This window comes from Eleutherodactylus coqui, chromosome 8 (assembly GCF_035609145.1).
Source record: "Eleutherodactylus coqui strain aEleCoq1 chromosome 8, aEleCoq1.hap1, whole genome shotgun sequence".
Taxonomy (NCBI): domain Eukaryota; kingdom Metazoa; phylum Chordata; class Amphibia; order Anura; family Eleutherodactylidae; genus Eleutherodactylus; species Eleutherodactylus coqui.
Window position 1 is genome coordinate 157194892 of NC_089844.1, and position 144179 is coordinate 157339070.

The following is a 144179-nucleotide window of genomic DNA, read 5'->3' on the forward strand; positions in this document are numbered from 1 at the left end:
TCTATGTTTTTTTTAAAGTGGGGTGCCCAGAACTGGACACAGTATTCCAGATGGGGTCTGACTAAGGAAGAGTAGAGGGGGATAATGACCTCACGTGATCTAGACTCTATGCTTCTCTTAATACATCCCAGAACTGTGTTTGCCTTTTTGCTGCTGCATCACATTGTTAACTCATGTTCAGTATGTGATCTATTAGTATACACAAGTCATTGGAGCTGAGAAGCAATAACAGGCACAACTCTCCCTTTTATTGTGGCCCCTCCCTTTTTTGATACCCCTCCCTTCAGTAGTCTCCTGATAACTTTCTTTCCTCTCTAATGTTTTAGTTCCTTGTAGTTTATCTTCTTTCTTTACTGTAATAGAAATCATCTCTTTATGTGCTGACTTCCTGATGAGTAAATTTACATTACATAAAAGCAAATCTGAAGAAGCAGAGCAGCAGTGTAAAACATGGAGGACAATGCAGCACTCTGAGCCTCTGATGAGATGGGAGGTGGTTTTCAGACTACCACAGACACCAACAAACAAAGCCGCTAAGTTGGAGTCACTGATTAAAGCCGTGCTCTAATGGTGTTGAACTAAAAAGCCGCCACTGAGAAGAATAAATTGAATTTCAGGCTCAGAATCTCAACTTTTGTGTAAAAATAAATATTTATTACTTTAGTTCTCCAGTCGTTCATAAAGATAATGGCAAAGAGATCCTCTGACCTCAGATCAGTAATGAAGATAGCAGTAGAGTAGTCCTCCGACCTTAATGATTATAACACAGTGTGGGACTGATGTAGTCTATGAAAGGTCCATAGTGCAGTACCACTGATTGCCAGTAGAGGGGGATCACATCTCATGGCTGCTTCTCCTTGAAGCTCGGAAGAGCAGAGACTGGGGAGCTTCAGCGCTGAAGGCTCGTTGACTATCATTGCCCATAAGTTTCCGCAGTCGCATTATTTCCTGTTTGTATCTGTGGATGGACATCATCAGCATCAGTTCTACTGGGCATCACAATACAGACACGACATGCCTGGTACATCTGCAGTTTATATACAACTACAACATACTACAGAGCTGCACTCACAATTCAGCTGGTTGTCATTGGAAACAGTCGACAAGCTGGAGGACAGCTATTGCAATGCGGGGGAGGACAATTACTTTGTCATACATCAGATTACTGTTCAGTACCTGATGTAAAATAGAGCAGAAAATGCTGAGAGATTTCAGCTCCGAAGGCTACAAAATTGTGAATGCAGCTTTGAACTATAATACATGCTGTAATTCAGGATCAGTAGGAGATAAATGTTCATGTTAATAGCATTCTATATTTTGGGGTGGAAATTCAAGGCTGAGCTTCGGAATATCGCCATGGATTTGCACACAGACCCACTCACGGATTTAGCCCATTCAACGGGGTAGATCTGCATGCAGAAACCCAACATAGTTTCATTTCGGAAGCCGCATCAAGAACTGAAATGTCAATTTTTCCCCCCTGATTTCAAATTGACATGCAGAAAAATCATATGAACCACAGTGCGGATTACTATTGGGAGGGCAAAATGGCGCATCCAAAGAAGTCCTTGTGAGCGGGGACTTCGGGTAGGGTACAGTACAAGACATGGAGGAGAGTCCAACAAATCTCAAGCACCCAGGGAACATTTATCAGCTGGTGTATGTGAGAGTTATGGCATATGAGCTCCGCTTGCGCAAAAGTTTTGCAACTTTTCTTTCTCCCACACCAACCCCACCACTTTTTTGAAAAGTGCGGTGGGGCTTTCGGACACAGGCTTAGTAAATTTGCCCTATGGTGCGGAATAAAACCCGTGCAGAATGGGCATTAGAATTAGCCTGCGGTGCAGACCTTATATCCTCAGTATGTCAGTTTATGCTGCGGAATTTCTGACGGGCGTGAAATCTGCGTCACAAACTTCATCTAACATTCGGATTTTGACGAGGATCTGCACCACTACAGATAATCCACTACATGGATATACACGCAGGCCTTGTTCACACTGGGCTCAGCGCCAAAATCAGCACCCTTTTAGCTTCCCATTGAATTAATTGGCGTCCAAGTTTATATGGCGCGGTTTTATCCGCATGTTGATTTTGTCATCAGCATTGCAGCAAAAATGAATTGATGTCAATCCTTGATGCGTAAGCCTTGTTGGGTCGCTGCACTTGACCAGTGAATGCGATTACATTCGTGCGCAGATCCGCAGCAATTAAAATGAAATTGCGCGGCTGATCCCCGGATTGCTGCTGATGATGATGGGGTACGTCCATCTTGGATTCTTTTTTTAACTCAGATTTTGCCCTTTTGAATAAGGTAACAGCACTGCACTTGGCTGCCTGCAGATTTCCTCACCTTCCTAAGTGCTTGTCCACATACTCCTGCAGCTCCGCCACCTGCTCCTCCGCTACCACCGCTCTCGCCAGCAGCTGACTCCTCTCCCTTTCTAAATCCTCCTAGGGTAGGAGAAACAACTTATTAAGTCAACCATGCCAACCAGATTAATGTATCAAATATACTCTAGCCTGAGTGCAATATTCTACCCTACCACTAGGTGGCAGCAGTGGTGATTATTTGCATTGGAGTGGGGCATACACTGCCTCTAGGAGAGAATACACCGCCACATGGTGGCATACAGTGCCCACAGCTCTATAATACATGTACATGGAGATAAAGGGGACGACTTTACTGCTAGTGACGAGAAGTTGGGAACTATTTTGCACGGCCACTTACAGCGGGTAGGAATCAGTATAGTGGCACTGGCACATACCTGAGTGTTGTGGGTGAACTCTCGCAGCTGCTTTCTGATCTCTGCCCAGTTCTCCTCACTCAGCTGGCTGCAGATTAAAGGGAGACATGTCACCGATCTGTCTGTGACAGTGTCGCATCAGCTGGACAACGATTAGTGGAAGCAGCGACATTCCTTAGATGGGTTGTACAGGATCAGAAAAGCCAAACTGCAATACCAGATTCAGCCAGTGGACATGAGTGTCACTGTTTACGGACAACAGCTTTTCTAACCTTGAACAATCACTTTAACCCCTTGTGTCTTGATGGCGGACGTTAAGGGGCTTTAATCCGCAGCGCCATAAAAAAACAGCGCTGCATTAAAAGCCCAGCACAGGTCTCCCATTTTGGGGCAAGTGGGTGCTCAGCTGTCGGATGACAGCCGGGCACTTGCTCTAATAGTGGGAACCGAAGATACCTTTGAGTACCGCTATTTAACCCTTTACATGCTGCAGTCAGTGCGACTGCGGTATGTAAAAAGCAGACACAGGGAGCAGGCAACACAAAAGCAAAAAACTTAAGTGTTTTTTGTGTACAAAAATAGCAAAAAAAAATAAATAAAGAAACTGTAAAAACTTGGTGTCACAGGAATTGTGCTGACGCGGAAAAGAATGTTATCACGGTATTTTGCACACCGAATGCTGCGATGTGATCGCTGGGTCCCAATGGGTTACTATGGCACCCGGAGGCTTGACTATAGCCTCCGCGTCTGCCAGATACGGTGGCCTGTCATGCTCAGATTCTGGCTGATCTCATAGGCTTTCTAATGCACTGCTATACTGATGTGTAGTAATGCATTAGAAGAATGATAAAAAAAATGCAGATATTCAAGTCCCCCAGTGGGACAAAAATAAAAACAAAACCCAACGTTTCCCCCTTTACCATGTAAAAAAAAAAATCACATACATGGTATCACTGCGTTCATAATGACCCAGAGGAAAATGTTAGTATGTTATTTACCCCACGCACTGCGCGCCATTAAAAAAAAATACAAAGAACATGGTAAGAATAGAGCCCTCAGACAAAAAACAAGTGACAGAATTCCCCCCCCCCCATCCCCCTAAAAAATTACTAAACGTTATACAATACATAACATATACCCCAAAATGATGCCATTAGAAAATATAACTTGTCCCGCAAGAAACAAGCCCTCATATGGTGGTGACGACGGAAAAATTAAACAGTTATGGCTCCTGGAATGTGATGATGAAAAGGACTGAAAAACTTGTTGTTCGTTAAGGCGCAAAAAGTCACTAAAGGGTTAAACAGTCCACCAATGTGCTGATCCCAAGGAAATAATAATGTGGTTATGCCCCTCCAATCAGAGGCCCAGCAATGTTGAGAGGGTCACATGTCCCATTTCTCCACCCTCATGGGACCTGGGGTGAGTGAGACTTGTCACACCTGATGGCGACCCTCCTGCTAGATTTATTGTAGCTTAACCCTTCCATGACCAAGGGTCATTGACGCACCTGCGTGCAGGTCGCATTTTCCAGTCCCGGTATTCCCACGGTGAAAAAATCCTAACTTTTTTATTTTTCAGGTGTAATTTTTACATGAGGGCTTGTTTGTTTGAGGGTTGAATTGCTTTTTTCAAGGGTACCATTTTAAGTACCATATAATGTATTGAAAGTGGGGTGACATGGGAAAAAACCCACAATTACACCATTCTTTTTTTGGGGTGGAGTTATTTTCACGGCATTCATTGTGCAATAAAAATGATACATTGCCTTCATTCAGTCAGTACAAGTACAGCGATACCAAATTTATATCGTGTGTGTATATATATATATATATATATATATATATATATATATATATATAATATATATATATAATATATATATATATATATATATATATATATATATATATATACACACACTATTAGATATACATACATATATACACCTAAAAAAAAAACTTTTAAAAAGAATTGTTTTCTATCGCCATCATTTAACCCACATCATTTTTTTTATTATTTCCCGTCGATAGGGCTGTGAGTGCTTGTTTTTTGCGGGACGATCTGTAGTTTGTAATGGTACCATTTTGGGGAACATAGGACTTTTTTGATGGCTTTTTATTCAATTTGTTTTCTTTGAGACGGAGCGACCAAAAAAAGCGCAATTCTGCCAGTGCATATTTGTCCTTCTGGCAGAGTTAATAATGCAGGATTAATGATGAGATATTTTAACAAACTGGACCATTATGGAGGTCAGAGTTGACAGCAGCATTTATAGGGTTAACAGCCACGATAAGAGTTCTCGCAGTTCCCAAGTCTGCCCCATACGCAGCATAGGCTGTGTACGACTATATATGTGCTAATTGCTCGGGGTATGTGCAGTTAGGACGTATACAGTTGTATGTGTGACATGAAGGGGTTAAAGAGATTGCCCCCAGTTTTATCATAACGAGATAATAAAGGGGATGCAAAGAACTGCTGCAAAAAGTCTGAAGTGAACAATCCCTTTAAGCCATCAGTTTCTGTAGCCGCCCCTCAGCTTGTCCCCGGTCATGCCCCCGGGATTCTTATTCTTGGCCCCTTACTTACTGCTGGTCGGATTTTGTGTTGTCATTTATTCTTCTCTGCAGTATAAAAGAGAGAACAATTAATAATCACAATAATTAACCGGTTGCTCCGCCCACCGTTCAGTAATGTACATAATCCACCCACCTTCTCCTTCATGTCCTGGACCTGTGACTCCAGCCGGGCCTTGTCCTCTCTCAGACGGTTTAACTCCAGGGCCGACTGGGACTGCAGATCGTGCTCAGTGATGGAGAAATGATGTTCAGGGGGTCCAGGGTCAACGTCACTATTCCCCAGAGCCAGGATCTGCTCCCTCTGCATGCTGGGAAGGATGGGAAATAATCATCACGCTGTGTAGGGGGCTTCGGTGTAGGGCTACAACTCATGGCATGCTATGGATACACATTTAGGGCATACATGGTTTTGGGAAAGAGGTAATATCCTGGTGATGGCCCCAGTAGGAACTATATGACACATGGATAATGGTGTCAGATTCAGTGACCATGCTGGGGCCCTCACTGGAATTCCTACCCAGGGCCACTTTTATGACTATCTGGTCTGATATTACCGATATGCAATCAACAGGTTCTCATGTTTCTTGATGAGGTTCTGCATCCTCTTCTTGTACTGCCGCGTTGCAGTCGCCAGCTGCTCCTCCCTGGACCTGTGAGAAGATCTGATGTCGCTGAGCATGCTGTCCACATATTGCTTCATGCGAGCGGGCTCCATTTTACTTCCTGTTCCATTTCTTAAATTCCCATCCACATAATCCTATAATGGATTTTAGGGTAAATTATCCTACATCCCAACATAATCCTAAATCAAAACAATTATCCTATAGCCAGCCCAAATACAATAACCAACCATAAGTCTACAGTACAGCCCACTATAATGCATTGAACAACCATCATCCACCATCCCACCACAGTACAAAAACCAATCATCTCCCCACATCGCAGCATCATCCTACATCCTACCACAATATAATAACCAATCATCATCTTACATCCTACCAGTATTCTACATTCCACCATCATCCTATTTCCCACCACAGTACAATAACCAATCTTCCTACATCCCACCACAATACAATAACCAACTGTCATCTTACATCCTACCATTATTCTACATCTCACCTATTTCCCACCACAATACAATAACCAACCATTGTCCTACAATCTGCCATTATTTTACATCCCACCACAATACAACAACCAACCATCATCCTACATCCCACCACATTATAATAACCAACCATTGTCCTATATTCTGCCATTATTCTACATCCCACCACAATACAAAAACCAACCATCATCACACATTCCACCATCATCCTCCATCCCACCACAGTACAATAACCAATGATCTTCCTACATCCCACCACAATACAATAACCGATCATCATCTTACATCCTACCATTATTCTACATCTCACCTATTTCCCACCACAGTACAATAACCAACCATTGTCCTACATTCTGCCATTATTCTACATCCCACCACAATACACCAACCAACCATCGTCCTACATCGCAGCATCATCCTACATCCCACCACAATATAATAACCAACCGTCATCTTACATCCAACTATTATTCTACATCCCACCACAGTACAATAGCCAATCATCTTCCTACATCCCACCACAATACAATAACCGATCATCTTCCTACATCCCACCACAATACAATAACCGATCATCATCTTACATCCCACCACAGTACAATAACTCATCCTTGTCCTGCATCCCAACATCATCCTAAATTCCACCATTATTCTACATCATAGCATCATCAGACATCCCAGCATCATCTTACATCCCAGTATCATGCTACATTCCACCATCATCGGACATCCCAGCTTCATCCAGCATCTCACCACAATGCAAGAACCAATTATCATTTTACATCCCAGCATCATTCTGCATTCCACCATCATCCTACCACAATACAACAACCAACCACTGTCCTACATTCTGACATTATTCTACATTCCACCGTCATCTTACCTCCTGCACCATCCTAGTGATCTAACCAAACTAATATTTGGTGTGCTAGACCTGTTTATTTACTCTATTTGCGTAGCCATTAACAGATGACTATCAAGGTATGCAAATCGCATTGGCGCTCTACGGTAATGACATAGCGAACCACAAAATTAAATTTCAGAACTACTGAATCTGTTCATCCTGCCATCATCCTACAACCCACCATAATCTTATATCTCCATCATCATTCTATCACCATACTTTATGAAGACCCTTACAGCTAGATCCTGGATATAGCGGTTGAGTCGTGAGCGGTACTCCTCATTGAGCTCTTTCAGTTGCATCTGGAGACGAGAATTTTCAGCTTCGATTTCCTTCAGCTGACTCTGAGACGTCAAGAGGACCTGAGGAAGAGACAGAAAATTAGTTTATAACATCCACCAGCCTGGTGATAGAGTAAACTCAGACACAAGCGATCGTACTGGTGCCTCAGGCCCATCACTCACCGCAGATTGTTCGGCCATCTTGTGTTGAGTGTTACGGATGGCTCTTTTTGCCTCTTGAAGCTCCTTACCCATGGCAATGCTGTATTTAGACATAACATATGAGACGGACATCATCTTATGTGGGTTTATGGGTCTTGGAGTAAATGTGAGTACAACTTACACTCGCTCCTCTAACTTCTGCTGCTGGGTGCCATGGATCTTCTTCATGCTCTCAATCTCTTCCTTGATTTCATCCTGGTTCCCGAAAAGCTGAAGCAAGAACAAGGTCCAGTGAGAAGATAAAAAGACAAAGAAAACTTGTGGCGTTTGCCATTTTCTCGAAAAAGTGAAGTCCAATAAATCATGAATAAATGTGAAATCACCACTTACGCTTCTTTCCAGTTTTCTCCGCTCGTGTTCAGAGGCAACCAGCTCTTCAGGCTGAAAAAGCCAACAATTGTAGAATTACTTTTCTCTGTGATATTCAAACCAATTTCATCTGTGATACCTTCTACAAACCCTGTTTTAAACCTCCTGGCGCTTTAAGCCTCCTGTCTCTGCAATCAATCAGAGGGCAGAACGGGTTATCAGCTGTTAGTAACAGCTGATAACCCAGAGAAGAAGGCAGGAGGGGTATTTAACCCTTTCTGCCTTCTGCTTCCCCGAGTACACAGCGCTCAATGAGCACTGTGTACTAGAAAGTGAAAGTACAGTGTAACTTTCACTACGGGAGCCCGGGGGGGGGGGGGGGGGGGTTGGGAGGGGTCCCTGCTACAACAGAGCTGGAGGGTCATACTAGACCCTGGCCAGCTCTGCCAGTGACTAATGTCACTACAGAGGTTGCTTTTCCCTGTAACTGGGGCTCCTATGGATGCCCCAGCTACAGTGGGAAAGTGTCAAATAAAAGAAAAGCATGTGAATGTCCCCCAGAGGTTTTACATGACATCATGGGGGACATAGATAGTAAAAAAACATGATTACATACACAAATAAAACAAAATTCCTGAATAAAGCAACAATACATACAAAAGAAAGAGAATAACCCAAAACCGACGCCAACAAAAACGTTGCTATAAGCACCCTGTAATCCCAAACCATACATATTATATATCAAAACGTCTGAAACAAAATGAGGACTCAATTACCATACTTTATTTAAGTGTAAATATACTAATTAAAAAAAAACTAGAAATGTTAAAAAAATTTTCTTAGCTTTTTACCTCTAATAAAACTAAAAAACGGAAAAAAAGTCAGTCAAAAATATATTTTAAAAAAATCGCCCTATATGTCATGAAAAAAAAAACCACAGCAAAAATAATTTTGATAGCTAAAGGAAAAAAAATAGGGTAATAAAACCACCGCATGGGTAAAATCCCTAAAAAGTGTTTGGTCCTTAAGGTACAAAGCAGCCGGATCCTTAAGGGGTTAAAGGGGATCAACACCTGACTGTATCTCCCAACTTGTTATAAGGCCTACACCGATCAGCCACAACAATAAAACCATTCGACTAATATACTAATGTAGTTTAGGTCTCTCATGTGACCCACAAAATGTGATTCATCAGACCAGGACACCTTCTTCCAGTGGTCTATGGTCCAGTTCTGATGTCCATTTATGGTTTCGTACAGGGGTTAGCATTAGCAGTCTGACCGATCTGTGGTTAGACAGCCCCAAACACAGCCAACTGCAATGCACTGTGTGTCCCGACACCTTTCTATCAGCGTTGGCAGAAACGTTTTCACAGTTTGTCCTACAGTAGATCTTCTGTGGGATCGGACTAGACAGATAGTCTTCAATCCCCACACATCAATGAGCCTTGGGCGCCCATGATACTATCTCCAGTTCACCGATTATCCTTCCCTGGACCACTTTTGGTAGGTACTGGCCACTACATACCAGGAACACCCTACAAGACCAGATGTTCTGGAGATACTCTGACCCAGCTGTCTACACGACACACTTTGGCTCTTCTCATATTCACTCAGATTCGCACACTTGTTCATTGTTCCTACTTCCAACACGTCAACACAAAGAACTGACTTTTTGCTTGTTGCCTATTATAGGCCACCCCCTGACAGGCACCCTTTCTCGAGACAATAAGTGTTATTTGAATGCTTCTCAACCATCCTGGATTCAGTAGAACAGTCTTGGATTTCGGATGCTGTCCGGGGAGGCATGTCAAATGTCCCGATTTCAACTGTATTTGTGTCCTCAGGATGGCACTAAGAGGGAATCTTTACTGTGGGTGCATTACTGTAAGCACTAAGGAGGCATCTGTGTGTGGGATCACTGTGATGAGCATCACTGGGGGCACTAAGAAGGCATCTATGTGGGGGCACTAAAGATTGATCTCTACTGGGTAGAGATATCACTGGGGGGGGGGGGTACTAAGGGGGCATTATTACTGTGAGAGGCCACTATAACTGTGTGCCACACAAAAGAGTACTATTACTGTGTGGGGCACTAAGGGGGTCATCATTACTATTTGGTGGCACAAAAGCAGTTGGTGGAATTGGGCAGGGTAAGAAGCCTTGGTTAACCCTTAAAAAAAACTTCTGCGGCACACTATGCAATCCGCATGGTCAGTGGGTCCAATGTTATGGGATTTTATGTGACTTGAAGGACACCTGCCAGAAGAAAACCCTTCTTAAAGGCCCGACGCCTGAAGATAAAAAAAAAAGAGAATATCCGATGACAAGATGTCCCCTCCTGACTCCTTTCATGGTGAATCTCTGCATTATGACTACTCACAATTAGTACATTACAGACAGTGATGTAAATGTGACCCAAGTACCTTGATCTTACGTGTTGACATGCGGCTGACCATGGTCCGCACCCTATCCAGTTCTGCCGTGGCCTCGTTGACCAGAGCTCGAGACTGCGTATAGGTATCATTTTGCTCTCGGTTGACCAGATTGAGAAGCTCTATACTCAACTCATCATTCTTGGCAACCTATAAGTCAGTAGAGGATGGAGAGCGAGAAGACATTAGTGGAAAAAAAATGTGAAAATGACAAAAAGACCTGTGCATGTCGGTGAACTAGAAGTCAAAAAGATTGAGAAAAGAAACGGTATCGATGTCTTGAAGAGTTGTTCTATCAGATCCTTCAGATTATATATAATGTTCATCCTATACTCCTAGTTCATTAAAAGAATTCTAGAACTACAGTATAAACTGACACACATGCAGAGCAGAAGAAGAAAAGTAGTGGGGGTCGGTAATATAATTTGGGGCCTGAAGGTATAGTCCTCACCTCCCGCTCATGTTCTTTGGTCAGTGCCAGGTAGTTACTCTTCAGAACAATGTACTCGTCAGCCAGCTCCTTACGGTTGATCTCCACAGATTGCAGGCGTTCCTTCAAAGCCTCATGCTCTCCCGTTAACTTCTCCTTATGAAGCTCTACGGTCATCAGTCGGTTCTCTAGAGCCAAGATCTATAAAGGAGGCACAATGTAGTTGTGGGGCATGTGGACTCAAGATGCCATGTTGCCCCTCCCCTTTTTGCTTTACACTGCAGCTCTGCTTGTCTATTGGCTGCTGTGTATCAGCAGATTACATGACAGTAAACTAAATCCCCAACTTACGGTGTTCTTGAGTTCAAATGTCTCGGCCTCGTAGTGCTCCCTGATCTTGTTGGTTTCAATCTGAAGTTCGATCAACTCTTTAGAAATCTGCAGAGGAAGAATTGGAAAAGTGGTAGGAAAAAAGGGGTAAAGCTGTGATGGCCTCAAAATAATACTCACTTTACCAATGTCCTCAGTGCTCCGATCCCGTCCCTCTGGCCTCCTCCTGCTTTTGAGTATCATAGTCACGTCCCATATAAGCACATGACCACCACACCCAATCGCTACCCTCACTGGTCCCAACTCTGATGCCAGTAATTGGCTGTGGCAGTCACGTGCTCAAACAGCACTTAACCACGCTGCTCAAAAGCAGAGCGCTCGGGATATCGGTAAGGTAAGTATAAGTTACTTTGCTATTTTAATGCCATCTAATATTTTAGGCTATTTTTGTTCCCCTCCAGCTAGATCGCCCCTTTAACCCCTTAAGGACCAAGTACGGTAAATTTATAGTGCTTGGTCCTGGCCTTTAATTCTGGCCCACTATAAAAAATACAGTGTGGAATTAAAGTTCCTGCTCCTGCAATGTAGCAGAAGCAGGTTGAATCCGTGGCGGTTAGTGAGAGCCTAGGACCCAGAGGAGAAGGCAGAAGTGATTTCTTTAGTGAAGAGAGAAAGGGGAAGTGCTACTTCAACTAATCAATCTGGCAGTCACGTGACTGCCGATGCCACAGCAGAGCAGCAGGATCCTAGCAGATGCAGATTAGCTCTGTTAGTGACTACTGTCACTACAGGGGGAGGTTTTCCTTGTAACTGGGTCTCCTATGGATGCCCCAGTTACAGTAGAAAAGTGTATGACCCCCAGGAGGTCTTATATGATGTCATGGGGAACATAGATGGTAAAAAAAAAAATACTTACAAAAATAAGTTAAAAAAATTACAGACTTAAATAAAAATATATACATAAAAAAGAAAATGACCCAAAACCGATGCCAACCAAAACCATCGCCGTATACGCCCTGTGTATCAAAATGTCCGAAACAAAATGGGAAACCCATTCCCATACTTTATTTTAGTGTAAATATACTACTTTTAAAATGAAACTGTACATTTAATTTTTTTTTTTTACCTTCTACCCCTAATTAAACTAATAAACGGGAAAAAAAAGTCAGTGAAAAAAGATAAATAAAGAAATAGCCCTATATGGCACGGGGGAAAATGTAGCAAAAATAATACTGGTAGATGAAGAAAAACAATAGGGCAGTAAAACCACCACATGGGCAAAGTCCCTAAAACGTGTCTGGTCCTGGACTGAACCATGCTTGTCCTTAACCCTTTCCAATCCAATTTTGGATTCAGGGTTTCCTAAAAGGCTTTCTCTTTTTGCCGTTATACAACGGTGCCATCTACTGGCTAAACCCAGTGTGTGTGCGCCAGAGAGGCTCTGGCAGCAGAGTGGCTGGCAATAGATGGTAAGAATACCCTGTCGGACGTCTTCTGACATTGGAGCTGTACAAACTTCAATCAGAATGTAGGAAGAAGGTCAGACAGTGGATTGGAAAGGGTTAAGGGGTTAATGTCACAGGACCCGCTTAAACAGCTCCTCATGTCTCAGCCTTCTGGTGGTGAGAAAGCAGTTGTAGTGGCACTTCTACTTCCTTTCTGCCCTATTTTGGAACAGTGTTTGGTTCTACAATACAAGAGTCCAAGGCTGGGTTCACACGGGGCGGAATTGCCATTGCATTCTTAGGCCTGAGACTGTCCACACGCCGCGGCACGTCAATTGTATCGCTGTTTCTGCTACGGGCTCTCACCTCTCCATGGGAAGAGATGGCCGCAGCGGAATAAGCAGCTTCTAAAACCTGCACCAAACATTTCGGGATTTCAGCTGCAGAATTTCCATTCAGCCCCGATGCGAACATTCCAGGAGATTTCCGCTCAACTTCTGTTCCGTGTGAACCCAGCCTAAGGTGTATGTGGGCTCACACAGGTGTTTGTGGGTTACATTTGCGTAGATACCCTGCATATTTACACAATATCGCAATCGCCTGTGTTTTTCAGCCGTTCTTGCAGATTTTGTGCATGTAAATACTATGCGTATTTATACGCACAAAAAAAAATAAAAAATGTAACCGTAGAGGGGCCCATCAATTTGCTGTGCAAGTATGCAGCACGTATGTAGCTTTCCTGTGTATCCGTGCTGGACCATTCACTTCCCTGGCCTAATATGCACCGAAATACGTCACGCTGCGTTTTTTCCACGCTGAAGATCTCATGAAAAATTACGCAAATGTGACAAACCCATTGGATTCAGTCGGTGCGATTCACTGCGTGTAATACACTGCGCAAATGTGCTAGTGTGAACCAGCCCCAAGTCATGTGCAGCCTGGTTCTAGAATGTACAATGCCCACCCAGCTGCAGAACATATTGGGGGTCTCCGGTACCTTCAGCTTCTCCTCCTCACTGAGCACCAGTCGTGATGACAGATCCGTCTTGGACCCGGCAAGTTTGCCCATCTTGTCCTGCAGCTCGGTCAGCTTGGCGTATAGTCTTTCGTTGCGATCCTGCAGCTGAACCTGAGAGGACGACATTAGAACTCTGTCAATAGCACAGAACGTAGAACAATGCTCCAACTATGGGGGGTCCTCGGGTGGTCCATGGGACCACCCCATATTAACGAGAATACAGACCCGCTATCTCTACGGATGCCCATGATGGAATGTTCCATTACACATTACGGGGGAAATATTGACCCCATTGGGATATATGACATGATTAATAGGAGGGGGGGGGGGTACTCCAAAAAAGCACCGTGGGGGGCCTACTTACACCCTGACCAATCAAACCTGTGAATAGCACATATAAACGCAGACCATACCCTTTACAGCCCAGACCGACTGTTGGTCTTAGGCTGGATTCACGCAAGTGTAAGCGTATTTTCAGCACGTTTTCGTGGGATGGGCGTATTTGCACGTATTGGCATATTTTACTGTACTTTTTGCACGCGCAAGTTGTTCGGTACTGAGCACGCAAAAAAAACTCGCACCAATGCTCTCAGCCATTGAAATGGCCATATAGTTTAATGAATTCAAGATGTGTTCTTTCCATGCGCAAAAGATGGAGCACACTGTATTATTTTGCGCCTCCGAATTGCATGCGCCAAGTATGCCCATGTGAACGAATCCATGAAAATCAATGGGATCTAATTTCTGCGTATTTAGGTGCAAATACGTTCCTGTAAGTCCGGCCTTCATGGAGACCTGTATATATGACGTCCTTGAGGCTCCCAAACCTTAAGGCTCCTTCACACGGGCGTATGTGTATTTGCGCGCACCTCAGTGCTGTGTTTTTGCGGAATGTACTATTTTTTTTGTGTGGATATCGGCATATCTTACGGCACTATTTGCGCCCGCAGGGCGTGTTCATTTGTGTGCGGCAGACAACATACTCAGCTTGAAATGGCTAATAAGTTCCAGATGTGCTCTTTTTACTGCGCAATTCCGCAGCGCATCACGTATCTCCTTGCATCACTCCCATTGACTTCTATGGGGACCTTTGGAGCGTAAATACGCAGAAAAATAGAGCATGCTGCTTTTTTTGCTCATGCGTGACCGCCGCTTCATTCATTTCTATGGGACAGGCAGAGATCGATGAGTGGGGCGGCGGTCAGACGCGTCGGTCTTGCGATCGCTGGGGGTCCCATCAGTCAGTCCCTCAGTGATCAGACATTTATCGCTTATGTGGCAGACATGCTTTTAGCCCCCCAGGGTGTGACTGCTACCCGATCCTGAACAGACATGACTAATCACCCCGCACTCCAGCATTCAGAGACCCTTCTTTTATGTCCCCTTGAGCCGCCATAATTAAGCGCAGATTATTCGGGATCTACTCACATTTTCGTTGCTGAGCCGCCTGACCTGATCCTTCAGAGAGGCGTCCCTGTCGTCCGAGGCGTCCATGCCTGTCACACAGTACAATGCACCCGAGGCTGGATGTGTTTACAGCAGGGAGAGGGGTTACCATGGAGACCTGGCGAGCGTCTAGCTGGCGACTCCCCGGTGACGGAATACAGTGGAGGGGCGGACTAATTAACAGCGACATCACCCATTATAATAACAGACGAAGTTCTAGTAGTGCTGTCCGACCTGTAGAACTACAACTCCCAGCATGGCCTTATGGCGGCATGCTGGGAATTATGTTTCTGCCTCCGCTCGGGCGCCACAGACCACCGATCTATAGTCTATAATAAAGGTCATCGCACTTATAATGGGGTCCGTGCGCATTCAGGCGAGATTTATATAGTTTTGGCGGTGAGATTGCGCTGCATATTTTTGGCGTTAAACGTGATGGAAACCTCAGCGTAACCCCCAACGGGAAGCTGGGAAGAGAGTCCATCGCTCATTCACACCGGTGTAAGCGCATTTTGGTCGCCTAAAGACGCAGCATATTTACGCACACGCCCGGTTTTGTGGGGTCTTACGCACGCAAGTACAGCGCATATTTACACACACAAAATACGTAGAAATTCCTACTGCGTGTTCATATGTTTTGCGCCAGCCCATTCTCTTCAAGGGCCTATTGCGGAAAAAAAAAAACGGTCATGCCGAGGATTTTTTTATGCGATTGAACATTGCGTGAAAAAATACGAACTCGTTTATATGAATGGTTATATTCACCGCGTGTTACACGCACAGAAAATTGCGCCATAATACGCTGCACAAATCTGCTCATGTGAACGAGCCCTACGGGTCCTCTTACATATGGTGGTTAATGTGGCAAGTCTATGGCTGCTCAGTGGATTTACATCTACATGCCACAATCATCGTGTGGCGGTTGATGCGTGCGATCGCTCAAGCTGTCATTCGTGCTGACCAGCGTACGTTATTGATGGTGACATATCTCCCGTTTACGACGGGACGTGCAGTTGGCGAATCACCCCATAGAAGACAGAAAGGACGAGTAACACGTGTTTTGTGGCATCGTGATAAGCCACGCACCCTTATACATTGGCCAATATTTTAGGGGAACAAAGATGGCACCCCTAACACTAGACAATGAACAGGAGCGCTCCCTCCGCTGATCAGCAGCCATGCAGGAGCTGTGCAGAGACGGATTGCTTTCTGGTTACTAAGCAACAATGACTTCCTGTTATTCCCAGATACAGGAAGTGCCTTGCGTTCCACACGCTGAGGTGTTCCTGGTTACCTAGGAAACAGCTTCCAGGAACAGCAAAGACTCCCTGCTGGGACAGTGCTGAAGGACAGTGACATAACGATACAAGATGCTGAACACCTAAGCTGCCATCCCCTGTTCACATGAGGGGTCCCCCGCTTAGAGCCCTCTTCTCTGGCCCAGAACAGTGTCACTCTGTAAAGGGGTAGCCCCTCTATATAACTGATATTCAGACCCTACTAAGGAGTATTAGCTGGAAAATGGTGCCACCTTTGTTGTTCTGAAGGTGTTTATTTAACCCCTTCCTGATGTGCGCCATACATGTACAGCACTTGCCAAGTGTATATATGAAGCAGGCTGGTTTCAGGTGGGGGGGGGGGGGGGGGGCGCTTTACTACTGCGACATATATGGCAGTGTTCCCCAAGTCCAGTCCTCCGGGACCACCAACAGGTCATGTTTTCAGGATATCCTATAGTACGAACACCTGTGGCAATGTCTGAGGGACTGACAATAATTACATCACCTGTGCAATACTGGGGAAATCCATGGCTTGTTGGAGGTCCCTGAGGACTGGAGTTGGGGAACACTGATATAGGGGACACTATTAGTAATAGTGTCCTCTATATTAGCCACAGTAGTAATAGTATTACTACTGAGGCCACTGTGGGGGTCACTATTACTACTGAGGCCACTGTGGGGGTCAATACTACTACTGGGGCTACTGTGAGAGTCACTATTACTACTGAGGCCACTGTAGGGGTCATTATTACTACTGTAGCTACTGTTGGGGTCACTATTACTATTGAATCCACTGTGGGTGACACAAATACTACTAAGGCCACTGTGGGGGTCACTGACTACTGGGGCTACCGTTGGGGTCACTATTACTACTGAGACCACTGCAGGGGTCACTGCTACTACTGAGGCCGCTGTAGGGGGTCACTATTACTACTGAGGCTACTGTGTGAGTCACTATTTCTACTGAGGCCACTGTGGGGGTCACTATGACTACTGGGACTACTGTGGAGGTTGCTATTACTACTAAGGCCACTGTGCAGCTCACTATTACTACTAAGGCCACTGTGCAGCTCACTATTACTACTGGGGCTACTGTGGGAGTCACTATTACTACTGGGGCTACTGTGGGAGTCACTATTACTACTGGGGCTACTGTGGAGGTCACTATTACTACTGAGGCCACTGTGGAGGTCACTATTACTACTGAGGCCACTGTGGGGGTCTCTATTACTACTGAGGCCACTGTGGGGTCACTATTACTACTGAGGCCACTGTGGGGGTCACTATTACTACTGAGGCCACTGTGGGGGTCACTTACTACTGTGGCCACTGTGGGGGTCACTATTACTACTGAGGCCACTGTGGGGGTCACTATTACTACTGAGGCCACTGTGGGGGTCACTATTACTACTGAGGCCGATATAGGGGTCACTATGACTACTGGGACTACTGTGGGGGTCGCTATTACTACTGAGTCCACTATGGGGGTCACTTACTACTGGGGCTGTTGGGGTCACTAGTACTACTGGGGCTATGGTGGGAGTCACTATTACTACTGAGGCCGCTGTTGGGGTCACTATTACTACTTGGCTACTGTGCAGGTCACTTACTACTGGGGCTACTGTGGGAGTCACTATTACTACTGAATCCACTGTGAGGGACACTAATACTACTGAGGCCACTGTGGGGATAACTATTACTACTGGGACCACTGCAGGGATCACTATTACTACTGGGACCACTGTGGGGGTCACTATTACTACTGGGACTACTGTGTGGGTCACTGTTACTACTGGGACTACTGTGTGGGTCACTATTTCTACTGAGGCCACTGTGGGGGTCACTATTACTACTGAGGCCGATATAGGGGTCACTATTACTACTGGGACTACTGTGGCGGTCGCTATTACTACTGAGTCCTCGATGGAGGTCACTATTACCACTGGGGCTGCTGTTGGGGTCAATAGTACTACTGGGGCTATGGTGGGAGTCACTATTACTACTGAGGCCACTGTTGGGGTCACTGTTACTACTTGGCTACTATGGGGTCACTATTACTACTTAGACCACTGTGGGAGTCACTAATACTGCTGAGGCCACTGTGAGGATCCCTATTACTACTGGGGCTGATATGGGGGAAACATACTATTAAGGCCACTGTGTGGGTAACTTACTACTGAGGCTATTGTGGGGGACACTGTTACTACTGAGGCCACTGTGGAGGTCACTATTACTACTGAGACCACTGTGAGGGTCACTATTACTACTGAAACTACTGTGGGAGTCATTATTACCACTGGGGCAACTGTTGGGGTCACTACTACTACTACGGCTACTATGGGGGTCACTATTACTACTGGTGCTACTGTGAGAGTCACTATTACTACTGAGGCCACTGTGGGAGACACTATTACTACTAGGGCAACTGTGAGAGTCACTATTGCTACTGAGGCAACTGTGGGGATCGCTAATACTACTGAGACCACTGTGAGGGTCACTATTACTACTGAGGCTGATATAGGGGTCACTATGACTACTGTGGGGGTCGCTATTACTACTAAATCTACTGTGGGGGTCACTACTACTACTGGGGCTCCTGTTGGGGTCACTAGTACTACTGGGGCTCCTGTTGGGGTCACTAGTACTACTGGGGCTACTGTGGGAGTCACTATTACTATTTGGCTACTGTGGGAGGCACTATTACTACTGAGGCCACTGTGGAGGTCACTATTACTACTGAGACCAATATAGGGGGTCACTCACTACTGAGACCACTGTGGGAGTCACTATTTCTACTGGGGCTACTGTGTGGGTCACTATTTCTACGGAGGTCACAGTGGGGGTCACTATTTCCACTGGGGCTACTTTAGGGATCACTAATATTATGGAGACCACAGTGGGGGTCACTATTTCTACTGGGGCTACTATGGGGATCACTAATACTGCTGAGGCCACTTTGAGGATCCCTATTACTACTGGGGCTGATATAGGGGAAACTATTACTATCAAGGTCACTGTGGGGGTCACTATTTATTACTGAGGCCACTGTGGGAGTTACTATCACTATCACTTACTAAGCTGATATAGGGGACACTATTACTACTGAGGCCACTGTGGGGGTCATTATTACTACTGGGGCTGATATAGGGGAAACTATTAAGGCCACTGTGTGGGTAACTATTACTACTGAGGCCACAATGGGGGACACTTACTACTGAGACCACTGTGGGGGTCACTAGTACTACTGGGGCCACTGTGGGGGTCACTAGTACTACTGGGGCCACTGTGGGGGTCACTAGTACTACTGGGGCCACTGTGGGGGTCACTGGTACTACTGGGGCCACTGTGGGGGTCACTGGTACTACTGGGGCCACTGTTGGGGTCACTGGTACTACTGGGGCCACTGTTGGGGTCACTGGTACTACTGGGGCCACTGTTGGGGTCACTGGTACTACTGGGGCCACTGTTGGGGTCACTGGTACTACTGGGGCCACTGTTGGGGTCACTGGTACTACTGGGGCCACTGTTGGGGTCACTAGTACTACTGGGGCCACTGTTGGGGTCACTAGTACTACTGGGGCCACTGTTGGGGTCACTAGTACTACTGAGACCACTGTGGGGATCACTAGTAATACTGAGGCCACTGTTGGGGTCACTATTACTACTGGGACTACTGTGGGGGTCACTATTACTACTGGGGCTACTGTTGGGGGTCACTATTACTACTGGGGCTACTGTTGGGGGTCACTAGCACTACTGGGGCCATTGTTGGGGTCACTATTACTACTGGGACTACTGTGGGGGTCACTATTACTACTGGGGATACTGTTGGGGGTCACTATTACTACTTGGCTACTGTGGGAGTCACTAGCACTACGGGGGCCACTGTTGGGGTCACTAGTACTACTGGGGCCACTGTTGGGGTCACTAGTACTACTGGGGCCACTGTTGGGGTCACTAGTACTATTAGGTACACTGTTGGGGTCACTAGTACTACTGGGGCCGATATAGGGTGTCACTATTACTACTGAGGCCACTGTGGGGGACACTATTACTACTGAGGCAACTGTGGGGGACACTTACTACTGGGGCTGATATAGGGGAAACTATTACTATTAAGGCCACTGTGTGGGTAACTATTACTACTGAGGGGGACACTGTTACTACTGAGGCCACTGTGGGGGTCACTATTACTACTGAGACCACTGTGGGGATCACTAATACTACTGAGGCGGCTGTGGGATCACTATTACTACTAGGGCTGATATAGGGCTGTGGGAGTTACTATCACTACTTATGCTGATATAGTGGACACTATTACTACTGAGGCCACTGTGGGGGTCACTATGACTACTAAGGCCACTCCGCAGTTTGGGCATGCGGTCTCTAAAAGGTTCGCCATCACTGCTCTGTACTATCAGTCGCTGTTGGATGAGATGTTCTGCAGATTTGTAATGCTGCAGTGATATTTAGACTTCAGCACGTTCCTTGACATCGGTGCTGGCGGTCCAGCGGTCGGCATGTCCGCGGCTGTGTACATACAGTAGGTCTACAGGTCGCCTCTCTCAAACAGCTTGTGCCATCACAATTCCTGGAAATGCCGCAGCTCTTTATTATAACCCTCACCCCGATGTGTAAACACACCACGCTCTGCGCCCACCCTCACCTCCACTAATGGTCTCTACCATCATAGGTCAGCTGTCACCTAACAGAACGGCGGCCCCTGATTGTCCTGTGCAGTACATGATATCAACACTTCATACTCCATTCACATTCAAAGCTGCATCCAGAGTTCTTCCTGAAGAGCCGGGCCTGAAATGTCACATATCTGACAACAGGTGGAGCTACTCTGCAGTCTGTTACCAAGGGCGACCTACAGCGTTGTGTATGCAGCTTTGGATGTGACTGTAGTATTTCAGTGTTTTTGTGATTTGGAAAATCGTGTGTGTCCTGCTCTTCTTACCCCGTATAACTGGTCAGTATCTTACCAATCAGTGAATGTGCTAATCCCAGGACCCCTGATGTAGCAGGGTGAGGGCCGGTCACATTAACCCCTTGTTCTGCTGTAGGTGTGTCCTGATCATAAACAGATCCATAAGGAATGGTGACCTGTGCCTCTAGTGACGGGAGCCAACGGCCCCGAGGGGAATGACCGGTGAGGCACCAGCGGGCACACAACTGACTAAACCACAGGCCAAATACACAGACTTTGGCCAGTAGAGAAACTCAACAAATCCATGTGGGGTTATAACTCTGTACCCGCGACGTGACCAGCCGGGCAGAACAACCCGTCTAAACTTGGCATACAAATTGTATCACACAATTGGATTAGATACAGCAGCTCAGCAGACAGTATCACACATGACCGGATTAGATACAACGGTCATCAGACAGTATCACACATGATAGGATTGGATACAACGAGCAGACAGTATCACATGATAGGATTATATACAGGAGCTCAGCAGACAGTATCACACATGACAGGATTAGATACAAGATTAGATACAACGGTCAGCAGACAGTATCACAGGATAGGATTAGACACAGCAGCTCAGCAGACAGTACCACACATGATAGAATTAGATATAGCAGATAGTATCACACGATAGGATTAGATACAGCAGACAGTATCACACATGATAGGGTTATATACAGCAGATAGTATCACACAGGATAGGGTTATATACAGCAGACAGCATCACACAGGATAGGGTTAGATACAGCAGACAGCATCACACAGGATAGGATTAGATACAGCAGATAGTATCACACAGGATAGGGTTATATACAGCAGACAGTACCACACATGATAGAATTAGATATAGCAGATAGTATCACACGATAGGATTAGATACAGCAGACAGTATCACACATGATAGGGTTATATACAGCAGATAGTATCACACAGGATAGGGTTATATACAGCAGACAGTATCACACAGGATAGGATTAGATACAGCAGACAGTATCACACATGATAGGGTTATATACAGCAGATAGTATCACACAGGATAGGATTAGATACACGGCTCAGCAGACAGTATCAAATGATAGGATTATACACATAGCTAAGCAGACAGTATCACACAGGATAAAATTATATACTGTGATTTATCAGACAGTATGATACATGATCATCTTAGATACACAGCTCATCAGATAGTATCATAACTGTTTGTTTTGTGTGATACTGTCTGCTTAGCCACTGTATCCAGTCCTACCATGTGTGATACTGCCTGCTGAGGCACTGTATCTAATCCCATAATGTGCGATACTGTCTGCTGAGCCACTGTATCTAATCCCATAATGTGCGATACTGTCTGCTGAGCCACTGTATCTAATCCCATAATGTGCGATACTGTCTGCTGAGCCACTGTATCTAATCCCATCATGTGATACTGTCTGCTGAGCTCCTGTATATACTCCTATCATGTGATACTGTCTGCTGACCTGTGTATCCAATCCGGGCATGTGTGATACTGTGTATCTAATCCTATCATGTGTGATACTGTCTGCTGAGCTGTGTATCTAATCCTATCATGTGTGATACTGTCTGCTGAGCCGCTGTATTTAATCCCATCATATGTGATACTCTCTGCTGAGCTCCTGTATCCAATCCTATTATGTTTGATACTGTCTGTTGAGCCCCTGTATCTAATCCTATCATGTGTGATACTTTCTGCTGACCGTTGTGTCTAATCCTATCATGTTTGATACTGTCTGTTGAGCCCCTGTATCTAATCATATAATTTGTGATACTGTCTGCTGAGCTGTGTATCTAATCCTATCATATGAGATTCTGTCTGCTGCTCTGCTGTATCCAATCCTATCATCTGTGATACTGTCTGCTGACAGTTGTATCTAATCCTGTCATGTGTGATACAGTATGTCTTTTATATGTGATCTTGTCTGCTGAGCCCTGTATCTAATCCAATTGTGTGATACTTTCTTCTGAGCTGTGTATCTAATCTTATGTGTAATAATATCTGCTGTATCTAATCCCGTCCCTGGTGATACTGTGTGCTCTCTAATTTCAGTGGGCATACCGCAGCTTCGTTAATTCACGCTGACCATGGCACATATGACTGGATAAGGCACCTCCTGCTGGCAGACCTGGGTAACAGCAGCCTGCAGCGCCCTGCCCTTACACCTTATAATAATCTGGTAATGACAGTTATTACGGGCCACGGCTTCTTATCATCCTGTTTGCAAACAGAGCCCTGTGTCTGCTGGCGGCGCTCCTGTGTACATATTACGGTTATTATTCATCAGGCCGGCATCTCTCCTCCTCTGTATATGTGACCCTGTTGCTGTATACATAATATAAGAGGTGAGACTCTGTATATTGTTACATGGAAACCGTCAGCAAGCAGGATAGCTGCAGTGGGCATGTTAGTAAACCAATCAGATCCACAAGCCATTCTTATCCAATCATCACCGTACATTAAGCATCATTAAGAGGGGCACACCAACCATCAACAGCTGCTTGATGACAGTTTCCAGATCCTATTCCAGCTGTGAATGGGTTAATGCTTCCAGCTCACCCCTCGTTCTCCACCAGTGAATAGGTAGATGATGCAGAGTCTTTCCAGGACACGTCCCTTTAATTCCCCAGCCCATGACATCATGAGCCTTGAATAGGCAGCCACCTAGTAACCAATGTGTTAACCTATCGCTCCCAGCAGCCAGAGGGTTAATGAGGCGAGCGCTTTCCAGGACCCTGCCTATTTGAAGCTGGCCAGGAGCGCTCGCTGTTGTCACCCTGCTCAGTGCTAGCAGTGAAGCGGCCACTCTGCTATGTGATAGCCAGTATGGGACCTACAGGTGGAGGTAGGTGACCCTCATACCTCTGAGCATACGCTCTGATATCTGTGGGGGGATTGGGTCAGCGCCTGGAAAATGTGGGTAAAGTAGAAGTCCTGGTAATGCCATAGACTTCCCACATACCTACTCATGCCCAGGGCTACCTGCTGATGAGGTCCCGTTCAGGGTGTGGCCCACCAGGTGCCCGCTGTTAACTCATTTATTGCTGGGGAGGGGCACTTATAGTCTACTTTGTTGCTGAATGCATTATATTAGTTGCATGGAGTTTGGGGAGAAGGACTTCAATGGCAACTTGGATTCCTTTTCGTGATCCCTGGTAGGAAATATCTGGATACGACACCTTGGTGTGATATAATACTGGTGGATATCCCTGGACTAGGGATCTATGAATAGTATGTAAGGTACAGAGGGGCATTCATGGAGGCGAGCGGCCTCCATGCAAAAGTTGTGTCTTCCCGCCTCTCCATGAGGATCTGTGGGGGGTTCACACCACTCATAGGGAGCTGAACGGAAAATGCACCCTCCAGGACCTATAGAGACCACCCGTGTGATGGCCGTCATTATACAGGCAGTGGAGGGGGGCACATGGTGCGACCTCTCATACAAAATTACGCTGCGGGACGCAGTAAAATCGACACCGAAATCTAAAGGTCTAACTGTGGACTTTGATGCAATATCGCAAGCAGGTTTTAAGCTATTTTCAGTTCTGCGTAAAAAACCGTAGGCAGCCTGCAGATTTTGGTGCGGAATGTACCGCGGGGCGTCGTGTGAAGGACTTTAGGGTTCACCTAGAAGATGCTCCAGAGGAAAGTGGAAAGTCACATTCTTTGCACTTTAAGATGCTTCATATTTCAGCCCAAAATTATTAGGCAGCCTTGAAGGGTTAATATAATTCCACAGGTCCGCCCCCCCAAATATTCCCTCCTGCGGGCTCACATGACTGCTGAGTCAGGAGCGGGCGGCATGATGCCAGGGGTTCTTGACACCTTCCCAAACTTCAGGAGTGAGTAGTGAATCTTGTCCTATAATGTAATATTATTAAAGATATGCTCCGCACGATGAATGTGTATATATATATATATATCTATATATCTATATCTCAAATCTATTCACTTATTAAGTGGTACTGAGAGAGTTACCAGGCAGGGGGATGAGAAAGCTGGGGGACAGCCACATTGGTCATGACCCAACTTTCCCGGGAATAGATAAGACTGAGTAGGAAATTAGACGACATTACACATGAGGAACGATTTTGGATTTTGCTCCCCTGCACACTTAGTATGTACATACACCTCCTCCCTCCAGTGTACAGGGGTGGGCAGGACTGCGGAGGAGGGGCGCTGATTAGAATGATTCCCTTGCCATCCAGTTTGGAAGTATCAGGGTATATTAACAGGTAGCGGAAATGCTGCTGAATGTCTGTAGCAGCAAGTTTCACAGCATTTCTGTATTCAAAACAGAGTCAAAATCCACACCCCTGGTGCACATTTCCCCTGCGTACCCTCAGCTGATTTTAGAAGATCCAGCGCTCCAGCTCATCTCCGAAGTAGTCTTCGGCTGTCAGCGCTTCCTTCACCCTATACTGTACCGAGCGCAGCGCCACTGGTCAGGTGATGCGGATGGAACCTGCTACAATGGTGTGGATTTGGACTTTGCTTTGAATTCAGAAATACCCCCGCATTTCTCCCCGGTGTAAACCTACCCTTTAGGGGCCTTCTACACGGCCCAATAATGGGGCAGGAACATTCATTTGCTGGATCATCAGGCCAAGTCAAGGTGTCACCAATCAACAAATTAATGCTCGTTCATTGGGTGATCACATCGTTTTGTGGCCCAAAATATCACCATTGTTGGCAGCTAGGGTTGCCACCTTTGTCACGAAAAAATGTTCACCATGGTGCGTGATTCAGGCCAGCGTATTCTCGCGAGTAGATGACGTTTAATGTGATTCACATGCCATCTACTCACGAGAACACGCTGCAGACGCTCGCATCACATACAATCTACACATATATAATTATATACATGAGATACCCAGGTTACCCCAGCATGGTCCATATCACTATACAGGAGATATACCTCCCCTGTATGCAGTGATGCTGATGTAAGGTAGATATGTCCTGTATAACGTATACCACCTAAACATACATAAGATTACATGCAGTACATGGTGCATACCTCGTACCGCATGTACTGCTCGTCCGCTCTCCTCCTCGGCTCCTGACACTGTCACTGCAGGGCCGGCCGAACATCCATCCTGACCCCTACACATCACACACATCACTCATACATCTCCACTACACCAATCCTGACCTCCACACACATCACACACACAGCTCCACTGCATTCATCCTGGCCCTCACGCACATTACACACACAGCTCCACTACATCAATCCTGACCCCCACATTCACACACAGCTCCTCTACATCCATCTTGATCCCCACACATCTCACACACAGCTCCGCTACATTGATCCTGACCCCCACACACAGCTTTACTACATCGATCCTGACCCCCACACACAGCTTTACTACATCGATCCTGACCCCCACACACAGCTTTACTACATCGATCCTGACCCCCACACACAGCTTTACTACATCGATCCTGACCCCCACACACAGCTTTACTACATCGATCCTGACCCCCACACATCACACACACAACTCCATTACATCCATCCTGACCCCCACACATCACACACACAGCTCCACTCACTACATCCATCCAGACCACCACAGCTCCAAAACAAACAAACAAAAACACACACACACAAAGCTGCAGAGTTCTACATTTACTTAGCACCCTGTGGTCATGTGATCCCAGACTCCTCCCACACAGTGCATAAAATGACATGACATCATTGGAGGCCCTGAAAGCTGTCGGCTCTGCAGGCAAGAACATTCTCTTCTCTGATCATCAGGCCGTGTGAAAGTGCAAACGATCAAAAAACACTTGTTCATCAGTTTATATGAAAAATGTATCATTATTGACGGCACTTCCTCCCGTGTGAACAGGGATGCATTGCTGACAATGACAATACTGTCCTGGGGGCAAACAATTGTATGTCTCCAATACAGCCAGCATCGGCCGATGGAAAGGACATTTAAACAAGTGACGATCTTATTCATAGGCGCTCGTTTGAACAGCTACAGTTGGCCCGTCTAAAAAGGCCCTTAAACTTGAGGTTGCCAGAACTGGGAACGCAGTTTGCTTTTGATGGCGCCATCAGCCTCTTTCATTTTCTTCAGTTAGAGGATAAACTCCTGGCCTATTTGATGCTGTAAAGTTGCACGATGATTTTCAGGCTCCTCCCCTTTATTAAGACTCCTCCCCTCAGTCTAAATACAGCAGTTACTTGATGTCTTAGATGAGTGTAATTTACAATCTCTATTAGAAATAATCTCTGAGTTTAAATACTAAATTTGTGCTTATAGACCACCTCAAAAATGAACAAGCAGAGCTGCAGTGTACAGCATAGAGGAGGGACAATTACTTGTCTTATCCCATTTCCTATTTTCTTCCTCCACAGAGGTTGTAGCTGTGATCCTTCTCTGCAGTTTCGTGACAACAAATAGTGTGGCCTCTGAGTCTCGACCTTCCGCAGGAGACGCAATTCCATCATCTCCTGAACCCAAGTGTCCAACATCTTGTCTCTGCAGCTATGACTACAATGAAGACTACAGTGTCTTCTGCAGCTCGCGGAATCTCTCTCGTATTCCAGATCTGCTGCCAACAAATGCTCGAGCCTTATGGTTGGATGGCAATAACCTCAGCACCGTGCCCACTGAAGCTTTCAAAAACATATCCCTGCTTGACTTCCTTAACCTGCAGAGCAGTCACCTGACTAGTCTGGAGCCGCATGCTCTCCACGGCCTCAAGGCTTTAGCACACTTGCACTTAGAAAGAAACACGCTGAAATTCTTGGCCCCTAACACATTCCTTCATACCCAGAACTTAGTTTCCTTGAGCCTCAACAACAATTACTTTACGAAAATTGAAGATGGCTTATTTGCAGGTCTTTCAAATCTTTGGTACCTAAACTTGGGCTGGAACTCACTGGTGGCCCTGCCAGACACTGTGTTTCACGACCTCCCTAACCTGAGAGAGCTCATTTTGGCCGGAAACCATTTGACTTATGTTCATTCTCCATTGTTTGTCAGTTTAGTGGAACTTAAAGAGCTAGACCTCAGTGGGAATATGTTACGGGGGTTGAAAGCTAACATTTTCCTCAAATTACACAAACTTCAGAAGTTGTATCTGAACCACAACATCATCTCCACCATTGCTTCTAGAGCTTTCTTTGGCATGAAATCCCTCCGATGGTTGGATCTGTCACAAAACCGTCTGACTGCCATTTCTGAAGACACCTTTGCCGGTTTACTAAGTCTCCACGTTCTTAGATTGTCCAACAATTCTCTTACCAGTCTAAAACCGAGAGTGTTCAAGGATCTACAGTTTTTAGAGGAGCTCAATCTGAGTTACAACAAGCTTCGGACTCTTGTTGAACGGGTCTTTGAAGGCCTTGGACAACTTGAGTTTTTGTCTTTAAACAACAACAACATTCAGGAGATCCGTCCGGGAGCGTTCACGGGACTTTTCAGCATGGCAGTGATGAACTTGTCCGGGAACTGCCTCAAGACCCTCTACGATCATTCCTTCCGAGGTCTTGAAAAGCTTCATAGCTTGCATGTGGAGAACAGTTGTATCAGTAGAATAAAGCCTCACATGTTCTTGGGCCTCTCAAATCTGAGGAGACTCTTTCTTCAGCGTAATGATATTATGGTCATTGATGACAACAGCTTCTCCGATCTTCAAGATCTACTGGAACTTGATCTCAGATTCAATAAATTATCTCAACTCTCAGCTAGATCCTTCACCGGACTTAAAAATCTTTCCTACCTTCTTCTGGCCAACAACCAACTGCAGACTGTTTCTTCAGAGACCTTCAGTCCATTTCAGAAGCTACAATGGCTTGACCTTTCAGACAATCAGTTGACTATTGTAGCCATGGACATGTTTAAGCCATTTTCTAGACTTCGCTATCTCAGCATTCAAAGAAACCCACTGAAAACTATTTTGTTTAGTTCTTTGCTCATGAGTTCTCCGATCCAACAGCTGTGGTTACACGGGAACCATTGGGATTGTAGCTGTTCCCTAAAAGACCTTAGAGATTTCTGCCTAAAAAATGCCACCATTGTACCCAGAGTGGTGCAGTCTGTGTCGGAAGGTTATGATACCAGTCCTCCCAGCTATATCTACAACAATGTCACCTGTGCAAGCCCTTCGCAGGTTGTAGGACAAGACGTACGTGATCTGAATGATGAACATTTTGCTCAGTGCCCTTGATAAACTTTGGGAGACTTGATAAACTGTAGGACACCAGACTTGATGACTTTTTGTAAATCTAGTCAACCCAATAAATTCTTCCGACAATAGGTGAAGCCTAGTTGGAACATAATGGTATGAAAGTATAAGCCTTTACTATAATAGACACACATCACTGTAGGTAGATACTGTACAGTAACAGCAAATACAAGGAGCTCGAGGCTCCTAAGAAGGCTAGGTAAGGAATACATATAATAGTCTCGTTTTGACTGTAGTTCTACTTTAAGGAATTGCATCTATCAAACCTGAAAATTCTGTTACTGTATAGGAAAATAAAATGGACACCTTCCACCGTTCAACACCCTCCAAGTATAACTGACAGCACACTATAGGTTAGTGGATCTGTGGTGTAGGTTCCTGTGGCTGATACAATATACAATGCATGCACATTCTTTTTATAGTGGACGTTCCTCTACGGAACTGTATGCAGATAACACAAAGAAACTTGCACTGTCTTCTAATTGTGGTGCTTTTTCTCATCGACTCTTTACATTTGAACATCTTGTGGATGAATTAAATATGTTTATAGCAGCCAGCGCTCCACTTTTCTGATGCAGAGCTCCAAAGCTGTAGAATTTTAATATTCTGGTTGTCTTTAGCCACCACTAGGGGGAGCTTACTGCATACTGGTTTAAAGCAAGCCTGCAGTGCTGGGACAAAATTCTCCCCAGAGACCAGAGGGGGAAGTTACATTACCTGCTGTCTGTCATCTGCAATGTTTTTGGTTTTCCAAGTTGGTCGCCTTTGTCTTCTGACTACATAATTCAATCTGTACATTGGTAGTGTGTAAAGGCCCATTTAGACCCAATGATTATCGCTCAAAAATCGCTCAAAGCCGTCTTTTGAGTGAGAATCGTTGGGTCTAACTGCATGGCCATCCTGCAGTTTTCGTTAACGAGTCGCTGATTGTTCTCTTTCAACAAGCTGAAAGAATGACCAGTCTTATCAGGGCCGCAAGCTGAGTTTCAGCAGGATACAGCTGATACGATTGTTTCAGCTGCTATCCCGCTCTGTGAACACAGCCGAAGTATGAAGAAGACAGTGGTCCAGCTGTGCTCTGCATACCCTGCACGGAGTGGCCCCGCAGTCATTTTCGGGGAAGGGCTTTAAATATAAGCCCTTCCCTGAAAATCATCCCTATCAAATGTAAAAAAATATATATACTCACCTCTCCGCCGCTGCTGGGGCTCAGCCGTGTGTATCACAGGCAGTGCACAGCCATTCACATATTTATATGTCTGTGTTCTGCATACCCCGCTCGGAGCGCTCAGCTGGATACCAGTTAAGCGCTCCAAGAAGAAAACAGCTGTATGCAGAAGATAGCGGCCCCACTTGTCTTCTGCATACATCGTCAGCCTTCATTTAGACACTTATACATAGTGAATGCTCAAAACTCTCACTTAAACTGCAGTTTGAGCAAATTTTGAGTGATCCTCTTGCCGTGTAAATGCACACAACCATTATCGCTCAAAATAGGTCTTTTGAGCGATAAGCGTTGTGTCAAAATTAGGCATTAGGCCTCGTTCACATGATGGAATCTGCACCATTTTAGCATTCTTTTCAATTCATACAGTGCAAATTTTCAAATCAGTGTTACAGATTCTTCATAGGGTTTCTGTCTGCAAGTGAATTTGCCCCGTTGACAGACTGATGTCGCATTGCGGATTTGCATGAAAGTCTGCAGTTGTGTCCACCTCTCATGGAGGAAAAGTAAAGAAACTCTTAGCTAAGTTGATTATAAAGTACAGAGGTAGTTGTGTCAGATGTGACCAAAGGTGATGAGAACACAACAGATAATATTACACTCCGGTCACTCGTGGTTCTGTATCGCTTCAGTCAAACAGTCTATGGGGCACATAAGCATTTTATGCCAGTTTCTGGTAGGTATTTGCAAAAAAATTTCAGATTTTCTCAGCATCTTGCACCGGCCTCTTCACTTTTTCCCATAAAGTGGGTGTGGCCGGTCAGAAGAGGGCGTGGTCACCCAAACGACCAATTTATGTATAATTTACGCCAAAAACTGGCATAAATTATGGCAGAAATGGACACCGGGCATAAATAACAAAAGACGCACAAAGGTTCCAGGATGCGCCTATTACATGACAAGGTCTGCGCCTCTTCATGAATTAAGCTCACCCTGCACTGGGGAAAATTATACTAAGCCCAGAGTTTGAATTACACCCTATACCCATGATGGCAAACCTATGACACGCGTGTCAGCACTGACACGCGTAGCCATAGTCGCTGACACACGGCCGCTCACCCCGTTAATGAATACCGGCAGGGGCCGTGGCTCCCCCTGCTGGTATTCACTAACCAGCACTACTAGCGGCACTGATCCCGGCGCACACTGTTGGTTCCGCAAAAGCGTCCGGGGGAGGAGGCGTCCTGCAACACACTGACGTCACAGTGTGCGCCCGAGATCATCACTGCTGGCGGCGCGCCGGGCAAGGGAGGAGCGGAGCTTCCACAAGGTAAGAACGTCGGTCTCGTGGGGGCAGTCACCGCTGGGGGGCCGCTGTAAGGGGGCAGTCACCGCTGGGGGGCAGATACTGCTGGGGGCCTCTCTGAGGGGCAGATACTGCTGGGGGGCGCTGTCACCGCTGGGGGCTCATCATTACTGAGATAAGTGAGGTGCAGGCTGAGAGAAGTGAGGGCCCGTGCTATGGGCGTTTTGGATTTATTAAATACAGTTATACATTACAATTATACATATTTGTTATTTAAACTATAAATATCGGGGGGGGGGGCGTGGCCTGGCCATGGCGGAGGACAGCAGCAGAGTCTGAGAGCTCCTGAGACCGGGGGCGCCGACAGCCTGCAGCACTGCCAATACTACGTACCGGAGACCACAATGGGAAGCAGCAAAAAGACTAGACCCCAGAGACGTCCAGCAACCTTCTCCAGGACCTCCACGGGACGGGGACTGGAAGCTTTCCTCCTCGGAAGCCAGTGGAGCGGGAGGCAACAAGATGGCGCTGGTGGCGGTCAGGAGGAGGGACCGCGAGGGAACAGCGCTTCCACGCAGCAGACAGCAGAGAAGGGAGAACCCCCCTGCACCTCCACAGCAGCTCCCGCGGCAGTCGCTAGCAGGGAAGAGAGCGGAGACCAGAGCCAGGAGATCGGCAGCAGCCCCACCGGCCCCAGCACTGAGAACCCCATGGGGAGCGCAGCAGCCAGCCCAGCGGGGGGAGAAGCGTGGTGCAGCGGTGGGGAGCAGGAGGAAAGTGGCGGTAGGATGGAGGGGAATGGGAAGGAGCTGCAGCTGCCTCGGAACCTTTTTAGCCGACCCCCAGAGGACTCAGATCAGTACCAAAGGGAGATGCAAGCCTCCCCTGACAGGCAAGAAAGGCCATCTCCAGCACATAACAGCCCACAAGATAGCGGCCCTAGTTGTCTGACTCCCCCTGCAGATGCAGCAGACCCCCAGAGTTATAGCCCAGATGTGACAACTAAAGAGGCACCCCTCACCTCAAATGAAGATATGAAGGGCAAAGCTAAACCTTGGACATCCCAAGACACGCACATAGCCCACGGGGGTAACGCAGGTCATTGAGGACATAGGCAGACAGCCCACTTTGGCCCGCCAGGCGGAAAGAGCTGGAGCCACAGACCCGGTTCAGCCTCCCAATACAAGGGCCTTGAACCCTTGAAAGCGACCTCCGCATAGCACAGGAGTCACAAGCGTCCAGCGCAAACAAATCACCCCTAAGCTTGGGCACGATGAGAGGCAGTAGCCCAGAGACGCCACAGAAGATGGAGAATAGAATGGGGAGCCCATATGCACCCAACACACCTCCCCCTTACTAGGGGAACGATAATTATGCGATGAACGAACTTCATGAGCTGCGCGCCCAGTTACAATCTATCCCTACTAGAGAAGATCTGGAGACATATGTCTCGCGGCTGGAGTCAGCATGCAAAGTCGAGATCTGCTCCGTCCGCCAAGAGGTCCACCACCTGGGAGAGAGAGTATTGACGACTGAAGGAGATGTGGCATCCCTCACAGATAGAGTGGAAAGCCATGAACATGCCTTAGCAACTGTATCCCATCAGTTACACTTCCTAATGGACTCTCTAGGTGACATCGAGAACAGGGGCCATAGGAACAACATACGAATCAGAGGCTTCCCTGAAGACGTCGAGCCCCCAAGATTAGAGACGACTGTTAGAAACATCTTTAATGACTTGAGACGGGCCCCACCGGACACCCCGTTGGAAATGGACATATGTCACAGGGCCCTCGGGCCAAGGTCCAGAGACCCAGACAGACCACGCGACATAGTGTGCAGAGTCCACAAATTCCAGCTGAAAGAAGCAATAATGAGAGGAGCCCGAGAGCGGAGAGATATACAGTAGGAGGGGACACAGCTCCAAATACTGCCAGATTTATCCCGATTCACATTAGCTAAAAGACGGGCCCTCCGACCCCTACTGGAAGAACTCCGTCGCTGAGAGATCGCCTACAGTTGAGGATTCCCCTTTCGCCTCCAAGTCCGACATAGGGGAATCATGAGAGAGCTGCGACATCCAGAAGAGTTACCTGCCTTTTGCGAGCTGCTCAACCTCCCAACCCAAGACATCCTAGGGTGGCCAACCTTACCATCGATGCTGGGGTATGAGCATCCTCAGCAGCCCTACAGGGGAAATAGAAGGAGAAGACACCGCCGAGAAGGAAAAGACGGAGCGTGAATGCCACCAGATCCTCCCCGCGACTGACCAGGACTCAAAGATCTGTGATAATGCCGGTTTCCCATAAAAGTTGCATAATGACCTTTTGCTGCTGCGCGGCTGGCTGGAGGTGCCTTCCGGGGTGGTCGTCCGCCGTTGGAAAGCATGTCCTAGACTGGGGGGTCATAGACGGACATTAGGTCGTCTCGAGGGCAGTTACTAAACGTCTTTTTTCCTCCCCCATTGTCTCCTGTTTTAAGGGGCTCAGGCGTCTTCCCCATTTGAAGGGGGGGCGGGTGAGCCACAATCAAATCAGTGAGCAGGTCCCACTGAAAGGACCGCTGACAATATAACATCGAGAAGAAAGTTACCTCATTGCTTGAGTTATTGGTAGTTGTTTTCTCACCGTATCTTTTCCCCTTCGTCTTTCCTCTTTCCCTTTTTTTTCCCTCTGGTTGAGCCTCAGGAGGGCGGTAATCCGTGAGAGCGTTCCCCGCCCCTAGACGTTGGGGTCCGAACCATACAGATATACACAGTACTGAGCCTCGCTTTTGCGCCTAACGGAGCCCCCTGAGGTGGTCCGAGAGCGGCTTCGGCGATATCACTACCGCTACTCACAACAATGGCCAAATAAAACTTTTGCTCCCTCAATGTTAGGGGCCTTAATGTGGCGCAGAAAAGTAGTCAGATTTTATACCAAATGCATAAATTAAAAGCACATGTCTTGTTCCTGCAGGAGACGCATTTACGTACAGGTCATGTTCCAACCCTGAGAGATTGGCGCTTTGCGGCATGGTACCACAGCACAAACCTCACCACCAAATCGAGAGGCGTATCAATTGCGATACACAGAGTGGTTCCGCATGAGGTCTTGGACACAGAGCTGGACCCGGAGGGGCGATAGGTCTTCTTGAAGGTCCGTATGTGGGGTAAGCTTGTTACCCTTGCGGCGTGGTACCTCCCCAATCAGAGTCCTGCACAAGTGGGTAGGGGCATCCTGGGCAGGCTAGCAAATTTTGCGGAGGGGGTTATAGTATTGGGAGGCAACTTTAATTTCCCACTAGTCCCGGAACGGGATTGCTCAGCGGGACGGGCCTCAATCTCAGCGACACAACTTCGCTTATTCCACAATGCTCTCAGGCGGCTCCAATTAGTAGATGTTTGGCGGGTGACACATCCCACGGAGAGGGACTATTCGTACTTTTCACCAGCACACCAGTCTCACAGCCGCATTGACCTGATAATCACAAGCCATCACGCTCTGACTTGGAACCGAGAGGCATCTATTGGCTCAGCAGTTTGTTCAGACCACGCACCAGTCCTTCTCTCTCTGGCAGTACCAGGTGTGTCGGAGAGATCATGGACATGGAGATTAAACGATAACCTCCTGAAAGATACAGTGTGCTGCGCAGATATTCAAAACACCATTGAAAACTTCCTCGCGGACCACTCTGCTGACCTAACCTCTGAAGCGATCCAGTGGGAGACGCTTAAGTGCGTGTTGAGGGGTGTGATCATTAAACATGGGTCGTGTCTGAAAAAGGAAAGAGCGTCTAAAATAGTCTCCCTGATAGATAAAATAGCAAACCTAGAAAAAAGAGTTTCGCCAATCGAGAAAGCAATCCACGCAGAACGAGCTATTAAACACCGGGGAAGAACTGAGACATCTGTTGGACCAAAAATACCTGCGGTTCAGGGACAATATGAAGCAGTACTCATACGAGCATGCTAATAAATGTGGGCGCTCGCTGTCGCGATTTTTACATAACAAAACGAATGCTGCTTATGTCCCTCACATAGCAGATAGGGCTGGCCGAAAGAAGCACGCCCCCCGGGAGATCGCAGAGGCCTTTAGGGCCTACTACCAAGACCTCTATAACATACAGGGACAATTGGCCGATATGACCCCCGCCAAGATAGAGGCATATATACAGAAGACAGCCCTTCTTGGTAGTTCGGAAGAGATTAGGCAGTCACTGGACTCCGAGATCTCGACAGAGGAGATCAACGAAGCTATTAAGACCTCACCAGCGGGGAAGGCCCCCGGCCCAGACGGGTTTACCCCCCGATTTTTTTAAGCAATTCCGGGAGACCCTCACTCCTATAATACAAAAGACGTTCAATCAAATTTCACCTACAGTTCCCTTTCCTCCTTAATCTCTAATGGCCCACATCACAGTGCTACCCAAACCTAGCAAGGATTCTGGACTCTGTTCCAGTTATCGCCCCATATCACTTATTAATATGGATGTTAACCTATTCGCGAAGATATTGGCGAACAGACTGGCTCCCATCCTCCCATCTCACATCCACAATGACTAGGTCGGATTCACAAAGGGACGGGAGGCTAGGGATAATACCAACAAAACCCTCCTCCTGCTAAGCCAGGCCCGACGTTTACCACAACCATTTTGCCTCCTCTCGGTACATGCCGAGAAGGCTTTTGACCGTGTAAGCTGGGAATTCCTGGGCGCCACGCTGTCGCACCTAGGCCTAGGTCCACGATTCCTGAACTGGACTCTGGCGTTATACGGTAGCCCCTCGGCGCGGATCAGAGTAAATAGCCTCCTGCCCGACCAGTTACCCATAGGGAACGGGACGAGGCAGGGATGCCCAATGTCCCCTTTCCTATACGCCATTGTCATGGAACACCTAGCAGTGGCATTGCAGAATAACCCAGATGTGAGAGGCCTGCAGGTTGGGAGCCAACACTGTAAAACAACCCTTTACGCGGATGATCTCCTACTATATGTGTCCCAGCCCCGTATTACATTTCCGGCAATCCTGCAGGAATTCGCCCATTTTGGTCATCTAAGTAACTTCAAAGTAAACCTACATAAGTCGGAGGCTCTGAATATCTCACTTCCCTCCAGCGAAGTAGCTCACCTAGTGGACCAGTTCAACTTCAAATGGTGCTCTACCTGTATACAATACGTAGGGGTTCATATAGCGGCAGACGTATCATCACTATACCACCTTAACTATGTTCCCCTGTTAGATAAAGTGTCAAAAGAACTTAAGGGGTACGCCACTAAACAGCTAAGCTGGTTCGGGCAGATCAACTTATTAAAGATGGATGTGACCCCAAAATTCCTCTATCTTTTTCAAGCCTTGTCAATTAAGCTGCCAGGGCAGTATTTTAAACAGATTCACCAAATATTCCGCAGAGTCGTATGGGGAGGGAGGAATAGCCACATTAACTATCGAACCATGTCACACCTAAAATCCAGGGGGGGAGTGGGCATCCCTGATCTAAAACTATACTATTCAGCGTCGGTGCTCACCAGGCTGGTAGACTGGCAGTATCACAGCTGCGAAACAGTGGGTGGGATTCGAAGCAACTCTAATTTGGCCCCACATACGATATCTCCCGTGGATCAAGAGGGGAGACAGACCTGCAACCCTACCGCACACCTCGTTAACGTTGAATTGTCTGGATATATGGGACAGATTGATAGCCAAAGGGGAATTGACCATCCACATAGGGACCTTGACCCCGCTATTCCATAACCCCGCATTCCCACCGGGACAGGATAGACAGAAGTTCCTGGGCTGGAGGGAAGAGGAGGATGTTCGATGGTGTCAGATAGTAGGCTCAGGGGGATTTCCATCTTGCAATGAACTACAGGTGTCCAGTCCGGACCAGAGGTTACTGTGGATGGAATATCTACAGCTGTCCTCATTCTGGAGGACCCACTTAGGGTCATGCATTTTCAGGGATCCCGCTGGAGCCATAGAGGAACTATTCCTAAGATCTGAACCCTCGGCCCGGGTTCTCTCAAGAATCTACAAAATCATTCTAGAGGGTCTCACACAGGGCCTGCCACGATATGTTCAGGGCTGGGAGGGGGAGCTCTCGGTGGAACTGCAGGACTGATTGGGAGAGAGCCTTCATGCTTGCCCACAAGATGCCCCTCGCCTGTGCCGCGCAAGAAAAAAAATTCAAACTCCTCTCCAGGTGGTATAAATGCCCAGACGTAATTCATCGCATTTTCCCCTCGATCTCGGAGGATTGCTGGAGGTGTGGGCTTGGGCGGGGTACCATGCTGCACATCTGGTGGGATTGCCCCGGCATTCAGCCCTTCTGGAAGAAAGTATTCGAGCTATACAAAGGGGCGTCGCATTGCACGGCGGAGCGCACACCGCAGCTGGCATTACTGTCAATTATCCCGGGTCCATTTGCCTCCATCAAAAAGGGACTACTACGGCACTTCCTTGCAGCGGCCAGGGCGGTGATTCCACGCCACTGGCACAGCACAACGGATCCTTCAGTCTTGGAATTTGTCCAAGAACTAAACCAATTAATGTATATGGAGGAATTGGGTGACGAAGGAGCGGAGGGCCCAAGGCTAAGTAACCAAGCCTGGCAATCGTGGAACACGTACCGGGACTCGCCTCAGTTCCAGCTTGCGGTGGGATGGTGAGGCAACAGGAACAGGAGAGGCACGGGGAGCCGACCGCGCTTCATAGAGGTACCCGACAGTTACCAATAGAGATACCCTTCAAGGGGCTCTCCACCCCCGGCCCACAGGCTGATCTCTCCCCTCCTGAGGCTCTACTATACCCTTTTACTCTTTAGTTCATGTAGCTAAGTCTCTATTAAGTTTGCTATGTGTTTGTTGGTTAGATACAAAAATGGTTAATAATTTTGAGGTTACATCGGGTCAAGAGGTGACCCGGTTAAATAATAGTGAGAAGATAATGTCTACAAGGGCCCAGCGACAGACTGTACTTGCTAAAGAAGGTGGCCCACAAGAGCATGCGAGGAGGGCTCATTGAAGGTGGACTATGATATTCAAGTACTAGGACACTCGTCACCAAAACCCTGAACCGCATAATGGGGCCCTGCACGACCCGCCAAAGAACAATTGTTATAAATGTATCTTTAAATGTTGTCTTGTTAACCTGTGAATAATAGGTAAAAGCTAAATAAAAACATATTAAACATAAACTATAAATATCGCAAATTTATGGATTTTTTCTTGAAGTGACACCACCCGAGTTATGCTCGTTTTTTTGGCGAATTTTGACACACCGAGCTCAAAAGGTTGCCCATCACTAACCTATGCAATACACTATGGTGGAAATTTATTAAGACCAGCACTTCATATGCCCTGTCTTAAAGGGCCACTCTGGTGAAAACACATATTTCCGTCCCGGCCCTCCTCACCTGATTACCCGTCACACTCTGGAGGTCTCCTCTATGTATTCCAGGCACTTCCATGCAGTGCAGCCCCCTGTCTGATGCTTATGGTAAGATTTTTTACTTTCATTTTCACATCTATCCCGGGATGCATCAGCCTAGCATTAGCCGGGGCTTTACCAATCTATCTGCATAGGAATAGTTTAATTATCCTTACCTTATATATTCACCTAAATAAGCTACATAGATATACAGTCAGGAAGATGAGTTGTGATCTCTTCTATTATACCTGTGTGACAGGAGCCGTGTGATCATCACCAGTAACTGACAGGAGTGCCTGTGTCTCCACAACACAGTTTCAGTGGTAGGTGCATATAACAGTATCACACAGACTGAGCTATTGACTAGAAATTGAATCCATAACCCCCAAGTAGATCTAAGCAGGTGAGAACTGAGATCACATGACCATCTGAGGAGGAGGAGGCTGGAAGATTCAGATGAAAAAGAATAACTAACGAAGGTGACACTAGCCGACATATATATACTGGGGGGGGGGGGGGGGCAGCTACATAATGACTGCAGTGCCCCTTTAATATTATTTTCCCCGGCACACAATGCTTCGAATACATGAGGAGGGGCACGGCTCTTCATATATTTGACACATCTTGGCTGCTTCGTCCGCCTGGACAGAAATCTTTATTAGATTTTGGTGTAAATTATACATAAATGTCTCGGTCCCAGGTGACCACGCTCCCTCTTCAGGAAAGTGGCACAGAGCAGCCTTCTGGTCAAAAGGTCACATCATTTTTGCATAAGCTGGACTTTTGATAAATTGTGTGACTTTTTATGTGCCAAAACGCAGTTGATAAATCTCCCCCTTTATATTCTATCACTACAGTGTTATATTACTGTAATACATGAGGACACGTACAGCACATGTATCACCATGCAGGCTGCGCCAATGCTGAGCCCCCGGGATTAGGGAGACTATGGGGAAATTCAGTAAGGGCAGAGTAGGGGGGGGGGGGGGGGGTTGCAATATGTCTGTTCCTGCTCCTCTCATCCCTCATACACCCGGAGCCGCCGCCGCCACAGGTACATATCTCAGTATCACTACAAGTAATAAACCCTCTAAATTCCCACGCAGATGAGACCCCTTAGCGACATTTCACACGTGCCAACATCTCACAAGGTTATCCTCACGGGGCTTGAATTCCATATCTGTTACAATCCTGGATCTTTATAGCCACAAGATTAAATGCCACAGCAGAAAAGCTTTCTGCTGCAGAATGAAGGTGTCTGGCGGAATTGTTACATTTTCTGTATGTTTAGAAATCTGCAATTCTGCAATTAAAATCTGTTTAAAAAAAAAAAAATGCACAAAATTCTGCAAGTCATTCCGCAGTAAAAAAAAAATGCAATCAAATTTGCACTAATTGACAAAATCTGCTGTTGTGCTGCGTCCTGCGGACAATTCTGTCCCGTGTGAAAGGTGCCTCAAGACACTGAATGAGACCCTACAGCCTCTCCCAGCCATTATGTATTGGATAAGTCCATTAAACAGCCTGTATTCTTACGCTCCCTATGCTGGTTATGGCACTGGGTGCCGACACCAATCAGTGCACAGATGCAACAACTTCTTGATAATGGCTGGTGTCAGGACCCAGTGGGGTGGTGGCAGAGCTGGACAAGAGCCGAGAGTGAGGACGGTAAGTATAGAGTCCGGTCTGGGGGCTGAAGATTATTTATGGGGGCTGAATAAAGTTAAAGGAGTTCTCCGGGACATAATATTCTGTATAACCTCGCTCAGCCTGCAGTATTATAACTGATTACAGTCTCACCCTTCTGCACTCCCCCTGCGCTGCCGTTTCACACCAGCTCTCTGGTCCCCTCTGGTCTTCACTACTGGGAGCATGGATTGATGACATTCCCAATAGAGCCATGTGACTGTTGCAGCAAATCACTGTCTCCCTTCAGACAGTGAACAGCTGCGGTGGTCACGTGACCCAGTGTTGAGTCGTCATCACTCGCCTTCAAGAAGTCAAGTACAGAGTGGACCAAAGAGACGGCAACGGAACGCAGAAGGGCGAGTATGTAATCTGTTATTATAATACTGCAGGCTGAGCGAGGTTTTAAAGATTATGTCCCCAGAGAACCCCTTTAAGGGTTTGGTCTGAGGTCTAAAATTAATGTAGGGGCTGCGGCTATAGTTAGTCCCATCCTTTTATATAAGATACACCCCTCGGAAAGGCCACTCCCATTTTGCTGCAACCCACTGCTCAAATATCCTCCTGGGAAAGGCTCTCTTCCATCTATCCTCTACTTCTTGCCAATCTGTATGAGATACATCAGCAAGAGACGGATGAAAGAGTGTGACTGCAGGATCAGACTACACAGGGTTTGTTTGCTGTCTGTTACCATGGAAACACATAAGGCTACACAGGAGCTGTATATGCATAACTATAGGAACTTTTTATTCAACTATTTCCAAACTTGTATTAGGGTTCCTACCCACTAGCGTTTTTTTTCCACTGCGAATTCACGCGCGTTTTTTTTCCAATTGTCAATGGGACTTTCTAATGTTAAAAACGCAGCAGAACAAAAACCCCGCTAGTGGGTAGTCGCCCTTATATGCAACAAAAAAAAAATGTGGCTGTGAAGTTGGACATGGGTTTTGAGAAATAAAGAAGAAGATCGCCACTCAGCAAATAGAGAGGATGATGCATTCTGTACAGATGAAGCTTGCAGTATCTGGGACCGTATTCTGCAATTGTGGGATCTGCCATCCTGTGGAATATTCAGCATCAGAATCCTCTCTGCTAACGTACGGATTTTGCTGCAGAATTTAATATAGCAGAACACTGCCGGCAATTCTGCATCAAAACCCGCAGCTCGCAGTGTGGATTATGGTGAGGAGTTCAGGGACAGAATATTCTGTGACGTGTGAAAGGTCCATCTGAAGAGATCCAGTTCTCGGATTACAATACAGCCGTCACCTTTGTAAGACTTCAGTAGTAAATGAATAAAGTAGAAGTGAGAAGAACCCGGAGGATGTGACCCAGCAGAGTCCGCTATAGTATATCAGTCCCCGGATAATGGTGTATAAACCTCCTGGGAGGAGCTCAGATCACGGCTGGGTCATCAATACATTGTATGGTTTGAGAACAAGGATCCTGCAGCGGGAAGAAACGCAGAGCGGCCGGAACACGACAACACGTCCATTACTGATCTTGGTAATCCCTTTAAAGACAGTAAGACTTTAGAGTCATCATTTTGTTGAAATTATTTCATAATTCTGATGCTCGAATCTGCATACAGATAGAAAGCGGCATAGAGCGGCTCGGTGAAGGAGGCGGTGAAGGTGTGTAAGTGTCTGATGGGGTCACACAGCTGGTAGAAGGACAGACGTCCGGCCTCATAATCCAGATGGATCCTGACAGCCTGCACAGGACAGTCTGATACCAGTCGTTTAAAGACATTGTTGTGACGTGCTCCAAAACCATTATTCACAATTAGAGCCCAAGACTTGTTATTATAGCCAATAAAAGATTCGTTACCCACCCACTTCCTCTCCAGACTTTCCCCAGCCACTCCGATCAGCCATCTCTCCGCCTGACTCATATCCACCTCCCAGTAATGTCTCCCAGAGGAGAAGCTGCGGGAGCTGAACACCTGAAGAGATGTGAACCTCTTGCGCCCAGCAGGTCTGTTCTGTGATGTAGCAGTATGAGAAGCCGATCTGAGATCCTCTGATATAATAATGTTATTATCAGCTGTGTCTATATCCAGTAAGATGTTGGACTTTTCCATCACTGGAAACTTTCTTTTTATCTTCATATCAATCAGACTATCAGCAAAGTGTAACAGGTCCCTGTGTAATAGTAGTGAGACTACATCTTCATCCAGACACTGGGCATCTCCTACCTCACTGATGACATCACAGCTCCTACCACTGATGTCACCACAATCTTCTTGTAGGAAGGTCAATGGATCAGAGATATTACATAATCCCTCAAATTGAGTAATCTTCTTGGTCAGCCCATCCTTGTGTAGTTCCACCTGTCTGACCAGGTCAGATACTGAGAGTAACACCTGATCCTGCTGTCTGGTAATCTCATCCTGGATTTTCTTTTCCAGACCCTCCAGCTTCTCCCTGAGATCAGTGAACAGACCAGAGACTCTCTGAGTGAGTGCGGCTGATGTCTCTCTTTGTTCCGTCTCACGATCCTTTAGATTCTGGACTCTTCTTCCAGCTTCTTCTCTCTCGGACTTCAGCTCCTCCAAGACAGTTTTGAGCTTCTCTTTCTCCTTCTCGCAGGCCACGTCCAGTAGCTGCACATCATGTCCCTTGTGATCTCCGGCCACCCAGCAAGACACACAGATGCAGGCGCCATCTACAGGACAATAGTATTTCAGGACCTCATGGTGTGTGGAGCATTTTCTCTCCTCCAAGGTAACAGTGGGTCCAACTAGAGTATGTTCTGGTGACTTACTGTGTCTAGGTAAGTGCTCTTCACAGAATGAAGCCTCACAGTGCAGACATGTCCTCACAGCCGGGACCGTAGACTTTATACAGTAAGTACAGAAGATTCTGCCCTCCATATCCGGCTGACTAGATAAGAAACGCTCCACTATATTCGCCAGCTTCCTGTTCTTGTCCAGGGCCGGACGCTGCGGGGATTCTTCTCTGCAGTCAGGACAGGAATACACTCCAGCTGCCTCCTGTGCATCCAGCGCACTCACAATACACGAGCGGCAGAAGCTGTGTCCACATCTCAGGGATACGGGATCTGTATAGAGGCTCAGGCAGATGGAGCAGTCCAGCTCGTCCCGCAGGTCAGCAGACGCCATCACAGTAGGAAAGAGCATGAAAGGAAACCTAAAAAGTTTCTCCACCTCATCGGGCGGAGACTTTCTGTAGAAGGATTAACCCCTGCAGTCCTGGAAGGGGCAGTCACATTATGGGGAGAAGCACAAAGCTGTGAATAATGAAAGGAGGGGATTTAGACAATGGCAGGATATCCAGCGAGGACATTCCTACTGGGTTCTGTAAAAACACCCAAAATGATAAACTAGAAGCTAACAGTACAGATTATACAAAGGCTTTGCAGTGATTGGTTAGTGTAATAATGCGGATTGAAATCATAGAGTAGCAGTGATATACAGATTAAACAAACTGAAATTGAAGGGTTAAAAACAATAATTGTATTGTGTATTAAAAGAGATAATTAGCATCTCCTCATGTGAACGTCTGGGGGGTTTCATACAAGTGTAAACGCAAAAATGCCTGCTACTGCGCAACGCTTTGCACAGTAGAGAGTCTTGTCTTCGCATGCCTGCGCAAAAACTGTGAGCCTTTACACAATCATCGCTACTTCCCACAGACATGGATATAAATCGCTATTAACCCTAATGAGGTTCCGGTGTTCGCAGGTATGTGCAGTGGTTTGGGGGAAGATTCAGTAGAACTTGTGTTTTATCCATTTATCTCTCCACTCATTCTGCGCTGAACAGTCCAATGGGCGGAGTCATCAGTGATTGACAGCCTTCCCTGTATGTATACTTATACACACTTGTGAAATAAAAATGGCAGCATTTGCTAGGGTGGGCGTTACCCCGGAACGTCTCGCCCATTGTTTTCAATGGGAACTTAAAAGCATTGCATGGCAATTGTATGCTGTGCTTGCGAGTGCGATGCGATATTTTCCATTGAAGGTAATGGAAAACACTTGCAAGCCTAACACATCCGTGAGGATCGCAGTTTCGCTAATGCGATGCGATTTTTCCCGTAAAACTACATATCCCTTGCTCAGCTCCTCTGCTCTATAACATGGTGCAGTTTGGACAACATGTTCCAGCTGACAGACTCCATTTAAGGGCTTATTCACACAAGCGTATATCGGGCCGGTGTTTTTACAGCTGGCCGATATACGCTACTGTGTGATACAGGCCTCGGCGTATATGCTGTAGGGTGGGGGAAGACATCCTTCTTCCCTTCCCCTTGCTGGCTCAACTCCTCTCCTCCCCTCCAGCTGTGTGCAATGGGAGTGGGTGGGACGGGGGCAGTGCTAAGCTCCCACCTCCTCCCCACCCCCTTGCCACTGTTTGCAATGGGATCGGGCGAAAGGAAAAGAAAAGGGGGAGGGAGTTTAGCAGTCACACTAAACTCCCCCCCACCTCCCTTCTCCAGCCGCTGTTATTGGCTCCCACAGGAGTGAATGGCACTGGCCGTAGTCCGGACAGGAAGATAGTTTTACCGTGGAAACGCGCTGGTGTGATCTGACGCATTGGAATCAAATGCATCAGATGGTAGCATATATCAGCCGTCCGTGAAAATGCCGTCCTATATACGCTTGTGTGAATAAGCCCTAAGGTTGTATTTAAATGGGCGATTTTCTCACGCAACTTCTATATAATTGCAATATGGTCGGAACTCGCATGAGAAAATGACCCATTATTTTCTATCTTTTTATACACGTGGCGATTTTTCTCTTGGATTGAGAACCCAAAATAGAAAAATCACAGCATGTCCAATTATTTTTTGTGATCTCACCCATTATTTTCTATGGAAGCAAAATAAAATTGCAATCCCTTTGCGTACACTCGACTGTCTTCAGCAATCCCATTGGAATGTATGGAGTGGAGACACGCATGTGTCGTGGCCCAGTGGGTACTACAGAACACTCACAGCACACTTGTCCTGTCTCACTTGTCTGGATGCCGTCCCTGGATCCAGAAGGTGCCGTCTGTGGGAGAAACTCTGTGTCTCCCCTTCTGCTCTATGCATAGAGCTCAGTCCTGATGTCAGCTGGTCTCCCATTGGCTGACAGTCAGATTTAATCTTACTGGTGCTGTTTGTAAGTTATAGCTGGGAAGGTGGAACTACGCCAGCACAGGATACAAAAAAGGAACCAATCATCACATTGGGCATGAATATATTAAAGAGCTGCTATTCAGAGATGTTGGAAGCGCTGCAGAGTAATATGCCTGCAGCGTCCCAGGCCCAACGAGCTGTGCTTAAAACCACTATAAAAGCCTTATCAGCTCAGCAGCGGTTTGCCAATCCGCAGGCCCATGTGGGAAGAGCCCACGTGAAGGACATCAGACTGGTTGTATTCCTGCCAGAGTCTGAATTTGTCTTTTGGTGCCAAACAAGTCCAGGCTTACACTGCTGTGCCTATGAGGCACTAGTAGAACCCATTCCCATAGATGGTCACCCGGAGCCTGACTACTGTGACCAATGGGAAGGTGTTGGTCCGCCTAATCAATATTGGGAATACTCCTGCACAGCTGAACAAATATACTGCTGTGGCACAAGTCAGCAGGGATCAGGGCAGGGAATAAAAAACATGGCGCTAGATAAAAGACACTTTCAGCAGACATAGCCTTGATTTTGGCCAGGTCAAGAACCTCTGCCTCCCTATCCCCACCAATGGCCATGTGCCTATTAAGGAGAGGTATAGGCCTACCCTACCTTCCTCATATCAGCAAGTTAAAAATATGATCCAAGAAATGAAGGATCATAATATTATGACATGCCATCAACAAAAGGTTTGCCAAGAATGAAGCTGCTGTTGTTGCTGCATGTTTTCTTCCAGGATGCACTGAACTGGATAATATTTTTCTCCAGCAGGTTTTGGGGTATTCTATAGCTTCCAAATTGTATAGTGTGCACACATCATCGACCAGGTCAGACACAAGTGCGGGTCTAAGCTGAGTCTGCCCTACAATGTGTAGAGCCTCAGGCTTTATTGTAACACATGATACCTGCCCTTTTATGGGCGTGCAACAGATTACATCAGTAACATATAGGATTCTCATTTGTCGGATCATATAGAATCCCCCCTCCTTCCTGCCCACCTTCTCTCAAATCCAGTGTATAAGTAAGTCTTTGTCTTATCAACATGTGCTCAGGCTGAAGGAATTCCTTTGTTGTAGAAGTTTCAGCGTTATTTAAGAAGTTTCTGTGTGTGGGGGCAGGGCTGGGGAAACATCCAAGATGAACACAAGCAATACATATAGCACTGTGATTTAACCCTTTAATTATGCAGCAGAGTTCCACATCAGGCTGAAGTCACAAAACACACATCTTTCACCATGCCATTGTCCAGCAACTACCATAATGAAATTATGCAGTCATTAGCCTCTATAGAGTCAAATCACTACAGCTGCGTAATACTTCCAGTTCATTACAGATCAATAGACATTTTACGCTGACTAATCATCATGTCTATCACAATCCCCCCTTAAATGTCTATCATCTAACTCTCCATCTAATTTTCACAGTTCTCTGTGGGTGAGCCTATAACTGGAGCGCGTTGAAGGTTCGATTTAGGGTCTTCAAGGGTGTGTAGGACTTGTCCACTCCTTCTGGGGATGCATCCAGCAAACTCATTGTGGGAGCAGCTTTTCCAGCATCAGTTTCACAGGTTTCTCTGACACAGGGGATAACACAGCAGACTAGAACGGAAAAGATAATCAGTTCACATACAACAGCGACGCCCATCTGTGCCAGGATCCTTTACCACCCGCTCATCCATGGCGAGTACTGGTCCCAAAGGTTAGCTCTTTTTCGTTAGTGCGGTCAGCTTCTTAATGGCAACTGCGTCTTTACCCGCGGGTCACGTGTTGTCTGGGATGTAGGTACAAGTCTCCCCTATCATCTTACAGACACTCCCCTTTTTAGCTAAAATCATATCTAAGGCCATTCTATTTTGAAAAGTCATAGTCAAGGTAGGTCCTATTAGTTGACTAGTCCCTATAAGACGTCTCTAGTATAATTTATAAACCGCCGCTAATTATAATAAACATAATTAATCCAGTCAACATTTTATTTACCATAATGATCAGAAAAATGGACTCAAATCTAACTTTAACTTGGTCTCTAATTTTTAAAACTCGTCAGGTACCCCCCTTGGCTGTCCTATGACGTCAATGTACACGTGTAGATCAAAACTACCACCAGGGGTCTCTCTTCTCGCTCTAGTATAATGTTACAATACTAGTAGTGTGCACAGGTACGCACGGCCTGGGACTCCCTGATCTTCACCCGCACCAATGTCCCTCCTGGAGATAGCCCTGAAGGTGGACAGGTCCAGGCCGCCAACACTGACCCTACACTACCTAGTGACAAGACTGGAAGGAACCGCCGTACCTATGCGGAAAACAAGAATAGACCAACATGACAGGATAACCACAGAACACAGACAGAGTTGGATCGAGATAAAGTAACTATTGGGGGTAACCTCAGTATCCTCAATGCTGTCTGACAGGATGTGGAGGAGCATAAGGGCTTTACTAAGGCACACTCCCCTGTCCAATTACCCTCCAGGCGGGTCCTCTACCTCATGTCTCCACAAAGCCAGTAAACGTCTCCTAAGGACTGGACCTGATTCTGCATCCATTCCCCTCCTATCGTACCGTAGGAGGAGCAATACCCGTTAGGGAGTTCCCCAAAAATCTCCCTCCACCCTGCCCATTTGCCTGGCAGGTGTAGTTTCCAGGGTAGTCAGTAATACTCTCTCCGGTACAAAACACTTAAGTAGTTATAGAGTATTCCTTTTTCCACTTCTCACAAACAGTGTAATTAGCGGAAATGTTCGTGAAGAGACTAAGAAACCACTCTTCAGCATCTACAGGGAGATTCAGAGGGACCATCCCCGAGTGTGGTGGGGCACTACCGCACACGCAACAGTTAGACTTGTTGCTCCTGTTAGCATTGTACCTCATTAACTCCAACCAGAGATTCTGGTCAGAGTAGCCAGTCACTACTGTCAAGGTGTCCTCAAAAAGGTAGGGTCGGCTATGATCATCATGTTCGTCAAAGTCTTTATCTTACGGCGGAGGGGGTTAATTATGGGCATGGGACTAAGTGAAGGCCTCCATTCGGGTGCATCTACCATATCCCTTATTTTAAACTTCCCTAAGGGATCTGTCCTCCCGTACCGGTATGTCTCCAAACTGTAAGTCCCCCCCGTCCCCCGGGCTTGGATTTCCCATGGTTAGCGTAAAAACCGTATTAAAACCAAGCAACATACTAAGTTCAGCCTTCCAATACCTGCTGTCATTATTCTCAAGGAGGGTTATACGACTAATTAGGGATTTCCCGCTCTTATCTTTCTTATTTAAGGCACTTCGCGGTTTATAGGACCAGTCTGTTCCTGCGTTCCATCCCACTAATCCCCAATAACGGCAGTCTTCTCCCCAGACATTATCAGTGGCGCAAACATATTGTATTCCCCGGGTGTATAAGTCATAACCAGCTGGACTGGGCTAAATCTAGTCCGCGGTGGGATCTTGCGCCTAGACACGGGACCACAGTACAATAGTCGAAGGAATATGCAGCTGAGTATTGGACGAGTTATACTCGAAGGTAACCATACCCACATATTCCTCCGACTAAGGATTCCAGTTGCCACCCTCCTCTCTCACTAACCCTAACCAGAGTAGTGTCCTCGGCACAACTAAGACTGGTCTCCCGGATCTGAAGCTTTCTTACAGTATGAAGCGTGGATCCATGTAAGTCTTTCGGCTAGCTTCACAGCTGTGGCAGTAGTCAGAAGCACCTGGTAGGGACCATCAAATCGGGGCTCAAGAGGGTGCTTCCTAAGGAACTTTTTGACACACACCCAATCCCCAGGCTGCAAGATATGTGTCCCAGTGTCTGCCTCTGAGTCTGGAAGAGAACACCTGTGCATAGGCTTTGATTAGTGCTTTAACAACGAAAATCACATACAAATACAATCTGATGTGTTGACTAAGTAACTGCTGAGGATAGTAGCAACCTAACCTTGGGGCTAGCCCAAACAATCTCGTAGGGAGATAGATATGAACCCAGGGGGGGATCATGCATTAACACTGAATAGGGCTATTGGATGAAAGTCTTTTCAAAGTGGCATCATTTTTAAGTATCTTGCGTTTTAGCATGCCACTAAGTCTCTCCACCTTTCCACTACTCCAAGGCCGCCTGCACACGAGCGGAAATCCCGCCGCGGGATTTCCGCCGCTGAAAGTTTGCATAGGAGTGCGTTAAAATATGCACTCCTATGCAGACGGCCGTGGTTTGGCCGCGCGAAATCTCGCGTGGCAAACAAACCGCGGCATGTCCTAATTTTCTGCGGGGCACGCACTCACCCGGCCGCCGGCTTCGGTCTGCGCATGCGCCGGCTGCGCGGCAGGCGGCACATGAAAGAGCCGGGGCCGCCGGGCGCGGGTGAGTACGCGCTCGTCCCTGCAGGCGCTCGGGTCGGATCACGCGGCGAGAATTCTCGCTGCCGGATCCGACCCGCTCGTCTGCAGGCCGCCTAAAGGTGGTAGAGTGTGTAAAAGGCCTGGGATACACCCAGAGCAGACATGACATGCTACATTCACCTGCAAAGTTTGTACCTCTGTGACTCTGAATCACTTCTGGTACCCCATATTCACAGTTTACCTCATTCATGAGCTTCTTTGCGGTTACCTACTTGTTTGGCTTGGTAACAGGGTCGGCCTCCAACCTGCAAAGACATCAACAACAACAAGCACATATTCATACTTCCCAACAAGTGGGAGCTGAATGTAGTCAATTTGCAATCCCTGAAATGGGTAGAGTGGTCCCGGCAAGTGTGATGTGGCAAATTTACTTCTGCCCTGTCTCACCCATGGCATAGATCATGCTAAACTGGACAAATGATGCAGCAGCTAGAGAGAACCAAGAAGTCGCCCGTCCTCTTTCAAGCGTCGACGTCATTGCTGCTTTATTAGGTGGGTCTTTCCGTGCGTCAGCTGGGCCATCATGGGATACAGGAACTGTGGTAGGCAAGTGCTGTTGACTGTTGACCATACGCTGTCCTGTTTCTGCTGCTCCCATATTAGTCCATTTATTCTTTCCTTCCTTGCTGGCTTGTAACTGTAAAGTCTTTAGCATATCAAAGTCCAAAGTTTTTGCCACTGACTCATGCTGTCAGTATCTTTTCTTCTTTCTTCCACGGCTTGAGGGCCGCTGCCTTTGCTGTGCTGTCAGCGAGGGTGTCGTCTCTTGCTTCTCCAGTGTAGGAATCGGTGCGAACTCTCAACTTTGTCAGGTAGAAGTAGGGCCTCCATGAGACTCTGCACTGCTGCCCCATTCTCAATTGGTTGTCCTGCTAAGGTAAAAAAAAAACAACTGTCTGGCCTTCCATATTGGGCCGTAATCATGAGCTATGCCAAATGCATACCAGGAGTCAGTGTAAATGGTTGCCGTCTTACCTTTCGCCACTCTACTCGCCTCAGTGAGGGCCTTCAGTTCCGCTTCTTGTGCTGAGACATGCAGAGGCAGAGCTTCTGCTTCTAGGACATCTTGTTGTGTGACCACTGCATATCCGATGTGGAGTCATCAATCCTCACCCTGGTACCATCTGCAAAAAGCTCAACATGTGCATTATCAACAGAGGTTCTGGTAACTGTTTGCATACCTGCAGTTTCTTGCTATATCAGTACTAAATAATCATGTTGATGTTCTATTTCACATGGATCAGAATCTTATAGCACAAAATCATTTATTTCCATTTTATTTTATTTTAAAAACCCAATAGCTGATCTACAACATCTAGATTAGCTATGACCCAGATCACCTATGCCTCCCCCCTTTTGAACCGGACTACTCAATGGAAAAAGAAGTCGCGTTCAAACTAGTACAACGTTGAAAAAGGAAACCAAGAGGCACAAAAACAAGCACTGTGTAGGTCAAGGTGGCATTGTATGCAGCAAAGTCTGAGCGAAAATATCCTTTAGATTTTTTTTTTTTCAGGTCGCAGTTAGCATTTCTAACACAAGGGGGCACAACACAAACAAAATTTACAATCACCCAGTGTAATAGTATTTCAGGGAACGTCAATGTTTAACTTTCACTCTCCTGTCGGAGTATAATTATAGCTTCAGTGTAGACTGACACTAGAATATACAAAAGACTTAAGGAAAAAAGCTAAAGAATATGGATGAATTGACATCCTACTCTGAGCAATTCCCTCTTTCTCACATAACAGCTAAAATTACTTCATCAAATTGCGTGAAAATGTTTGCTGGGTGACTATAGGGAAATTATTCCATCTGTAGGAGCCTTCCTTATCTGTCTGAGCATCCATTGGAGAAGCAGGCAGTGGAAAACAGAGCCCCTGGGAACACACCATGAGAGGGTGTCCCCTGCCCATGGGTCCCTGGCCTCTGTCCCCCATGTATCAACTCCAATCTTCCATACACTATAAATCAGATTAGTCGTCTACTATGTCCCAAGCTGCATCTTCACAAAGAACAAAAGGTTTGTTTCCCTGAACTTATCACACATCCAAGGTGGCCACATTTTGGAGTGTAACAAAGTCTGGTCAAACAAGACCTTACATCAGACAATCATGATGTTAGCACTGGATACAGTGGCATTGGGGAATGTAGGCCTCCCGAGTGCAGCAAGATGGCCGCCAGAGGCAGAAAGGGGCGGGGCTACAAATCTCCCAGGTGAGGCAAGATGGCTGCTGGAGGAGGAAGGGGCGGGGCTTAGTCCTGTCCCGGATTGGAATGGCCGGAAGTAACATCACACACCCTGAAAGTGAGCACATGGCGGGGGGGGGGGGGGCAGGGCTTACCACACTTGCTGCAAAGTCACACTATGTGGGGTTTTAAACATTGCAAGTGGGGCACCATTATAGGGAGGGGCTGTAGTCAACACAAAGGCATTACATTGTTCACAAGACAGGCAATACACATCCCCCCACTACACATTCTCCTCTTAAATCCCTTTCCTACATTATACCAACTCCTAGCAATCTAAAACACCTTTTCTGTCTGCTGGGCTTCCTGCTCATCTTCTGAAAACTTTCTGCAGTCTGTCTTACAATAGTCCTCTTTCAAAAACTTTTCTACATGTTTTGCATATTCCAAAACATCCTGCACTGATCCAGTATTCTATTCTGCCTGCTTATTCTATCCTATTTGAAATTTCTGGACACAGTAAAACTCCTTTACCAAATTCCACCCATCTCTTCCTATATCCCTCGTAAATCACAATGCACATTAACACTATAAACACAAGACAAAGGGAACAGACGGGTTAACTGGGAAATGCTCTCAGTGGCTTAACTCCAGCCCAGTCTCTTATCAGTAACCCTTCCCCCAATAACCAACACTGCACATTCTTTAAGCAAGACCTCTGACTACACACAAAGACTGACGATTATATTCAATGACCAAGAGCTCTGGAACAATAATTCCAGCGTATACCTTTTCACATATGAGAACATAACATGCTCAATCATACAGGTAAAAAGGCTTTTTTTACACCCTGCGTACCCCTCCTCACGTATGAGAGCACATAACACGCTCGATCATACTGGTGAATACGCATATTTTAAAACTACCTGACCTCACACTATTACCTACGAGTATGCGTCCCTCTGGCGCGCGCCCTCAAAGTGTATAGGAACACAGACTATGTCCTGCTATACACTCAAGTCCGCCTGTCTACACATCAAATGTAATGCAGTTTCTTTGTGCCCCATAGCAAGATGGGAGTTAGAAGGTTAGTGGTTTGGTTGGGTAAGGACAGAATCCTAACAAAACTTCAACTTATGTACTATCACACATACTTGGTAGGCACACCTTTCCGCCCCTCACAGCTCAGTACAGCTGAGGGTGGCTGTGTTTTTATGTAGGGGGAGCTGTAGTGGCCCAGCAGGCGCTGCAGAACACTCACGGTACATTTGTCCTGTGTCATCTGTCTGGATGCTGTCCTTGGATCCAGAAGGTGCTATTTATAGGAGAGGCCTTGTGTCTCCTCTTCTACTCTAGTCATAGAGCTCAATCCTGAGGTCAGCTGACCTCCCATTGGCTGACAGTCAGGTTTAATCTTACTGGTGCAAGTTCAAGGGCGAGAAGCAAACAGAGGTCTCTATGCATGAGTGCGGGAGAGGGAAATGTTATAAAAGAAAGTGACACAGAGCAGTTAGGCAGACTTAGCTAGGAGCGAGTGAGAAGAGGATGCAGTTCTGTAGTTGACGAGGAGTACTTCAGCAGTTATTGTTTCTCAAGGTAGAATGTGGTGATTAACTTGCTCCCTTAGCATCGTACAGCAGAGAACACAGAAGATCCTCTCAGAGGTCCATCTTCATCTAAACAGTGAGTTATAGCTACCCAATGATGCTCAAGCCTGGATTAGTATACAGCCTCTTGTCTCTCTGCCTCATCTAATCCTACAGTTAAATCTAACTCAATTGTCTGATATATCAAATCTTGAAGAAAATAAGAGAGCATTGAAGATAAAGTATCATCAAATCAATATTGCTGCGTTCTTGAATATCTGTTTACAATCCTTAGAAAATGTATTTAGGTTAACCTGTTAAAAAAAATTCCAAAGTTAGTAAATCTGCTCACTCTCAGATTGCTAAACTAAACTGGACTGGTCTACATTATTTCTGCGTCATCATCCTCTGGAGTGTCCAACCAGAGAGTGTGGCATCACCGTGACAAGGTTTTGGCCTCCAGCCGTACCTACAGTAAGTTCATTTGGGGCATTACAAAAGCCTTACATGTTTTTGGGCCTCTCGAATCTGAGGAGGCTCTTTCTCCAGCATAAAGATATTACGGCCATTGATGACAACAGCTTCTCTGATATTCAAGATCTACTGGAACTTGATCTCAGATTCAATAAATTATCTCAACTCTCAGCTAGATCCTTCACCGGACTTAAAAAAAATCTTTCCTACCTTCTTCTGGCCAACAACCTACTGCAGACTCTTTCTTCAGAGACATTCAGTCCATTTCAGAAGCTACAATGGCTTGACCTTTCAGACAATCAGTTGACCATTGTAGCCATGGACATCTTTCTGACATTTTCTAGATTTTGGTATCTTAGCATTCAAAGAAACCCACTGAAAACTGTTAGTTCTTTGCTCATGAGTTCTTCAATCCAACAGCTGTGGTTACTCGGGAACCATTGGGATTGTAGCTGTTCCCTAAAAGACCTTAGAGATTTCTGCCTAAAAAATGCTACCATTGTACCCAGAGTGGTGCAGTCTGTGTTAGAAGGTTAAAGGAACAGTCCCCCCCAGCTATATTTACAACAATGTCACCTGTGCAAGCCCTTCGCAGGTTGTAGGACAAGACTTACGTGATCTGAATGATGAACATTTTGATTAACTGTAGGACACCAGACTTGATGACTTTTTGGAAATGTACAGTAGTCAACCCCATAAATTCTTATCACTATGAGTGGAGCCTAGTTGGCACATAATGGTATGAAAGCATGTCATTGCTATAATAGAAACATATCATTGTAGGTAGATACTGTACAGCAGCAGCAAATGCAAGAAGCTTGAGGCTCCTACGAGGGGCAGGTAAGGAATACATAGTCTTGTTTTAACTGACGTTCTGCTTTATGGAACTACATCTATCAAACCTGAAAATTCTGCTACTATATAGGAGAACAAAATGGACACCAGTCACCATTCATGGTTCAACAGCTACAGTTGGCCCATCTAAAAAGACCCTTAAACTTGAGGTTGCCAAAACTGGGAACGCAGTTTGCTTTTGATGGCGCCATCAGCCTATTTCATTTTCTTCAATTAGAGGATAAACTCCTGGCCTATTTGATGCTGTAAAGTTGCACGATGATTTTCAGGCTCCTCCCCTTTATTAAGACTCCTCCCCTCAGTCTAAATGCAGCAGTTACTTAATGTCTTACATGAGTATAATTTACAATCTCTATTAGAAATCATCTCGCTAGGAGTATAAATACTAAAATTTGTGCTTATAGACCACCTCAAAAATGAACAAGCAGAGTTGCAGTGTACAGCATAGAGGAGGGACAATTACTTGTCTTATTCCATTTCCTATTTTCTTCCTCCACAGAGGTTGTAGCTGTGATCCTTCTTTGCAGTTTCGTGACAACAAATAGTGTGGCCTCTAAGTCTCGACCTTCCGCAGGAGAAACAATTCCATCATCTCCAGAACCCAAGTGTCCAACATCTTGTCTCTGCAGCTATGACTACAATGAAGATTACAGTGTCTTCTGCAGCTCGCGGAATTTCTCTCGTAGTCCAGATCTGCTGCCAACAAAATGCTCGAGCCTTATGGTTGGATGGGAATAACCTCAGCACCGTGCCTACCAAAGCTTTCAAAAACATATCCCTGCTTGACTTCCTTAACCTGCAGAGCAGTCACCTGACTAGTCTGGGGCCGCATGCTCTCTACGGCCTCAAGGCTTTGGCGCACTTGCACTCAGAAAGAAACACGCTGAAATTCTTGGCCCCTAACACATTCCTTCATACCCAGAACTTAGTTGCCTTGAGCCTCAACAACAATTACTTTACAAAAATTGAAGATGGCTTATTTGCAGGTCTTTCAAATCTTTGGTACCTAAACTTGGGCTGGAACTCACTGGTGACCCTGCCAGACACTGTTTCACAACCTCCCTAACCTGAGAGCTCATTTTGGCCGGAAACCATTTGACTTATGTTCATTCTCCATTGTTTGTCAGTTTGGTAGAAGTCAAAGAGCTAGACCTCAGTGGGAATATGTTACAGGGGTTGAAAGCTAACATTTTCCTCAAATTACACAAACTTCAGAAGTTGTATCTGAACCACAACATCATCTCCACCATTGCTTCTAGAGCTTTCTTTGGCATGAAGTCCCTCCGATGGTTGGATCTGCCACAAAACCGTATGACTGCCATTTCTGAAGACACCTTTGCCGGTTTACTAAGTCTCCACGTTCTTAGATTGTCCAACAATTCTCTTACCAGCTTAAAACTGAGAGTGTTCAAGGATCTACAGTTTTTAGAGGAGCTCAATCGGAGTTACAACAAGCTTCGGACTCTTGTTGAACGGGTGTTTGAAGGCCTTGGACAACTTGCGTTTTTGTCTTTAAACAACAACAACATTCAAGAGATCCGTCCGGGAGCATTCACGGGACTTTTCAGCATGGCAGTGATGAACTTGTTCGGGAACTGCTTCAAGACCCTCTACGATCATTCCTTCCGAGGTCTCGAAAAGCTTCATAGCTTGCATGTGGAGAACAGTTGTATCAGTAGAATAAAGCCTCACATGTTCTTGGGCCTCTCGAATCTGAGGAGACTCTTTCTTCAGCGTAATGATATTACGGCCATTGATGACAACAGCTTCTCCGATCTTCAAGATCTACTGGAACTTGATCTCAGATTCAATAAATTATCTCAACTCTCAGCTAGATCCTTCACCGGACTTAAAAATCTTTCCTACCTTCTTCTGGCCAACAACCTACTGCAGACTCTCTCTTCAGAGACCTTCAGTCCATTTCAGAAGCTACAATAGCTTGACCTTTCAGACAATCAGTTGACCATTGTAGCCATGGACATCTTTAAGACATTTTCTAGACTTCCCTATCTTAGCGGTCAAAGAAACCCACTGAAAACTATTTGTTAGTTCTTTGCTCATGAGTTCTTCAATCCAACAGCTGTGGTTACACAGGAACCATTGGAATTGTAGCTGTTCCCTAAAAGGCCTTCGAGATTTCTGTCTAAAAAATGCCACCATTGTACCCAGAGTGGTGCAGTCTGTGTCGGAAGGTTATGATACCAGTCCTCCCAGCTATATCTACAACAATGTCACCTGTGCAAGCCCATCGCAGGTTGTAGGCCAAGACTTACGTGATCTGAATGATGAACATTTTGCTCAGTGTCCTTGATAAATGTCGGGTGACTTGATAAAACCTTTTGGAAATGTAGTCACCCCATAAATTCTCCTGCCTATGGGTAGAGCCTAGTTGGCACATAATGGTATGAAAGCATGTGTCAATGCTATAATAGACACACATCATTGTAGGTAGATACCATACAGTAACAGCAAATGCAAGGACCTTGCGGCTCCTATGAGGGGCAGGTAAGGAATATATATAGTCTTGTTTTAACTGAAGTTCTGCTTTATGGAACTACATCTATCAAACCTGAAAATTCTGTTACCATATAGGAGAACACAATGGACACCAGTCACCATTAATGCTTCAACGCCCTCCAAGTATAACTGACAGCGCTCTATAGGTTAGTGGATCTGTGGTGTTGGTTGCTGTGGCTGATACAATATACAATGCATGCACATTCCTTTTATAGTGGACTGAACTGTATTGCATATAACAAAGAAACTTCCTGTCTTCTAATTGTGGTGCTTTTTCTTATCGGCTCTTCACATTTCAGCATCTTACTGATAAATTAAAAATGTTCAATATGTTTATAGCAGCCAGCACTCCGCTTTTCTGATGCAGAGCTCCAAATCCCCTCCAAAGCTGTAGAATTTTATTATTTTTGTTATTAGCCACCACTAGGGGGAGTTTACTGCATACTGTTTTAGAGCAACCCTCCAGTGCTGGGACAAAATCCTCTCCAGGGACCAGAGAAAAAAAAAGAGAAGAGAAAAAAGTCCTCAGCGCTCAAATATATGGATACAGTAAGGTTGAAGATATGATGAGGATATGCATAAGATAAACTTACTTCACGGAGGCGTCTCTGATGAAGACGCCCCCGATCCCAGCAGGCGTAGCAGATTATCTACAGACTGAGCTATTGACTAGAAATTGAATCCATAACCCCAAGTAGATCTAAGCTGGTGAGAACTGAGATCACATGACCATCTGAGGAGGAGGCGGCAGGAAGATTCATATGGAAAGGAATAACTAACGAAGGCGACACTAGCTGACATACTAGGGGAAGCTACATAATGACTGAATAAAGACCCACTGCAGTGCCCCTTTATTATTATTTTCCCCGTCACACAATGCTCTGAATACATGAGGAGGGGCACGGCTCTTCATATATTAAGACACATCTTGGCTTCTTCATCCGCCTGGACAGAAATCTTTATTAGATTTTGGTGTAAATTATACATAAATGTGTCGGTCCCGGGTGACCACGCCCCCTCTTCAGGAAAGTGGCGCAGAGCAGCCTTCTGGTCAAAAAGTCACAAGTTGTGTAAGCTGTACTTTTTCTAAATTGTGTGACTTTTGTGCCAAAACCCGGTTGATAAATCTCCCCCTTTATATTCTATCACTACAGTTATATTAACCCTGTAATACATGGACACGTACAGCACACGTATCACCATGAAAACTGCGCCAATGCTGAGCCCCAATGGATTAGGGGGACTCCGGGTAACTTCAGTACAGGGGTGCAGATGGGGGCACAATATGTCTCTGTTCCCGCTCCTCTCACCCCACATACACCCGGAGCCGCCGCCGCCACAGGTACATACCTCAGCATCACTACAAGTAATAAACCCTATGAATTCCCAAGCAGATGAATCCCGTTAAGGACCTTTCACACGGGGCGGAACTAGTCCGTGCCGACATCTCCAAGTCACAATGTAATCCTTACGGGGCTTGAATTCCACATCGGTTACAATCCTGCATCTTTCTCTACAACCACAAGATTAAATACAACAGCAGAAAAGCTTTCTGCTGCAGAATGAAGGTGTCTGGCGGAATTGTTGTTGTGGATTTCTAAACATACAGAAAATGTAATTCTGCAATTAAAATATGTAAAAACAAACAAAAAAAAAAAAAAAAGTACAAAATTCTGCAAGACATTCGGCAGTAAAAAAAAAACCAAAACCCTATAAAATTTGCACTAATTGACAAAATCTGTGGACAATGCTGTCCCGTTACCATACTGTCTGTTACCATGGAAACACACGTCTACACAGGAGTTGTATATACATAACTATACGAACTTTTTATTCAACCATTTCCAAACTTTTATTAGGGTGACTACCCACTAGCAGGTTTTTTTTCCACTGCGAATTCGCACGCGTTTTTTTTCCAATTGTCAATGGGACTTTCTAATGTTAAAAACGCAACAGAAAAAAAAAAACGCTAGTGGGTAGTCACCCTTATATGTTAGAGCAACAACAAAAATGTGGCTGTGAAGTTGGACATGGGTTTTGAGAAATAAGGAGGTCGCCACTCAGCAAATAGAGAGGATGATGCATTCTGTACAGATGAAGCTTGCAGTATCTGGGACCGTATTCTGCAATTGTGGGATCTGCCATCCTGTGGAATATTCAGCACCAAAATCCTCTCTAACGTACGGATTTTGCTGCAGAATTTAATATAGCAGAACACTGCCGGCAATTCTGCATCAAAACCCGCAGCTCGCAGTGTGGATTATGGTGAGGAGTTCAGGGACAGAATATTCTGTGGCGTGTGAAAAGTCCATCTGTAGAGATTCAGTTCTCGGATTACAATACAGCCGTCACCTTTGTAAGACTTCAGTAGTAAATGAATAAAGTAGAAGTGAGAAGATCCCGGAGGATGTGACCCAGCAGAGTCCACTATGATATATCAGTCCCCGCATAATGGTGTATAAACCATAAGGATCATGGCTTGGTCAGCAATACAGCAATTGTTGGGTTTGAGAACAAGGATCCTACAGTGGGAAGAAGCGCAGAGCGGCCGGTACACAAGAAAACGTCCATTACTGATCTTTGTGATCCCTTTAAAGACTTGAGTCATTATTTTATTGAAATTATTTCATAATTCTGATGCTTGAATCTGGAAAGAGATAGAAAGCGGCATAGAGCGGCTCGGTGAAGGAGGCGGTGAAGGTGTGTAAGTGTCTGATGGGGTCACACAGCTGGTAGAAGGACAGACGTCCGGCCTCATAATCCAGATGGATCCTGACAGTCTGCACAGGACAGTCTGATATCAGACGGTGATGGACATTGTTGTGACGTGCTCTAAAACCATCATTCACAGTTAGAGCCCAAGACTTATTACGACCAATAAAAGATTCGTTACCCACCCACTTCCTCCCCATACTTTCCCCGGCCACTCCTATCAGCCATCTCTCCGCCTGACTCACATCCACCTCCCAGTAATGTCTCCCAGAGGAGAAGCTGCGGGAGCTGAACACCTGAAGAGATGTGAACCTCTTGGACCCAGCAGGTCTGTTCTGTGATGTAGCAGTATGAGAAGCCGATCTGAGATCCTCTGATATAATAATGTTATTATCAGCTGTGCCTATATCCAGTAAGATGTCTGACTTTTCCATCATGTCAATCAGACAATCAGCAAAGTGTAACAGTTTCCTGTGTAATAGTAGTGAGACTACATCTTCATCCAGACATTGGGCATCTCCAACCTCACCGATGACATCACAGCTCCTACCACTGATGTCACCACAATCTTCTTGTAGGAAGGTCAATGGATCAAAGATCTTACATAATCCCTCAAGTTGAGTAATCTTCTTGGTCAACTCATCCTTGTGTAGCTCCTCCTGTCTGACCAGGTCAGACACTGAGAGTGACACCTGATCCTGCTGTCCGGTAATCTCATCCTGGATTCTCTTTTCCAGACCATCCAGCTTCTCCCTGAGATCAGTGAACAGACCAGAGACTCTCTCAGTGAGTGCGGCTGATGTCTCTCTTTGTTCTGTCTCATGATCTTTTAGATTCTGGACTCTTCTTCCAGCTTCTTCTCTCTCGGACTTCAGCTCCTCTAAGACAGTTTTGATCTTTTTCTTCTCCTTCTCGCAGGCCACGTCCAGTAGCTGCACATCATGTCCCTTGTGATCTCCGGCCACCCAGCAGGACACACAGATGCAGGCGCCATCTACAGGACAATAGTATTTCAGGACCTCATGGTGTGTGGAGCATTTTCTCTCCTCCAAGGTAACAGTGGGTCCAACTAGAGTATGTTCTGGTGACTTACTGTGTCTAGGTAAGTGCTCTTCACAGAATGAAGCCTCACAGAGCAGACATGTCCTCACAGCCGGGACCGGAGACTTTATACAGTAAGTACAGAAGATTCTGCCCTCCATATCAGGCTGACTAGATAAGAAACGCTCCACTATATTCGCCAGCTTCCTGTTCTTCTCCAGGGTCGGACGCTGCGAGGATTCTTCTCTGCAGTCAGGACAGGAATACACTCCAGCTGCCTCCTGTGCATCCAGCGCACTCACAATACACGAGCGGCAGAAGTTGTGTCCACATCTCAGGGATACGGGATCTGTATAGAGGCTCAGGCAGATGGAGCAGTTCAGCTCGTCCCGCAGGTCAGCAGACGCCATCATACTAGGAAAGAGCATGAAACGAAACCTAAAAAGTTTCTCCACCTCATCGGGCGGAGACTTTCTGTAGAAGGATTAACCCCTGCAGTCCTGGAAGGGGCAGTCACATTATGGGGAGAAGCACAAAGCTGTGAATAATGAAAGCAGGGGATTTAGACAATGGCAGGATATCCAGCGAGGACATTCCTACTGGGGTCTGTAAAAACACCCAAAATAATAAACTAGAAGCTAACAGTACAGATTATACAAAGGCTTTGCAGTGATTGGTTAGTGTAATAGTGCAGATTGATATCAGAGCAGCAGTGATTTACAGATTAAACAAACTGAAGTTGAAGGGTTAAAAACAATAAAGTGTATTAAAAGAGATAATTAGCATCTCCTCATGTGAACGTCTGGGGGGGGGGGGTTTCATACAAGTGTAAACGCAAAAATGCTTGCTACTGCGCAACGCTTTGCACAGTAGAGGGTCTTGTGTTCGCATGCCTGCGGAAATACTGTGAGCCTTTACACAATCATCGCTACTTCCCACAGACATGGATATAAATCGCTATTAACCCTAATGAGGTTCCGGTGTTCGCAGGTATGTGCAGTGGTTTGGGGGAAGATTCAGTAGAACTTGTGTTTTATCCATTTATATCTCCTCATTCTGCACTGAACAGTCCAATGGGCGGAGTCAGTGATTGACAGCCTTCCCTGTATGTATACTTATACACACTTGTGAAATAAAAATGGCAGCATGTTCTAGGGTGGGCGTTCCCGCGGAACGTCTCAGCCCATGGTTTTCAATGGGAACTTAAAAGCGTTGCATGGCAATTGTATGCTGTGCTTGCGAGTGCGATGGGATATTTTCCATTGAAGGTAATGGAAAACACTTGCAAGCCTAACACATCCGTGAGGATCGCAGTTTCACAAATGCGATGCTATTTTTCCCGTAAAACTACATATCCCTCGCTCAGCTCCTCTGCTCTATAACACGGTGCAGTTTGGACAGCATGTTCCAGATTCCATTTAAGGGCTTATTCACACAAGCGTAGATCGGGACGGTGTTTTCACAGCTGGCCGATATACGCTACTGTGTGATACAGGCCGGCGTATATGTTGTAGGGCGGGGGAAGACATCCTTCTTCCCTTCCCCTTGCTCGCTCAACTCCTCTCCTCCCCTCCAGCTGTGCGCAATGGGAGTGGGTGGGATGGGGACAGTGCTAAGCTCCCACCTTCTCCCCACCCCCTTGCCACTGTTTGCAATGGCAGCGGGCGAAAGGAAAAGAGAAGGGGGAGGGAGTTTAGCATAAAATGCCGTCCTATATACGCTCGTGTGAATAAGCCCTAAGGTTGTATTTAAATGGGCGATTCTCACACAACTGCTGTATAATTACAATATGGTCGGAACTCGCATGAGAAAATGACCCATTATTTTTCTTTTTATACACGTGGGTGATTTTTCTCTTGGATTGAGAACCCAAAATAGAAAAATCACAGCATGTCCAATTATTTTTTGTGATCTCACCCATTATTTTCTATGGAAGCAAAATAAAATTGCAATCCCTTTGCGTGCACTCGACTGTCTTCAGCAATCCCATTGGAATGTATGGAGTGGAGACACGCATGTGTCGTGGCCCAGTGGGTACTACAGAACAGGGGTCCCCAACTTCAGTCCTCAGGGACCACCAACAGGTCATGTTTTCAGGATATCCTATGGTAAGAACACCAGCGGCAATGTCTGAGGCACCGACAATAATTACATCACCTGTACAATACTGAGGAAATCCTGAAAACATGACCTGTTGGGGGGTCCCTGAGGACTGGAGTTGGGGGAACACTGCTACAGAACACTCCTGGTACACTTGTCCTGTCTCATCTGTCTGGATGTTGTCCCTGGATCCAGAAGGTGCCGTCTGTGGGAAAGATCATGTGTCTCCCCTTCTGCTCTATGCATAGAGCTCAGTCCTGATGTCAGCTGGTCTCCCATTGGCTTATAGTCAGATTTAATTTTACTGGTGCTGTTTGTATGTTATAGCTGGGAAGGTGGAACTACGCCAGCACAGGATACAAAAAAGGAACCAATCATCACACTGGGCATGAATATATTAAAGAGCTGCTATTCAGAGATGTTGGAAGCGCTGCAGAGTAATATGCCCGCAGCGTCCCATGCCCAACGAGCTGTGCTAAAAACCACTATAAAAGCCGCTCAGCAGCGGTTTGCCAATCCGCAGTCCCATGTGGGAAGAGCCCACGTGAAGGACATCAGACTGGTTGTATTCCTGCCAGAGTCTGAATTTGTCTTTTGGTGCCAAACACGTCCAGGCTTACACGGCCATGCCTATGAGGCACTAGTAGAACCCATTCCCATAGATGGTCACCCATATCTACTGGCTACCCGGAGCCTGACTACTGTGACCAATGGGAAGGTGTTGGTCCGCCTCATCAATATTGGGAATATTCCTGCACAGCTGAACAAATATACTGCTGTGGCACAAGTGTCCCGACTGGAGCCTACTGAGGTGTTTGAGAGTGAGACTGACAGTGTGTTGCAAGGGGCACAGTCCGCACAAGCAGGTTCCACTCAGGCTGCCTCCTGGCTCTCTGAGCTACATATTGGGGATACTCAGACATCCCTTGATCAATTGCAGGGAATAAAAACATGTGGCACCAGGAGGGAAACCAAAAAAAAAAAAAAAATAGAAGACTAGAGATGAGTGAACGTACTCATCCGAGCTTGATACTCGTTCGAGTATTAGCGTGTTCGAGATGCTCGTTTCTCGTGACGAGTACCACGCAATGTTACTTTCACTTTCATCTCTGGAGATGTTAGCGCGCTTTTCTGGCCAATAGAAAGACAGGGAAGGCATTACAACTTCTCCCTGCGACGTTCAAGCCCTATACCACCCCCCTGCAGTGAGTGGCTGGCTTGATCAGGTGTCACCCGAGTATATAAATCGGCCCCTCCCGCGGCTCGCCACAGATGCATTCTGATAGAGATCAGGGAAAGTGCTGCTGATGCCAGAGCTGCTATAGGGAGAGCGTTAGGAGTATTTTAGGCTTCAAGAACCGCAACGGTCCTTCTTAGGGCCACATCTAACAGTGTGCAGTAGTATGGAGGCTGCTTTTTGCAGTGTTACACATTTTTTATTTTCTGTATATTGGCCGTGCAGAGCATTGCGCCCTGCAGTAATTATACATACTCCAGGGCCAGTAGTGGTGGTGAGGCAGGGACAGAAGACATTTATTGAATATAGGCAGTGGGCCTTTCCAAAAACATTTGGGAAAAAAAAAAACTATTTGGGCTGCCTGTGACTGTCCTCAGTGTACTGGGTCTGTGCTGGGTGTAGTTGTCCTCCTAATTCATACGCAGCCAGCTAAGTGTTACAGCAGGCTTGCACAAAATTATTTCCTGGCTCTGCTGTGCAATTGGTAAGCGAAGTGAGCCTCCAACCACAGGCCAATAAGCAGCACATTTAATTACAGCGTTCTGTTTCTGCACTACTGGTAATACACCATGCTGAGGGGTAGGGGTAGGCCTATAGGACGTGGACGCGGGCGAGGACGCGGAGGCCCAAGTCAGGGTGTGGGCACAGGCCGAGCCAGTGCGGTGGCCAGGGGTAGAGGCAGGGCCAGACCGAATAATCCACAAACTGTTTCCCAAAGCGCCCCCTCGCACCATGCCACCCTGCAGAGGTCAAGGTGCTCTACGGTGTGGCAGTTTTTCACAGAGACACCTGACGACCGACAAACAGTGGTGTGCAACCTTTGTCGCGCCAAGATCAGCTGGGGAGCCACCACCACCAGCGTGCGCAGGCATATGATGGCCAAGCACCCCACAAGGTGGGACGAAGGCCGTTCACCGCCTCCGGTTTGCACCACTGCCTCTCCCCCTGTGCCCCAACCTGCCACTGAGATCCAACCCCCCTGAGGACATAGGCACTACCGTCTCCTGGCCTGCACCCACACCCTCACCTCCACTGTCCTTGGCCCCATCCAGCAATGTCTCTCAGCGCAGCATCCAGACGTCGCTAGCGCCACTGTTTGAGCGCAAGCGCAAGTACGCCGCCACGCACCCGCACGCTCAAGCGTTAAACGTGCACATTGCCAAATTGATCAGCCTGGAGATGCTGCCGTATAGGCTTGTGGAAATGGAGGCTTTCAAAAGCATGATGGCGGCGGCGGCCCCGCGCTACTCGGTTCCCAGTTGCCACTACTTTTCCCGATGTGCCGTCCCAGCCCTGCACGACCACGTCTCCCGCAACATTGTACACGCCCTCACCAACGCGGTTACTGCCAAGGTCCACTTAACAACGGACACGTGGACAAGCACAGGCGGGCAGGGCCACTATATCTCCCTGACGGCACATTGGGTGAATTTAGTGGAGGCTGGGACAGAGTCAGAGCCTGGGACCGCTCACATCCTACCCACCCCCAGAATTGCGGGCTCCAGCTCGGTGCTGGTATCTGCGGCGGTGTATGCTTCCTCCACTAAACCACCCTCCTCCTCCTCCAACGCAACCTCTGTCTCGCAATCAAGATGTGTCAGCAGCAGGTCGCCAGCAGTCGGTGTCGCGCGGTGTGGCAGCACAGCGATGGGCAAGCGTCAGCAGGCCATGCTGAAACTACTCAGCTTAGGAGAGAAGAGGCGCATGGCCCACGAACTGCTGCAGGGTCTGACAGAGCAGACCGACCGCTGGCTTGCGCCGCTGAGCCTCCAACCGGGCATGGTCGTGTGTGACAACGGCTGTAACCTGGTGGCGGCTCTGCAGCTCGGCAGCCTCACGCACGTGCCATGCCTGGCCCATGTCTTTAATTTGGTGGTTAAGCGCTTTCTGAAAAGCTACCCACACTTGTCATACCTGCTCGGAAAGGTGCGCCGGTTCAGCGCACATTTCTGCAACTCCAAGACGGACGCTGCCACCCTGCAACATCGGTTTAATCTGCCAGTGCACCGACTGCTGTGCGACGTGCCCACACGGTGGAACTCTACATTCCACATGTTGGCCAGGCTCTATGAGCAGCGTAGAGCTATAGTGGAATACCAACTCCAACATGGGCGGCGTAGTGGGAGTCAGCCTCCTCAATTCTCTACAGAAGAGTGGGCCTGGTTGGCAAACATCTGCCAGGTCCTTGGAAACTCTGAGGAGTCTACCCAGATGGTGAGCGGGGATGCTGCAATCATTAGCGTCACCATTCCTCTGCTATGCCTCTTGAGAAGTTCCCTGCAAAGCATAAAGGCAGACGCTTTGCACTTGGAAACGGAGGCGTGGGAAGACAGTATGTCGCTGGATAGTCAGAGCACCCTCCTGTCTATATCTCAGCTCGTTGAGGAGGAGGAGGGGGAGGAGCATGAGGAGGAGGGGGAAGAGACAGCTTGACCCACTGCTAAGGGTACCCATGCTGCTTGCCTGTCATCCTTTCAGCGTGTATGGCCGGAGGAGGAGGATCCTGAAAGTGATCTTCCTAGTGAGGACAGCCATGTGTTGTGTACAGGTACCCTGGCACACATGGCTGACTTCATGTTAGGATGCCTTTCTCGTGACCCTCACGTTACACGCATTCTGGCCACTACGGATTACTGGGTGTACACACTGCTCGACCCACGGTATAAGGAGAACCTTTCCACTCATTCCCGAAGAGGAAAGGGGTTCGAGAATGATGCTATACCACAGGGCGCTGGTGGACAAACTGATGGTAAACTTCCCATCCGACAGCGCTAGTGGCAGAAGGCGCAGTTCCGAGGGCCAGGTAGCAGGGGAGGCACAGAGATCAGGCAGCATGTACAGTGCAGGCAGGGGAACATTCTCCAAGGCCTTTGCCAGCTTTATGGCTCCCCAGCAACTCTGTCACTGCTCCCCAGTCAAGGCTGAGTCGGCGGGAGCACTGTAAAAGGATGGTGAGGGAGTACGTAGCCGATCGCACGACCGTCCTCGGTGACGCCTCTGCCCCCTACAACTACTGGGTGTCGAAGCTGGACACGTGGCCTGAACTCGCGCTGTATGCCCTGGAGGTGCTTGCTTGTCCTGCGGCTAGCATCTTGTCAGAGAGCGTGTTTAGTGCGGCTGGGGGAAATCACAGATAAGCATACCCGCCTGTCAACCGACAGTGCCGACAGGCTAACACTCATCAATATGAACAAAGCCTGGATTTCCCCAGACTTCTCTTCTCCACCAGCGGACAGCAGCCATACCTAAACAATACGTAGGCTGCACCCGCGGATGGAAGCATTGTTCTCTATCACCATCAAAAACGTGGACCTTTTAGCTTCATCAATCTGTGTATAATATTCATCCTCCTCCTCCTGAAACCTCACATAATCACGCCGAACAGGCAATTTTTCTTAGGGCCACAAGGCTCAGTCATATAATTTTTAAAAATAATTTTTATACGTTTCAATGCTCATTAAAGCGTTGAAACTTGCACCTGAACCAATTTTTATTTTAACTGGGCTGCCTCCAGGCCTAGTTACCAATTAAGCCACATTAAACAATTCACCAATTTTTTGGGGCCCTCACCTACAGTGTAATCTAATTAATTTTTTGCCCACCTGCATTACAGCTGACGTTACATCAGCTGTGCTGGGCACTGCAATGGGATATATTTATGTACCGCCGGTGGGTTCCAGGGAGCCACCCATGCTGTCGGTCCACACGGAGTTGTAACTACATGTGTAAGCTTCTAAAGAAACCCAGTCTGACTGGGGCATGCAGTGTGGGCCGAAGCCCACCTGCATTTAACATGACATTACCTCAGCTGTGATGGGCAATGCTATGGATATATTTATGTGCCGCCGGTGGCTTCCTGGCACCCACCCATGCTGTCGGTCCACAGGGACTTCACAATAGGGAGTTGTACCTGCCTGTGTCTATGAATTAAAAAGCCCGGTCAGGTTGGGGCATGCAGTGTGGGCCGAAGCCCACTTGCATTTAATCGGACGTTACCTCAGCTGTGATGGGCACTGCAATGGGATACATTAATGTACAGCCGGTGGGTTCCAGGGAGCCACCCATGCTGTGGGTGCACATGGAATTCCCATTGCGGAGTTGTACCTGCCTGTGACTATTTATAAAAAAACGCGGTCTGACTGGGGCATGCAGACACCTTGACAGAATGAATAGTGTGTGGCACATAGGTTCCCCATTGCTATGCCCACGTGTGCAGCTCCTGATGCTCCTGTACAGCATTGTGGGCTATCGCCCCGCCCCTTTTAAAGAGGGTCGCTGTCTAGCCGTGCCAACCCTCTGCAGTGTGTGCCTGTGGTTCCTCCTCATGACAGACGCACTTATAAATAGACATGAGGGTGGCAGCTGAAGGCTGCGCAGGGACACATTGGTGTGCGCTGTGGACACTGCATCGTGTGGGGGGGGGGGGGGGGGGAGGGGGGTTGGGCAGCATGTAACCCAGGAGAAGTGGCAGCGGAGTGTCATGCAGGCAGTGATTGTGCTTTGTTGGAGGTAGTGTGGTGCTTAGCTAAGGTATGCATTGCTAATGAGGGCTTTTCAGAAGTAAAAGTTGTTGGGGGGGGGGGCCCACTCTTGCCGCTATTGTGGCTTAATAGTGGGACCTGGGAACTTGAGATGCAGCCCAACATGTAGCCCCTCGCCTGCCCTATCCGTTGCTGTGTCATTCCCATCACTTTCTTGAATTGCCCTGATTTTCACAAATGGAAACCTTAGCGAGCATCGGCGATATACAAAAATGCTCGGGTCGCCCATTGACTTCAATGGGGTTCGTTACTCGAAACGAACCCTCGAGCATCGCGATAATTTTGTCCCGAGTAACGAGCACCCGAGTATTTTGGTGCTCGCTCATCTCTAAAGAAGACTTTCAGCAGACATAGCCTTGATTTTGGCCAGGTCAAGAACCTCTGCCTCTCTATCCCCACCAATTGCCATGTGCCTATTAAGGAGAGGTATAGGCCTACCCCACCTTCATCATATCAACAAGTTAAAAATATGATCCAAGAAATGAAGGATCATAATATGACATGCCATCAACAGAAGGTTTGCCAAGAATCAAGCTGCTGTTGCAGGTTTTCTTCCAGAATGCACATGCTAAACCTTGAACAGGACTTTAAAGTAATGCTGTACCGTGTTTGTTGCTTAACCTCAAAAATTCCCTTCCTCAGAGGTTTTCTATCATGCAGTACATTTCTTATGTCTTTATTGCATCAAATGTAATGCATTTTCTTCGTGCCCCATAGCAAGATGGGAGTTAGGATTCTGTCCTTACCCAACCAAACCACTAACCTAACAAAACTTCAACTTATGTACTATCACACATACTTGGTAGGCACCACTTTCCGCCCCTCACAGCTCAGTACAGCTGAGGGTGGCTGTGTTTTTATGTAGGGGGAGCTGTAGTGGCCCAGCAGAACACTCACGGTACATTTGTCCTGTGTCACCTGTCTGGATGCTGTCCTTGGATCCAGAAGGTGCCATTTATAGGAGAGGCCTTGTGTCTCCTCTTCTACTCTAGTCATAAAGCTCAATCCTGATGTCAGCTGACCTCCCATTGGCTGACAGTCAGGTTTAATCTTACTGGTGCAAGTTCAAGGGCGAGAAGCAAACAGAGGTCTGTATGCATGAGTGCAGGAGAGGGAAATGTTACACAAGAAAGTGACAGTAGTTAGGCAGACTTAGCTAGGAGCGAGTGAGAAGAGGCTGCAGTTCTGTAGTTGGCGAGGAGGAGTACTTCAGCAGTTATCGTTTCTCAAGGTAGAGTGTGGTGATTAACTTGCTCCCTTAGCATCGTACAGCAGAGAACACAGAAGATCCTCTCAGAGGATCTTCATCTAAACAGTGAGTTATAGCTACCCGGTGATGCTCAAGCCCAGATTAGTATACAGCCACTTGTCTCTCTGCCTCATCTAATCCTACAGTTAAATATAACTCAATTGTCTGATATATCAAATCTTCAAGAAAATAAAGAGAGCGTTGAAGATAGAGTATCATCAAATCAATATTGCTGTGTTCTTGAATATCTGTTATAAATACATTTTCTAAGGATTGTAAAGTTAACCTGTTGAAAAATTCCAAAGTCAGTAAATCTGCTCACTCTCAGATTGCTAAACTAAACTGGACTGGTCTACATTATTTCTGCGTCATCATCATCTGGAGTGTCCAACCAGAGTGTGGCATCACCCTGACAAGGTTTTGGCCTCCAGCCATACCTACAGTAAGTTAATTTGGGGCATTACAAAAGCCTTACATGTTTTTGGGCCTCTCAAATCTGAGGAGGCTCTTTCTCCAGCATAAAGATATTACGGCCATTGACAACAGCTTCTCTGATCTTCAAGATCTACTGGAACTTGATCTCAGATTCAATAAATTATCTCAACTCTCAGCTAGATCCTTCACCGGACTTAAAAATCTTTCCTACCTTCTTCTGACCAACAACCAAACTGCAGACTGTTTCTTCAGAGACCTTCAGTCCATTTTAGAAGCTACTATGGCTTGACCTTTCAGACAATCAGTTGACCATTGTAGCCATGGACAGCTTTCTGACATATTTTCTAGATTTTGGTATCTTAGCATTCAAAGAAACCCACTGAAAACTATTTGTTAGTTATTTGCTCATGAGTTCTTCAATCCAACAGCTGTGGTTACTCGGGAACCATTGGGATTGTAGCTGTTCCCTAAAAGACCTTAGAGATTTCAGCCTAAAAATGCCACCATTGGACCCAGAGTGGTGCAGTCTGTGTCAGAAGGTTAAAGTAACAGTTCCCCCCAGCTATATCTACAACAATGTCACCTGTGCAAGCCCTTCGCAGGTTGTAGGACAAGACTTACGTGACCTGAATGATGAACATTTTGCCCTTGATAAACTTTGGGAGACCTGATTAACTGTAGGACACCAGACTTGATGACTTTTTGGAAATGTACAGTAGTCAGCCCCATAAATTCTTATCACTATGAGTGGAGCCTAGTTGGCACATAATGGTATGAAAGCATATGTAATTGCTATAATAGAAACACATCATTGTAGGTAGATACTGTACAGTAACAGCAAATGCAAGAAGCGTGAGGCTCCTACGAGGGGCAGGTAAGGAATACATTTAGCCTTGTTTTAACTGAAGTTCTGCTTTATGGAACTACATCTATCAAACCTGAAAATTCTGTTACTATATAGGAGAACAAAATGGACACCAGTCACCATTCATGGTTCAACAGCTACAGTTGGCCCGTCTAAAAAGGCCCTTAAACTTGTGGTTGCCAGAACTGGGAACGCAGTTTGCTTTTGATGGCGCCATCAGCCTCTTACATTTTCTTCAATTAGAGGATAAACTCCTGGCCTATTTGATGCTGTAAAGTTGCATGATGATTGTCAGGCTCCTCCCCTTTAAGACTCCTCCCCAAAGTCTAAATGCAGCAGGTACTTGATGTCTTAAAGAGTGTAATTTACAATCTCTATTAGAAATCATCTCGCTATGAGTATAAATACTAAATTTGTGCTTATCGACCACCTCAAAATGAACAAGCAGAGCTGCAGAGTACAGCATAGAGGAGGGACAATTACTTGTCTTATCCCATTTCCTATTTTCTTCCTGCACAGAGGTTGCAGCTGTGATCCTTCTTTACAGTTTCGTGACAACAAATAGTGTGGCCTCTAAGTCTCGACCTTCCGCAGGAGACACAATTCCATCATCTCCAGAACCCAAGTGTCCAACATCTTGTCTCTGCAGCTATGACTACAATGAAGATTACAGTGTCTTTTGCAGCTCGCGGAATCTCTCTCGTATTCCAGATCTGCTGCCAACAAATGCTTGAGCCTTATGGTTGGATGGCAATAACCTCAGCACCGTGCCCACTGAAGCTTTCAAAAACATATCCCTGCTCGACTTCCTTAGCCTGCAGAGCAGTCACCTGACTAGTCTGGAGCCGCATGCTCTCCACGGCCTCAAGGCTTTGGCGCACTTGCACTTAGAAAGAAACACGCTGAAATTCTTGGCCCCTAACACATTCCTTCATACCCAGAACTTAGTTTCCTTGAGCCTCAACAACAATTACTTTACAAAAATTGAAGATGGCTTATTTGCAGGTCTTTCAAATCTTTGGTACCTAAACTTGGGCTGGAACTCACTGGTGGCCCTGCAAGACACTGTTTCACGACCTCCCTAACCTGAGAGCTCATTTTGACTTATGTTCATTCTCCATTGTTTGTCAGTTTGTTAGAACTCAAAAAGCTAGACCTCAGTGGCAATATGTTACGGGGGTTGAAAGCTAACATTTTCCTCAAATTACACAAACTTCAGAAGTTGTATCTGAACCACAACATCACCATTGCTTCTAGAGCTTTCTTTGGCATGAAGTCCCTCCGATGGTTGGATCTGTCACAAAACCGTATGACTGCCATTTCTGAAGACACCTTTGCCGGTTTACTAAATCTCCACGTTCTTAGATTGTCCAACAATTCTCTTACCAGCCTAAAACAGAGTGTTCAAGGATCTACAGTTTTTAAAGGAGCTCAATCTGAGTTACAACAAGCTTTGGACTCTTGTTGAACAGGTGTTTGAAGGCCTTGGACAACTTGAGTTTTTGTCTTTAAACAACAACAACAACATTCAGGAGATCCGTCCGGGAGCGTTCACAGGACTTTTCAGCATGGCAGTGATGAACTTGTCCAGGAACTGCCTCAAGACCCTCTACGATCATTCCTTCCGAGGTCTTGAAAAGCTTCATAGCTTGCATGTGGAGAACAGTTGTATCAGTAGAATAAAGCCTCACATGTTCGTGGGCCTCTCAAATCTGAGGAGACTTTCTTCAGCGTAATGATATTACGGTCATTGATGATAACAGCTTCTCCGATCTTCAAGATCTACTGGAACTTGATCTCAGATTCAATAAATTATCTCACCTCTCAGCTAGATCCTTCACCGGACTTAAAAATCTTTCCTACCTTCTTCTGCCCAACAACCAACTGCAGACTGTTTCTTCAGAGACCTTCAGTCCATTTCAGAAGCTGCAATGGCTTGACCTTTTAGACAATCAGTTGACTATTGTAGCCATGGACATCTTTAAGCCATTTTCTAGACTTCGCTATCTCAGCGTTCAAAGAAACCCACTGAAAACTATTTGTTAGTTCTTTGCTCATGAGTTCTTCAATCCAACAGCTGTGGTGACACGGGAACCATTGGGATTGTAGCTGTTCCCTAAAAGACCTTAGAGATTTCTGCCTAAAAAATGCCACTATTGTACCCAGAGTGGTGCAGTCTGTGTCGGAAGGTCATGATACCAGTCCTCCCAGCTATATCTACAACAATGTCACCTGTGCAAGCCCTTCGCAGGTTGTAGGACAAGACTTACGTGATCTGAATGATGAACATTTTGCTCAGTGTCCTTGATAAATGTCGGGTGACTTGATAAAACCCTTTGGAAGTGTAGTCAACCCCATAAATTCTCCTGACTATGGGTAGAGTCTAGTTGGCACATAATAGTATGAAAGCATATGTCAAAGCTATAATAGACACATCATTGTAGGTAGATACCGTACAGTAACAGCAAATGCAAGGACCTTGCGGCTCCTGTGAGGGGCAGGTAAGGAATATATATAGTCTTGTTTTGACTGAAGTTCTGTTTTATGGAGCTACATCTATCAAACCTGAAAATTCTGTTACTATATAGGAGAACAAAATAGACACCAGTCACCATTAGAGATGAGCGAGCATACTCGTCCGAGCTTGATACTCGTTCGAGTATTAGCGTGTTCGAGATGCTCGTTACTCGTAACGAGTACCACGCGGTGTTCGGGTTACTTTCATTTTCTTCCCTGACAAATTTGCGCACTTTTCTGGCCAATAGAAAGACAGGGAAGGCATTACAACTCCCCCCTGTAACGTTCAAGCCCTATACCACCCCCCTGCAGTGAGTGGCTGGCGAGATCAGGTGTCACCCGAGTATATAAATCGGCCCCTCCCGCGGCTCGCCACAGATGCGTTCTGACAGAGATCAGGGGCAGTGCTGCTGATGGTGGAGCTGCTATAGGGAGAGTGTTAGGAGTTATTGTAGGATTCAAGAACCCCAACGGTCCTTCTTAGGCCATAGAAAAATCGCAGATCGCACCATCGTGCGATCTGCGATTTCTGTTCTCTTCTCTATATGCGCTCAATGGGGCCGGCAGCAGCAGCGCCGACCCCATTGAGAACATATAGAAGACAAATCATTCTTCTCTGCCACAGCTGTAACAGCTGTGGCAGAGAAGAACGATGTTTGCCCAGTGAATTCAATGGAGCCAGCAATACAGCCGCCTGCATTGAAAGCAATGGGCTGCTAGCGATCGCGGGATGAATTGTCGGGAAGGGCTTAAATATATAAGCCCTTCCCTGCAATTCATCCAGAAATGTGTTACAATAAAAATATATACCGGCGTATAAGGCGACGGGGCATATAAGACGACCCCCCAACTGTCACCTTATACGCCGGGAATACAGCGGAGCAAAGAATAAAAATTACTCACTTCTCCTGGTGTTCTGTGCCGCTGCTGCAGGCTGTCGCTCCCTCCTGGTTCCCGGCAGAGCATTGCTTTCTCTACGAAGGGCTTTAAATCCCCGCCTCCAGAAACACACGTGCCTTCAGCCAATGACAATGATATCATTGAATGGCTGTGATTGGCTGAAGGCACGTGTGTTTCTGGAGGCGGGGATTTCAACCACTGCGTCCAGAAAGCAATGCTCTGCCGGGGACCAGGAGGGAGCGACAGCCTGCAGCAGCGCCGCAGAACACCAGGAGAAGTGAGTAATGATTTTTATTCTTTGCTCCGCTGTATTCCCGGCGTATAAGGTGACAGTTGGGGGGGGTCGTCTTATACGCCGGTATATATTTTTATTGTAACACATTTCTGGATGAATTGCAGGGAAGGGCTTATATATTTAAGCCCTTCCCGACAATTCATCCCGCGATCGCCGGCAGCCCATTACTTTCAGTGGAACCTGCTGTATTGCTGGCTCCATTGAATTCAATGGGCAAACATCGTTCTTCTCTGCCACAGCTGTTACAGCTATAGCAGAGGAGAACGATCTTTATGCTGACAGTGGGGGGGGGGGGGCCCACTCTTGCGGCTTAATAGTGGGACCTGGGAACTTGAGATGCAGCCCAACATGTAGCCCCTCGCCTGCCCTATCCGTTGCTGTGTCGTTCCCATCACTTTCTTGAATTGCCCAGATTTTCACAAATGAAAACCTTAGTGAGCATCGGCGATATACAAAAATGCTCGGGTCGCCCATTGACTTCAATGGGGTTCGTTACTCGAAACGAACCCTCGAGCATCGCGAAAAGTTCGTCCCGAGTAACGAGCACCCGAGCATTTTGGTGCTCGCTCATCTCTAGTCACCATTCATGGTTCAACACCCTCCTTATTTTTTCCTGAGAAGTTGGTGGGGCTGATTATGTATAATTTACACCATAAACTGACATAAATTATAGCAGAAGTGTACACCAGGTATACATTTCTGAGAAGATGCATGGAGGTTCTGGGATGCGCCTATTACATGACAAGGTCTGCGCCTCTTCATGAATTAAGCTCACCCTGCACTGGGGGAAATTATACTAAGCCCAAGGTCAGGATTGCCCTCTATATAATACTCTGTGGGGGAGATTTATTAAGACCAGCATTTCATATGCCATGTCTTAAAGAGCCACTCTGGTAAAAACATGTTTATCCGTCCCCGCACCCCTCACCTGATTACCCGTCACACTGTGGGGGCCTCCACTGTGTATTCCAGGCACGTTTATGCAGTGAAGCCCCTGTTGCTGCTCATCAGGCACTACCTCGATGGTAAGATTTTTTACTTTCCTCTTCATATCTATCCCATGATGCATCAGCCCAGCATTAGCATTTTATCATTCTACCTGCAGGGGGGATAGTTTAATGATCATTACCTTCTATATACAGTCAGATGAGCTGTGAACTCCTCCATAACAGCTGTCAGGGTACTGGGGTTCGGGTACTGGAAGTCCCTAAAAAGCTACCCGCAACCCCTGTCCCTACCCACTTGCCCCCCTGGGCTAGGGCCCAGGGCGACAACTGGGCGACGGTCCCTATACTCACTAGGAAAGCGGGGCAGGGGGGCAGACTTACAAACAAATACAGAGACAAACAGACAGAGGCAAGTTAGGAAGTCCAGGTGGGCAACAGGAGAATACACGATACCAGGGATCAGGCGAAGTCAAAGTCAGGTCCAAAAGCAGAGGGTCACAACGGGAAATCAGATGAGAATAATGCGGGTGTAGCCTGGAGACAAACATACACTGGCAATGCTGGAGAGAAACAGGCACGGTTAAATGCTGTCAGAACTCCCGCCCCAGCAGCTGATTGGGGTGGGGAGCCTGCCAGCAGCCAGACCCAGGCAAAAGGCAGCAAGTACAGATCCCAGACATCCAGCAGCAAGTGCAGATGCTGCTAGTCAGGATGTCATGGCAACGTAGACTGCATCGCCATATCTCCAGCAACTGATCACCCAGGCGCCGCTCCCTGAGCACATGGGCACGCGCCCGGAGCCAGTGTCCGGGACCCCGAAGGCCCGGGGAGGTCACCGAGACCAGGGGGGGGGGGGGGTGTTTGGGAGGTCCTGTGGAATAACCAGACCAGACCAGACATGAACGTCTCTGGCAGGAACCCACGTCTGTTCCTCAGGGCCAAAACCTCACCAGTGGACCAGATACAGTATTGAGCCCCGAACCCGCCTGGAGTCAACAACTCTCTACAACTCAAATTTTAATTCTAATTCTCCTTGCACAAGTGTAGGAGAGGTCGGGTCAAGGGTGGGCAAAACTGGAGTCACATATCTTTTTAACAAGCTTTTATGAAAAACATTATGAATCTTCCAAGAGCCAGGGAGAGACAATCTATAAGCCAGCAGGCTAATAACCTGTGAAATAGAAAAAAGGACCAATAAACCGCGGTGCACGTTTTAAAGACGAAACCTTCAGTCTCAAATTCTTAGAAGACAATAAGACTTGCTCCCCAACCAAAAAAGGTGCAGTGATAGGCAGTCTAGTAAGAAACGCACTAAGTACCTTCTCCTGGGAACCCTGAAGGTTCTTACGAGCCTGGGCCCGAACTGTGCACAGTTCATCAATAGTGGTATCAGTGGATGGAGTGTTCGAAGCAGGAGGAGTAGAGAGTGCAAATCGAGAATGGAAACCATAATTACAGAAATACGGCGAAACTCGGGAAGACGAATTGACATGATTATTGAATACAAATTCGGCAAGAGATAAGTAATTGGTCCACTGAAACTGATCAGTAACAAAGTCGCAGGTACTGGATCAATTCTTGATTCATGCTTTCAGTTAGTCCATTGGACTCAGGATGGAATGCTGATGAAAAGAACAAGTTAATTTTTAGGTTTTTGCAGAAAGCTCGCCCGAAGCGAGCAACAAACTGTACCCCTCTATCCGAGACAATATCCTCCGGAATCCCATGCAGTCGAACCACCTCCTTGATAAATATTTCAGATAACAATTTGGCATTAGGTAGTTTGCCTAGCGGAACGAAATGTGCCATCTTGGTGAAACGATCGACTATGACCCAAATGACAGTGTTCCCAAGTGTGGGAGGCAAATCTGTTATAAAATCCATGGACAGATGGGACCATGGCCTAGATGGAAAGGGCAAAGGGAGAAGAGGACCCTCAGGACGCCTCCTGAGACTCTTCCCCCTGGCGCAAACCAGACATGCCATCACAAAAGACTGGACATCTTTGGCCCAGTGAGGCCACCAATAAATTCTGGACAGCAATTCCCCAGTACCCCTGATACCGGGGTGCCCAGCTAGGATAGAAGCATGCGTCTCCTCTAGTACCTTCAACCTCAAGGACATTGAGCAGTTGAGCAGCATGTATCAGGGGTGGAAGGTCAGAGGAGACAGCAGCGAGAACCACCCCGGGGGAAGAGAATACACTCTGGCTCAGATTCTGCAGGTTCCGGGGTACCAAAACTCCTAGACAAGGCATCTGCTTTAACATTCTTTGAGCCGGGTCTGTAAGTCACTACAAAATTGAACCGTGAAAAGAACAGGGCCCAGCGGGCTTGTCGAGCATTCAACTTCTTGGTGGAGTCTAGATACATGAGGCTTCTGTGGTCTGTAAGTACAGTGATTTGATGGAGAGCACCTTGCAGGAAGTGCCTCCATTCCTCAAATGCCCATTTAATAGCCAGTAACTCCAGGTTACCTACGTCGTAATTTCATTCTGTGGAGGAGAATTTTCTGGAAAAGTAGGCACAAGGCCTAAGGTTTGTGAGTGTGGAGGTACCTCGGGACAGTACCACTCCAACTCCAAACTCGGAGGAGTCTACCTCCACCACGAACAGACTGGATAGATCAGGTTGGAGGAGGACGTGCGCTGAAGAGAAAACAGCCTTCAGGGTAGTGAAGGTCACAAGCGCATCTGGAGACCAATTACTCACATCCGCTCCCTTTCTGGTGAGATCCGTTAAAGGCTTAGCCACCACGGAGAAGTTCTTAATGAACTTACGATAATAATTAGCAAACACCAGGAAGCGCTGCAGGGCTTTTAGGGTAACAGGCTGAGCCCATTCCGTGATAGCCTTCACCTTAACTGGATCCATCTGAGTATCACATGGTGTAATGATATATCCCTTAGTCAAACTGTCCTGAATATAGTCCTTCATGGACTACCTCTCAGGAATAGTTACGTTGTACATCCGACCCTTCGGGAGTTTAGCACCTAGGATCAGATCAATTTTACAATCAAATTCTCTATGAGGATGCAATACTTCAGAGAGTTGTTTGGAGAAAACATCAGAAAACTTAGCAATATAGGAAGGTAACTCGACCCCCTCCAAAACAGAAGTTTCCAGATGCACTGGATTCATGTGATTGGTACAATGGGACCCCAACTTGACCAGCTCCAGTGTGTTCCAATTAATAATGGGATTGTGTTCCCTTAACCAAGAGAGCCCTAAGACTATGTCCACCGACAAGTCTTTCATAACGAGGAAGGTGCAAGTCTCAGTATGCAGGGTTCCTATGGTGAATGTCAACTCTGGGGTAACAAGATTGACAAGGCCGGCATGCAAGGGAGTGGAGTCTACCCCTTTAACCTGAATAGGAGGATCTAAACATAGCAAGGAATCAAAAATCTGAGCCACAAAAATCAAAAGTCACAAAGTTTGTTGCTGCCCCAGAATCAACAAAAGCTTGTCCTGCACGAGAGAAGGAACGGAACTCCAAAGTGCAGGGCAAGAACATTTTAGACACAACAGGGGGTACCTGAGCCCCTAGACAGTCCTCCTGACAACTGCCTAGGAGCGGACATTTCTCCTGCCGAGGTCTTTTCCCGCAGGTAGCGATGCGATGACCAGACTCTCCGCAATAAAAACAAAGGTTCTTCTTAAACGATATTCCCTTCGCTGTTTAGGTGACATTGTCCCCAGTTCCTGGGGTTCAGCGGGGGGAGGTGAGGTTGTCGGTCTTGCTGCGGAAGTGTCCGGGGAGGCCGGATGGACCAGACTGGGCCGAGCAGATAGCCATCCGAGCTGACCGGCGCCTGAGGGCAAGACTAACGACCTTGCTTGTTCCAGGCTCCGGCTGGGCCACCAGCAGATTCTTTAGGTCTTCAGATAGACCGGTCAAGAACAAGTCCTTGAGGGCTGAGTCGTTCCACCCCCACTCAGTGCAGTGCTGTCTGAATTGGGAACAATAATCTTCTGCCACCTTCTGACCCTGGTGCAAGGACAACAGTTGGGCGACAGCGTAGACAGCATGATCGGGTTCGTCATAGATCTGACGCAGCGCAGAGAAAAACGTGTCTAAAGACTGTCGTGAGGGAGAGTCAGGGGGTAAGGAGAATGCCCAGTTTTGAGGTTCTCTCAGTGGGGAAATCACGATGCCCACCCTCTGGTACTCAGTGCCGGAACGAGAAGGACTGCTTCCTTTCCCCAGAAAAAAGTCAGGCAGTGTGGCCTGAGGCTCAGAGATAGTCGCCAGCATCGGGGAAGGCTGAACCTGAGCTTTAGCCAACACCTGTTCCTGGCGCTCCAAGCGGGAAGTCAGGTCCTGTGTCAGGTTAGTCAGGGCCTGGACCTGGTTTGCCAAGGCCGACACTGCCTCCATAGGAGCGGTGAACGTACCCGGTCGGAGGAAAAAAGTCTGACCCTGTCTGTCCAGTGTAACTGTCAGGGTACTGGAAGTCCTTAAAAGCTACCCGCAACCCCTGTCCCTACCTACTTGCCCCCCTGGGCTAGGCCCCAGGGCGACAACTGGGTGACGGTCCCTATACTCACTAGGGAAGCAGGGCAGGGGGTCAGACTTACAAATACCGAGACAAACAGACAGAGGCAAGTCAGGAAGTCCGGGTCGGCAACAGGAGAATACGTGGTACCAGAGAACAGGCGAGGTCAAAATCAGGTCCAAAAGCAGAGGGTCACAACGGGAATTCAGATGAGAATAACGCAGGGGTAGGCTGGAAACAAACATACACTGGCAATGCTGGAGAGAAACAGGCACGTTTAAATGCTGTCAGAACTCCCGCCCCAGCAGCTAATTAGGGCGGGGGGCCTGCCAGCAGCCAGACCCAGGCAAAAGGCAGCGAGTGCAGATCCCAGACATCCAGCAGCAAGTGCAGATGCTGCTAGTTAGGATGTCATGGCAACGTGGACTGCCGCATCTCCAGCAACTGACCACTCAGGCGCCGCTCCCTGAGCACAGCAGCAAACGCCTGGAGCCAGTGTCCGGGACTCCGACGGCCCGGGGAGGTCACCAAGACCGGAGCTCCCCTGCGCCGCACCCGATCAGCTTGGGTGATAGGACCGGTGGTGCGGACGCGGAGACCCAGAGAGCTGCCAGTCCTAACAACACCTGTGTAAGCTGATAAGAACTCAGATCACATGACCATCTGAGAAGGAGGCTGGAAGATTCATACAGTAAGTAATAACTAACGATGGCGACACTAGCCGATTATATATATTATACACACACACACTGACTCGCCAAAAATTCTCCAACTTCTCGATGTCGTAGGAAAAATAGGAAAAGCTAATGGGTCCCAACTCCATTATTCAATTCTAGTGCAAAAGAATTAGCGTCCAAATTTTACGCATGGAATGTAATGCTCTCACTTTCCCGTGTCATAGAAACGTGAAATTTGAAACGGTCATTGATCATGTCATAAATACGAAAAGCTAATGGGTGCCAACTTGATTGTTCAATTCTATGCGCAAAAGAATTGGCGTCGAAATTTTACATACGGAATCTAATTCTCTCACTTCTTGGTGTAATAGAAACTTGAGATTGGGCACAGGCATTGATTAGGTCATAAATTGGAAAAGTTAATGGGTCCCAACTCGATTATTCAATTCTAAGCGCAAAAGAATTAGCGTCCAAATTTTATTTATGTAATCTAATTCTCTCACTTCCTGATGTCATTTTATATAAAGGAAACGTCGCATGGTTGCCTCAACGTGGTGTTTCCTGAGTAACGCAAAGAACCATGCAAAATGAACATATTTTTTTTCCCGGTATCTCTAAAGTAACCATGACTTCATAAGATTTTCCATGTGAACACCAGATAAACACCAGGACCAAATTATTTCGGGTGAAGGCGGGTAACACACACACACACACACACACACACACACACACACACACACACACACACACAATCTTGTGGCCACCAGAAGCTTTGGGGGGGGGGGACTGGTCTTTGCTGCAGTGTACGCCACTGTCAGGTACCTAGCTTCCGATTGGTTGATGCTGTTCGTGTCCCACAGCTGTTCCACCCCCACACATACAGCTATTGGGCCAGCAGAAGACAACAGGATGGGTAGCTGACATTGCTTCCCATGCAGCCAAATACAGAGGAATGGATATGCGAGCTTGTGCCAGGGGCGCTCCCAGTCATGTAGCGCCGACTGCGGTTTGTTGCTCCTCAAGGCGGCATGGGCGCTGCCCTTCCCCGTGGCCAGTGTTACTGCAGGACTGGCTAGAATTTTCCCTGCTCGTTCACTGTCAGCACCGCTCTCTGTGCGCTCCCGTTTGGAGGCAATCACCGCAGGTGACACTGACAGTGTGGGTTAACCGTAGCAAAGCTGCTAGGCCGACTTTGTTGCTGTTATTGCTAGTGGCATAAGTGCTGACAGTGCCTTCGCTGCTGCCGCCAGCAGCAGACTCGTCAGGATTCTTGTCGGCCTCTGAGCTTTGCTCGGTTGTGGAGCACTGTTGCCAGGGAGATGGTAACTCTCCCGGTCGCCCTCCACAGTGTGCTGCCAGCTGTAAGTATGTTCCCCGGTCTAAGTATCTTCCCAGCTGAACAACAATGCAGCCAATTGGGAACAAGGGGTGTTCCTCCATCTAAGGGCTGCCAAGACCCTAGCTTCCGGTGGCGACAAGATACACCAGTACTGATATACTGGGGGTCAGCTACATAATAAATGACTAAGAAACCCATTGGAGTGTCCCTTTAACCCCTTCCCGCTCCTGGACGTACCTGGTACGTCATGGTAGCGGGATACTTCCCGCAACATGACGTACCTGGTACGTCATGCCATTAAAGTGTCGCCGCGGTGACAATCGCGGCGACACAGCAGCGATCCTGGCTGATATCGTCGGCAGACAAGTGAGGCATCCGGGCTGGGGACCAATCAGAGCGGTCCCTCCCCCACGATCGCTGTGATTGGTCAGGGAAAAACTCCCTGACCAATCACAGCGCAGCAGCGGACTTCGCGCTGTTTACAGTAGGGGCTCCATGTGCAAGCACCGCAGTGTGTTTCCGGTGCTTGTACAGAGAGCACCTACTGTGTTTTTTGTGAATATAAAGTGCGATTAGAGTGTAGATTAGGCAGGGAGTGAGTGTAGTGTAGTGTAGTGTAGTGTAGTGTAGTGGAGTGTAGTGGAGTGTAGTGTAGTGGAGTGTAGTGTAGCAGAGTGGAGTTAGTGATCAGTGTAGTGGAGAGGAGTTAGTCATCAGTGTGGTGTAGTGGAGTGAGTGTTAGTGATCAGTGTGGTGTAGTGTAGTGAGTGTAGTGAGTGATTGATCAGGCAGTGTAGTGTAGTGAGTGTAGTGAGTGATTGATCAGGCAGTGTAGTGTAGCAGAGTGGAGTGAGTGATCAGAAGTGCAGTGTAGTGTAGTGAGTGAGGGATCTGTAGTGTGTGATCAGAAGTGTAGTGAGTGAGCTGTAGCGTGCGATCAGCAGTGTAGTGTAGCGCAGCGTGTAGTCAGTGTATCCCTTGGTGTAAAAAAAAAAAAAAAAAAAAAAAAAGTTCCTGTTGTTCCCATTTTGTTACCTGTCCCGTCACCCGTTATTAGTTAGTGTAGCGTTTAGTTAGTCCGTCTAGTGTGTAGCGTGTCGTTAGTCCGTGTTGTGTCAGTGTATTCGTCTGTGTAAAAAAAAAGAAAAAGAAAAAAAAAAAAACACTTACGTGAATACACCACATAAGTTTCCGCGTTCTTTCCGACCCCCGTCCCGTGGTCACCCCATCCCGCAGTGTCCCATCTAATAAAACTTTTTCCCCGTGTGCCCCATTTTATATAAATATGGCCCGCAGGAGGTACACTTCAGAGGAACTGTATGCAATCATTGCATCAGACTCGGACTCAGGTAGTGGTGATGACGACCCCACTTTTTTGGCATTCTCCGACTCCTCATCCTCATCCTCATCCAGCGAGTCTGAGCTCCCTGCACCCCCGAGAAGGCGTCCAAGGACCGCCACTGACCCCAATGCATCAGATGCTCACTGGAGTACCCCGGAACATTACAGACCCCAGATCCCTGATTTTATTGGGAACCCAGGGATTCAATTTGATCCGGAAGGGCTCAGAGGGAAGGACTTCTTCAAGTTTTTTTTTTCAGAAGAGTTCATTGCCCACATTGTTACCCAGACTAATTTGTACGCCCAGAATTTTATTCAACAAAATCCCACCTCCAGCTATGCCAGACCCGATAAGTGGACCCCTGTGGATGCACCAGAGATACAAAAATTTTGGGGGCCTATACTAACCATGGGGCTAATAAAGAAGCCAACAATCAGGGCGTACTGGTCTACCGATATTTTGTACCACACCCCAATGTTCCGCATGGCGATGTCGAGGACGCGCTTTGAGTGTATTTTAAAATTTCTGTACTACAATGACAACCAGCTGTGCCCCCCCAGCGATCACCCCAATTACGATCGGTTGTATAAGATCAGGCCCGTAATAGACCATTTTAACGCCAAGTTTGCCGAGGCGTATGCCCCACAGATAAACATTGCAGTAGACGAGTCCCTGGTACACTTCAAGGGGAGGCTAAAATTCCGCCAGTACCTGCCCAGTAAGCGGGCACAGTATGGTGTGAAGTTGTACAAGCTGTGCGAAAGTACATCAGGGTACACCCACAAGTTCCGTATTTACGAGGGGAAGGACACTAAAATTGAGCCCCCAGAATGCCCCCCCGTGCTGGGAGTAACAGGGAAAATAGTGTGGGAACTGGTGCACCCACTATTAGACCAGGGTTACCATCTGTACCTGGATAACTTTTATACCAGTGTCCCCCTGTTTCAGTGCCTCGCTTCCAGAGGAACAGTGGCATGTGGCACTGTTCGGAAAAATCAAAAAAGCCTCCCTAAGACGCTGCTTGGGCAACTGCTCAGAAGGGGTGAGAGCCGGGCCCAATGCAGCGACAATGTATTGTGCGTTAAATATAAGGACAAGAGGGATGTCCTTATGTTGACGACAATACACGGCCACAGCAGTACCCCCTGCCCAGTACGAGGTACCAGTGCAGAGACCCCCAAACCAGACTGCGTCCTCGACTATAATAAGTCCATGGGAGGGGTCGATCTATCAGACCAGGTACTGGAGCCCTATAGAGCCATGCGGAAAACACGGGTGTGGTACAAAAAACTGGCCGTGCACCTCGTACAGATGGCACTGTATAATGCCTACGTGCTGTTCCGAGGTGCAGGCCACAGGGGGACATTCCTTGAATTTCAAGAGGAAGTTATCAAGGACCTAATATTTGGGGACCAGGAGGTGGGGGAGAGGCCCAGTACTTCTGGAAGCGAGGCCACAAGAATTGTACCAGGGCAGCATTTTCTCAGTGAAATTCCCTCCACTGCGACGAAGGGAAGGCCCCAAAAGAGGTGCAGAGTGTGCTACAAACAGGGGATAAGAAAAGACACCAGATACCAGTGTGAAACGTGCCCCACACAACCCGGCCTCTGTATAAATGAGTGTTTTAAGATCTACCACACGTCCCTGAAATTTTAATTTTTTTATTGCCCTGACGTTTTACCCTGATGTACTTCGCACAGCTTGTACATAAAGCCACATGCTAAGTCCTTCCCTTCTGAGCCCTGCGCCCTAAAAACAGTTTAGATTCACATATGGGGCATTTCCCTGTTGGGTAACATCATGGGGTACGTTTTCTCCTTCTGCCCCTGGTAAAAAATAAAAATGTGGGCCTAAACTGAGCATTATTGGAAAAATGTGAATTTTTCGTTCGCAACTCAAATTGTTAAAAAAAATTCCTCAAATACCTGTGGGTTCAAACCGCTCACTACACCCCTTAAAAAATTCCCTGAGGGGTGTAGTTTCCAAAATGGGGTCAGTTGTTGGGGGTCTCAAATGCACTGGTACCTCAGGGGCACTGCAAACACTACACGGTGTCTGAAAATTATTCCAGCAAAATCTGCATTCAAAAAAAGCGCTCCTTTCTTTCTGAGCCCTGCCATGTGCCCAAACAACAGTTTACATCCACATATGGGGCATTTCCGAGCTCGAGAGTAATTGGGTAATGCATTATGGACTATGTTTTCTCCTTCTGCCCCTGGTGAAAAATGAAAATCTGGGCCTAAAGCTGAACATTATTGGAAAAATGTGAATTTTTCGTTCTCAACTCAAACTGTTAAAAAAATTCCTCAAATACCTGTGGGTTCAAACCGCTCACTACACCCCTTAAAAAATTCCCTGAGGGGTGTAGTTTCCAAAATGGGGTCAGTTGTTGGGGGTCTCAAATGCACTGGTACCTCAGGGGCACTGCAAACACTACACGGTGTCTGAAAATTATTCCAGCAAAATCTGCATTCAAAAAAAGCGCTCCTTTCTTTCTGAGCCCTGCCATGTGCCCAAACAACAGTTTACATCGACATATGGGGCATTTCCGTGCTCGAGAGTAATTGGGTTATGCATTATGGACTATGTTTTCTCCTTCTGCCCCTGGTGAAAAATGAAAATCTGGGCCTAAAGCTGAACATTATTGGAAAAATGTGAATTTTTCGTTCTCAACTCAAACTGTTAAAAAAATTCCTCAAATACCTGTGGGTTCAAACCGCTCACTACACCCCTTAAAAAATTCCCTGAGGGGTGTAGTTTCCAAAATGGGGTCAGTTGTTGGGGGTTTCAAATGCACTGGTACCTCAGGGGCACTGCAAACACTACATGGGCTCTGAAAATTATTCCAGCAAAATCTGCATTCAAAAAGCCAAGAAGCGCTCCTATCCTTCTGAGTCCTGCCATGTGCCCATACAACAGGCTACGTCCACATATGGGGCATTTCCGTGTTCGAGAGCAACTGGGTAACGCATCATGGGGTACGTTTTTTCCTTCTGCCACTGGTAAAAAATATAAATCTGGGCCTAAAGCTGAACATTATGTGAAAAATGTGATTTTTTTGTATTGAACTCAAAATGTTAAAAAAATTCCTCAAATACCTGTGGGTTCAAACCGCTCACTACACCCCTTAAAAAATTCCCTGAGGGGTGTAGTTTCCAAAATGGGGTCAGTTGTTGGGGGTTTCAAATGCACTGGTACCTCAGGGGCACTGCAAACACTACATGGGCTCTGAAAATTATTCCAGCAAAATCTGCATTCAAAAAGCCAAGAAGCGCTCCTATCCTTCTGAGTCCTGCCATGTGCCCATACAACAGGCTACGTCCACATATGGGGCATTTCCGTGTTCGAGAGCAACTGGGTAACGCATCATGGGGTACGTTTTTTCCTTCTGCCACTGGTAAAAAATATAAATCTGGGCCTAAAGCTGAACATTATGTGAAAAATGTGATTTTTTTGTATTGAACTCAAACTGTTAAAAAAATTCCTCAAATACCTGTGGGTTCAAACCGCTCACTACACCCCTTAAAAAATTCCCTGAGGGGTGTAGTTTCCAAAATGGGGTCAGTTGTTGGGGGTTTCAAATGCACTGGTACCTCAGGGGCACTGCAAACACTACATGGGCTCTGAAAATTATTCCTGCCAAATCTGCATTCAAAAAGCCAAGAAGCGCTCCTATCCTTCTGAGTCCTGCCATGTGCCCATACAACAGGCTACGTCCACATATGGGGCATTTCCGTGTTCGAGAGCAACTGGGTAACGCATCATGGGGTACGTTTTTTCCTTCTGCCACTGGTAAAAAATATAAATCTGGGCCTAAAGCTGAACATTATGTGAAAAATGTGATTTTTTTGTATTGAACTCAAACTGTTAAAAAAATTCCTCAAATACCTGTGGGTTCAAACCGCTCACTACACCCCTTAAAAAATTCCCTGAGGGGTGTAGTTTCCAAAATGGGGTCAGTTGTTGGGGGTTTCAAATGCACTGGTACCTCAGGGGCACTGCAAACACTACATGGGCTCTGAAAATTATTCCAGCAAAATCTGCATTCAAAAAGCCAAGAAGCGCTCCTATCCTTCTGAGTCCTGCCATGTGCCCATACAACAGGCTACGTCCACATATGGGGCATTTCCGTGTTCGAGAGCAACTGGGTAACGCATCATGGGGTACGTTTTTCCTTCTGCCACTGGTGAAAAATGAAAATCAGGGCCTAAAGCTAAACATTATGTGAAAAATTGGATTTTTTCGTATTGAACTCAAACTGTTAAAAAAAATTCCTCAAACATCTGTGGGTTCAAACCGCTCACTACACCCCTTAATAAATTCCCTGAGGGGTGTAGTTTCCAAAATGGGGTCAGTTATTGGGGGTTTCAAATGTACTGCTACCTCAGGGGCACTGCAAACACTACATGGGGTCTGAAAATTATTCCTGCCAAATCTGCATTCAAAAAGACAAGAAGCGCTCCTTTCCTTCTGAGACCTACCATGTGCCCATACAACAGGCTACGTCCACATATGGGGCATTTCTAAAAACTGCGGAATCTGGGTCATACATTCCAAGTTTTGTTTCTTTGCTAACTCCTACTGTTTTATATTAAAAAAAAGGTTTTATATTGAAAATCAGTAGAAAAAAGGAACTGTTCTAATTTTTGATGCACTTTCCTTTAATTCCTGTAAAACATCTAAAGGGTTAATAAACTTTCTAAATGCCATTTTGAATACTTTGAAGGGTGCTGATTTTAAAATGGGGCAATTCATGGGGGATTCTGATATACAGGCTCGGCAAAACTATGTCTGAACTGCATTGGTCCTTAAAAAATTTAGATTTTGAAATTTGCTAGTAAATGTGAAAAATTACTGCTAAATTTATATACTTTGTGGAGTCTGCAAAAAGTAAAATAACACTTAAAAAATGATTGCTGTGTAAAGTAGGCCTATGGGAAATGTTAATTAATAACTATGTTGTGGTGTTTGACTTTCTATCTTACAAAGAAAACAATTCAAAGTTTGAAAATTGTGAATTTTTCCAAATTTTCAGTAAATTTGGATTTTTTTTCCAAATAAGGACAAAATTTATTGATGAAATTTTTACACTAACATAAAGTACAATATGTCACGAAAAAACAATCTCAGAATCACCTTGATAAGTAAAAGCATTCAAAAGTTATTAGCACAGAAAGTGACAGATGTCAGATTTGAAAAATAAGGCTTGGTCCTTAAGCTCAAAATAGGCCATGTCATTAAGGGGTTAATATTATTTCACCTGGCACACAATGTACCCAATACATGAGGACGGGCACAGCTCTTCATATATTAGATGCATCTTCGCTGCTGGACAGAAATCTAGATCAGTTTTTGGTGCAAATTATACATAAATGTGTCGGTCCCAGGTGGCCATGTCCCCTTTTCAGGAAAGTGGCACAGCAGCGTCCTACTCAAATCACACGAGTTTTGCATAAGGAGGACTTTTGCTAAATTATGTGACTTTTTGGTGCGCCAAAACCCGGTTGATAAATCTCCCTCTTTATATTCTATTACTACAGACTTGTATTAACCCTGTAATATATGTGGACACGTACAGCACACGTATCACCACACAAACTGCACCAATGCCGGAGCCCCCTGGGTTAGGGGGGGACTCTGAATAATGTCATTGAACTAATTGTGAACCAGATAGGAATTTATTCTTATACAAAGAACCCAGCATAGCTGTTTACGGTTATCCTTCTGCCCCTCATTTATCCAATTGGGCATTGTCCCGGATGGAATTGAACCTGTCTCCTATTGAGACCCTTTTTATAATCAATAATCGGTGCCTTTCGACCCACATCAAGTTGGTCAGTTTTTGACCCCTTACCCGTTATATAGGACCTGACTTGGGTCGAAATAGTATAGTCGTCTATCTGACGCTATCTATAAATCACCGATTCTGGTGGGGTCAGTGCCCCTAACCCTTTTGTCCAGGGGCAGACATTCTGACATTGGCCTTAAGTTACATCTATACTAATCTTGTCCACCCAGACGATCGGACCATCCTAGATAGGTAGTAGTGTTTTTTCATCAAAACACTCCCTTGGACTGTAACAGAGGGGCAACCTTCACCCCACCGGTCCCGGTTCTTCTCTTGTCTTGAACCTGGTGTTTTGTTATTGTCCGTCTTGTTTGTCTTATTTTCGTGAGGCACGATATGTTTTTAGTATAATCATTATTAAAAGTTATGTTTTAGGGCATACACCCAGTAAATGCACACAAGCATTTATCGCTCAAAATATGTCTTTTGAGCGATAATCGTTGTGTCTAAATTAGGCCTTAGACCTCGTTCACATGATGGAATCTGCAGCGCTGCGTTCCATATAGACTTCAGAGAGACGTGATCTGATACCCTAAGTCACGTCACCGCCGCCAGTTAGTCAGGTGATACGTTCAATGGAACGCACCGCCGCGCTCAGGGAGGCGGGGTTTTGCAACATATGGGACGCATGATGGTTCGCGTAGCGGGTCACCTACGCCGCATCCGGGGCGCCATACAGCGCGTCATGATGGGCAATACGTCATCTTCCCTCGCCCTTAACAGCACCACGCACCGCAACTTGCTCATGATGAATGATGTTTTACAATGGGTATGTAATTTACTTATTTCTATTTATACCACTGTTTATTGATGTATTTGTATGCTTGAGAAAGGCGTGTATCACGCCGAAACGCGTTGCATAGGATCCTGCAAGTATTTTTATACTACTTTATGAGGCTGAGACCTCTTTCTTTTATTTGTATGAAATAAAAAGTTTTGTCTCTATCCAAATAGTGGTTATTGAGACATTTAATATTGATCTGTTATATATAAAGTAGCGCAAGTCCAGAGAGTTTTTTCTTGGACTCTTCACATGATGGAATCTGCACCATTTTAGCGTTCTTTTCAATTCTATGCAAATCCCTGCAGTAGTTCATACAGTGCAAATTTTTAAATCAGTGTTACAGATTCTTCATAGGGTTTCTGTCTGCAAGTGAATTTGCCCCGTTGAAAGACTGATGTCGCATTGCGGACTCGCATGAAAGTCTGCAGTTGTGTCCACCTCTCATGGAGGAGAAGTAAAGAAACTCTTAACTACTTCTGTACTTTATACTGAACTTTGTTGTGTCAGATGTGACCAAAGGTGATGAGAACACAACAAATATTACACTCCGGTCACTTGTGGTTCTGCATCGCTTCAGTCAAGCAGTCTATGGGGCACATAAGCATTTTATGCCAGTTTCTGGTAGGTATTTGCGAAAAAATTTCAGATTTTTTTCAGCATCTTGCACCGGCCTTTCCACTTTCCCATAAAGTGGGTGTGGCCGGTCAAAAGAGGGCGTGGTCACCCAAACGACCGATTTATGTATAATTTACTCCAAAAAGCTGGCATAAATTATGGCAGAAATGGACACCGGGCATAAACAAAAGACGCACAAAGGTACCGGGATGCGCCTATTACATGACAAGGTCTGCACCTCTTCATGAATTAAGCTCACCCTGCACTGGGGAAAATTATACTAAGCCCAGAGTTTGGATTACCCCTTATACCCATGATGGCGAACCTATGACACGCGTGTCAGCACTGACACGCGTAGCCATAGTCGCTGACACGCGGCCGCTCACCCCGTTAATGAATACCGGCAGGGGGCTGTGGCTCCCCTGCTGGTATTCACTAACCAGCACGGATCCCGGCGCACACTGTGATGTCAGTGTGCAGCCAGGATCCTCCTCCCCCCGTTCCCCGACGTCTCCTACCTGTTGGTTCTGCGAGAGCGTCAGGTGGGGGAGGCATCCTGCAACACACTGATGTCACAGTGTGCGCCAGAGATAAATCACTGCTTGCGCAAGCCGGGCACAGGAGGGGCGGAGCTTCCACAAGGTAAGAACGTGGGTCTCGTGGGGGGCTGATGTAAGGGGACAGTCACCTCTGTGGGTCACGCTGTCGCTGTTGGGGGGCTGCTGTGAGGGCTCATCATTACTGAGATAAGTGAGGGGGGAGGCTGGGAGAGGCAAGGGCCTGTGCTATGGGTGTTTTGGGTTTATTAAATACAGTTATACATTAAAATTATACATATTTGTTATTTAAACTATAAATATCGCAAATTTATGGATTTTTTCTCAAAGTGAACCACCACCCGAGTTATGCTCGTTTTTTTTGCGAATTTTGACACTGAGCTCAAAAGGTTGCCCATCACTGACCTATACAATACACTATGGTGGAAATTTATTAAGACCAGCACTTCCATGCAGTGCAGCCCCCTGTCTGATGCTTATGGTAAGATTTTTTTACTTTCATTTTCACATCTATCCCAGGATGCATCAGCCTAGCATTAGCTGAGGCTTTACCAATCTACCTGCAGAGGAATAGTTTAATTATCCTTACCTTATATATTCACCTAAATAAGCTACATAGATATACAGTCAGGAGGATGAGCTGTGATCTCCTCTATTATACCTGTGACAGGAGCCGTGTGATCATCACCAGTAACTGACAGGAGTGCCTGTGTCTCCACAACACAGTTTCAGTGGTAGGTGCATATAACAGTATCACAGACTGAGCTATTGACTAGAAATTGAATCCATAACCCCAAGTAGATCTAAGCTGGTGAGAACTGAGATCACATGACCATCTGAGGAGGCGGCTGGAAGATTCAGATGAAAAGGAATAACGAACGAAGGCGACACTAGCTGACATATATACTGGGGGGGGGGGCAGCTACATAATCTAACTGTAGGATTAGATGAGGCAGAGAGGCAAGTGGCTGTATACTAATCTGGGCTTGAGCATCACCGGGTAGCTATAACTCACTGTTTAGATGAAGATCCTCTGAGAGGATCTTCTGTGTTCTCTGCTGTACGATGCTAAGGGAGCAAGTTAATCACCACACTCTACCTTGAGAAACGATAATTTTTTGCGCAGGCATGAGAAGACCCTCTACTGTGCAAAGCGTTGCGCAGTAGCAAGCATTTTTGCGTTTACACTTGTGTGAAACTCCCCAGACGTTCACATGAGGAGATGCTAATTATCTCTTTTAATACACACAATACAATTATTGTTTTTAACCCTTCAATTTCAGTTTGTTTAATCTGTAAATCACTGCTGCTCTATGATTTCAATCCGCATTATTACACTAACCAATCACTGCAAAGCCTTTGTAGAATCTGTACTGTTAGCTTCTAGTTTATTATTTTGGGTGTTTTACAGACCCCAGTAGGAATGTCCTCGCTGGATAACCTGCCATTGTCTAAATCCCCTCCTTTCATTATTCACAGCTTTGTGCTTCTCCCCATAGTGTGACTGCCCCTTCCAGGACTGCAGGGGTTAATCCTTCTACAGAAAGTCTCCGCCCGATGAGGTGGAGAAACTTTTTAGCTTTGGTTTCCCTGCTCTTTCCTACTAGGATGGCATCTGCTGACCTGCGGGACGAGCTGGACTGCTCCATCTGCCTGAGCCTCTATACAGATCCCATATCCCTGAGATGTGGACACAACTTCTGCCGCTCGTGTATTGTGAGGGCGCTGGATGCACAGGAGGCAGCTGGAGTGTATTCCTGTCCTGACTGCAGAGAAGAATCCCCGCAGCGTCCGGCCCTGGAGAAGAACAGAAAGCTGGCGAATATAGTGGAGCGTTTCTTATCTAGTCAGCCTGATATGGAGAGCAGAATCTTCTGTACTTACTGTATAAAGTCTCCGGTCCCGGCTGTGAGGACATGTCTGCACTGTGAGGCTTCATTCTGTGAAGAGCACTTACCTAGACACAGTAAGTCACCAGAACATACTCTAGTTGGACCCACTGTTACCCTGGAGGAGAGAAAATGCTCCACACACCATGAGGTCCTGAAATACTATTGTCCTGTAGATGGCGCCTGCATCTGTGTGTCCTGCTGGGTGGCCGGAGATCACAAGGGACATGATGTGCAGCTACTGGACGTGGCCTGCGAGAAGGAGAAAGAGAAGCTCAAAACTGTCTTAGAGCAGCTGAAGTCTGAGAGAGAAGAAGCTGGAAGAAGAGTCCAGAATCTAAAGGATCATGACAGAACAAAGAGAGACATCGGCCGCACTCACTGAGAGAGTCTCTGGTCTGTTCACTGATCTCAGGGAGAAGCTGGAGGGTCTGGAAAAGAAAATCCAGGATGGAGATTACCAGACAGCAGGATCAGGTGTCTCTCTCAGTGTCTGACCTGGTCAGACAGGTGGAGCTACACAAGGATGAGCTGACCAAGAGGATTACTCAATTTGAGGGATTATGTAATATCTCTGATCCATTGACCTTTCTCCAAGAAGATTGTGGTGACATCAGTGGTAGGAGCTGTGATGTCATCAGTGAGGTAGGAGATGCCCAGTGTTTGGATGAAGATGTAGTCTCACTACTATTACACGGGGGACTGTTATACATTGCCAATAGTCTGATTGATCTGATATCCCCTGATCAGGGCAGGGAATAAAAAATGTGGCGCTAGAAAAAAAACAAACAAACAGGCGCTTTCAGCAGACAGCCTTGATTTTGGCCAGGTCAGGAACCTCTGCCTCTCTATCCCCACCAATGGCCATGTGCCTATTAAGGAGAGGTATAGGTCTACCCCACCTTCCTCATAATCAGCAACTTAAAAATCTGATCCAAGAAATGAAGGATCATAATATTATGACATGCCATCAACAGAAGGTTTGCCAAGAATCAAGCTGCTGTTGCATGTTTTCTTCCAGGATGCACATGCTAAACCTTGAACAGGACTTTAAAGTAATGCTGTACTGTGTTTGTTGCTTAACCTCAAAAATTCCAGAAGGTTCCATTTATAGGAAAGGCCTTGTGTCTCCTCTTCTACTCTAGTCTTAGAGCTGAGTCCTGATGTCAGCTGGCCATCCATTGGCTGACAGTCAGGTTTAATCTTACTGGTGCAAGTTCAAGGGCGAGAAGCAAACAGAGGTCTCTATGCATGAGTGCGGGAGAGGGAAATGTTACAAAAGAAAGTGACAGAGTAGTTAGGCAGACTTAGCTAGGAGCGAGTGACAAGAGGTTGCAGTTCCGTAGTTAGCAAGGAGGAGTACTTCAGCAGTTACCGTTTCTCAAGGTAGAGTGTGGTGATTAACTTGCTCCCTTAGCATCGTACAGCAGAGAACACAGAAGATCCTCTCAGAGGTCCATCTTCATCTAAACAGTGAGTTATAGCTACCCAGTGATGCTCAAGCCCGGATTAGTATACAGCCACTTGTCTCTCTGCCTCATCTAATCCTACAGTTAAATCTAACTCAATTGTCTGATATATCAAATCTACAAGAAATTAAGATAGAGTATTGAAGATAAAGTATCATCAAATCAATATTGCTGCGTTCTTGAATATCTGTTAAAAATACATTTTGTAAGGATTGTAAAGTTAACCTGTTGTTGAAAAATTCCAAAGTTAGTAAATCTGCTCACTCTCAGATTGCTAAACTAAACTGGACTGGTCTATGTTATTTCTGCGTCGTCGTCGTCTGGAGTGTCCAACCAGAGTGTGGCATCACCCTGACAAGGTTTTGGCCTCCAGCCGTACCTACAGTAAGTTAATTTGGGGCATTACAAAAGCCTTACATGTTCTTGGGCCTCTCGAATCTGAGGAGGCTCTTTCTCCAGCATAAAGATATTATGGTCATTGACGACAACAGCTTCTCTGATATTCAAGATCTACTGGAACTTGATCTCAGATTCAATAAATTATCTCAACTCTCAGCTAGATCCTCCACAGGACTTAATCTTTCCTACCTTCTTCTGGCCAAAAACCTACTGCAGACTGTTTCTTCAGAGACATTCAGTCCATTTCAGAAGCTACAATGAAAAAAAGATCTGGTACTGTGTTAGCCAGTAGAGCAAAATGTGATTGTTCCCAGCAAGAGAAACCAAGTAATCTTGTAGATATGATACCTTTTAATGGCTAACAAAAATACATGATGTAATAGCAAGCTTGCGAACCAGGCAGTCAGTCCATCCTCGTGTGGGATGTTGGAATACAAGGATTCCATATTAGTGGCCAGGATGGTGCCATTGGGGAGGGGAAGTGTGACATTTATTATACAGATAAAACCCCCATCAACAGTAATTCAGGGACAAGAAACTTTCACTCCCTTATCAGTGTTTAGCTAAAAATGTCTGTGTACCTCTTGTAGCATCTAGCCTGCTGACCCCCTCCCAACAGTAATTTAGGGACCATAAAACCTTCACTCCGCTATCAGTGCCTAGACAAAAAAAGTTTGTTTGCTGTTGCAGAATTTCAGAATTCCTTTTAAGTGCAAACCAATCCCATCCATATCTGTGCCTTGTCATAAGTATGTATGTTATAAGTGTGTATAAATATCCATGCCTCTTCAGATCCGTTCGGAAGCTCGCTATTATTACATCATGTATTTTTGTTAGCCATTAAAAAGGTATCATATCTACAAGATTATGTGGTTTCTCTTGCTGGCAACAATCACATAGAAGCTACAATCGCTTGACCTTTCAGACAATCAGTTGACCATTGTAGCCATGAACATCTTTCAGACATTTTCTAGATTTTGTTATCTTAGCATTCAAAGAAATCCACTGAAAACTATCTGTTAATTCTTTGCTCATGAGTTCTTCAATCCAACAGCTGTGGTTACACGGGAACCATTGGGATTGTAGCTGTTCCCTCAAAGACCTTAGAGATTTCTGCCTAAAAAATGCCACCATTGTACCCAGAGTGGTGCAGTCTGTGTTGGAAAGTTAAAGTAACAGTTCTCCCAGCTATATTTACAACAATGTCACCTGTGCTAGCCCTTCGCAGGTTGTAGGACAGGACTGTAGGACACCAGACCTGATGACTTTTTGGAAATGTACAGTAGTCAACCCCATAAATTCTTATCACTATGAGTGGAGCCCAGTTGGCACATAAGGGAATGAAAGCATATGTCATTGCTCTAATAGAAACACATCATTGTAGGTAGATACTGTACAGTAACAGCAAATGCAAGAAGCGTGAGGCTCCTACGAGGGGCAGGTAAGGAATACATATAGTCTTGTTTTAACTGAAGTTCTGCTTTATGGAACTACATCTATCAAACCTGAAAATTCTGTTACTATATAGGAGAACAAAATGGACACCAGTCACCATTCATGGTTCAACAGCTACAGTTGGCCCGTCTAAAAAGGCCCTTAAACTTGAGGTTGCCAGAACTGGGAACGCAGTTTGCATTTGATGGCGCCATCAGCCTCTTTCATGTTCTTCAATTAGAAGATAAACTCCTGGCCTATTTGATGCTGTAAAGTTGCACGATGATTTTCAGGCTCCTCTCCTTTATTAACACTCCTCCCCTCAGTCTAAATGCAGCAGTTACTTGATGTCTTAGATGTGTAATTTACAATCTCTATTAGAAATCATCTTACCATGAGTATAAATACTAAGTATGTGCTTATAGACCACCTCAAAATGAACAAGCAGAGCTGCAGAGTACAGCATAGAGGAGGGACAATTACTTGTCTTATTCCATTTCCTATTTTCTTCCTCCACAGAGGCTGCAGCTGTGATCCTTCTTTGCAGTTTCGTGACAACAAATAGTGTGGCCTCTAAGTCTCGAGCTTCTGAAGGAGAAACAATTCCATCATCTCCAGAACCCAAGTGTCCAACATCTTGTCTCTGCAGCCATGACTATAATGAAGATTACAGTGTCTTCTGCAGCTCGCGGAATCTCTCTCGTATTCCAGATCTGCTGCCAACAAATGCTCGAGCCTTATGGTTGGATGGCAATAACCTCAGCACCGTGCCCACCGAAGCTTTCAAAAACATATCCCTGCTTGACTTCCTTAACCTGCAGAGCAGACACCTGTCTAGTCTGGAGCTGCATGCTCTGCACGGCCTCAAGGCTTTGGCGCACTTGCACTCAGAAAGAAACACGCTGAAATTCTTGGCCCCCAACACATTCCTTCATACCCAGAACTTAGTTTCCTTGAGCCTCAACAACAATTACTTTACAAAAATTGAAGATGGCTTATTTGCAGGTCTTTCAAATCTTTGGTACCTAAACTTGGGCTGGAAGCCAATAGTAGCCCTGCCAGACACTGTTTCACAACCTCCCTAACCTGAGCTCATTTTGGCCGGAAACCATTTGACTTATGTTCCTTCTCCACTGTTTGTCAGTTTAGTGGAACTCAAAGAGCTAGATCTCAGTGGGAATATGTTACGGGGGTTGAAAGCTAACATTTTCCTCAAATTACACAAATTTCAGAAGTTGTATCCGAACCACAACATCATCTCCACCATTGCTTCTAGAGCTTTCTTTGGCATGAAGTCCCTCCGATGGTTGGATCTGCCACAAAACCGTCTGACTGCCATTTCTGAAGACACCTTTGCCGGTTTACTAAGTCTCCACGTTCTTAGATTGTCCAACAATTCTCTTACCAGCCTAAAACCGAGAGTGTTCAAGGATCTACAGTTTTTAGAGGAGCTCAATCTGAGTTACAACAAGCTTCGGACTCTTGTTGAACGGGTCTTTGAAGGCCTTGGACAACTTGCATTTTTGTCTTTAAACAACAACAACAACATTCAAGAGATCCGTCCGGGAGCGTTCACAGGACTTTTCAGCATGGCAGTGATGAACTTGTCCGGGAACTGCTTCAAGACCCTCTACGATCATTCCTTCCGAGGTCTTGAAAAGCTTCATAGCTTGCATGTGGAGAACAGTTGTATCAGTAGAATAATAAAGCCTCACATGTTCTTGGGCCTCTCAAATCTGAGGAGACTTTCTTCAGCGTAAAGATATTACGGTCATTGATGACAGCAGCTTCTCTGATATTCAAGAACTACTGGAACTTGATCTCAGATTCAATAAATTATCTCACCTCTCAGCTAGATCCTTCACCGGACTTAAAAATCTTTCCTACCTTCTTCTGGCCAACAACAAACTGCAGACTGTTTCTTCAGAGACCTTCAATCCATTTCAGAAGCTGCAATGGCTTGACCTTTCAGACAATCAGTTGACTATTGTAGCCATGGACATCTTTAAGCCATTTTCTAGACTTCGCTATCTCAGCATTCAAAGAAACCCACTGAAAACTATTTGTTAGTTCTTTGCTCATGAGTTCTTCAATCAAACAGCTGTGGTTACACGGGAACCATTGGGATTGTAGCTGTTCCCTAAAAGACCTTAGAGATTTCTGCCTAAAAAATGCCACCATTGTACCCAGAGTGGTGCAGTCTGTGTCGGAAGATTATGATACCAGTCCTCCCAGCTATATCTACAACAATGTCACCTGTGCAAGCCCTTCGCAGGTTGTAGGACAAGACTTACGTGATCTGAATGATGAACATTTTGCTCAGTGTCCTTGATAAATTTCGGGTGACTTGATAAAACTTTTCGGAAATGTAGTCAACCCCATAAATTCTCCTGACTATGGGTAGAGCCTAGTTGGCACATAATGGTATGAAAGCATGTGTCAATGCTATAATAGACACACATCATTGTAGGTAGATACCGTACAGTAACAGCAAATGCAAGAAAAGCTTGCGGCTCCTATGAGGGGCAGGTAAGGAATACATATAGTCTTGTTCTGACTGAAGTTCTGCTTTATGGAGCTACATCTATCAAACCTGAAAATTCTGTTACCATATAGGAGAACACAATGGACACCGGCCACCATTCATGCTTCAACGCCCTCCAAGTATAACTGACAGCGCTCTATAGGTTAGTGGATCTGTGGTGTAGGTTCCTGTGGCTGATACAATATACAATGCATGCACATTCCTTTTATAGTGGACGTTCCTCTACGGAACTGTATGCAGATAACACAAAGAAACTTCCTGTCTTCTAATTGTGGTGCTTTTTCTTATCGTCTCTTCACATTTCAGCATCTTACTGATAAATTAAAAATATTCAATATGTTTATAGCAGCCAGCGCTCCACTTTTCCCCTCCAAAGCTATAGAATTTTAATATTCTGATTCTTTTCAGCCACCAAAATGAGACAGCTCGGACTGGGCGAAAACGTGTGTAAGTGGGTCAAAAAAGAAAGCAGAGGGTTGTAATAAATGGTTCATACTCCGATAGGGCCACAGTCACTAGTGGGGTGCCACAAGGTTCAGTATTGGGCCCCATTCTGTTCAATATATTTATCAACGACCTGATAAAGGGGCTGCACAGCAAAATGTCAATATTTGCAGATGACACAACTATACAATATAATTAATGCAGCGGAGGACAATGTGCCGCTACAAACGGACCTGGATAAGCTGGGGGCTTGGGGAGAAAAATGGCAAATGAAGTTCAATGTTGATATATGTAAGGCTATGCACATGGGCAGCAAGAATGGATGTTACCAATATTCGCTTAATGGGGTACCGCTAGGGAAAGTGATATGGAAAAAGACTTGGGGGTACTAGTGGACTATAGACTAAACTGGAGTAACCAATGCCAATCAGCTGCTGCAAAGGCAAATAAAGTTTTGGGATGCATTAAAAGAGGTATAGGGGTGAGGGACGAGGACATTATCCTTCCATTATATAAGGCACTTGTCAGGCCTCACATGGAATACTGTGTACAGTTCTGGTCACCGGTGCTCAGGAAAGATGTTACGGTATTGGAGGGGGTTCAAAGAAGAGCAACTAAACTAATACATGGAACGACGGGACTGGAATACCCGGAGAGGCTATCAAAATTGGGACTATTTACTCTAGAAAAAAGAAGGTTAAGAGGCGACCAAATAACCATGTATAAGTACATGAGGGGACGATACAAGGATCTCTCCCAGGATCGGTTTATACCCAGGACTGCAACGGTAACGAGAGGGCATCCACTACGTTTAGAGGAAAGCAGGTTTCATCACCAACATAGAAAGGGGTTCTTTACTGTAAGAGCAGTTAGACTGTGGAACTCTCTGTCTGAGGAGGTGGTGATGGCAAAATCGTTAGAGGAGTTTAAAAGGGGACTTGATGTCTTTCTGGAGCAGGAGGATATTATAGGCTATAAATCTAAGGTTATTTGTTCATCCGGGTATACAGGCAGGTAGGAACTATTAGGGGTTGATCCAGGGAACAGTCTGATTGCCATTAGGGAGTCGGGAAGGAATTTTCCCCCAAAAGGGCTAATTGGCTCCTGCCTCTTGGGGTTTTTTGCCTTCCTCTGGATCAACAAAACAGGAGGCTAGACAGGCTGGACTAGATGGACATTGTCTTCATTTAGCCTTACGAACTAGGTTACTATGTTACCACTAGGGGGAGCTTACTGCATACTGTTTTAAAGCAACCCTCCAGTGATGGGACAAAATACTCTCCAGGGACCGGAGGGGGGAGTTCCATTAACTGCTGTCTGTCATCTGTGCTGTTTTTGGTTTTCCAAGTTGGTTGCCGCAGACTTCTGATTACCTAATTCAATCTGTGCATTGGTAGTGTTAGACCTCGTTTACATGACAAAATCTGCACTATTTTAGCATTCTTTTCAGTAGTTCATACAGTGCAGATTTTCAAATCTGTGTTGCAGGTAGGAGATAGTAGAGCCACCATGACAAGTGATGAAGGTGATAAGACCATGACAGATGATATTACAATCCGGTCGCTCATGGGTCTCCATCTCTTCATTCAAACAGTCTATGAGGCACATTTATAAAGTGTTTTATGCTAGTTTCTGATAGGTATTTGCGCAAAAAAAAAAAAGTGTAATTTTTTTCCTTCTTGCACCGGCCTCTATTTTTTCCTGAGAATTTGGTGGGGTTGATTATGTATAATTTACACCAAAAACTGGCATAAATTATAGCAGAAATGTACACCAGGTATACATTTCTGAGAAGATGCATGGAGGTTCTGGGATGCGCCTATTAAATGACAAGGTCTGCGCCTCTTCATGAATTAAGCTCACCCTGCACTGGGGGAAATTATACTAAGCCCAAGGTCAGGATTGTCCTCTATATAATACTCTGTGGGGGAGATTTATTAAGACCAGCATTTCATATGCCGTGTCTTAAAGAGCCACTCTGGTAAAAACATGTTTATTCGTCCCCGCACCCCTCACCTGATTAGCCGTCACACTGTGGGGGGCCTCCACTGTGTATTCCAGGCACTTCTATGCAGTGAAACCCCTGTTGCTGCTCATCAGGCACTACCTTGATGGTAAGATTTTTTACTTTCATTTTGATATCTATCCCATGATGCATCAGCCCAGCATTAGCATTTTATCATTCTACCTGCAGGGGGGATAGTTTAATGATCATTACCTTCTATATACATTATCTTCTATATACAGTCAGATAGATGAGCTGTGATCTCCTCTATAACACCTGTCAGGGTACTGGGGTTCAGGTACTGGAAGTCCCTAAAAGCTACCCGCAACCCCTGTCCCTACCTACTTGCCCCCCTGGGCTAGGCCCCAGGGCGACAACTGGGCGACGGTCCCTATACTCACTAGGGAAGCGGGGCAGGGGGGCAGACTTACAAACAAATACCGAGACAAACAGACACAGAGGCAAGTCAGGAAGTCCAGGTGGGCAACAGGAGAATACGCGGTACAAGGGATCAGGCGAAGTTAAAGTCAGGTGCAAAAGCAGAGGATCACAACGGGAAATCAGATGAGAATACTGCAGGTGTAGCCTAGAGACAAACATACACTGGCAATGCTGGAGAGAAACAGGCACGGTTAAATGCTGTCAGAACTCCCGCCCCAGCAGCTGATTGGGGCGGGGAGCCTCCCAGCTGCCAGACCCAGGCAAAAGGCAGCAAGTGCAGATCCCAGACATCCAGCAGCAAGTGCAGATGCTGCTAGTCAGGATGTCATGGCAACGTAAACTGCATCACCGTATCTCCAGCAACTGACCACCCAGGCGCCGCTCCCTGAGCACAGGAGCAAGCGCCCAGAGCCAGTGTCCGGGACCCCGACGGCCTGGGGACGTCACCAAGACCTGAGCTCCCCTGCGCTGCACCCGATCAGCTCGGGTGATAGCACCGGTGGTGCGGACGCGGTGACCCCGAGAGCTGCCAGTCCTAACAGTACCCCCCCCCCCCCTTCTACAGGAGGGGCCACTGGACCCCCAAGACCCGGAGCGGGCTTAAGAGGAAAGGCCCTGTGGAATAAATCTTAGAAGACAATAAGACTTGCTCCCCAACCACAAAAGGTGCAGTGATGGTGCGTTTCTTATTAGACTGCCTAAATACCTTCTCCTGGGAACCCTGAAGGTTCTTACGAACCTGGGCCCAAACTGTGCACAGTTCATCAATAGCGGTATCAGCGGATGGAGTGTTCGAGGCAGGAGTAGAGAGTGCAAATCGAGGATGGAAACCATAATTACAGAAAAACGGCGAAACTCGGGAAGACGAATTGACATGATTATTGAATACAAATTCGGCGAGAGATAAAAGTAATTGGTCCACTGAAACTGATCAGAAACAAAGTCGCAGGTACTGGATCAATTCTTGATTCATGCGTTCAGTTAGTCCATTGGATGGAATGCTGATGAAAAGTTAATTTTTAGGTTTTTACAGAAAGCTCGCCCGAAGTGAGCAACAAACTGTACCCCTCTATCCGAGACAATATCCTCCGGAATCCCATGCAGTCGAACCACCTCCTTGATAAATATTTCAGATAACAATTTGGCATTAGGTAGTTTGCCTAGCGGAACGAAATGTGCCATCTTGGTGAAACGATCGACTATGACCCAAATGACAGTGTTCCCAAGCGAGGGAGGCAAATCTGTTATAAAATCCATGGACAGATGGGACCATGGCCTAGATGGAAACGACAAAGGGAGAAGAGGACCCTCAGGACGCCTCCTGAGACTCTTCCCCCTGGCGCAAACCGGATATGCCATCACAAAAGACCGGACATCTTTGGCCCAGTGAGGCCACCAATAAATTCTGGACAGCAATTCCCCAGTACCCCTGATACCGGGGTGCCCAGCTAGGACAGAAGCATGCGTCTCCTGTTCAACCTCAAGGACAAAGGGACAAATAGTTTGCCTTCCGGAAGGGCTTCAGGGGTAGATTGTTGAGCAGCATGTATCAGGGGTGGAAGGTCAGAGGAGACAGCAGCGAGAACCACCCCGAGGGAAGAGAATACTTTCTGGCTCAGATTCTGTAGGTTCCGGGGTACCAAAACTCCTAGACAAGGCATCTGCTTTAACATTCTTTGAGCCGGGTCTGTAAGTCACTACAAAATTGAACCATGAAAAGAACAGGACCCAGCGGGCTCATCGAGCATTCAACCTCTTGGCGGAGTCTAGATACATGAGGGGCTTTGTGGTCTGTAAGTACAGTAATTTGATGGAGAGCACCTTGCAGGAAGTGCCTCCATTCCTCAAATGCCCATTTAATAGTTAGTAACTCCAGGTTACCTACGTTGTAATTTTGATCTGTGGAGGAGAATTTTCTGGAAAATTAGGCACAAGGCCTAAGGTTTGTGAGTGTGGAGGTACCTTGGGACAGTACCGCTCCAACTCCAAACTCGGAGGAGTCTACCTCCACCACGAACAGACTGGATAGATCAGGTTGGAGGAGGACGGGCACTGAAGAGAAAGCAGCCTTCAAAGTAGTGAAGGCCGCAAGCGCATCTGGAGACCAATTACTCACATCCGCCCCCTTTCTGGTGAGATCCGTTAAAGGCTTAGCCACCACGGAGAAGTTCTTAATGAATTTACGATAATAATTAGCAAACACCAGGAAGCGCTGCAGGGCTTTTAGGGTAACAGGCTGAGCCCATTCCGTGATAGCCTTCACCTTAACTGGATCCATCTGAGTATCATATGGTGTAATGATATATCCCTTAGTCAAACTGTCCTGAATATAGTCCTTCATAGACTCCCTCTTAGGAACAGTTACGTTGTAGATCCGACCCTTAGGGAGTTTAGCACCTGGGATCAGATTAATTTTACAGTCAAATTCTCTATGAGGATGCAATACTTCAGAGAGTTGTTTGGAGAAAACATCAGAAAACTCAGCAATATAGGAAGGTAACTCGACCCCCTCCAAAACAGAAGTATCCAGATGCACTGGATTCATGTGATTGGTACAGTGGGACCCCCACTTGACCAGCTCCAGCATGTTCCAATTAATAATGGGATTGTGTTCCCTTAACCAAGAGAGCCCTAAGACTATGTCCACCGACAAGTCTTTCATAACGAGGAAGGTGCAAGTCTCAATATGCAGGGTTCCTATGGTGAATGTCAACTCTGGGGTAACAAGATTGATGAGGCCAACATGCAAGGGAGTGGAGTCTACCCCTTTAACCTGAATAGGAGGATCTAAACATAGCAAGAAACCAAAAATCTGAGCCACAAAAATCAAGAGTCACAAAGTTTGCTGCTGCCTCAGAATCAACAAAAGCTTGTCCTGCACGAGAGAAGGAACGGAACTCCAAAGTGCAGGGCAAGAACATTTTAGACACAACAGGGGGTACCTGAGCCCCTAGACAGTCCTCCTGACAACTGCCTAGGAGCGGAAGTTTCTCCTGCCGAGGTCTTTTCCCGCAGGTAGCGATGTGATGACCAGACTCTCCGCAATAAAAACAAAGGTTCTTCTTTAACCGATATTCCCTTCGCTGTTTAGGTGACATTGTCCCCAGTTCCTGGGGTTCAGCGCGGGGAGGTGAGGTTGTCGGTCTTGCTGCGGAAGTGTCCGGGGAGGCCGGATGGACCAGACTGGGACGAGCAGATCGTCTGGCCCTCAGGCGCCGGTCAGCTCGGATGGCTAATGACATTGCTTGTTCCAGGGTACCAGGCTCCGGCTGGGCCACCAGCAGATTCTTTAGGTCTTCAGATAGATCGGTCAAGAACAAGTCCTTGAGGGCTGAGTCGTTCCACCCTGACTCAGTGCAGTGCCGTCTGAATTGGGAACCATAATCTTCAGCCACCTTCTGACCCTGGTGCAAGGACAACAGTTGGGCGACAGCGTAGGCACACGGTCAGGTTCGTCATAGATCTGACGCAGCGCAGAGAAAAACGTGTGTAAAGACTGTCGTGAGGGAGAGTCAGGGGGTAAGGAGAATGCCCAGTTTTGAGGTTCTTTTCTCAGTGGGGAAATCACAATGCCCACCCTCTGGTACTCAGTGCCAGACGAGTGGGGGTCACAAATCAAAAAAACAGTTTACAGCCTTCCGGGAACGGGAATGACTGCTTCCTTTCCCCAGAAAAAAGGTCAGGCAGCGTGGCCTGAGGCTCAGAGGTAGTCGCCAGCACCGGGAAAGGCTGAACCTGAGCTTTAGCCAACACCTGTTCCTGGTGCTCCAAGTGGGAAGTCAGGTCCTGTGTCAGGTTAGTCAGGGCCTGGACCTGGTTTGCCAAGGCCGACACTGCCTTCATAGGAGCAGTGAACGTGGCCGGTCGGAGGAAAAAAAGTCTGACCCTGTCTGGCCAGTGTAACTGTCAGGGTACTGGAATTCGGTTACTGGAAGTCCCTAAAAGCTACCCGCAACCCCTGTCCCTACCTACTTGCCCCCCTGGGCTAGGCCCCAGGGCGACAACTGGGCGACAGTCCCTATACTCACTAGGGAAGCAGGGCAGGGGGGCAGACTTACAAACAAATACCGAGACAAACAGACACAGAGGCAAGTCAGGGTCGGCAGCAGGAGAATACATGGTACCAGGGATCAGGCGAGGTCAAAGCCAGGTCCAAAAGCAGAGGGTCACAACAGGAAATCAGATGAGAATACCATGGGTGTAGCCTGGAGACAAACATACACTGGCAATGCTGGAGAGAAACAGGCACGTTTAAATGCTGTCAGAACTCCCGCCCCAGCAGCTGATTGGGGCGGGGAGCCTGCCAGCAGCCAGACCCAGGCAAAAGGCAGCAAGTGCAGATCCCAGACATCCAGCAGCAAGTGCAGATGCTGCTAGTCAGGAAGTCATGGCAACATGGACTGCGTCGCCGCATCTCCAGGAACTGACCACCCAGGCGCCGCCCCCTGAGCACAGGAGCACACGGCCGGAGCCAGTGTCCGGGACTCCGACGACCCCGGGAGGTCACCAAGAACGGAGCTCCCCTGCACCGCATGCGATCAGCTCGGGTGATAGAACCAGTGGTGCGGACGCGGAGACCCCGAGAGCTGCCGGTCCTAACAACACCTGTGTAAGCTGAAAAGAACTCAGATCACATGACCATCTGAGGAGGAGGCTGGAAGATTCATATAGTAAGTAATAACTAACAAAGGCGACACTAGCCGACATTATTTATATATATATTTATATAAGACGAAAGCCCTCACTGACTCATTCACTGACTGACTGACTGACTCGCCAAAAGTTCTCCAACTTCCCGATGTCGTAGAAACATGAATTTTGGCACGAGCATAGATTATCTCCAAAATAGGAAAAGTAATTGGGTCCCAACTTGATTATTCAATTCTAGCGCAAAAGAATTGGCGTCGAAATTTAACGTACATAATCTAAATCTCTCACTTCCCAATGTCATAGAAACTCGAAATTTGGCAGGAGCATTGATTATGTCATAAATAGGAAAAGCTAATGGGTTCCAACTCGATTATTCTATTCTATGTGCAAAAGAATTAGCGTCTAAATTTTACGTACGGAATCTAATTTTCTCACTTTCCGGTGTCATAGAAACGTGAAATTTGGCACGAGCATTGATTATGTTATAAATAGAAAAAGCTAATGGGTCCCAACTTGATTATTCAATTCTATGCGCAAAAGAATCGGCGTCAAAATTTTAGGTGCGGAATGTAATTTTCTCACTTTCCGGTGTCATAGAAATGTGAAATTTGGCACGAGCATTGACTATGTCATAAATAGGAATAGCTAATGGGTCCCGACTCCATTATTCAATTCTATGCGCAAAAGAATTAGCATCCAAATTTTACGTGCGCAATGTAATTTTCTCACTTTCCGGTGTCATAGAAACGGGAAATTTGGCACGAGCATTGATTATGTCATAAATAGAAAAAGCTAATGGGTCCCAACTCCATTATTCAATTCTATGCACAAAAGAATTAGCATCCAAATTTTATGTGCGGAGTGTAATTTTCTCACTTTCCGGTGTCATAGAAACGGGAAATTTAGCACGAGCATTGACTATGTCATAAATAGGAAAAGCTAATGGGTCCCAACTCGATTATTCAATTCTATGCGCAAAAGAATTAGCGTCCAAATTTTACGTACATAATCTAAATCTCTCACTTCCCAATGTGATGGAAACATGAAATTTGGCACGAGCATTGATTGTGTCATAAATATGAAAAGCTAATGGGTCCCAACTCGATTATTCAATTCTATGCGCAAAAGAATTAGCGTCCAAATTTTTCATGTGGAATGTAATTTTCTCACTTTCCGGTGTCATAGAAATGTGAAATTTGGCAAGAGCATTGATTATGTCATAAATAAGAGAATCTGATGGGTCCCAACACGATTATTCAATTCTAGCGCAAAAGAATTAGCGTTCAAATTTTACATGTGGAATGTAATTTTCTCACTTTCCGGTGTCATAAAAACAGGAAATTTGACACGAGCATTGATTACGTCATAAATAGGAAAAGCTAATGGGTCCCAACTCCATGATTCAATTCTATGCACAAAAGAATTAGCGTCTAAATTTTACGTACATAATCCAAATCTCTCACTTCCCGGTGTCATAGAAACGGGAAATTTGGCACAAGCACTGATTGTGTCATAAATATGAAAAGTTGATGGGTCCCAACTCGATTATTCCATTCTAAGCGCAAAAGAATTAGTGTCCAAATTTTATGTACGTAATCTAATTCTCTCACTTCTTGATGTCATTTTATATAAAGAAACGTTGCATGGTTACCTCCACGTGGTGTTTCCTGGGTAACGCAGAGAACTATGCAAAATGGTGAACATATGTTTTTCATCAGTATCTCTAAAGTAACCACGACTTCATAAGATTTTCCATGTGAACACCAGATAAACACCAGTACCAAATTAACTCGGGTGAAGCCGGGTATATCAGCTAGTATATGTATAAAGACGAAAGCCCTCACTGACTGACTGATTCGCCAAAAATTCTCCAACTTCTTGATGTCGAAGAAACATGAAATTTGGTAAGAGCATAGACTGTCTAAAATAGGAAAAGTAAATGGGTCCCAACTCGATTATTTAATTCTAGCGCAAAGGAACTAGCGTCCAAATTTTATGTACATAATCTAAATCTCTCACTTCCCGGTGTCATAGAAACTTAAAATTTGGCACGAGCATTGATTATGTCATAAATAGGAAAAGTAAATGGGTCCCAACACGATTATTCAATTTTAGCGCAAAAGAACTAGCGTCCAAATTTTACGTATGGAATCTAATTCTCTCACTTCTTGGTGTAATAGAAAGTTGAAATTTGCACGAGCATTGATTATGTCATAAATAGGAAAAGCTAATGGGTCCCAACTCGATTATTCAATTCTATGCGCAAAAGAATTAGCGTCCAAATTTTACATACAAAATCTAATTCTCTCACTTTCCGCTGTCATAGAAACTAAAAATTTGGCACGGGCATTGATTATGTCATAAATAGGAAAAGCTAATGGGTCCCAACTCAATTATTGACATTATATGTACATAATCTAAATCTCTCACTTCCCGGTGTCATAGAAACTTAAAATTTGGCACGAGCATTGATTATGTCATAAATAGGAAAAGTTAATGGGTCCCAACACGATTATTCAATTTTAGCGCAAAAGAACTAGCGTCCAAATTTTACGTATGGAATCTAATTCTCTCACTTCTTGGTGTAATAGAAAGTTGAAATTTGGCACGAGCATTGATTATGTCATAAATAGGAAAAGCTAATGGGTCCCAACTCGATTATTCAATTCTATGCGCAAAAGAATTAGCGTCCAAATTTTACGTACGAAATCTAATTCTCTCACTTTCCGCTGTCATAGAAACTCAAAATTTGGCACGGGCATTGATTATGTCATAAATAGGAAAAGCTAATGGGTCCCAACTCAATTATTCAATTCTAAGCACAAAAGAATTAGCGTCCAAATTTTACGTACGTAATCTAATTCTCTTACTTCCCGATGTCATAAAAACTTGAAATTTGGCACAAGCATTAACTATATCATAAATAGGAAAAGTTAATGGGTCCCTACTCGATTATTCAATTCTATGCGCAAAAGAATTAGCGCCCAAATTTTACGTACGAAATCTAATTCTCTCACTTTCCGCTGTCATAGAAACTCCAAATTTGTCACGGGCATTGATTATGTCATAAATAGGAAAAGCTAATGGGTTCCAACTCAATTATTCAATTCTAAGCACAAAAGAATTAGCGTCCAAATTTTATGTACGTAATCCAATTCTCTTACTTCCCGATGTCATAAAAACTTGAAATTTGGCACAAGCATTAACTATATCATAAATAGGAAAAGTTAATGGGTCCCTACTCGATTATTCAATTCTATGCGCAAAAGAATTAGCGTCCAAATTTTACGTACGAAATCTAATTCTCTCACTTTCCGCTGTCATAGAAACTAAAAATTTGGCACGGGCATTGATTATGTCATAAATAGGAAAAGCTAATGGGTCCCAACTCAATTATTCAATTCTAAGCGCAAAAGAATTAGCGTCCACATTTTACGTACGAAATCGAATTCTCTCACTTCTTGGTGTAATAGAAACTTCAGATTTGGCATGAGCATTGATTGTGTCATAAATATGAAAAGCTAATGGGTCCCAACTCAATTATTCAATTCTAAGCGCAAAATAATTAGCGTCCAAATTTTACGTATGGAATCTAATTCTCTCACTTCTTGGTGTCATAGCAACGTGAAATTTTGCACGGGCATTGATTATGTCAAAAATAGGAAAAGCTAATGGGTCCCAACTCGATTATTCAATTCTAGCGCAAAAGAACTGGCGTCCAAATGTTACGTACGGAATCTAATTCTCTCACTTCTTGGTGTAACAGAAACTTGAGATTTGGCAGGGCATTGATTATGTCATAAATAGGAAAAGCTAATGGGTCCCAATTCGATTATTTAATTCTGAGCGCCAAACAATTAGCATCCAAATTTTACGTACGGAATCTAATTCTTTCACTTCCTGGTGTCATAGAAACTTGAAATTTGGCACGAGCATTGATTATGTCATAAATTGGAAAAGTTAATGGGTCCCAACTCAATTATTCAATTCTAAGTGCAAAAGAATTAGCGTCCAAATTTTATGCATGTAATCTAATTCTCTCACTTCCTGATGTCATTTTATATAAAGGAAACGTCGCATGGTTACCTCCACGTGGTGTTTCCTGGGTAATGCAAAGAACCATGCAAAATGGTGAACATATTTTTTTCCGGTTTCTCTAAAGTAACCACGACTTCATAAGATTTTCCGTGTGAACACCAGATAAACACCAGTACCAAATTAACTCGGGCGAAGCCGGGTATATCAGCTAATATTTATATATATATATATATATATATATATATATATATATATTATATATATATATACATATGCATACACATAAATACACTGGGTTCTGTTGTATCTCGTGGCCACCGGAAGCTTTGGGGGACCTGGTCTTTGCTGCAGTGTACACCCACTGTCAGGCCCCTAGCTTCCGATTGGTTGATGCTGTTCGTGTCCCACAGCTGTACCACCCCCACAAATACAGCTATCAGGCCAGCAGAAGACAACAGGATGGGTAGCTGACATTGCTTCTCATGCAGCCGAATACAGAAGGATGGATATGTGAGCTTGTGCCAGGGGCGCTCCCAGTCATGTAGCGCCGACTGCGGTTTGTTGCTCCTCAAGGCGGCATGGGCGCTGCCCTTCCCCGTGGCCAGTGTTACTGCAGGTCTGGCTAGAATTTTCCCTGCTTGGTTACTGTCAGCACAGCTCTCTGTGCGCTCCCGTTTGGAGGTCGTCACCGCAGGTGACACTGACAGTGTGGGTTAACCGCAGCAGAGCTGCTAGGCCGACTGTTACCATACAGCGCGTCACGGGGTCCCGCGGTCGGCGCGCGTCACTCCGGCGGCCTGGAGCCCTGTGTCGAGGTTATCCCAGCAGCTTGGGGCGGCCGGTGGGCGGTGGCGTGGGCGTGTCCGCCCGTAGGGTGCCGCCCGCACTCCTCCGTTCTTCTTATACAGCAGTGGGTGGAGTTGCCTCCTCCCACTCTCCGCCCCTGGGCGGAACCTTGTGGTTACAAGACTGGCAGTGAAGTGAGCTCACTGCCAGTTATTGGTTCTGCTTGCACCTAGCCAGTCTGTCTGCGGTTATCCTCAGCCAGTCCCTAGTTGCCGGTCAGCGCCCTCTGGTTCCCTATTGTTCTGTTTGTTCTTGTTAGTTCGTTTAGCCTCTAGTCTAGTCTGGCCCAGTCAGCACTAGTTGCTATCCAGCATCCTTCCAGTTTTCCTGTGAGCTCCATCTCCAGCCTTGTAAGTTTTGTTGGTCTGATCCATCTGCCTCCCCTGTCGGTACTCTGTTCCCCCCATTAGGTAGCTTTCTTCTTGTCAGCCGCCAGGTCCCTAGCCAGGGCAGGGACCGCCGTCCAGTTGTCCGCCTGGGGTTAGCCAGGGCCGAGGCAAGTAGGCAGGGACAGTGGGGTGCGGGAAGATCAGGGCACCCCACTTGGCGCTCGGGGGGCAGAGTGCCGTAACACCGACTTTGTTGCTGTTATTCCTAGTGGCATAAGTGCTGACAGTGCCTTCGCTGCTGCCGCCAGCAGCAGACTCGTCAGGATTCATGTCGGCCTCTGAGCTTTGCTGGGTTGTGGAGCACTGTTGCCAGGGAGACGGTAACTCTCCCGGTCGCCCTCCACAGTGTGCTGCCAGCTGTAAGTATGTTGCCTGGTCTAAGTATCTTCCCAGCTGAACAACAATGCAGCCAATCGGGAACAAGGGGTGCCAAGCCCCTAGCTTCCGGTGGCGACAAGATACACCACTACTGATATACTGGGGGGCAGCTACATAATAAATGACTAAGAAACCCACTGGAGTGTCCCTTTAATATTATTTCCCCTGGTGCACAATGTACCCAATACATGAGGACGGGCACAGCTCTTCATATATTAGATGCATCTTCGCTGCTGGACAGAAATCTAGATCAGTTTTTGGTGTAAATTATACATAAATGTGTCGGTCCCAGGTGGCCATGCCCCCTTTTCAGGAAAGTGGCGCAGAGCAGCATCCTACTCAAAAAAAAAAAAAACACACAAGTTTTGCGTAAGGAGGACTTTTGCTAAATTATGTGACTGTTTGGTGCTCCAAAACCCGGTTGATAAATCTCCCTCTTTATATTCTATCACTGCAGAGTTATATTAATCCTGTAATACATGTGGACACGTACAGCACACGTATCACCACACAAACTGCACCAATGCTGAGCCCCCTGGGTTAGGGGGACTCTGAGTAACTTCAGTAAGGGCGGTGCAGACTAAGGTTGGGACATCGAGACAAAAATACCGATAGTCGATAGTATCGACTATCGCTGAACAAACTATCGATGATTGTGAAATATCGGTGGAAAACTATCGATATTTCGATAAATTGACTGTTTTAAATGCTGTATAAAAATAATACAGGTCTAGGGTTAATAAATAGAGATGAGCGAACGTACTCGGTAAGGGCGATTTCGCAATCGAGCACCGCGATTTTCGAGTACTTCACTACTCGGGTGAAAAGTACTCGGGTGCGCCGGGGGTGAGCGGGGGGTTGCAGAGGGGAGTGGGAGGGAGAGGGAGAGAGGGCTCCCTCTGTTCCCCGCTGCTACCCCCCGCTCAGCTGCTCCCCCCCCCCCCCGCCCCCCGGCGCACCCGAGTACTTTTCACCCGAGTAGTGAAGTACTCGAAAATCGCGGTGCTCGATTGCGAAATCGCCCTTACCGAGTACGTTCGCTCATCTCTATTAATAAAGCAACACAAGCAACAAAAAAATATAGTTTTCTTTTAAACTTTAAACTGTTGAATTCATTATTAACTCATAACTATTAAAGGGGTTGTCCCGCGAAACAAAGTTGGGGTATACACTTCTGTATGGCCATATTAATGCACTTTGTAATGTACATTGTGCATTAATTATGAGCCATACGGAAGTTATTCACTTACCTGCTCCGTTGCTAGCGTCCTCGTCTCCATGGATCCGTCTAATTTTCAGCGTCTAATCGCCCGATTAGACGCGCTTGCGCAGTCCGGTCTTCTCCCTTCTGAATGGGGCCGCTCGTGCCGGAGAGCTGCTCCTCGTAGCTCCGCCCCGTCACGTGTGCCGATTCCAGCCAATCAGGAGGCTGGAATCGGCAATGGACCGCACAGAAGACCTGCGGTCCACCGAGGGTGAAGATCCCGGCGGCCATCTTCGCAAGGTAAGTAAGAAGTCACCGGAGCGCGGGGATTCGGGTAAGTACTATCCGTTTTTTTTTTTTTAAACCCCTGCATCGGGTTTGTCTCGCGCCGAACGGGGGGGCTATTGAAAAAAAAAAAACCTGTTTCGGCGCGGGACAACCCCTTTAATAACATCAGGAAATAAATTAAAGTTACCAATAAAAAAAAAACATTACAGATGAAACCTAGAATTACAATTAGGTCTATGAAAAGACGTTTTCTATCATTGGCCCCAATAATCATTATCTAATAAGCCAAGAAATATTAATTTGCTGGCCTGCTCTCCCTTCACAATGCTCCTTCAAGCAGACAGAATTTCACCAGCTTTTGAAAACATTCTTTCTGCAGGAACTGAAGTAACGCGAACACGTTAGACGCTGAACGCACAACATGTCACGTCTCCTTTTTTGGACGCGACCTTCGTGCGTTCAGCGCAGCCCTCCATCTGCATGTGGATATGCTTTTATTTAGAAAGCATTGCCCACAGCCGTCGCGTTAGACGGAAGCGTTCAGAGCCTGATCTAACGCGATGAACAAACATATGTGGAGGAGGGGCCGAAGACCCCACTTCTTCTGAGAGTCATTTTGCCTGGAGCAAACCTTATTGGTGACAGAGTGACCTCACACTTTCCAAAAGTTTCCAGAACTTGTTTATAAGTTCATTAGTGCCGAGAGCAAAACTACATCCTGTACAACACAAAGGAAAGGGCGGAATCTAAAGAAAGAAAATCTGGCCAGCGGACCACAAGACACGCTTCTTTACAAAAATCGATATCATATCGCATTAAACTATCCATGTTACCGATATATCGGACATAACAACATCGATGAAAAGTATTGCCAAAGCATTAGCCATATATCGATATTTCGATATATCGGTTTTCGATGTCCCAACCTTAGTGCAGATGGTGGGCACAATATGTCTCTGTTCCCGCTCCTCTAATCCCGGAGCCGACGCCGCAGGTACATATCTCAGCATCACTACAAGCAATAAACCCCCTGAATCCCCTCCCAGAGGAGACCCCTTGGGCTGGGTTCACAGGGGACGGATTTGCCGCGGAAATTCCATGCAGAATCTCTGTGTGGCAAATCCGCCCGCGGCTCCTAATCTCGGGATTAGCCAGCCATGTGGACGAGATTTTGCAAAAATCTAGTCCATACAGGGCGGCTAAATTCATTGCAGCAAAGCCCAGCAGAAGCGGCGATGCGGTGCGGAATTGACAGCCGCAGCATGTCCATTCTTTTTTCTTCCATTGCTGCCTCACTCCTCTTTATGGGCAGTGAAATACCGCAGGTTTTGAAGCTGCGGCTCTCCCACGGAAATCTTGCCACTTTTTGTTGTGGCCGAACCACAAGATTTCCGCTGGATTTCCATCCTGTGGGAACCCAGCCTGAGGGACCTTTCCCACGGGACGTTTCTTTATAACCACATGATTAAATGTTGCAGCGGAAAAGCCTTCTGCTGCAGAATTAAGGACGTCTTGTGGAATTGTTGTTGCGGATTTTTAACCCCTTAGTGACCAGCCCATAGTGTTTTTACGTCCTGCCTAAGTGGGCTTTAAATCTTGAGGATGTAAAAACATCGATCCTGCAGAGATTAAAGCCACGTGCGCTATGGACGTGACAGCTCCATGCTGTCGGTGCCCGGAGGTAGCAAACAACATGGAGCTGTCATCTTGGGCTGCGGGGAGCCCCACCCCGTAACGCGATAAAACTGATCTGGTCCGGAACGGACACTCCGCCAACTTCCGCACATGCACGCCAAAAGAAAAATGGCGACGCATGTGCAGAAGAGGAGATTGATGCGGGACATTTAAAATTTCCTGTCTCTCGGCTACTGAAGGTTGGATACCAGCGATCACGGAAAAGTAAAAGAAAAGTGTTTCAGCTGCCCTCATGGATTGGATCCAACTGAGAATACTCACCCCAGTCCTCTGTGATGTCCCGCAGTTATCTGGAGCCGCTGCGGGCTTCTGCGCATGCGCACCACAGGGAAATTGGCAGCCCATGCACAGAAGCCTGGATCGCCTGGGAAATTTGAAATCTCCTGTCCCCTGGGTTCTGAAGGTAACCGGGGAACAGGAGATGTCACTGGGACCACGGAGAGTGGTCCCCAGGACTGTGATCACCGTTATCCAATGAATACCGTCAATCATGGAAAAGTTTAAAAAGGTTTAAAAAGCTAAAAGTTTCATTTCCCCTCATAGATCGGATCCATGAAGGGAGGTGAAAATACTCCCCTAACATCCCCCAAAGCCCCAATAGTGCCGGGCATAACGTCCGATCTGCACATGCGCTAACAAAATGGCGGCACATGTGCAGTAGAAGCTGATGCCAAAGTTGCGTTTGGCATAGAAACCCGCAGGGAACAAAGTGATTGGTGTTTAATAAATATGGCACTGGGTTAGTCCTGTGTATCTCTCTTCCCTTACTGAGAGATTTGTGGCAGAAGAGAACTAGCAGAGAAAAACCGTGTGCCATATAGAAAGTGAAAAAAAAAATCCTCGTCATCACCGTCCCTCATACCCTAATCACCCCGCTATATCTATGTCCGCTTTTAAGGGGTTAATTTTTTTGTCTACCTCCATTAAAACATTTTTTTTCTAAAATGGAGCGTAGGCGTAACAGCGCTGAGCAAGCGTACACGCTGTTCGCCAGCAGTTCTAGTAGCTATACCGCAACTGAGGCGGAAGAGGAGGCTTTTTTGAAAGCAACGACTCTACCTCTAGCGCCATGGAGGTTGAGGAAGGGGTTGGGGCAGCAGGCCCAAGTAATGCGGTGCGTGCCAGAATGTGGAGTTCCGCAAATTTATTTTCGCCCCACATCCCTGAATTTACAGTGACTCTTGGCGTCAACATGGAGGTCGTTAATTTTACCCCCTTTAATTTTTTTAATTTGTTCATTACCGACGGCGTCCTGGAGCTTATTGTCCAGCAGACTAACACCGACGCTGGACAATACATTACATCACACCCCACTTCATTATATTCATCAACGTGGACCGCCATAGATGTCCCAGAGTTTAAAACATCTTTGGGAATTGTCCTGCTAATGGGACTCATAAAAAAGTCCTCAATACGGTCCTATTTGTTCACCAGCGCCGTTCATGCGACACCCATATTTGCGTCAATAATACCCCGACGCAGATATGAAAATATTATGCGTTTTTTCCCATTTTGCCTAAATTCCTCCCTGAAATAACCCGGAGTTTGATAGATTATGCAAATTGAGGCCCCTTATATCCCTACTAAAGAGTCGCTTATGAGCTTTAAGGGCCGTCTATCATTTCGCCAATTTATACCCTGAAAAATGGACCAGTATGGTGTTAAGCTTTATAAAGTTTGCGAGGGCGACAGGTTATGTGCGATTTTTAAATTTATTTATGAGGACAGGGACCGCCACCTAAATCCCCCTAACTGTCCCGAAAATATCGGCATAAATGCAAAGATCGTGTGGGAGCTCGTGGGGGTACCACATGTACACCGCCAACTATTACACCAGTATCCCACTTTATAAAGCGTTACACGATGCAGATGCAGGGGGTCTGCGCAACACTGTGCGCAAAAACAGGGTGGGGTTCTCACAACCCCTGGTTTCCAGGTGCGTAGAAAGGGGGGCATCTTCCACACTGGCAAATGACCCCTGCATGTGTACATACTCTCCACCGTACACGCAGACACCTCAGTTGCATTAAGGGAGAGGGGGGCCGCTATGGAGAAAACAAAACCAGTCAAATAAATCTATGGGGGGCGTCGATCTGTGGGACCAGGCGCTACAGCCATATCTCGTAAAGTGCAAAACCTGAGCATGGTATAAGAAGGTAGAGATCTACCTGATACAGATAGATACGTATAACACACACGTGATTTACAAGTCATCCGGGGGAACGCTGAGCTTCCTCCAGTTCCAGGAGCAGCTTGTAGAGCACCTTTTATTTGAGACCGTATGCACCTCAGGATGCATTACAGTCCGAGGAGGTGCGAAGGCTTACAGAGCGCCATTTTCTGCACCCGACCCATGGAACTGCATGCAAACCCCCCCCCCCCCCCCCCCCCCAAAAAAAAGTGTCTGGCTTGCAGCAAACAAGGGAGGAGGAGGGATACACAATTTTATTGCCCCATGTGTCCATCCCACCCAGGCCTCCGTAATTACCCCTGCTTTGAAACCTACCACACAATCTTACATCATTAACTTTATTTAATATATAGGAAACACTAAAAGGGGTAGGGGGAGTTCTTTTTAGGGAGTCAATTCTTTTTTAATTAGTGCTATAGTATTTGACCCTTCATCAAATACGATCATCAAAACGATACAAGAAAGTAAAGAATAAAAAGTCGACCCTGGTTAATTGATCGTATAGGGTAGCACGTCTCCTAAAAAGTTCAAGGAGATTGCTACGGTTTCGTTTGTTCACTTACAGGTATTCTCAAGAAGTGGTAGATGTATATACACGAGTCTTTGAGGTACCGCTATTAGAGATAGATAATAGAAAATTTTGTGCAATAATTGGGCCCAAGGTCGAGTCCCATAATTCACAAAATATCTACCCAAATCTGAATGGGAAGATGGGTATTTAGTCTTTCGGTGATTATGCGGTGAATGATGTAAAAGTACCCAATTGTGACAGGGTGCTGTTTTGCACGTCAATGGTGCTGAGAAAGAGCGCTCGACGCGTTTCCCTGTCCTGATGCAGGACAGTTCCTCAGGAGCAAAGGTGATTGTCACCAGAAGCTAATGTACAATAGTTGTGATGCGAACCGATGGTCACCAGGGTTCGGTAATTGATCGAGTCTTTGATTTAAACGGTGGGACCCAATTATGGGTAGTACCACCTTCTTAGTCTTTCACGTAGGTCACAGTTTCCACTTCAGTATTTTAATTTCCCGGCGCAGTGTCTGAGTTATCACCACTGTCGGGTTTTCAAAATATGCACACCCTACAGGGAGACTTGGTTGGTGCTGAGTTGTAGCCCAGTTCGCTCCAACACTTCTGTGGGTTGGTAGAGTCGGACCCCAGATGTGTGATCAAAGGAGCCTCACACCTCCAAGTCAGGACAGGTCACTCGATGTATCATCATGTAGCAAGATTGATACTGCGTGGTGACCCCCTGGAGTATACCAATATGTCACTGATATGATAATCAGTATGGTATTCCCCGCGGTCTAAAGGATTCACATTCAAACACGGGTTAGCGTAGCGCCCGTTTGTTTGAATCAGAGAGTGATACCAATATCAGTCTAATAGGGCCATATACTCGCTGCCATATCACGAAATTCTCTGCGATCTATCAAAATCCGCTGCCGCACAGATTGGTATTGTGCCAGTCTGTGTATGTCAGGGGGTGATACCCCGTATAGCAGATAGCTGAGGGCATAGGACAATGTGCCCCTCAGTCGAGCAGCCGCTACCTCAGACAAGAAAAAGAATACACCAGTCTGTTTAGGTCCGGGGGTAATGCCTCATTGGTAGTAAGTGCCTGAGGGCAGAGAGGAAAAGGGCCCCTTCAGTGTCTGTCCAAAGTTGGATTAGACCGTGGTGTGCAGCAAAGACAGAGGAAGAGAAGTGGTGCCTGCGGCTATACGTGCTATAGTATTTGGGGTGCGTCTCCCCAGTTCTTCCTGCTTGGAACAAAGAGAACGGTCATGAAGGTGACAAGTTGGTGAAAAAAATGAAATTGCATTTATTTTTCACTCGCTTTATAATTATTAAAAAAATTAAAATGTGGCGTCAGAATGCTCAGTACACCCCTAGATAAATGAGCAAAGGGTCTTGATTTCAAAATTGGGTCAGTTTAATGGTTCTACAAGCGTGCAAAGGGGCCTGGAATTTATTCAGTTGTGCCCTGAAATCCAATGAGTGTTCCCTCCATTATAGGCCTAGCCATGGGTCCTCTAAGAAGATTGGGGCTACAACTGGTATGTTTTTGAACACAGGACAAACAGGGGTATCCATTTTGGGTGTAAATCCTCATTTTCATGTGTACTCTAGAAAAAAAATCCTGTCTTTAAAATGGCATATTTGCAAAAATATGACATTTTATTTTTCTCCTCTAAATTGCATTGACTCCTAAAAAAAACTGTGGGGTCAAAATACTGTGTGTGAATACATAAAGGGGTGTAGTTTTTATAATCGGGTAATTTATGGGGGTATCAATCTGACACCTTTGAGCCTTTGCAATCTTGGCATGGTGTAGGAAAACAAAGCGGTCCACAAAATGTTGATAGTCAATCTTAAATTTGTACGTCTCCTAAAGGGTTAAAAAAAACTAAAGTGTTTCAAAAGTGCGTCCAGAATAAAGTAAACAGATGGAAATATATATTTTATCAAAAATTTGCACAGTAGGTTTGCACATTTGAGATATTACAGTTGAAAATGTGAAGAAATTCAATTGGTCTATTTTACCACCTAAATGAAGTACAACATGTGGCGAAAAAACGATGTCAGAATCACTGGGATATGCAAAACCTTTACGGAGTTATTCTATGTTAAAGTGACGCATGTCAGATTTCCAAAAATTGTCCTGGTCATTAAGGCGCAAACAGGCTTGGTGACTAAGGGGTTAACCATACATAAAATGTAATTCTGCAATTAAAATCTGTGTAAAATGCATGCAATTCTGCAGTTAAAAATGCAATTAAATCTTCACTAATTGACAAAATCTGCATTTGCGCTGCGTTCTGCTGACAATTCCGTCCCGCATAAAAGATCCCTCATATAAATACACCGGATGGGACCCTACAGCCGCTCCCCTCTCCTCGTTTCTACAGCTTGTCAGAAAATAATATCAGCCATTATGTAATGGATTAGCCCATTAGCTGCCCGTGTTCTTACGCCCCTTTATTCCAGTCACGGTACTACAGCACTGGGCGCCGCCAACAACAACCGGTATCCAGGGTGCAGAGGCAACAACGTTTTGATACTGGACGGCGTCAGGACCCATTGCACTGATGGAAGGGTTGGACAAGAGCTGCCGGACGGTAGCGAGGACAGTAGGTATATAGTCCGGTCAGGGGCTAAAGGTTATTTTTTGGACTTATCTGGGGTCTAAATAAAGTTAAAGGGGTTCTCCGGGGACATAATATTTTGTAAATCCTCTCTCAGCCTGCAGTATTATAATAACAGATTACATACTTACCCTTTCATGCTCCGCCGACACTGACATCTCTCGCCCGCTCTGTGATCCCTGCTGGTCCTCACTACTGGGTGCATGGAGCCGGCAATGACGTCCCAGGTAATAGGGCCATGTAACTGCTGCAGCCAATCACTGGCTCCTCTCAGACAGTGAATGTCAGGTCAAAACTAAATAAGACCCTCAGCACTCACATAAAACACCAGTCCTTTGGTGGAGCGGGTAACAGAGTTCAGGACGCCAGCCCAGTAAAGATCGGGCCCAAATCCAACAAATAACTTCAATGGTAATATGCAAAGGAGGCAGCGTCCACAGTCAGTCCAAAACTGACTTTATTCACCCCGGTCTTCAGTGGCAACGCTTCAATTTCCTACTGAAATTTTTGTCAAGCTCACCAGACATACACAAGTGCGTCATATATATACAAAACATTGTGCAACCTATTACAACATGAAACCTCATAAAACCACCCCCTTACCAGGTGTCGCTGGATTCTCCAGGGATTCCTCCCATCGCCCACCCATAAGGAAGTATTGAAGGAAATCATGTCTTCATTGGCACAGCGGCGTCCCTCAAATCCACTACGCCTGGCGGGAATTCCTAGTTTCCCAGTAGTTTAAAAGGACCATCTGGTGTTCCCGATTTTAAAGTGCGCCTCTTGCGCATGCGCGTGATTCACCCGTAGACGCGGGATAATGTCATTCATCTATCCAACAAGGAGCTTGACAACGCGCCTCTGTGAAAATGATATGATCACATGATGAATCAGATGACAAACAACAGAAGCGCTAGAGCAGTGGTGGCGAACCTATGGCACGGGTGCCAGAGGCAGCACTCAGAGCCTTCCCAGCTGGCACTCGCCGCCATCGGCTGCTCACCACATTAGTAAATGCCGGGAAGGTATCCGGCAGCACATAACATTGTGCTCCTGGGATCAGTGGCAGCAACAGCACCAAGCAGAGGAGGTGGGGGGGAAATTTGGGTCTCAGAGGGGAGCGCTATTACTACAGGGGCCACTATTGGATGTCGCTTTTACTACTGGGGGCCACTGTGGGATGTCACTATTACTACTGGCTACTGTGGGATGTCATTATTACTACTGGGGACGCTGTGAGGTGACACTATTACTACTGAGGGCTGCTGTGGGATGTCACTATTACTACTGGGCTGATGTGGGATGTCACTATTACTACTGGGGCCACTGTGGGATGTCACTATTACCACTGAGACCACTGTGTGGTGTCACTATTACTACTGGGGGGCCACTGTGGGATGTCACTATTACCACTGAGACCACTGTGTGGTGTCACTATTACTACTGGGGCCGCTGTGTGGGGTCACTATAACCAATAAAGCCGCTCTGGAGTGGGTCACTATTAGCACTGGGGCTGCTCGGGGGGGGGGGGGGGTCTACCTTACTGCTGGGGCCGCTCTGGGGGAGTCAATATCACTGCTGGGATATGTTTACATGAGGTGGAAATGCTGCAGAATGTCCTCAAAATCCGCTGCCGCACAGATTGGTATTGTGCCAGTCTGTGTATGTCAGGGGGTGATACCCCGTATCGCAGATAGCTGAGGGCATAGGACAATGTGCCCCTCAGTCGAGCAGCCGCTACCTCACACAGGAAAAAGAATACACCAGTCTGTTTAGGTCTGGGGGTAATGCCTCATTGGTAGTAAGTGCCTGAGGGCAGAGAGGAAAAGGGCCCCTTCAGTGTCTGTCCAAAGTTGGATTAGACCAGGGTGTGCAGCAAAGACAGAGGAAGAGAAGTGGTGCCTGCGGCTATACGTGCTATAGTATTTGGGGTGCGTCTCCCCAGTTCTTCCTGCTTGAAACAAAGTGAACGGTCATGAAGGTGACAAGTTGGTGAAAAAAATGAAATTGCATTTATTTTTCACTCGCTTTATAATTATTAAAAAAATTAAAACGTGGCGTCAGAATGCTCAGTACACCCCTAGATAAATGAGCAAAGGGTCTTGATTTCAAAATTGGGTCAGTTTAATGGTTCTACAAGCGTGCAAAGGGGCCTGGAATTTATTCAGTTGTGCCCTGAAATCCAATGAGTGTTCCCTCCATTATAGGCCTAGCCATGGGTCCTCTAAGAAGATTGGGGCTACAACTGGTATGTTTTTGAACACAGGACAAACAGGGGTATCCATTTTGGGTGTAAATCCTCATTTTCATGTGTACTCTAGAAAAAAAATCCTGTCTTTAAAATGGCATATTTGCAAAAATATGACATTTTATTTTTCTCCTCTAAATTGCATTGACTCCTAAAAAAACCTGTGGGGTCAAAATACTTTGTGTGAATACATAAAGGGGTGTAGTTTTTATAATCGGGTAATTTATGGGGGTATCAATCTGACACCTTTGAGCCTTTGCAATCTTGGCATGGTGTAGGAAAACAAAGCGGTCCACAAAATGTTGATAGTCAATCTTAAATTTGTACGTCTCCTAAAGGGTTAAAAAAAACTAAAGTGTTTCAAAAGTGCGTCCAGAATAAAGTAAACAGATGGAAATATATATTTTATCAAAAATTTGCACAGTAGGTTTGCACATTTGAGATATTACAGTTGAAAATGTGAAGAAATTCAATTGGTCTATTTTACCACCTGAATGAAGTACAACATGTGGCGAAAAAACGATGTCAGAATCACTGGGATATGCAAAACCTTTACGGAGTTATTCTATGTTAAAGTGACGCATGTCAGATTTCCAAAAATTGTCCTGGTCATTAAGGCGCAAACAGGCTTGGTGACTAAGGGGTTAACCATACATAAAATGTAATTCTGCAATTAAAATCTGTGTAAAATGCATGCAATTCTGCAGTTAAAAATGCAATTAAATCTTCACTAATTGACAAAATCTGCATTTGCGCTGCGTTCTGCTGACAATTCCGTCCCGCATAAAAGATCCCTCATATAAATACACCGGATGGGACCCTACAGCCGCTCCCCTCTCCTCGTTTCTACAGCTTGTCAGAAAATAATATCAGCCATTATGTAATGGATTAGCCCATTAGCTGCCCGTGTTCTTACGCCCCTTTATTCCAGTCACGGTACTACAGCACTGGGCGCCGCCAACAACAACCGGTATCCAGAGGGGATATTTGGGTCTCAGAGGGGAGCGCTATTACTACAGGGGCCACTATTGGATGTCGCTTTTACTACTGGGGGCCACTGTGGGATGTCACTATTACTACTGGCTACTGTGGGATGTCATTATTACTACTGGGGAGGCTGTGAGGTGACACTATTACTACTGAGGGCTGCTGTGGGATGTCACTATTACTACTGGGCTGATGTGGGATGTCACTATTACTACTGGGCTGATGTGGGATGTCACTATTACTACTGGGGCCACTGTGGGATGTCACTATTACCACTGAGACCACTGTGTGGTGTCACTATTACTACTGGGGGGCCACTGTGGGATGTCACTATTACCACTGAGACCACTGTGTGGTGTCACTATTACTACTGGGGCCGCTGTGTGGGGTCACTATAACCAATAAAGCCGCTCTGGAGTGGGTCACTATTAGCACTGGGGCTGCTCGGGGGGAGGGGGGGTGTCTACCTTACTGCTGGGGCCGCTCTGGGGGAGTCAATATCACTGCTGGGATATGTTTACATGAGGTGGAAATGCTGCTGAATGTCCTCAGCGGAAATTTCCGTGGCAAATTCCACAGCATTTCCGCATCCAAAAGAAGTCAAAATCTGCACCCAGTCTATTTTGAAACAGCCTTGTCCTTTTAAGAATGACGGAGGTAAAAATCATACGTCGTGATAAGCCCCGCCCCCTGGCAAGTTGGCACTTTACAATAAATAAGTGGGTTTTGGGTTGCAGTTTGGGCACTCGTCTCTAAAAGGTTCGCCATCACTACGCTAGAGTCTCATGGGTCTCCTACGCATGCATGGGGTATCGCCAACAAATACAAGATGTCATCACCCTCCTACCAGGAGAGAAAACCACCACTGCGCCTGCGCAGATCAGTAGCGCCTCGCAATACTGTAGATAATAACAGCAAAGGGTGCTGAAGTTTCTGAGCATGCACCCAAAGCGTATTATATGACCCAGCTGCCATTTTTGAAAAGGAGAACAGCGTTTTTTTCAATGCTCACAGACAATAAATATTAGGAAACCCCTTTAAAAAAAAACAAAAAAACCCCACAAGTGTCACCCATTCACTGAGCAGTATCTCATGTAGTAAGGGCAGTACTGACCAAATGATGAGAGAAATCAGCACACTATAAGGATGGTTGGGGGAACCGCTGGAGCACTTGCCACTGTGATGGAATATAGTGGAAAAAAATTGGAAATCAGTAATTTTATGAATCTTTATTGATAAATTCAAATATTGCAGTCACTGACAATTTCAAATAAAATCCCTTATCAAAGTGAAACTGTTTTTATTAAGTTTTTTCTTGGAGGATCCACCCGGAGAAACCAGACAGCAATCTGCAAGGTGATAAAACATAAGTGAGACAAAAGTGGGGAACAGAGGGGAGCTCTCTCTCTCCCTCCCCACTCCCCTTTGCAACCCCCCACTCACCCCCGGCGCCCCCAGAATCTTTTCATCCGAGTAGTCAGTTACTTGGAAAAAGCGGTGATCGAGTGCAAAAACACCCGAACCGAGTACGCTCGCTCATCTCTAGCTCCTTTTCTTCAGAGCTCGTTCCCTGTCTCCTCCCCAAATACCTTTGGCTACACTATCAATAACCCGGAATTTGAATTGGCTAACTGCCTGGCCAGCAGTTATGAAATGTTGCGGGATGGGGAGGTCTATTTTTCTGGTACGTATTGTGCTTTTATAGATACGTGACTTGATTTCGATTGTGGTCTCCCCCACATAGAGGAGACCACAAAGGCACGATATTAAATAAATTACAAACAATGATCGACAAGTGTAGTCGTGCAAGAATTCATTCAAAAGGGATGAGAACTGTGGATTTGTGTACGACACAAACAGATGCTGCCTGTTATATATAAGATTGGTTTATATAACATCATACTTGCATGTCACCCAAGTGCACCAAGTCTTCCATAAGAAGCCGGGGATCATGTCAGAGGCAGCGGAGTAAAACACACATCACTGCCAAACACAGCAACGTCTCGGGGCTCCTCCCCTTCAGGCATGTGCAGTCAGTTATAAGGCATTATGCAGAGAGCTCCCCCTAGCTGTCGTTACAGGTAGACAAAAAATGGTATCATTTAAATATAACTCTGTGGGGGATTCCGAGCTCTGCATCAGAAAATCACTAGAAAGATATCTGAAAAAATGAATCAGCACAAAATTTTAGACCTAAAAATGGAAGAATTGCAGAAAGTTTCATTTTAAGGGCGAGCACCCACTGGCGTTTTTTTACCTGCGTTTTGCGTTTTGCGTTTTGCGTTTTTCCTGCACAGGCATAGAGATAACATGTGTTCCTGTCCACTGGCGTTTTTTTTGCGTTGCGTTTGCGTTTTTAACATAGGAACTGTCAGTTGCATATGTGTCCTTATTTTTCTCCATGGAAATTAATGGAAAAGCCGCGAAAACGCCGCGAAAAACGCCGCGAAAACGCTGCGTTTTTTCCCCGCGGAAAACGCAAACGCCAGTGGGTGCTCGCCCTAAGACTTGAGAGTCGTCATTTAGTTGTAATTATTTCATAATTCTGATGCTTGAATCTTGAAACAGAAGGAAAGCGGCATAGAGCGGCTCGGTGAAGGAGGCGGTGAAGGTGTGTAAGTGTCTGATGGGGTCACACAGCTGGTAGAAGGACAGGCGTCCGGCCTCATAATCCAGATAGATCCCAACAGCCTGCACAGGAGGGGCCGATAGCAGACGCTGACGAACATTGTTGTGACGTGCTCTAAAACCATTATTCACAGTTAGAGCCCAAGACTTGTTATTACGACCAATAATAGATTCGTTACCATCCACCTTCCTCTCCAGACTTTCCCCGGCCACTCCTATCAGCCATCTCTCCGCCTGACTCACATCCACCTCCCAGTAACGTCTCCCAGAGGAGAAGCTGCGGGAGCTGAGCACCTGACGAGATGTGAACCTCTTGGGCCCATCAGGTCTGTTCTGTGATGTAGCGGTATAAGAAGCCGATCTGAGATTCTTTGATATAATAATTTTATTATGAGCCGTGTCTTTATCCAGAAGAACATCTGACTTCTCCATCTCCGAGAACTGTCTTTTTATCTTCAAGGCAATCAGACTATTGGCAACGTATAACAGTCCGCTGTGTAATAGCAGGGAGACGATACTTTCATCCAGGCACTGGGCATCTCCTACCTCACCGATGACATCACAGCTCTTTCCACTGATGTCACCACAATCTTCTTGTAGGAAGGTCAATGGATCAGTGATATTACATAATCCCTCAAATTGTGTAATCTTCTTGGTCAGCTCATCTTTGTGTAGCTCCACCTGTCTGACTAGATCAGACACTGAGAGTGACACCTGATCCTGCTGTCTGGTAATCTCATCCTGGATTCTCTTTTCCAGACCATCCAGCTTCTCCCTGAGATCAGTGAACAGACCAGAGACTTTCTCAGTGAGTGCGGCTGATGTCTCTCTTTGTTCTGTCTCATGATCCTTTAGATTCTGGACTCTTCTTCCAGCTTCTTCTCTCTCGGACTTCAGCTCCTCTAAGACAGTTTTGATCTTCTCTTTCTCCTTCTCACAGGCCACAGTCAGTAGCTGCACATCATGTCCCTTGTGATCTCCGGCCACCCAGCAGGACACACAGATACAGGCGCCATCTACAGGACAATAGTATTTCAGGGCCTCATGGTGTATGGAGCATTTTCTCTCCTCCAGGGTAACAGTGGGTCCAACTAGAGTATGTTCTGGTGACTTACTGTGTCTAGGTAAGTGCTCTTCACAGAATGAAGCCTCACAGAGTAGACATGTCCTCACAGCCGGGACCGGAGACTTTATACAGTAAGTACAGAAGAGTCTGCCCTCCATATCCGGCTGACTAGATAAGAAACGCTCCACTATATTCGCCAGCTTCCTGTTCTTCTCCAGGGCCGGACGCTGCGGGGATTCTTCTCTGCAGTCAGGACAGGAATACACTCCAGCTGCCTCCTGTGCATCCAGCGCACTCACAATACACGAGCGGCAGAAGTTGTGTCCACATCTCAGGGATACGGGATCTGTATAGAGGCTCAGGCAGATGGAGCAGTCCAGCTCCTCCCGCAGGTCAGCAGACGCCATCATACTAGGAAAGAGACGGAATCGAAAGTTAGAAAGTTTCTCCACCTCATCGGGCAGAGACTTCCTGTAGAAGGATTAACCCCTGCAGTCCTGGAAGGGGCAGTCACACTATGAGGAGAAGCACAAAGCTTTGAATAGTAAAAGGAGGAGATTTAGACAATGGCAAGATATTCAGCGAGGACATTCCTACTGGGGTCTGTAAAAACACCCAAAATGATAAAACTAGAAGCTAAAACTAGTAAACAGACCAATCACTGCAAAGGCTTCAGTGTAATACCGTACTATTGTCATGTCACAGTCCCCGGGCCACAAGGAATCCCCTGCGGGCAACATGGTGTGCAGCCTGATCTGTGCAGTCTGAAGCCGGGTGCTGATTCTCATGGATTAACCCATGGCTGTCTGAAACATCTCAGCAAGTTTCACAGTTACAGAAAACACAGAAGATTGGATCAGCCTTGTGCTTAACGACGGCACGAGCGGGTTACGTCACTGCTAGTTGTTGGCGCTCCTGCAGTGCGTTTAAACAGGCCGATCACCGCTGAAGTATCGCTCACTTCTCGCTCAGCGTCTCACATTCTATATGAAGCGATGAGCGGGAAACCTTCAGCGAGAAGTGAGCGACAGGCCAACAGTAAGCGAATAGTGCTCAATGGCTTTGCATTTAGAAGCAGCGATTAGCGCGCAAATTCATCAATTTGAATACATTTTTCAAGTTAATCATCCCGTGTAAATGGCCATTAAGTGCTGCTCAGCCTCCTTCAATGTACAGCAAGTAGGTGAAGGAGACGTTTTCTTATTTTTCAATAGGGGTGAAGTTTTGGCCCTTTTACACGGCTGATGAATCGTTCAGATTCCTGAATCCTGCGGGTATCTGAACGATTATCGCTCAGTGTAAATGCAGCCCCGACTGAAGGACAAACGAGAATTCATTTGCTGTGAGTAGAGTTGGAGCGGCCGGGGATCGTTCTCGCTCATCCGCCTCCACTCACACTAAACAGGACGTCGTTCATAGATGAAGAACTGCCTGTTTACATGCCGATCCGTCGTTCAGTTCCCTGCTGAATTGAAGGAATTCTCGTCTGTCGCTCAGTCGGGGCTGCATTTACACTGAATCATAGTCATGCAGATTCTCACTGGCTGCACAAGTCTGAACAATTTATTGGACCATGTAAAAGGGCACTTAGATTGTGCCAGCAGGGCCCTGTGGATTCAACAGTGATCTGGGGGATGAGGCATAAATACCCTGTTTCCCTGAAAACAAGACCCAGTCTTATAATAATTTTTGCCCAAAAAGAGGCTCTAGGTCTTATTTTCAGGGGATGTCTTATGCCTCTGCTGCTTTCCGGCGCGCTTGCATGCAGTCTTCAGCCGCCAACAGAAGATCTCTTCCTGATTATAGGATTTATAAATCCTGCCTCCAGGAAGCAATGGCTCTGATTGGTTCTTGATCGCTGCTCAGCCAATCAATGCAGCGCTCAATGAACCAATGCGATGGTTCGTACACGTTTATAGGAGATGCGCAAACTCGTTTGTTTTCATACCCGCACCTTCTAGGCTATTAAGCCTATTACATCATGATGAAGTGATTCCCCCGCCCATGTGAACAAGCAGTGCCTGCGCAAATATGTTCTGTTTTTGCGCAAGCACAAGCGCAAAAACAATTATTCGCTGTATAAAAAAATGGTGCAGGAGCAAGCATGTTGCGTAACCCGCTTGTTTGAAACCGCCCTAAAACCCATTAATTTCAATGGCTTTGTTCATATTTCCATAATTTGTGTACATATTCCAGTCGCGCAAAAGAAAAACCAAAACAACGCAGCACGCTCTACTGTTCTACGCATTTGCACGCTAGAGGTCTTGATAGCAGTCAATGGGGCGTGCACAAATATGTGCCCAATATACAAAGAGATGCATAAACGCTGCGTAATGTAGCTGGAAAAAGAAATCATCTGGAACTCCTTAGACGAATTAGCCATTCCAATCGGTGCGTCTTTGTGTGCGCCATTTTTTTATATAGTGAATGTGTGTTTTGCGCTTGTGCCTTTGCAAAAACCGTGCATATTTGCGCAGGCACTGCTGGTTCACATGGGCGGGGGAATCACCCTACCCTGATTTAATCGGCTAAGAAGCTAAGGAGGCGCAGGTATGCAAACGAGCGAGTTTTCACATCTCCTATAGACGTGTATGGAGGTGCGCAAACACAAAAAGGTAAGTCAAGGTGTCACTTTCTTGGAGCCGCAGGCGCAAAAAAATTATGAGAATTAACCCATTGAAGTTAAAATAGCAGCATGTGACGCTGCCCTAATTCTCTGCATACTGCGTGCCTATATTTTACTTGCGTTAATACGCCGATGTGAAGAGGGCCGTAATCCTGACCCCATGTGTAATGAACTCATACCAAGGCGGCACAGCAATTCACATAAATCACGGCCGCACCCACCAGGTACTGCGATTACAGGTAAACAGCCACCAGTATGAACATATGTCCAATGGCACGATGAGTGATTGCTACTATATAGAAGCCAGAATGTCACAATTATTGTACACATAATACTATTGGAGGGCAATTAGGGGTTTATAAAGATTAAATGCAAAAAGTTTCTTATGTAAAAAAAATCTATAGATTCACGGGAAAAAAACCTAGAACTGTTGCCTTGCAGAGCCGGGTCCTTGGACCAGATCTGTAGAAGGACAACATCTGCCTGGACTTTGTATGTTCTCTTTCTGTTTTTCTGTCTCCACCAGAGAAGGAAGACCCAGCATGGTGGTTCAGTTGTTAGCGCTGCTGTCTTGCGGTTGGAGTTGAAGGTTCTAATCTGTCCAAAGACAACATCTGGAGGAAATTTTTTTAAAGTCCTTGATGGGGCGTGAACCTTGAATGTCAACTCTGCTAACACATTAATAGAAGATCGCCCTTGTTCGAATTTATGGCCTGGCGGATCCCGACGAGCGTCACTAGTGATAACCACAATATAGAGATGCTGCATACAAACCACATTAAAGTGTTCTATTATATCTACAAATATAATGTGTTGTTAATCCATATAGGTATTATTGTTAATCAAAAAATTAGGGCCATCAGCCAATGACCTATGAAAGCAAAACACAAAAGCTTCCAGGAAATCAAATCCCCATGAAATCAGTTTACATGTAAGAGTAACAATAACATAATAAAAGCAACAGATACAAAAAGGACTCAATTGTCCAATACAAAGAATGAAAGACAAAATTCATTGCCAATAGTCCATAGCTGGTCATTGAATACTGAGTAGAGTACACAGGGATGAACTATCTCAATCACTCAGAATTTGGTACACCTAGGACCCCCCATATCTTTCCAGTACACCTCAGCCATGTGACAAGATACTGGTCTGCATCTTAAATATTCAATATCACAGACAGTGATATCACAATAGTGAGATAATGCACAGCGAAGATACAGCATAGTACAATTACTAACGGTTGTGTCAAGGCAGAGATGATGTACGTAAGAAGAGCCACTATATACACTGTGGCATCACAGAAAGAGAAACGATGCAGGTGCAGTGATCTGCAAGTAGTCCTGGGACCGGAACTAATAGTGTAGGACCTCCTCTAGCCGGGTGAAGTGCAACAACTCTACGTGGCACTGATTCCACAAGTGGACAGAAGATGTCTGGAGGAACATTGAGCTGTCTAGATGGTCACCCACAGCTCCGGGGTATTTGTAGGTGCAGGATCGCTGGTGTGAATGGACCTCTCCATCACATCCCAGAAATGCTCTATTGGGCTCATGTCGGGAGAATGTGCAAGCCGCACCATTCATAGGGACTCTCCAGGATGCTCCTCTAGCCAACTCTGGACAACTTGGGACTTTACATTAACCTGCTTGTATATCCCATCACTGTGGGGAACATAAAGTCCATGAAGGGCTAAAAATGATCACCAAGTAGTGAAACATTGTGGGCACCGAGCAATGGCATGTTAGTATTCTTGTATCTTGATGCCATGGGAAGCTAGGGGTTTGACAGGCCTTCAATGGAGGAATGCCCCTGACACACCCCTAGCTCACGATTGGCGGATTCATCAAGGTCCTTGAAGGTCCTAACAGTGTGTGCAGTGAGTGTCGCCTGTGCTGAAGGCTTAGGGTTAGGGGTCGTTTTTGCTGTTAGGCTCACATTATTAGCTCGACATGCTTTCAAGTTACAGCTGTAACATGGCAGCATTTAGAGGTAATAATCTAAGCGTAACATCACAAACGCACCGTAGCCCTCCACCAGAGGCTACAATCACTACAGACGCTGCAGCTGAGATGTCTGTCCATGGAGCAGGGCGGGCAGGTGTCCAGAGAGCAGCAGCGGTGACGCAGTGGAGGACGAGCACCCAGCTCTTCCCCAGACCAATCCGCTGACCTCCCGGTTGCCACAAGCTTCTGTCCCCTATCACAGCAAAGTTGCCTGTGGTGGCGGCCAACGACCAGATCCAGGGCTGCAACAACGGTCCAGACCTGCCGGAGTCCCGGACAAAGTGAGAACGCAGGCGGAGATGGGGCAGGATATCATGGCCGACACTCAGCCACTGCTAAGCGGGGGAGAGACTGGCCTGGGACCAGGCAGCAGAGGAAGAGGGGTACTGGCAGCGGACGGGGGGACGGGGCATACCGCTAAACAGGGGCACAGGAGAAGGGGCGACTGAGGAGGAGGCACACAGGAAGGAGGGGGCACAAGAGAGGTACTGGCAACCAATCGGGAGCTAGGGGTGTGACAGGGGCATTCATCTATTAAAGAGCCGTGACGCCCCTAGCTTCCGGTGGCGTCAAGATACAATAATACCTTACATGTTTAGGCAGACCATTGTAGACAAAATACACCTGAGTAAGAAAAATTAACAGCTTTATAAATACAAAAATAAATACCACATATAGAACAGAGATTAAAATCTATTAAAAAGAAAAACATTGAAAAAAGAGACACCTTAACCCTTAGAATATTGGGGTAGAGGTCAGCATAGTACCCAGAAGTAATAATCCAAAATATGATGGTATCAGTAATTATAAATCCATAGCTAGACAGTCCAAATCCCGTTATATAGATGTAATAACATAACAGAGCAGCGAAGACAAGCAACCTGACCTACTGAGCTCACTAATGGGAGATGAGCTGAGAAGATATAAAAGACTCTGAGGAGCAATGATTCTCTTTTAAGGATGGTGACCCGCTGATCTATGTGGCTGTGATGGTCATTGTGGTTCATCTTCTCTGAAGTGCCATGGAGGCCTAGTAGCCCTGGCCATTTCCATCCCCATATTCTGACCCACATAACTTTTTTATTTTGTCCTTGAATGGGCTGCGTGAGGCTCATTATTTGTGGAGTGAGCTGTAGTTATTAGCATTTTCGGGTACATACATTTTTTTGTTTACTTTCTGTTCACATTTTTTGACAGCTAGGATTACCACAAAAGCCACCAAGTTCGCTCCATACCCGGTGATTATCAGCTGTTTTTGGTAGCTGACAGCCAACAGTAACTGCCATCATTAGAGTTAGCGCTGATCATAGCAATTAATTATTTAGATGATGCGGTCAAAACTGAATACGTGTCTAAACAGTCAGTGGGAAGGGGGGCAACCACTCCAGCACCCCATCTACACCTCCCACAGCACAATCGGAGGGTGCCAAAGGGGATCCCCAGGAATACAGTGCATACATGTCAAGCCCTCCCCATGCCAGAGCTTTATAGGCAACATGCAAAAATTGCTATTTACTGCAATGCCGAAGTATTGCAGTATAGAATGCAAACAATCAAATGATCACAAGTTCCATGGGGACTAAATCAAAGTATCAATAAAGATTTAATAAATTTTTTTGGAACAGTTAAAAAAATTTTTTTAAAAGTAAAAAAAAAACTTTTAATTTTTCTGATAAAAAAATTAAACAATTTAAAAATCCAACATAATTGGTATCACTGTATATGTAAATGTCCGAAAAATTTAAATACAGTAATATCTATCCTGCATGATTAAGGCCGTAAAAGAATGGAATGCCCAAATTGTGATTTTTATTTATTTTTTAAAATCTTGGCCCCCTTTAAAATCTAAATGAAAAAACAGCTGATTGCCACCGGGTACGGAGCGAACTCAGCCTCTTTTTTGGGAATCCCGGCTTTCAAAAAATGTGAACAAAAAGTAATCAAAAAAATGAATGCATCTTTAAATGCTAGTAATAAAAACTACGTCTCACTCCACGAGTAATGAGCCGTCAAGCACCCAATCAACCGAAACATAAAAAAGTTCCGTGGGTCACAATACGGGGACGGAAAGCAGCTTGTGTTTAAGGAAAAATGTATTTACTTTTTACAAAGAGAAAACCAGTCCGGAACTCTATAAACTTGTATCACCGCAATCGTACCGACCCGTGGAGCAAACTGCATAGTCATTCTTACTGAGCTGTGAACGCTGTAAGAACTAAAACCACCAAAAATGGTACAATTGTATTTTTTTTCTAAATTTCTCCCCACCGATCTCTGATAGTTGTTATATGAGACCAAAGAGGAATGCAAACAATAGCATTAGATCAGAATAGTTAGTTTAGTACGGCACAACCAATTAGAACCTCAGGTAGATTAAAACAAATAGCCCCTCTAAAAAGAAACTGCAGAGAGAATAAATTGTAGGGGCCCCGTACATGCTATCCAGGCCCCCTGCATGTAATGTTTTGTGTGGGTGTGCTGTGCAGAAGGGTCTTGTCATCCTGTTATGGTTATTGCACAGCTGCAGCAAATAAAGAGTTAAGTGTCTGCAAAAGTGTGGGTGATGCTTGCAATGTATCAATTTGTCTTGTGTCATGGTATGAGTGAGGAGATAAATATAAGTGTGGCAGTGAGAGGAGGGGGTTCCATTCTGTGCTCTTCTTCAGGGTTCCTGAGAGTGCCAGCCACATGAGGGTACCTTCGACCCTTGTGTGGTGAAGAATGGAGGATGAAGAGCGGTTCCTGACTACCTGTGTGACAGCAACCATGCCTGAGTGAGTTCCCACCTAAGGCTTTATTCCCACGAGCGTATATCCGCCGGCAATTTCACAGCCGGACGATATACACTATCATCTGGGGCGTAGAAAATCGTGAATGGGCGCACAAATCTAACGTTTGTGCACCCGTTCACACGGCATGGGTCCCGGCGCATATGTGCTGAGGTCACCATGCCGTCGCCTCACCTCTGCTCTCCTCCCCACTTTTTTTTTGCAATGGGAGGGAGCGAGATAAAGGCATAACTAAGCACCAGCCCATCCATACTCCTCCCATTGATGGCTATGGACAAGGGGCGGAGAGAGGCCGGGAGCTTAACTCCACCCACATCCTGCCCCTTGTCCACAGTCAGCAATGGGTGGAGGTGCAACGGGCCGGCGGTTAGCTCCACCCCCATCCCGCTCCTTCCCATTGCAAATAATGAGCAGTGAGGAGGGCAGAGGTGAGCCTGCACATGGGGAGGAGAGCACAGGGAGGGAGTTTAGCAACCACGCTGCTAAACTCCCTCCCACCTCCGGCCACTGCCATGGGCTCCCATAGGAACCCATGCAGCGGCCTAAGTATTCTGGCCCCCCAAAAAGTTCCAGGACTATCTTTTGGGCCTGACGTAAAAACGCCCGGTGCTACATTGGCCTTGCCGGGCGCTTTTACATCTCAGGAATACGGCCACATGTGATCTGATGCATTGAAATCCAGTGCATCAGATCATAGTGTATATCTGTGAAAACGGACAGCCGATATACGCTTGTGGCAAAGAGCCCTAAGAGAGAAAGAGCGTGAGTAAGAGAGAGGGTGCATACAGAGGTACCTCTTGATTGCTTTTTCTATGTGGGCGTTCTGCAGTCTGGGACCACCGCATATTGGTACACCCATTTGTTTCCCTGGGTGGAGGTACTATCAAGACTGTTTCCTTTGCCTGCACTACCCATTTTATGTAAATTGTGCCTGTGTCTAGAACACCTTGTAAAGTCTTTGCCAGGCCTTGACCTTTCTAGGGACCTGAGGTACCTTACTCTTGTTTGCGGCATTATTTACTGCTGAGGGTCATACCGGTGGGTAACAGAGCGGTGGCGTCACCCGTGACATCTGCTATCCCTGTTCTCCAGTTTATTGGACATTCCTTTCCTAGGGGTGTCTGGAAGAGGCCCAGCGCTGCTCTGGCCGAGGCTACGCATGTTCCTCTGGGAGGGAGCCTAGTGCTCAAGTGACAAGCGCACATCTTGGGCTCCCAGCTCCTCAATGTAAGCCCCATGTCCAGGGTCACCCTACGGGACGCTGCAGTAGTCTAATTGTTCTTGGCATCATGAACAGGATAGAATCCTCTGTGCCGCATCATCCTGCCTGCGATAATGCAGAGGTACTAGCCCGAAGAAAGATCCACAAAGTTTCCAAAAAGTTCTGTGAATTGAAAATGGCCGCACCATTTTTTCCCGCCAAAATTGCCCAAAATGGCGCTCAATTGCCATCGCTCTGCCCTCTCTGACTTGTTCCCGCCGGACGCTTGGCGCCAAAAGGACCGCATCCTGGCTGAGCACAAAGTAGGGGGGAGGACTACCCCTGCCAGTGGTGCTGGGAGCCAATTAAAAGACAGCCCCCCAGGGGTGGAGTTATCTATAGCAGCAGAACTTCCAGACTTGCCTGAGCAAAACGCTGTCTGCTGGCTAGCGATAAAGATGCTTTCCGTAGCCGCTGCAACTGGCAAACCCATCCAAGGTGTGGCCGCCGGTTATCTGCTGCCGCCGCGGTTCTTCTGGTCACAGCAGCAGATCCGTCTCGTACGGCCACACCATTATCGACTAGACTATGAAATGGATTCTGTGGTGTAAGTGGCACCTAATGCAGGAATCAGCAGTCAAGTCGAATCCCAAATAAATGACTAGAGGAGATCATCGTTCTCAGAACAGATGATGGAGCCACCGATGTCCGACAGCCCAGTGAGGACGGCTGTAGCGTGCATCATGCCGGTGACCACAAGTGCATTGAAAAGCAAGTAGTGCTATACTTCCATGAAATCACACTTTATTAGGTGCAACACGAGCCGAGTATGGAGTCCTTCTATTCATGAGCTGCCAGCTTACCGCGCTCCTGATTGACAGCTTGATATGTACAGTAATAGGGACAAAGCTATCAATCAGCTTTATGGGGGGAGTGGTGGAAGCCAGCCACTCATGGATATGAGGACTCCGTATTCATCTCGTACTGCGCCTAATAAAGTATAACTTTATGGAAATCACTGCTAGAAAACAAGTTAGTGACCCAGCGCTGTAATCAGGGGTTCTGTCACTACTATGTGATGTCATCAAATAGGGCAGGCTACTCTTGCAGACACATTCCCTTTAAAGGGGAATTTATTCTACAATAGATACATGTATGTATCACCTTTATACATGATAAGTGATGTCTGATCCTACAATCGCTAGAACAAGATCCCAAGACCCCAGTTTCTCTACATTGCATGACTGCATTGAAACTCAGTGCAATAGAATGTCTATGCGGCTAATGAAAATAACCAAATACAGCACAAGTGACAGGTAGGGGTTTCCAGTAATCATCAATGGATCACCTACTCTGTGGGTAGGTAGTAACTGTCCATTGTGGGAGAATCTCATTAAAGAGGTTGTCCTACTTGTTGTGGTTTTCCTGTAGGAAGCAGACAGCTCCGTACATTGTAGAGTGGCCCAGGCTGGTACTGCAGGATGAGTCCTATTGAAGTGAAGGAACCCTGTCCACTGCACAATATACAGAGCTGTCTGCTTCCTGCAGCAGAAGTGAGACAAATCCTGTAGAGGTTTAATTTCTCTGAGGGTCACTGGCCCCTCCAGTGGAGTTCAATAAGAGATCCGACCTCAGACTAGTGGAAGCTTTGTACTGTATGGTATGGGATAGAATGTAAGGGATTTCATGTGTGTGGTTGTATGCTCATTGTTTGCACCATAGAAAGTGCCCCTAAATAAGGGCCAACCCCCAACACAAACTCCATTTTGCCCACACAGAACCATCCAGGGTGACACGGACACTTATGGCTAATGCCCACGGACAGATTTCTGCCACGTTTCACGTGGCATAAATCCACTGCATTATCCTGCAGCTATTAGGTTCTATTGAACCTAATAGCTTTCTGCCTTTCAATGTTCATGCTGAGGAATTCTACTACGGAATTCTGCAGCGTGAAAGAAATCTAATTGCCGCGGTAAAACGAGTGGCTGGCTTCCATTGTAGTCAATGGAAGACGTCCCGGCTGTGAGCACAGTGGAAGTATCACATGATTACGCGTCATGCGCGCCGGATGGAACTCTCGTGGCGGATCCAGAGAGGTGAGTATGGGGTCTTTGGGGGGGCGCCGTGTCAGACTCCTCTGCGATATTCTGCTGGCTGAGTCAGACACGGCCGTGGATATGAGGCCTTAACAACCAGAAGGAGGAAGTGACATGTGAGCGATCGCTCCTCCCTGATCCCATAAATAGGCCAATGTCGATTCTGGTTGCACAACTGGTCATTTGTTACTGAAGTAAGTAGGGGTAACTTCAGTGATCTCATTCGTCGTCTCCAGAAATGACCGACAATATCAGAGTTATCATGTTGTTTATTAGTGAATGAGAACGTAGTAATCACATGATACAAAATACATATCGATCTGTTCACATCAGGATGAAGCCCCCCCTTGTAACACATCAGCGGGGGTCTTATATAGACAGTAACATTCCTGTAATCCAGCATCAGGTGATCATATATTCTGGATGAACGGACAGAGAAAGATCTATAAAGCTCATTGATCAGAGAACGTTCCTCATTGGTTCTGCTTCCTGTCTTGAGACATTTTATTGCAGTTCTTGAACATCAGAGTTTGGAAAATTTAACAATACAGAAGATTTTGTAAATCATTTTAGCTGTTAGACATTAAATCTTATTTCCACCTTCACTACAAAGTCTTAATAATTTGTCCCAATTAGAGATGAGCGAACGTACTCGTTTAGGGCGATTTCGCAATCGAGCATCGCTCTCTCCCCCCCCCCCCCCGAATCTTTTCGCCCGAGTAGGCAGCTACTCGAAAAAAAAAGTGATGCTCGATTGCGAAATCGCTCTAAACGAGTATGTTCGCTCATCTCTAGTCCCAATACATTTAAAGTGAAAAATGAAGCATCTCTGCAATAGCTCTTGATTAAAAAATGCTCATTTTGTGTGTACAGCTCGTATACAAACCTATATATCTCCATGGTAACCGACATTTAGCACTTCCTGTGTGGTCTGATCCTGCAGTCACTCCCTTTCATCTGTCCTCCACTTCTTGCTACTCTACATGAGATCCATCAGCAAGAATAGACAGATGGAAGAGAGTGCAGGATCAGACTACACAGGGTTTGCTTGTTGTCTGTTACCATGGAGACACAGAAGTCTGCACAGGAGATGTATACACAAATATAGGGACTTTTTAATCAACTAATTTCCAAACTTGTATGATATATTGGAGCAGAAACGAACAGACAAAATAATTCTCCAAAGGTTTACATATATTTTAAGAATTAATGGAACTCACCACTTGGCAAGTAGTGAGGAGGACAAATTCTGGGCAGATGAAGCTGGTGGTAGATCTGTAGAGATCCGGTTCTCGGATTACAATACAGCTGTCACCTTTGTAAGACTTCAGCAGTAAATGAATAAAATAGAAGTGAGAAGAACCCGGAGGATGTGACCCAGCAGAGTCCGCTATAGTATATCAGTCCCCGGATGATGGTGTATAAACCTCCTGGGAGCTCCGATCATGGCTGGGTCAGCAATACAGCAATTGTTGGGTTTGAGAACAAGGATCCTGCAGCGGGAAGAAGCGCAGAGCAGCCGGAACACGAGAATATGCCCATTACTGATCTTGGTGATTCCTTTAAAGTGAACGTCCACCCTTGAACGCCATTTTGTTTTTCTTAATCTAAACAGATCAAACGTTCCGTGCTAATAGCCCTCAGGATGCCGTCCTTTTTACTTTCTTGATTTTTTGTTTTTGCACCCGACTTTCAAAAAAAAAAAAAAAGAAAAGACAGGGTGACCAAAACAGAACATAAAAAAAACAAGCAAAAAAAAAAAAACCCCACACACAATTCTGGCATTGTGTATTTATTATTTCTAAGGACGCTCACTGCTAACACATTATTTTGATAGAACGAACTTTATGGACACAGCGATGCCAAATATGTTTTTTTAAATCTTCATTAGGCCTAATTCCCACGGGCGGATTTACACTGCGTTGCCCCGCAGCTATTAGGTCCTATTGAACCTAATAGCTCAGGGCTCACGGTGCGGAATTCCACCGTGGAATTCCGCCCCATGAAATCACCTGTAAACACCCGCGGCATGTTCTATTGGCCGCAGGCATACGTGTGAACGGCTTCTATTGCAATCAATGGAAGCCGTCTGTCACGCTATTGTTAGCGCAAAATTCGCTATTATAGATATACCATGTGTTCCAAATTAAATAATATGTGTACAGGCCTGGAGAGCCTTTCAAAGATCACAAGCCTACATCATGTGTTCCCCAAAGAGTCTGTCTTTATTATGCGCGCGTAAAACCTTAAATAAAGTTTCAACACAGGAAGTCAGGCAATTTAGCAGTTACAGTGAGCTTATAGGCCATTTCTCAGAGGAAAGTATTTGTGAGGTAGCTTGTGATGTCATCCATCTGGGAGGAACTTCAGTGAGCACGCTCAGTTCATTCTTGAATTTGGCTTCATGAGAGAAGGATCCTGTTTCTCCTCTCTGCTGTCCAAGACAAAGCCCTCCTAAAAAGGTTTGGCCAGTTAGAACTGGTTTTACCAGTTCTTGAGCTCCTCCAATTCTTGTGGAGGTGGGGGGGAGGTGATGTTCCCTTCCTCCAGAAGTTCAGACCATTATAGACAAAATACAGTATATTCACAGTTGATAACAGCAAATACATACAAAATGGTGAACATATAGGATATCTCCCACAATTCCCTCCTTTGTTGTGCGTATTTTCATTCTCCTGGATGGTTTTATTCTTCCTATTTGTGTTCTCGGGCCTTTCCCTACCGCCTACAGGGAACCCTAGCTGTCACCTTCCTTATCCCTGCCTACTGCTGGGTGATATCCAGGATAAGGAAAATACCTCACAACACGTTACAGTTTCCCAACGGTATTCTAGGTAGATGGCTCCTGAAAGATTGATCTTTATTTCACGTTTTCTGCATAAGCCACCTTGTTCATAGTTTAGATGACATACAACATGTTGAATGTGACTGGCTTTCCAAGTGTAATCTCAGGTTATATTGTTTGTTACATGTTAACATTGGTCTGATTACACAATATGGCTGAAACATTGATACACTTACTGCTACCTTATTGTATCTATTGACACTTTTTTGTCCTATTTTTATACACTAAAACTTGCTTAGTCATACCCAAGCTTTGTAAACCAAGATGTTATCAGTCTGAGACCCCCCACCATCTGAAGGAGCCAGTTTCATTGATCAAAGGTTCAGAATCAGCAACTCAATTTCCTAGACAATGATGATGGTATCACAGGATTAACAAGACAACAGATTCCTGGCCATACAATGTATATGGACAGAGCTCAAACAAACCTATACAAATGGAACTGTAGTTAATGCAGTTAGCATTGTTCTGTCACATTTCACAGTTACATCAAAGCTTCCTACACCAAACAGGTTTGAAGGCCACATGAATGTTCATAGCTATTCATATGTAAGATACAAAATGGAGGATGAAAGACAAAATGGAGGGCTACAAATAGCCAATTATTTGCACCACAATCCACCCTTTGGCTATTTGTAGCCATCATACAACTATTTCATCAAGATACATAAAATTAGCATACAATTTAGGGTTGGAATATGTACTTTGACATATCATGGTTTGATCTTCAAGTTCTATTAATCAACTTCTGAAATATATTACATAAACAACCAAATACCTGTTCCCTATATATATCCATTTGCTATCAACATAAAACTAATCTTGTCAAATCTGGGCTCGAGAAAATAATGAAAAACAAAAAATTCAAAAACCGTTAGATGTTGAATACAAATGTCTCTTCCTGTAAAATTGTTTCTTCTCTTGATCTTCTTTAGATCCTTAACCTATAGGATCTCCGATGCAGGGAAGCAGGGGGATTATTGTGCCCTCACTGCTTTCCCTGGTTAGCCAAAGAACAGACCCTAAGTAGGAATCTGTCCCGCCCATTACATTGGTATCAAACAATCTTCTCCATTCTCCATATCCAGAAGTATCCACAGCTGACTATAGAGCCCCTTAATTACAATGTTGCAGATGCCCTCTGTACAGCATTTTGTTGCCCAAGGTCTTCAGGGAGGAGCTGTGATGCTTTTCCCTCCTTTGACGTCATCTGCTGGCGGTTATTATGCAGAGTATGAGGATCACCCCAGTGGCAATTTAGCAGCGGTCGGGCACACTTGTCAGTTCTTCAG

General features: G+C 46.1%; 5 protein-coding genes and 4 pseudogenes across 6 annotated transcripts; 5 read left to right on the forward strand and 4 right to left on the reverse strand.

Annotated features, from left to right (window-relative positions):
- Positions 1 to 640: 640 nt before the first annotated feature.
- CCDC78 (coiled-coil domain containing 78) lies at positions 641 to 15346 on the reverse strand. Its single transcript, XM_066576740.1, has 15 exons — positions 15239 to 15346; positions 13790 to 13921; positions 11369 to 11455; positions 11039 to 11218; positions 10579 to 10737; positions 8175 to 8225; positions 7966 to 8054; positions 7806 to 7884; positions 7578 to 7703; positions 5881 to 6083; positions 5460 to 5634; positions 5337 to 5371; positions 2769 to 2835; positions 2354 to 2454; positions 641 to 958 (listed from the first exon to the last, which is right to left on the reverse strand). The coding sequence occupies exons 1-15, from the start codon at positions 15302 to 15304 to the stop codon at positions 835 to 837; spliced, it is 1674 nt and encodes a 557-aa protein (XP_066432837.1). The 5' UTR covers positions 15305 to 15346; the 3' UTR covers positions 641 to 834.
- Positions 15347 to 24211: 8865 nt separating this feature from the next.
- IGFALS (insulin like growth factor binding protein acid labile subunit) lies at positions 24212 to 30284 on the forward strand. 2 transcript variants are annotated; one of them, XM_066576742.1, is made up of 2 exons: positions 24212 to 24369; positions 27898 to 30284. In XM_066576742.1, the coding sequence occupies exons 1-2, from the start codon at positions 24351 to 24353 to the stop codon at positions 29712 to 29714; spliced, it is 1836 nt and encodes a 611-aa protein (XP_066432839.1). In that variant the 5' UTR covers positions 24212 to 24350; the 3' UTR covers positions 29715 to 30284. The 2 variants fall into 2 exon arrangements, with proteins under 2 accessions (XP_066432839.1, XP_066432838.1); XM_066576741.1 differs by lacking the exon at positions 24212 to 24369 and adding an exon at positions 25329 to 25366.
- Positions 30285 to 42020: 11736 nt separating this feature from the next.
- LOC136577044 (E3 ubiquitin-protein ligase TRIM7-like) lies at positions 42021 to 44618 on the reverse strand. The gene has a single exon (XM_066576744.1). It carries the CDS (start codon positions 44434 to 44436, stop codon positions 42850 to 42852), a length of 1587 nt encoding a protein of 528 aa, XP_066432841.1. The 5' UTR covers positions 44437 to 44618; the 3' UTR covers positions 42021 to 42849.
- A 6600-nt stretch (positions 44619 to 51218) lies between these two features.
- LOC136577969 (insulin-like growth factor-binding protein complex acid labile subunit) lies at positions 51219 to 58257 on the forward strand (annotated as a pseudogene).
- Positions 58258 to 60242: 1985 nt separating this feature from the next.
- Positions 60243 to 62719, reverse strand: LOC136577049 (E3 ubiquitin-protein ligase TRIM7-like). The gene has a single exon (XM_066576748.1). It carries the CDS (start codon positions 62618 to 62620, stop codon positions 61061 to 61063), a length of 1560 nt encoding a protein of 519 aa, XP_066432845.1. The 5' UTR covers positions 62621 to 62719; the 3' UTR covers positions 60243 to 61060.
- Positions 62720 to 64710: 1991 nt separating this feature from the next.
- LOC136577398 (insulin-like growth factor-binding protein complex acid labile subunit) lies at positions 64711 to 74927 on the forward strand (annotated as a pseudogene).
- Positions 74928 to 94546: 19619 nt separating this feature from the next.
- Positions 94547 to 95589, forward strand: LOC136577399 (E3 ubiquitin/ISG15 ligase TRIM25-like; annotated as a pseudogene).
- A 2663-nt stretch (positions 95590 to 98252) lies between these two features.
- On the forward strand, positions 98253 to 100461 carry LOC136577400 (insulin-like growth factor-binding protein complex acid labile subunit; annotated as a pseudogene).
- A 27670-nt stretch (positions 100462 to 128131) lies between these two features.
- Positions 128132 to 129750, reverse strand: LOC136577046 (E3 ubiquitin/ISG15 ligase TRIM25-like). The gene has a single exon (XM_066576746.1). It carries the CDS (start codon positions 129729 to 129731, stop codon positions 128160 to 128162), a length of 1572 nt encoding a protein of 523 aa, XP_066432843.1. The 5' UTR covers positions 129732 to 129750; the 3' UTR covers positions 128132 to 128159.
- Between the last annotated feature and the right edge of the window lie 14429 nt (positions 129751 to 144179).

Coding starts and splice junctions, on each gene's coding strand:
- LOC136577046 (XM_066576746.1), bottom strand. CDS start 129,731: ATGATGGCGTCTGCTGACCTGCGGGAGGAGCTGGACTGCTCCATCTGC.
- LOC136577044 (XM_066576744.1), bottom strand. CDS start 44,436: ATGCTCTTTCCTACTGTGATGGCGTCTGCTGACCTGCGGGACGAGCTG.
- CCDC78 (XM_066576740.1), bottom strand. CDS start 15,304: ATGGACGCCTCGGACGACAGGGACGCCTCTCTGAAGGATCAGGTCAGG. Junction 2,455..2,768: donor AGTTCACCCACAACACTCAG/GTATGTGCCAGT, acceptor CTCCTACCCTAG/GAGGATTTAGAAAGGGAGAG. Junction 959..2,353: donor GTGGACAAGCACTTAGGAAG/GTGAGGAAATCT, acceptor GTCCATCCACAG/ATACAAACAGGAAATAATGC.
- IGFALS (XM_066576741.1), top strand. CDS start 25,330: ATGCCAGGGGTTCTTGACACCTTCCCAAACTTCAGGA. Junction 25,367..27,897: donor CACCTTCCCAAACTTCAGGA/GTGAGTAGTGAA, acceptor CTTCCTCCACAG/AGGTTGTAGCTGTGATCCTT.
- LOC136577049 (XM_066576748.1), bottom strand. CDS start 62,620: ATGCTCTTTCCTAGTATGATGGCGTCTGCTGACCTGCGGGACGAGCTG.